The sequence below is a fragment of the Myotis daubentonii genome, chromosome 16 (assembly GCF_963259705.1).
Source record: "Myotis daubentonii chromosome 16, mMyoDau2.1, whole genome shotgun sequence".
Lineage (NCBI taxonomy): Eukaryota > Metazoa > Chordata > Mammalia > Chiroptera > Vespertilionidae > Myotis > Myotis daubentonii.
This window is the reverse complement of record NC_081855.1, coordinates 54,753,753-54,875,648: the sequence shown is the minus strand read 5'-3', so window position 1 is coordinate 54,875,648 and position 121,896 is coordinate 54,753,753. Positions and strand designations below refer to the sequence as shown.

The 121,896-nt window shown below is 58.3% G+C and overlaps 6 protein-coding genes and 1 non-coding gene across 14 annotated transcripts in view; 3 read left to right on the top strand and 4 right to left on the bottom strand.

Moving 5' to 3' along the window:
• Nucleotides 1–1,439: 1,439 nt before the first annotated feature.
• On the bottom strand, nucleotides 1,440–6,033 carry UBALD2 (UBA like domain containing 2). Its single transcript, XM_059671309.1, has 3 exons — nucleotides 5,614–6,033; nucleotides 5,263–5,325; nucleotides 1,440–2,014 (listed from the first exon to the last, which is right to left on the bottom strand). Exons 1-3 carry the CDS (start codon nucleotides 5,731–5,733, stop codon nucleotides 1,697–1,699), a joined length of 501 nt encoding a protein of 166 aa, XP_059527292.1. The 5' UTR covers nucleotides 5,734–6,033; the 3' UTR covers nucleotides 1,440–1,696.
• Nucleotides 6,034–20,775: 14,742 nt separating this feature from the next.
• On the top strand, nucleotides 20,776–83,658 carry RNF157 (ring finger protein 157). Its single transcript, XM_059671329.1, has 19 exons — nucleotides 20,776–21,123; nucleotides 36,807–36,925; nucleotides 58,451–58,539; nucleotides 59,569–59,715; nucleotides 60,589–60,706; nucleotides 61,500–61,566; nucleotides 61,823–61,866; nucleotides 62,233–62,280; nucleotides 64,786–64,857; nucleotides 65,508–65,667; nucleotides 65,771–65,883; nucleotides 68,312–68,550; nucleotides 69,658–69,766; nucleotides 71,849–71,960; nucleotides 72,621–72,820; nucleotides 73,349–73,411; nucleotides 74,565–74,613; nucleotides 76,396–76,506; nucleotides 81,109–83,658. Exons 1-19 carry the CDS (start codon nucleotides 21,036–21,038, stop codon nucleotides 81,228–81,230), a joined length of 2,070 nt encoding a protein of 689 aa, XP_059527312.1. The 5' UTR covers nucleotides 20,776–21,035; the 3' UTR covers nucleotides 81,231–83,658.
• Nucleotides 83,659–84,632: 974 nt separating this feature from the next.
• FOXJ1 (forkhead box J1) lies at nucleotides 84,633–89,555 on the top strand. The gene is made up of 3 exons (XM_059671308.1): nucleotides 84,633–84,951; nucleotides 85,462–86,126; nucleotides 87,809–89,555. The coding sequence occupies exons 2-3, from the start codon at nucleotides 85,629–85,631 to the stop codon at nucleotides 88,574–88,576; spliced, it is 1,266 nt and encodes a 421-aa protein (XP_059527291.1). The 5' UTR covers nucleotides 84,633–84,951; nucleotides 85,462–85,628; the 3' UTR covers nucleotides 88,577–89,555.
• An 11,162-nt stretch (nucleotides 89,556–100,717) lies between these two features.
• EXOC7 (exocyst complex component 7) lies at nucleotides 100,718–116,033 on the top strand. Of its 8 annotated transcripts, XM_059671300.1 has the most exons (21): nucleotides 100,718–100,874; nucleotides 101,056–101,121; nucleotides 102,398–102,582; nucleotides 103,067–103,172; nucleotides 105,315–105,537; nucleotides 106,159–106,326; nucleotides 108,852–108,944; nucleotides 109,800–109,868; nucleotides 110,800–110,945; nucleotides 111,185–111,337; nucleotides 111,485–111,583; nucleotides 111,883–111,945; nucleotides 112,186–112,252; nucleotides 112,974–113,012; nucleotides 113,685–113,750; nucleotides 114,045–114,165; nucleotides 114,373–114,468; nucleotides 115,186–115,249; nucleotides 115,445–115,486; nucleotides 115,600–115,733; nucleotides 115,859–116,033. In XM_059671300.1, the coding sequence occupies exons 1-21, from the start codon at nucleotides 100,815–100,817 to the stop codon at nucleotides 115,959–115,961; spliced, it is 2,163 nt and encodes a 720-aa protein (XP_059527283.1). In that variant the 5' UTR covers nucleotides 100,718–100,814; the 3' UTR covers nucleotides 115,962–116,033. The 8 variants fall into 8 exon arrangements, with proteins under 8 accessions (XP_059527283.1, XP_059527286.1, XP_059527285.1 ...); XM_059671303.1 differs by lacking the exon at nucleotides 108,852–108,944; XM_059671302.1 differs by lacking the exon at nucleotides 109,800–109,868.
• LOC132219422 (U6 spliceosomal RNA) lies at nucleotides 103,578–103,681 on the bottom strand. The gene has a single exon (XR_009449436.1). It is a non-coding gene; the product is annotated as a U6 spliceosomal RNA (small nuclear RNA).
• Nucleotides 116,034–116,929: 896 nt separating the features above from the next.
• Nucleotides 116,930–120,809, bottom strand: ZACN (zinc activated ion channel). The gene is made up of 9 exons (XM_059671696.1): nucleotides 120,713–120,809; nucleotides 119,935–120,036; nucleotides 119,731–119,855; nucleotides 119,547–119,591; nucleotides 119,314–119,420; nucleotides 118,915–119,084; nucleotides 118,118–118,242; nucleotides 117,499–117,994; nucleotides 116,930–117,117 (listed from the first exon to the last, which is right to left on the bottom strand). Exons 1-9 carry the CDS (start codon nucleotides 120,807–120,809, stop codon nucleotides 116,930–116,932), a joined length of 1,455 nt encoding a protein of 484 aa, XP_059527679.1.
• Nucleotides 120,810–121,279: 470 nt separating this feature from the next.
• Nucleotides 121,280–121,896, bottom strand: part of GALR2 (galanin receptor 2) — a 2,611-nt gene continuing 1,994 nt past the window's right edge. The window contains exon 2 of the mRNA XM_059671298.1: nucleotides 121,280–121,896. This exon is cut by the window's right edge and continues 282 nt beyond it. Coding sequence (XP_059527281.1) covers nucleotides 121,383–121,896 — 514 coding nt within the window. The 3' untranslated portion in view covers nucleotides 121,280–121,382.

The window sequence follows — 121,896 nt, the reverse complement described above, 5'->3', positions numbered from 1 at the left end:
TCTTCCCCCCCCCCCCACAGGGGCTCCCCCTCCATCCCCGTCTGCGGGGACGCCATTCATCTCTAAGGAATGAGGGACACTCAGGCTCGATGGCGGGAGGGGCAGTCTGGTGGGCACCCCCACGCCAGCACCCTTGCCCCGTAGGCAGGTGAGCAGGCCAGCCCCCCGCTCCTGCTGGGATCCTGTTTCTCTCGCCCTCGCTAAGAAAGGCAGGTCCCTGGCCTAGAATCCACTCACCAGCCTGGGAGGGAGGGGCAGCCGCAGGGACAGGCCTCCCCCCGCCCCCCACAGGACAAGGGTGACACTCCCCAGGCGGCCAGGCAGGGCCACGTGGGGGCGGAAGTCCCAGCAGGACCACCCCAGGCGCAGGGGCTGTCCCCCCCACCCCCCCTGGAAAGCACAGGTGGGCAGCTGCAGGGGTGCCCGTGGGAGGAGCCTCAGGGGTTTCCAACCAGGAAACAAAACTGAAAGGACAAACCCAGCCTCAAAGGGCAGGATCACATGGGGCGCAGGGGCGGCTGCACCGGCTCCCCTCCCACAGGTGCAGCCCCACAGCGGCCGAGCAGGGTGGCCCACGGTGGGGCCAGGGGCTGAGGAGGGATCCGGCCCCGGGCCAGCCCCGGCTCAGGGAACAGCTCCTCACCCCCCGGCCGCTGCCCTGCTGGTCCTGCCTGGCACGGTCCCTTCTGAGCCCGCCGGGCGCTGGGCTCCCCAGCCGCCCCCCCCCCCCCCAGGAAGGAGGCCCAGGGCAGCGGTGGCCAAGCAGAGGTGGGCCCAGGAGGAAGGGGCTGGGCAGCCACCAGGGGGAGGAGCAGCCCCGCTCTGTAGCGGAGGCCATGCTGCGGGCTGAGCCTGGCCTGTGCTGGGCAACGAAGGAAGGTCAAGGAGCGAGATCGCAGTAACCAAGTCATGACCCGTCCGTCCCCCCAACTGGACCAGCCTGTCCATCAGGCCCTGGTCTGGACCCCCAGCCCCTGCCCCGGGCGCAGCCCCCGCTCCCCCAAGGAGCGCCTTCCCTCCAGGACAGACAAGGCCCCGATCCTGGGAAGTCAGAAAAGCCTTCAAGTTTTACATGTGAACTTCACCTGGTGAAATGGACTTGGGAACTGAACCCAAAGGCAGGTGCTCCTCCCGGCACCCACTTGGCCAGGACAGGGTGCGAGAGACAGGCCCTGCCCCTGATGGCTCTTCAGTGCCAGCCTCCAAGTGGGGGTGGCGATGTCTCCTGATGGCAGGAGGCCCCCACACCTTGGGCTGCCAGGCGCCTCCGGTGGCCCCTTCCGCCCAATTCCAGAAGCATGACCATGACTTTGAGAGCAGGCAGACACCCTGTGCCCGCACATCACACACCTGGCTGTGCAGCACCTGCCCTGGACTGGAGGAGGGGGTGCTGGCCCCTCCCTCTGACCCCAGTACCCCAGACCAGCCAGCACCATTCACATAGTTAGTCATATTTATATATTTATATATTACAGTTATATATTAAAAACAGAAAAAACTTGCCTGAAGAGAAACTCCTGAAGGACCCAAGTGGCTCAGGAAGTTTGCTATTCCCCCCACCCCCCAAAATTCCTTTATAAAATCTTCCAGTGCGATCTTCAGGAAACCCCCGCCCACCCCAGCCCCCGGCCCGGCCCTCCTGTGTCCCCACGACCCAGACTGCCCAGCTCCAGCCCAGCGCGCGGTGTGTCCAGTCTCATCTCTGGCCGTCCACGGCAGCCATGGCTTTCTGCGGGGCGCCCCCCTGCTGGGCTCCGGGGGGCCACGTGGGCTGTGGGTGGTGGAGGTGGTGGAAGCTGTGGGCCGTCGGGGAGGAGGGCGGCATCCAGGCGGCCTGGTGGCTGGGCGGGGACGAGGCCCAGAAGGGGCTGAAGTTTGCAGGGGGCGAGCAGGCCGCGGCCGTCATGGGGCTGTTGTTGCTCTGCAGGCCCTCGGACGTGCGCAGCTTGGAGAACATGGCCAGGGCGTCGGGGAAGTTGGGCGGCGTGGCCGGCGTGTTGCTGGGGGTGCACATCTGCTCAGAGAGACACGGGTGTCGGGAGGGCTGTCCACCGGCCCAAGTCCCAGCCTCACTGCCTGGCCCCAGGCCCTCGGTGGGGCTCACCCAGCGGCCCCTTCACTCCCAGTCGCAGCCCCATGTTGAAGCAGCTTCAACAGCACAAAGCACGCCTCTCGCCCACGCCAACAAGAACAAGAAAATAAGGACACACCGGCCATTTTCACCCAAACCAGGGTGCTTCCTGTGCTGAGGGAGGCCACCCGAGGCCCGTCAGAAGTGAAGGGTTAATTCCCACCGGCAGCCGGGGTCAGGTTACAGCGAGGCAAGGGAGCAGCCAGGACACCACTGTGGCCTCAGCCCGGGTAGAAGCCCATTGGCCCGTCAATAATCCGCCTGATGTTCCGAGGCTGCGGGTCCAGGGAGGGCGGCCAGACCCAGGGTCTGCCTCCCGGGCCAACCTTGGAGCCCGTGTTGGCTTCAGGCCACGGGAACACCAGCCCGAGTGTCTGTTCTCACAGCCTCGTCAGGCTTTCCCGTTACCCTCCCAGACTGCAGATGAGGAAACTGAGGCCCGGACCTTATCACTGGACAGACACCCACTGCAGGGGCCACGCCGGAAGAGGTCCGCAGGCCCAAGCTCTGAGCCTCCTCAGCCCTTCGCCAGTCAGGTGCCACTTTGTGGGTGGGCTCCCCCAGGACAAAAACCGGGGTTTCGGTTTCCTGAGCCCCAGTATCTCCCCCCCAGGCTGCTCTTGGCAGAGGCTGGCAGGGCATCTGACTGTGCAGCCCCTCTCAGCCCTCTTCCTGGGGGTCACCACAAACACCCCATCTGCTGTCTTCTACCCTGGGAGGGGGCTCCCCAAACTCACTATCCCTTGCCACTCCTGATGAGGGAGCCCCAGCCAGGACGGGCAGGAGCTGGGGTGGGGGCTGGAACTGGCACTCTCCTGTGAACCAGGGACAGTATGGGGGGGATGGAGGTGCCATCCACCCTCCCCAGGCGCACCACGCCAGGGGCGCGGGAAGCAGAGAAGGCCCGCACAAAGCGGTCGGCTCTGACCTCGCCAAGCTTCTCCCTTTCCCAGGAAGCCACGGGAGTCTATCTTTGAATTTCTCCTAATTTTAGCAACACTGGCCCCTCCCCCAGGCCCAGGATGGGGAGCAAGATACTAGGTCTCTTCACCTGGCAGGGAGGGAGCTTTCAGGGCTCTGCAGCTAAGCCCCAGCCAGACCCAGACCTGTTCCCGCGGCTGCTAGGGAGCCCTGACCATTGTCTGCCTCAGGGCAGCCACTGGACTCAGTGCGGGCCTGGCCTCACCCAGACCAGCCTGTTTCCCTCCTCCCTTCACTATTCCCCACCCCTCCCCCACCCCCACCCCAGGGCTGACTTCTCTGCAGCAGGAAACAATGAATGGGGGGGGGGGGGGTAGAAGCCAATTGCATCACAGCATTGTGACCAACTTCCCCAGCTCACCAAGCCAGCGAGTAGAGTAGACTGTCTCCTGAAACCGCCACCCTGTGTCTGCCTGCTGTGTGAGCTTGGGCAAGTTCCTTAACCCCTCTGGTCCCGTAAAATCAGGAGCTTGATCCAGATGCGCTAACGGCCCCTCCAGCTCTGTGCTTTTCTGACTAGAGACGTGCTTTCCAGCTCCTAAGCACACCGGCCCAGTGTCCCACCCCTTCCAGTCCATGGGCTTCTCCCCTCCCCACCCCACCCAGGCCCCTTCTCTGAGACACCTCCACCGTGTGACTGTACCGTCCCCGACAGGACAACCACTTCTCAACGGCTCACACCCTGGGTCACTTCTCGTGTTGCTATTGCTTGTATTTAACTTTTCCCTTTGATTGACTGTCCCTGAGAAACGACGCGCTCCTGGCAGGCAGGGTGTGCACTGGGCCGCCAGGGCCCCAGTCCTCGGTGCCCGATGGGCACGCTGATCACAGGTCTGTTACACAACCCGACGCCAGCCTCAGGCGAGGAAGCTCCAAAGGACTGCAGTGCCTTGGGACTGGCAGATCGGGCCCCGGACCTGGAGGGCCCTCCAGCCCCAGTTCTCGCCCGCGGGCCTCCCTGCCCCAGCCCCACACAATGGCTGTTCTGGACGCCGTGGGTCTGGGGGGCAAGCGAAGGCCCCTTTGAGAGGAGATGGGGCAGGGTGCCCCCGGTTAGCGGTGTCAGATGCAGGGGGGGGGTCGGCCTTAGCAGCCACAGCCCCGACCAGCAGTTCTCCCGTCATAGCCAAGGCGTTTGGTTTGTTATTTCTGTACAGCATGAGCCACCCGGGGGAAAGGCTGGTTAAAGGGCCAGGCAGACCCTCTCCACGTGTCCTCACAGGGTGAGGGCGCCACGGACCTGACACAGAGAAACCACTTGCAGATCCTCTGAAAAGGCAGCCATGGGCAAGGACACCAAGAGTCAAAATGCCGAAAATGCACTCCCAGCACCACAACCGATCTCCGGGGAGCGATGTTTTACAGTCCCTGGGGCTGGGGCAGTCCCTCCCCCCTCCCAGCAGGGTAACAGGTAACCAGGGGGGAGCGGGTGGGGGGACAGGCCTTCAAGTCTCTCAGGGAAGGGATGTCCCCTGCTGGAAAGCAGGAGTCCCCACGGCCTGGGGGCCGGAGGGGAAAAGAAAGCAAAGCCAGGCCCGACCACTCCTGTTCCCTGCGCTTCTGTATGTTCACATGCTGAGATGAGAAGCAAATTCCTGGCATTTTCTGGTCAAAGTCTGTCTGTCCTCGGTGCTCAGGGTCTGTCCTTTTTTCCATAAACAGGAAAGAGAGAACGTACCCGCCTGGGTCGAGCCCGGCCAGGGTGGATTTAGCTCCTTCCTGTCCCTGTGGAGCTGGGCTGTTTGGATGGGGGGCTGCCGGGGAACAGACAGCCCAGCCCCCAGCCCCTCCGGGCCCTCCCTGCCCGGGGCCCAGCCGGCAAGTTCTCATCCGAGCCCCCTTCTCCGCTCCCTGCCGCCCTCGCCGCCCTCCGACCCCCTGGCCTCGGGGAGGGCCCCGGGCGCGGGGCTTCAGGCCGAGACGCCGGCGCCCAGGAGGCCGGACCGGGGCTGGGCGAGCCCGGCCGGGCCGCTTTCCTGGAAGACATTTTGGCTCTTTGTTTACATCGCGGCGCGGCGCTCCCGGCAACATGGCTGTCACCGCGGGCGGCTGACAGCGGCCCGGCGGCGCCCTGAGCGCGGGGCCGGGCCCGGGCGACCCCCTGCCGCCCGCCGGCCGGCCGGCCCTCAAGCCGGGGCGGCCGCACTTACCATCTGGTGGTGATGGTGGCTGTTGGGAATGTTGGTTTCTTGGAAAAACGTGCTCAGGGCGGTCTGCGGACAAACAGCGGGGGAGGCGGTTAACCAGGCCGGGGCAGGCAGCCCCCGGACGGACGGCCTCCGCGGGGTCCGCGGCGCCGCGCTCAGGCCGCCGGCCCCGACCCCTCGGCCGGCCCCGGCCCGCGCCCCACCTCGCGGCCGCGGATCGCCTTACGGGCGATATAAATAGCGCTCCCCCCGCCGTGGCGGCGCGCGGCTGGGCGTCCGGGCCCGCGCCCCCCCCCCCCCGCCCGCCCCGGGTCCCGGGTCCGGTCGTGCGCGCCCGCTCCGGCCCGCACGCACCTCGAACTGCCAGTGGGCCGCCTGCAGGAGCTGCTTCGCCTGGTCGGCCGCGCAGCCCGCGGCCAGGACGAACTGGTTGATCATGACCTGGTGCCGCAGCTCATCCATGTTCACCGACATGGCTCCGCCGGCGCGCGGTCGGGCTCGGCGGCCGCGGGAGGCCGGCCGCCCTCGGCTCGCGCTCCCGCCGCCCGCGGCCTCCGGACCCTCGCCGCCCCGCTGCCCGCCGGGCGAGTGTCGTGGTCCGGCTCCCGCGGCCGCCGACACACAAACAACAGCGCGGGGCGGGGCCGGGTCCCAACGTTCGGGGGCCGCGAGCCGCCGCCGCTGATTGGCCCGCGCCGCTCGGCCAGCTCCCGGTTCCGAGCGGACGTTCGGTTCGAATCCTGCGGCCTGCGGACCCCGCACTGTTTCCCTTTTTGCCCGGCCGCGCCCATTGGCGGAGGTCTGCGCCGTGGGGCGCCCGGACATTGGCCGGCCGCTGTGTTTTGGCTCGTCCTGGGTCGTGATTGGCCACGGCCCGGCGTTTGGGGCGGAGCCGCGAGCGCTGATTGGTGCCCCGTGGGCCCGTTTGAACTCAACTTGAAAACCTGGAGTGCCTGCTGATTGGCCCAGGCCCCTCTGTTTGGTGTTGTAGGCTTGGGGGTGGTGCGGCCAAGTTCATTCATTACTTCATTGAAACGGAACATGCTCAGCTGGAAAAGCAAGACAGAGTGGCTTTGACTCATTTCCTCTGAAAGATGTGGTCATCTCGAGAAACAGAACGATCAAAATAGAAAGCAGAGAGAGCCCTCGCAGCTGCTCCAGCCTCAGAGATTGTTTATTTTTTTAAAAATCTTTCAAGCAGCTCTACTTTTTTTTTAGCCTTTTAAAAAAAATATAACGTACTTTTTTTCGTGCCTCCTTCCAGTCACTACCCACCCCAAAGGCCAAGTTGTGTGTGTGTGTGTGTGTGTGTGTGTGTGTGTACCAAAACGTAGCTCTCTGAAAATGTAAACCAATGCTAATGTACACTAAATATAACTGCAAGGGAATAAATAAGACTTTCTCAGTCACTAATATCCTACACTCAGATTTTTGTTGTTGTTGTTGTTGTTGTTGTGAAATTGATTGACCTAACCAGATATTTAATTTCTACCCTCTTTTTCATGGGTGCCATACAGGTTCTGGCTCTCAATCCCAGCCATTTAAAAACAAAGTTTGTTTAGAGTGCTCCACCTCTGGATTAGGATTTGACCTTCAGGGCTGTGTTTGGGAATTGAGGGGGTGGATAAAGAGCTAGGAGTTGCAGCAGACTGCGGAAGGGGCAGAGATGTAGGAAGATAATAGTACTAGAGATTCACTGTTAGAATGTCTGCTTCTTTGAAAACGTATTAAGTTTTGCATCTGAAATACCAATCCGAGAGTATCTTTTGAGGCTAAGAAGAAAGCAAGCCTTTTCTGAGTTTGCCTAAAGTGGGTTTAACGCGCCATCGAAGAAAACAGGACCATATAAACATAGAATATAAAGTGGGAAATAGTGACACCCAATGTTTATTACTGATGAAAAACAGCCTCAGGCACTATAATGAATTTTTCCCAGTTAGTCTTTTGTTTTTGTTTGTGTTGAAGGGACAGGAGTCAGCTTTTTGCCTGCTGAGACCTGTTTCTCTTGCAGTAATTACACTTGGCCTCCCACAGGGTACCTGGGCTGAGACGGGGAGTGCAGCCGGCCCGCCGGAGAGTCAAGTCCAGGGCGCAGCTCTTCCCTCCAGTAATTGCAAGGTGAAAACAAAAGTGGGCAGCCAGCAGCTTCCATCTCCAGGGCGCTTAGGCCACAAGCAGCCCTAGAACAAGGAAGTACTGTCATTGTGGGGCTCGTTTTCACAGGTCCGTACAGATGCCAAACATGCCAGGGCCGTGAGTGGCAGCATGTACCTGGGCAGAGGCATTCAGCCCGCAGGAGCCCTTAGGTCTTAAGTAAGGAGTTCTCAAGGGAGGCCAGGGGCCTGAAAGTGCCCAAACTGCCAAACCTCTTGCCTCCCGGATCTGAGGCCATCTATCCTGAAGGGTTGTTTAATGTTTACCATCTGCAGGGCGTAGCTACAGGCACTTGGGAGAGGCGTGGAAGGCAAGACCCCAAGCCAGAGAGAGACTCGGGTTACCGGGTTACGGTTCTCTCCGGTGGGCCTGAGGTCGCTCTGGGCTGAGTGACTTGCGGCTGCGAGGGGGAAATGCATAATCGATCATTTGGCTTCTGGGAACCTGGTTGGGCTTCATCCTCCGGGGCTGGATAACCTGGGAGCGCCGCCCCGCCCCGGGAGCTGAGCGCAGTGCAGGGAGAATGAATGAGGTCATGTTTGTAGAGGGCTTTGAGCTGTTGGGATGAAAGCGACTCCCAAGTGCAAGGTGTTATTAACTGAAGGTGTTATTATTTTAATCTGAGAGGACAATGTGCGGCAGGTAAAGCAGAGCCATAAAAACATGCCCATTGACAACAAATAAAATACAGCAGTGGCCTTGGAAGGAACAAAATCCTCCTTCCATGCGAGCGAGCCGCTGCGGCAGCTGAGATGAGAAACAGTCTTGGCCAGGTTTTCCTTGGGGTTTGGATAACGAGTATGTTTTATTTTATTTACATACTAGAGGCCCGGTGCACAAATATTTGTGCACTCGGGGGGGAGGGGGGCCCCTCAGCCCAGCCTGTGCCCTCTCGCAGTCTGGGACCCCTCAGGAGATAACGACCTGCTGGCTTAGGCCTGCTCCCAGGTGGCAGAGGGCAGGCCCAATCCCTAGGTGCAGCCCCTGGTCGGGCTCAGAGCAGGGCCGATTGGGGAGTTGGGGCGCCGCCCCCTGTCATACACAAAGCAGGGCAATCGGGAGGTTGTGATTCCACCCTCAGTCACACTCAGGGTAGGGCCAACTGGGGGGTTGGGGCACCATCCCCTGTCACACTCAAGGCAGGGTCGATGGGGAGGTTGTGGCGCCACCCCCTGTCATGCCCAGAGCAGGGCCAATCAGGGGGTTGGGGCATTTCCCCCGTCACTCACAGAGCAGGGCCAATCAGGGGGTTGGGGCGCAGCCCCCTGTCACACACAGAGCAGGGCCCATCAGGGGGTTGGGGTGCCGCCACTCTCACACTCAGGGCAGGGCCGATGGGGAGGTTATGGCTCTACCCCGTCACACACAGAGCAGGGCCCGTGGGCGGGGGGGGGGGGGGGGTTGGGGCGCAGCCCCCTGTCACACACAGAGCAGGGCTGATCAAGGGGTTGGGGCGCCTCACCCTATCACACACAGAGCCACAGGGCGATCAGGGGGTTTGGGCGCTGCCCCCTGTCATGCTGATCCCAGTGCAGGGAGGCCTCGCGGCTCCACTGATCCCGGTAATGGGAGGCATATTACCCTTTTACTATATAGGGTAGAGGCCTGGTGCATGGGTGGGTGCCGGCTGGTTTGCCCTGAAGGGTGTCCTGGATCAGGGTGGGGGTCCCCACTGGGGTGCCTGGCCAGCCTGGGTCAGGGGATGATGGCTGTTTGCAGCTGGTCACACCCCCTTCAGGGTGGGGGTCCCCACTGGGGTGCCTGGCCAGTCTGGGTGAGGAGCTGAGGGCTGTTTTCAGGCTGGGGGTGACTGAAGTACCCAACCGCTCCTTTTTTTCTTTTCTTTTTTTTTATTCTGGGCCAGCTTTAGCTTTGAGGCTTGGCTCCAGGTCTTAGGCCTCCACTGCTGAAAGTAGGTTTCTGGCCTTTGCTTACAATGTTGCGATCCTGCTGGCTGAAGCCTAGCAGGTTTCTGGGGTTTTGTTTAGCTTCTATGTTTGTTACATAGTTGCTTGCAGCTCAGAGGCCTGCAGCGGCAGGCGGGAACGTTGGAGTCCTCCGTCACTGAAGCAAGCAAGCCTCATGTTAGTTTCAAGCTGCCTGGCTGCCAGCCGCCATCTTGGCTGACAGTTAATTTGCATATCGCCCTGATTAGCCAATGGGAAGGGTAGCGGTCGTACGCCAATTACCATGTTTCTCTTTTATTAGATAGGATATATATATTATTGATTTCAGCATGGAAGGGAGAGGGAGAAACATCAATGATGAGAGAGAATCATTGACCGGTTGCCTTCTGCACCTCCCTCCCACCCCCCCAATGAGGACAGAGCCCACAACCCAGGCATTTGCCCTTGACTGGAATTGAACCCGGGACCCTTTGGTCCACAGGCCGACACTCTATCCACTGAGCCAAACCAGCCAGGGCTAATTAATTTTTTCCAGATGATTTCTACTGGGGATGCTTGAAAATGAGTGAGCCTCATGGGGAAGCGGGGCTCCAGCTGTCTTGCGCAATCGTGGGAGGGGTGGAGGATTGGTGATCCCTACCTCCATCTCTGCAGTGCACTGGGTTCCTGTTCCTCCCCTCCGTTCTCTCTTACTCCCCTGACCCAAATGGGTCCCACCAAGCTGAGGGGAACTCGAGAGCTCTCAGGTACCGAAGGCCCTCCTTGTGCAGGTTCCTTGTGACACTGCATAGCGCTGCACAGCATCTCTGACTTGAAAGTCCCAATTGGCCTGAAGCTCAGAGAGGGCAAGGAACCTACTCAGGGCCACACAGCCCCTGCCTGATTTATGCTAGCAACAAGATCAGATGGGTTAGATCAGGTTTGATTGACCCAGGACCTCATCTCCTTTCTCCCCTCCTTCCTTTCCTTTCCTCTCTCCTTCCTTGAATTATTATTATTATCATTTTAGTTTCTCTATTGTTGCATCAAGATGCCAAGACAATGTGGCGATGTGGTTAGGAGAAGCAGAGAGATATTGAGAGAAGAGAGGAAGATGGGAAAGGATGCAAATGCCAAGATAAGAAGACACAACGGCCCTGGCTGGTTTAGCTCAGTGGATAGAGTGCCGGTCTATGGACTGAAGGGTCCCAGGTTCGATTCCAGTCAAGGGCACACATGCCTGGGTTGTGGGCTCAATCCCCAGTAGGGGGTGTGCAGGAGGCAGCCGATCAATGATTCTCTCTCATCATTGATGTTTCTATCTCTCTCTCCCTTCCTCTCTGAAATCAATAAAAGTCTATTAAAGAAGAAGAAGATACAATGAAGAGAAGCAGCCCTCAGGCCCGCGGGGCAGCCCTCCCTGCAGGTCAGCCCGGGGGGCGGCAGCTCGGGTGCTAAGCGGCAGGGCAGCTCCCTGCTCGCGGGGACTCCTAACGCTATTGCTAGCTCTGCCTGTTTAATGCGACCTAAGTCTGTTACGACGTTTCGCTGCGAGTGTGAGCCATGTCTACTCTATGGTGGGTTAGGCAGACCTTGCCACTTGGGAAACATCCGTCTTTTCCTAGACTTTTTCCTTAAAGCAGAGGGGGGCTTAGTGCCGGAGCGGTCCCTCCACTGCCGGCCAATTCCAGTCCTCCCCTGTGATGACTGAGATTTGTGTCGACTGAGAATGTGCCATGAACGCAGCTCTGCTCATTTCTTTTCTTTCTTTCTTTTTTTTCATTACCTTAGTTAATACAACAACCCAGCGATGTTGGGACTGTGTCTATCCTCAATGAACAAATTGAGAGAAATAGGATCAGAGAGGGTAAGTGACTTGCCCAAAGTCACTCAGCGAGCTCAGGCTGGAGCTGAGATCTGAACCCCTGGTGCTCCCAAAGATCCCAGTCTACTTTCTAGCCTGGCCTACCCCCTGCGTCCACCTCGCTCCTCCCTCAGTGACACTGAACAGACAGGAAAGCTTGTCTGTGCTGTTAGAAGCAGCCGGAAGGTCATAGCTGGTTCCCCGGCGGATGAGCTCAAGCCGGTTTACACCAGATTACATTTTCATCGACTGTCACATGTCTCACAAGGGACAAAGGCCAGACCACTCCCAGCAGAGTTAATGGCATTTCCCAAAAACAGCTCTGGCGGCCTGTACTCTCTGTGCTGTACCTGCCAGCCCAGCGATAAGGTGGCCTCACCTCCAGCTGCCCGGTGTGTCGTGCGGCAGGTGTGTCCCTGGCAGTCCTTTCGAAGAGACGCGGAGGGAGGTTGGGGCTTTGCCGAGGGGCAGAGACAGGCAGGGCAGGAGACAGCTTCCAAAGCAGCCAGCCCCCCGAACCCCCCGCCCTGCCCCCCCGCCCCGCCTGGCTGCAGGAGACATTGGTTGTTGGCTGGGGCCCAGGCTCCCAGCCACTTTCTCTCAGTGGCAGGAACGACCAGCCTGGAGCTGGGCCTCCCTGGCCCCACCCTGTCATCCAAAACACAGGAGTCTTGTTGCTGTAGCAGCTGCTAACCTGACTGCCTCACCCCTTTTTAAAAAAATAAATATATCATACGCCTCTCTAGCTGGTTTGGCTCCGTGGATAGAGCATCGGCATGAGGACTGAAGGGTCCCGGGTTCAATTCCAGTCCAGGGCATACCCGTCGGTTGCAGGCTCTGGTCGGGGCGTGTGCAGGAGGCAACCAATTGATGTGTCTCTCTCACACAGATGTTTCTCTCTCCTTCCATTCCACTCTCTCTAAAAAAAAAAAAAAAGGAAAGAAAAGAAATATATAATACACCAAGAGTTTGTGTATAACCTATGCACAGTTTGAAGAAAAGGAAAAATCCCAACATATTAGTAGAATTTAAGAAGTCCTAGACTAGTACCTTTAAAACCCTCACATGACTCTCCTCCAAGACATACTTTCCTCCCCGCAAAACTCATGATCCTTCACTTTGCATTAATCACTTCCTCGGTTTTCTTTGTTATATAATCCATTGTTTGTGGGTATCCCCCAACAATGCATTGTGGGCATATTCGATGGAGTCCATTGAGTAGGTGACTCACCGTTCTGCAGGGCTCAGTCCCTTTCCTCTCCACTCACCCTGCGGGCGAGCTCAGGGGAGCCCTCTTACCAATATGGATCGCTTGAAGCGAGGGCTGGCTCTCTTCCATGACCTCAGAAAACTCTAAGCCAAGCTAGCACTCATAGTCAGGAGCAGGTAGTCCTGGAAGGCTCCCTGGAGGAGGGAGAACTGAAGCTGGGAAGGAGTGGGGTAGATAGAAAAAGGAGAAGGAAGGGAATTTGGGGGGGAGAAAGAACAGTGGAAACCAAAGCACAGCGTTACTCTGAAAGCAAGTTCATAGCCAGGCTCATTCAGGGCATCTGTTGGGAGACAGCGGGGTGAGGGAGCTGCTGAGCTTAGAGGGGCCACGGCTAGTGTCGCCCTGCTCGGGGCGGTGGGGAGGAGGGCGGTTAGCATCGCTCCCTTCAGCCACACGCACAATGGCCAGGCTTTCTCTAGGTTCAGCCACCCCGCAAATGAACCAGGACAGCCCGGCGAGGTTGAGGCAACACGCAATCCCAAAGCCTTGCTTCTCAGCCAGGCAGAGTTCGCTGCAGTCCGGTGGCTCTCCGGAAACACTGGCCCCTGGGCGGTGCCGTAGTGACCCAGACCGGGAGCTCCCCCGGTCTTGCGGCTCTGAGTTGGCAAAATGCAGCCCCGGGGCCGCCTGCCTTGTAAAGGAAGCTCTACCGGGACACAGCTGTGCCCATGTGTTGGCGTGTGTCCGCGGCTGCTGTCATGCTCCAGCCGGGCAAAGCCCTGGCACCCAGGGAACGTGCCCGCAGGCCAGGCTCCAGGCCCGGAGCCATGCACTGCGCTGGCCCGCCGCTCCTCGTCCGGAGGAACCACGTGGGGGCTCCTGACCACCCTCCGCACGCAGGGCCCGGGTCCGAGAACAGCAGCAGCGTCTAACCCTGGGGCGCTCCCTCCCCAGGGCGATGCGTGAGCCTGTTGTCACTCGCTCATCTCTGCCTGGCTTGTCCCTGCATCTCAGCTCCTGGAGGGAATGAACACGGAGAGGCTGCTGCAGGGGGCGGATGTGTCCGAAGTCACCATGGTGGGACCGAGCCGTGGTGCTGGCAGCGCACACGCCCGGGGCAGTGTTCCCCAGAGAGAGGAAGGCAGTAGCCACCGGGAAGGGGAGCGCTGGCCTGTACACAGCGGAGTCGGAAACCACCAGAATGTGCCTCGTCACCAGCAGCGCCCGTGCTCCGGGCCCCAGAGCCCTCAGAGCCCATCGGTGTCTGCCCTTGGGGTGCTCCAGCCCGGAGCTGCCCCGCTGACCCGCTTGTGGACGGAGCCCGGTCATCGGAAGGGACTGCGGGAGGCAGGGTGTCTGCCAGGCCGAAGGGGCACCGGCGCAGGGCCCACCCAAGTGCCGACGGGAAGGCAGCTGTTCATCTGCCCAAAAGGTTGAGGCCCAAAAAATCCAGAGGCAGGAGGTGGAGGGTCAAGGGCTTGTTGAAAATGGTCCTAATTCAGATAAGGAGCCGCTGAAGAGGAAGTGGGTAGGAGAAGGAAGGCAGATTACACTGGGAGAGAGAGGAGATAAGGTGGGGGGAGGGGGGAGCCCCAGGCAGGTCCTTGGTCTCTGGAGCCTCTGTGACTGGCCTGGCGCAGGGGCAGGCTTTCCCGGTGACAGTGACGGCTGGCAGGACAGGCAATCTGGTAGGACAGACCTGGGACTGTGAACTCAGATGAATCTCAGGCAAGTTCCGGCTCCCGGCGCCTCCTTGAGTTTCCCACCTGGGAAATGGGGACAACTATACTACTTCCCTCTTAGGGTTATTTTCAAGATTAAATGAGATGAAGCATTTAAAAGTGCTTGGATGGAGTCATTGCTCAAAAATAATTATTCTTGCCCTAGCTGGTTTGGCTCAGTGGATAGAGCATGGGCCTGTGGACTGAAGGGTCCTGGGATGGATTCCAGTCAGGGCACAGGCCCGGGGTTGCAGTGTGGGGCGTGCAGGAGGCAGCCGTTCAACGATCCTCTCTCATCATTGATGTTTCTCTCTCTCCCTCCCCGAAATAAATAAATAAATAAATAGATAGATAGATAGATAGATAGATAGATAGATAAATAAAAGTGAGCATTTATTGAGCACCTGCTGTGTGCCGGGACTTGTGCTAGGGCTCTGTCTGTGTCTAACTGAGTGTTCAAACACGCCTTGCCGGTCCCAGGTTCACTTATAGGTGAGAGGACTGAGCTTAGAGAGATGAGGTGCTTTCCCCAAGAGGCACAGGCCATAGGAAAGAGCTGGTTTGAACCCTCTTCTCTGTGGCTCCAGAACCTTGTACGCCGTCTGCCTGTGGAGGCTGGGGAGAGCCTGCATGTCAGTATCCACTGAGTCCTGCAGGAAAGGACTCATTCGCTGAGCGCGATGGAGGCCCCCGCTCGCAGAGGTGGCGTCCTGGACCAGGTGGGGTTTCGCTGAGCGGGAGTCACCCGGGCACACAGAAGTGGGAAGGGCACACAGGGAGGGGTTTTCGTGAGCAAACACGTGAGCAGGAAAGGGTGTGGGGATGAAGCGCCTGTTTTGTGTAAGGTAATGGGGAGCCATGGGAGGTGTGTGGGCAAGGGAGGACCGTGCGGACTCTGCATCTTAGGAGTCAGCCCGAGAGTGACGTCTAGAACGAGGAGAGGGGAGAGGGAAGGGGAAAGGAGGCAGGAAACCCAGAGAGGAAGCGAATGGAACTGCCAGACCTCCTTTCCTACGCAGATTTCGTCGCTGGATATGAAAGATAACAGTACACAAGCAAGCAGTATAATGCACACACCTCGGGGCGTGTTAGGAAGATCTAAGGTCCCTCCGTCCACCGTCAGGAGCATCTGTTTATTGCCCTGCGGGCTCCCTGCGCAGCCTTTGAAGTGCCCTAACGAGGAGAGCAGCCACCACTTAACTAGACAAGCAATTAGCTCAGGGATAAATGTCGCGGCAGATAAAACCCCCGGAAGCTGTAGCAGGGCCACCATTAGTGTGTGGGGGACACTTGTACCCACCTGCTGAGGACCTGCTCCAACCCCGGTGGCCGCCGTCCCCCTTTCTCATCGCCCTTTGGATCCTGTGCCGGGAGGAGCTGGTGACTGACTGACCTCAGCTCCAGTGTCAGAGGGAGAGAAAGAGAGAGAGAGAGGAACATCAATGATGAGAGGGAATCATGGATCGGTTGCCCCCTGCACGCCCCCTACTGGGGATGGAGCCCACAACCCGGGCATGCGCCCTGACCGGGAACCGAACCGTGACCTCCTGGTTCATAGGTCAATGCTCAACCACTGAGCCACGCCGGCCGGGCTCTGTGGCTTTCTCCTGCCAGCCGGAGCGATGTTATGATGACTTCCATGCAAGGGCCGAAGGCTGCGTGTCGGGCCTGCGTGTGTGTTAGGGTTCTGAGCTGCGTCCTGGAGCTGGTGTCGCCTCTTCCACTGGCTTTAGAAAACAGCTTACTCTGCAAAGGAAGGAAAGCAAAGCAGCAGAACGGGGTTTCCCAAAGCCAGGCCCAGGGCGAGGAGCCTGGGGTTCCCGGGCTCCGACCCTGGCTGCCACTCCCCCGGCTGGGGCAAGTCCCGTCCCCTCTCCAGCCACAGCTTTCTCCTCCTCCTGGGGAGGGGGCGGGGCTGACCTTCAGGCTTCTTCCGGCCCCGAAGCGCCAGCCAGGACACCGGTAGTGGGTCCCCTGGCAGAGGGAATTCATTCTCCTTTCCGCACTTTGATGGCCTAAGTAACCGCAGCCGAGCATGTGAGAGCCGAGTGAGGGCCGTCACCACGCGGCCTCTCCCGCGTCCTGGCCTCTCTGGGCAGCAGGAGGAAGAGCTGGGCTATTTGCCGGCCGGGTGTTGACCCGAGAAGGGCAGCCAGGCCGCCGATCTGTACCTACTGGGCTGCCATGTTAGCGGTGCACGTTCAGACCAACTTTATCACGCGGAGTGCAGGGCTGAGCTCAAAACCAAGGGCAGGGCAGAGTCAATGAAGGCAGAAGCCACTGTTGGTACAGAGAGGATGGGCAGGGTCTGGTCCTTGCTAGGAACGACCTGGGACTAAACTAAGCAAAAAGAACGGCCTAGCCCGGCCTGTGTGGCTCTGCTGTTGAGCATTGACTCAGGAACCAAGAGGTCTCGGGTTCGATTGCTGCTCAGGGCACACGCCCGGGTCCTGGGCTTGGTCCTCAGCAGGGGGCGTGCAGGAGGCAGCCGATAGATGTTTCTCCCTCATCGATGTTTCTATCTCTCCCTCTCTCTTCCTCTCTTTTTTTTAAAAAAAATATTTTAAAAATGGCCTAATTAGTTTTTAAATATGTTATTATTGATTGGCTGCTTCCTGCACACCCCCTACTGGGGTTGAGCTCACAACCCAGGCATGTGCCCTGACCAGGAATCGAACCTGAGACCTCTTGGTTCCTGGGTCAACGCTCAACCATTGAGCAACACTGGCCGGCCTCTAATTCTTTAAACTGGCCCTTGAGTAGGATTCACCTGAGGCACCTGTCTGACACTGAGATCCGGGAAGGTTACCCGCCAGGCACCTAGCCTCCTTGCCCTGGGCCCCGGCTACATGGGGCAGCTGTAAACACTGTTTTCTTGGGGGTCTTCACCTGAAAAGTAGATGAAGGGGCTACAAACCCAGCTGAAGTCTGTAGCTGTTGGAACAGTTCTCCTTTGTTCGCGGCACACAGCTGAGGAGGATGTGAATGGTGAGAAGCACAAGATGGAAGCCCGCGTGCCGTTTCCTGCAGGACGAGCTCAGTGTCCTCACAGGACCGCAGGCTGCCAGAGGAGCCCTTTGCAGGGTCCCAGGGCGTGCCCGTGTTGGCACGTGGGAGCGGGCTCCTCCGTGGGCGTCAGCCTGGCCCACAGCCCCGAGCACGAGGGGACATCCTCAGCTGGTGGTGGTGGCTTTAACCCCCGGACGCCAGGGGCCTGTGAGAGGGATCAGGGCCCGGGGTTGCTGACAGGGCCCTGTCTTTTGGAGAGACCCTGCGCTTACTCGGAACAGCCAGGGCTGCCATCTTCCTACCCCCTAGCAGGGCCAGAATGGCCAAGCAAACAGCCAAGAAGGGGCCTGGCCCGCTCCCCAGTCCCCAGGCACCCCCCACCCCCACCCGGCTGCCTTGCCAGCCTTTCACCTGCGGGCTCTCCTTCCTCTTACAGGAACCTGCGTGAAACCCTTGAAATGAGCGGCTGTGCCGCAGAGAGGAGCTGAAACTAGGACAGCCCCGCTGAACAGGACTTAGAGCCCAGGGGGACGAGCTGACCTGGAAATGACTCTCCATGCGCCTCCCCCACCTGCTTCTCCTTCCTCCCTGAGGCCCAAGGTGGAGAGGGGCTTATTGCCTCCCTGCCGGTCCACCGATGCTTCCAGAAAACCCCCGAGACCCCGAAACGCTGGCTGCTCTGCTGGGATTCTCCCAAGGGCTGCGTTGACAGCCAGGAGCGCACAGGATGCTGGAGGCTCTTTACACAAAGGCTGCCTGCAATTTGCATGTCATTTCCCTCTGCGCGCTGTGCCACCCTCCCCGGACCTGCATTCAAGTTAAAAGCATTTGTATGGCTCTCTCCACGGAGGTCGCTTCTGTTTTTTCCCCTCTTGCCTGTGCCATCTCCTCCCCCAGGCCTTCTCTCTGGCCCAGATCTCCGGCGAGGGAGCCAAGTGGGGGGGGGGGGGTGCGGGGCCGGAGAGGCATGCGGGACTGGCAGCCAGAGGGCCTGCTCCCGGGGCGTGGCTGCTTGTCTGCTCTTTGCCCTGGACACAAGCTGAGGTCCTCTTCTCACTGTAACACTGCGTGATGACATCGTCGTGGGAAGTGGGGCTCGGACTCAATTAGCTCACAGGAAGCCTCTGTGATCTGGAATTTTCTCTGAGCTTTCCCCAGTGCCTTGTTCTTCTGCCTCATGACCCCAAGGCAGCGGGCTATCGCTGCTTCTTCTTCTTCTCCTTCTCCTTTTAAAAAGTATTTTTATTGATTTCAAAGAGGAAGGAAGAGAAAGAGAGAGATAGAAACATCAATGATGAGAGAGAATCATTGATCAGCTGCCTCCTGCACACCCCACACTCGGGATCCAGCCTGCAACTCAGGCCTGTGCCCCGACTGGGAATCGAACCGTGACCCCCTGGTTCATAGCTTGACGGCCGGGCTATGGCCTCTTTCTCTGCACGAGCCCTGGTTCAGTTATTGCTTGGCTACCCCGCAGGCCGACACTTCATGCTCAGACCTGAGTCTGAAGGTTCACAGGGGTAGGGTGCCGATTTGTCCAACTCAGAACCCAGTGCTTTTCTCCGCCTGCGTTCCTCCCGCCATAAAACAGGGGGTGCTAATAGCACGTGCATCATAGGGCTGCTGGGAGGGATGCTGCAGGGTGAGAGCTTGGAAAAGAGGCCTGGCTCGCAGAGCGTGCGCCGTAAACGCCTCTGTGTTACTGAGCTTGTTTCCTTTACTGCCCCAGGCATTGATTCATGGCGCATTCATGGGAAGAGACACCTAGTTACAGGCTGTTAGCCAAGATGGGGAACGAAGCGGTTTCCCAGGCTCAGTGCAGGCTGAGGTGGGGCCAGAGCAGATCCTTGGGAGCCACAAGAGTGAGCTGCCAGCCCTGGCCGGGTAGCTCAGGTGGTTAGAGCATCATCCCGATACCCCAAGCTTCTGAGTTCAATCCCCAGTCAGGGCCCATACAAGAATCAACTAGTGAATGCGTAAATAAGTGGAACAACAAATCGATGTCTCTCTCTCTCTCTCTCTCTCTCCCTCCCCCCTTCCCTTCCTCTCTCTCTCTCTCTCTCTCTCTAAAAATTAATAAATAAAAAAAGAAAAGGCTGAGGCCTGATTGAGCCACACCCAGGCGTGGCTCTGCCTGGGAACAAGAAACCCTCAGACCCGGGTAACCCCTGCGGGCACAGTGCTCCCTTTACAACGCGCTGGGAGCAGGAAGAACAAAGGGTTCTGAGCAGAGCCCAGTGTTCCAGCAACAGTTTGCCCTGGGATGTGCTGGAGGCCTCATGGGAAGCGGTTCTGGACTCTTCATGACTCGCCGTTCACCTTTACCGGTAATTACAGGTGGGACCTGTGTGCGGTGAGAGGTGTGTCGGGAGGACACCAGTTCCCACCCGAAAGCATGTCTGGAAGCCTTGGTGGTTAGGCCAGGGCTGGAGGGAGGGCTCTGGGCCTGCAGGCGGCTGCCGTCAGCGGGTCCCAGCCAGGGACTTGCCCGCAGCTCGGCCTCCTCAGTGTCAGTCAGTATAAATGACCCCAGATACGTTCCTCCGTCCTGGGACCTTGGACAAGACCAAGGCAAGTGGGCGAGGGTGCCTTTAGCTCCAGGTTTGCTGGCTGCCGCTGAAAAGAAGGTGGTGGGAAGTGCAAGCTGTCCTCAGGAAGAGGCGAGTCTATAAAATGGCATTCCAGACCCAACCAAGGGGGTCTACGCTCGAGCTGGGCGACCCACCTTGTTGAAGAATTGGGAACGCGGGATCTCGCAGCTGGAGTTTTTGCTGATCAGTCCGCCCGCCCTCTCAGGAAAACACACACAAAATACACCAGACCCACAGGTAAAAGAAAAGGTCTGAAACACAGGCGGTGTCTGTAATTAAGCTTTGGGGTGACGTCTTCTGTCTGTCCACGCTCCCCACCGGTGGGGGTGGGGTTTTGGAACCAGGCCTTCCCCAAGTTTCCAAAAGAGACAGCTGCGGCTTGGATGTCTTTATTTTATTTTATTTTTTAATATATTTCTATTGATTGCAGAGTGGAAGGGAGCGGGAGAGAGCCAGGAAATCAGTGATGAGAGAGAATCATTGTTTGGCCGCCTTCTGTAGCCCGACACACGGGATATGCCCTGACCCGGAATCGAACCTTGACCTCTTGGTTCATGGGGGGACGCACAACCACTGAGCCAGGCGGTCCGGGCCTGGCTGTCCACATCGCACCGCGGGCGGACACCCTCCTCAGCTCAGGGCAGCCGCGCTGGCCCGGGACCTGCGGGACCTGTGAACAGCATTGCGGGGTCAGCTGCTGGAGATGGCGACGTGGTCCCCGCGGGTCACCAGCACTGGTCACCCCTGGGTGATGGGGTCGGCGGAGCACTTTGGGGTTGAGGCGCCTACTGGGGGGTGAGACGGTCCCCGATACCCCTCTGCGAGCGCCCCTCTGCGGGGTCCTGACCATCACCGCCGGCTCTGCAGATGCTGCGCTGGGCTGCCTCGCGTTTGGGGGACAATGCGGGGCGAGCTGGGCCGGCCTCGCGCCCCCGGTAACCTGAGCCGGCGAGCAGTCTCCGTCCGACCCCGCGCCCCCCGCCCCGCCCCGCCCCGGCCCGGCGGCCGCTCCGCCGCATCCCGCCGCCCATTGGCTGGCGCCGCGCGGCCGCTCCCGCCCCGCCGCGCCATTGGCCGTGGCCGCCGCGGTCCCGGCGCGGAGCCGCCGCTGACATCACGCGTCCCGAGGCGGCGGCGCCCCCGGCCCCCCGCAGCCCCCCTCGCAGCGGCGCCCGGCGTGCGGGGCGGAGGATGGTGCGCGGCGCGCCCCGGGCTCCCCGCCGCCAGCGCCGCAGCGCCGAGGCCGAGGCCGAGCCGGCCGCCCCGGGCAGGCGACCCCCGCTCCGGGCGCGGGGCGAGCGGCCGCGCTGAGACGCCTCGGGCGGCGCGGGCGCCGCGGCCATGGGCGCCCTGACCAGCCGACAGCACGCGGGCGTGGAGGAGGTGGACATCCCGGCCAACTCCGTGTACCGCTACCCGCCCAAGTCCGGTGAGGGCGGCGGGGCCCCCGGGCTGGGGAGGGGGTCGCGGCGCTGCGGGGCGGGGGCCCTGGGCGCCCTGGGGACCGAGCGGCCCCCGTCGCTGCAGAGCGACCCTGGAGCGGCCGGTCGCTGCGGGCGCGCAGGGGTGTGGAGGGGCTGGGGGGTCGCGGCGGTGGGCGGCCTGCGCTCACGTTGTGCTGTGACAGCGACGCGTGCCCGGGGCCTGCGGCTCCCGAGGGGCGGGGTGCCCAGGGCGCGGGCGGGTTCCCTTCCTTCCCTGCCCGGACCCCCTTTTCCCTGGGGAGCTGCAGGCTGGGGAGGCGCGCCTGGCATGGGAGACAGGCACCTGTGCTGGGTGCTGGCCCTGGCCGAAGCCAGGCCCGAGGGGGACAGGCGCGGGTTTGCGTTGGGTTTCTCATGGCTGCTGGGGCTGCTGAGGCCGACAATGCGCGTGCGGTGCTGCTGCGTTTCCAGAGGCTGGAGGCGGGGGGGGGGGGGGGGGGGGGGCGGAGTGTTCAGCAGGAAGGGTTGGGATGGGAAGGGTCACAGTCACCCCGCTGGACGGCCCCTTTGCCCGAGCCGGCAGGAGCCCGGGTTGGGAGGGGGGCGCCTCTGGGGCGGGCGCAGATGTTGAGGACGGACAGAAGTACCAGCTTGCTGTCAGGAGCCATGGACTCAAACACCAATGTGGCCGAGGCATCCGAGTTGCAGGGGATTTTGACAGCAGAGGAGAGAGACTCGCCAGTAGCCGGAGCGCCCGCCAGTCCTGAGCTGCTGGTGCCCGTCCAACTGCTCCGTTCCTTGCTTCCTCCAGGACTTTAGGGGACCCCTGGCCGCCCCCTTCTCCGTGGCTCAGGCCCTGATGAGGCCGGCGGCGACTTTGGCGAGGTGTCAGGGTTGGGCAGTCGGATAAAGGCTTGCTAATGAGAGGCGCCGGTTCCCGCAGTGCGTCCGCCCTGGTCGTGCCAGGTGAAAGCTGGGACCAGACAGCGAACCTGCGGGGCGCAGAGCGTCTGCCGGAGCCGCGCTCCTCGCTGCCTCTGTGCCAGAGCATGAGCCCTGCGGTCATGCCTGTGCTTGGAGCTGTTCGGGCACCGGCTGGGTTGAAGCTGTGGCTCATTCCAGATTTAATCACGCTCTAGTCAGCGGTTCTCAACCTGTGGGTCGCGACCCCTTTGGGGGGTTGAAGGACCCTTTCACAGGGGTCGCCTAAGACCATCAGAAAACACATATAAAATTACATACTGTTTTTGTGATTCATCACTATGCTTTAATTATGTTCAATTTGTAACAATGAAATTGGGAAGGTTGAGAACCACTGCTTCTAGCTAATCATGACTGTGAAACCAGTGCTAAAGGAAGCACGCGTTTTGCTTGTTAATAGATGAAAATAAGCACAAGTACGTACTTGTGAAATTTTTTTTTCTTCTGAAATCACTTAGCTTTTATCGATCAGGAAATGGAGCGTGCTTTGCTGAGTGCGGAGTTTTCGGTGGTTGGCTGCCGCCTCCTTCACCTATGGGAATTAGGTGGGCAGTTCACTGGAACGCTGCTCCCGGAAGGATACTGATAGAAGTATGGATCTTGGGTGATGGTAATGAAAGGGTAATGGACCAAACTAAAACTTTTCTGCCCAGTCTGCGTTGACCTATGGACCATGAGGTCACGGTTCAGTTCCGGTCAGGGCACATGCCCGGGGTTGCGGGCTCAATCCCCAGTAGGGGGCGTGCAGGAGGCAGCTGATCCATGATTCTCTCTGATCATTGATGTTTCTCTCTCTCTCTCTCTCTCTCTCCCCCCCTTCCTCTCTGAAATGAATAAAAGTATATTTAAAAAGCAGCACCAAAAAGTTTTCTTAGCCAACACACTCAGTATCTGTAGTCTTAAACAATCCTCTCCACGCTACCAATTTTTTAAAGTTTTACCTAATTGTTACTCATTTTTAGTCGGAAATATTGTATGCGAGAAATCTTTGCATCAAGTGGACCAAATTATTTATGTTGAAGGCGAAACACAGAAAACAGGAACCAGAACCTTTGTGTACTTGGAAATCTGAGTGAACTTGCACGTGTGCCCCCATCTAGTGGCATCTCCCACGCTTCATCTGATCTTCACATTGACCTGGCTCTTCCTGGGATTACAGGGTTTAGAGCTGAAAGGGACCTTTGAGAGAAGGTGGCCAAGACCCACTCCTTTCACCAGCAGGAAAACGGAGGCCCAGAGAAATGAATTGGTTTGGCCAGGATGACCCTAGAGGTAGGGCTTTTTTATTTTTTAAATATATTTTTATTGATTTCAGAGAGGAGGGGAGAGAGAGAGAGAGAGAGAGAGAGAAACATCAATGATGAGAGAGAATCATCCATTAGCTGCCTCCTGCACGCCTCCCACTGGGGATCGAACCTGCAACCTGGGCATGTGCCCTGATGGGGAATTGAACCGTGACCTCTGGTTCATAGGTCAATGCTCAACCAATGAGCCATGTCGGACGGGCTAGGGCTCTTTTTAAAAAAAAGGTTTTTTTAATTGATTGATTTGAGAGAGAAACATCGGTTTGTTCCATTTATGCATTCATTGGTTGCTTCTTTTTTTTTTTTTTTTAATGATAATTGTTTTTAATTGCTTGACATTTGTGTTTCTTTGGCCTTGCCATCACAGTACTTGCCCATTTTTTTAAATATATTTTATTGATTCTTTACAGAGAGGAAGGGAGAGGGACAGAGAGTTAGAAACATCGATGAGAGAGAAACATCGATCAGCTGCCTCCTGCACACTCCCCACTGGGTATGTGCCCGCAACCAAGGTACATGCCCCCGACCGGAACCGAACCTGGGACCCTTGAGTTCGCAGGCCGACGCTCTGTCCACTGAGCCAAACGGGTCAGGGCCATTGGTTGCTTCTTGTCTGTGCCCTGCCTGACCGAGGACCAAACCCTCAACCTTGGCGCATGGGGACGCGCTCTAACCAACTGAGCCACCCGGCCAGGGCGGTGCTCTTATAACCCATCAGCCTCTGCCTTTCACAAGGAATTCGATTTTGAACTTGTCCTTGATGACTTGTGGAATGGAGGCTGCTCTGCATCAAAACTGGAACAGAACTCGGAGTCCTGTCCCTGCTGAGGAGCCCGACTGGGTTGGTGTCGAGTCTTATCCTGAGTTCTGGTTCCGACAGAGCAGCACAGAGCTGGCTCCCCCAGGGGCGCAGTGGGAGGCCTGAGACTCCCCTGCCTGTGGAGCAGCTGTCCCAGGACACAGCACCGTCCTCTGTCCCAGGGTAATGGGCTCAGCGCCCAGCGCAAGTTGCTTTTTGGTTTTTGTATTTTTTTAAGGAAACCCGCCCGGCCTCTTTGCTCAGTGGTTAGAGCACCAGCCCTCGGACAGAAGTGTCTCGGGTTCGATTCCAGTCAAGGGCACGTACGTGGGTTGCAGGCTCAATCCCTGGCCCCGGTCGGGGTGTGTACGAGAAGCAACCAGTCAATGTGTCTCTCTCACATCGATGTTTCTCTCTGTCTCTCCCCCTCCCTTCCACTCTCTCTAAAAATCAATGGAAAAATATCTTCTGGTGAGGATTCACAGTATCTATACTAATAAAAGAGAAAAATGGTAATTGGCGTACGACGATACCCTTTTCATTGGCTAATCAGGGCTATATGCAAATTAACTGCCAACTAAGATTGGCAGTTAACTGCCAACTAAGATTGGCAGTTAACTGCCAACAAGATGGCGGTTAATTTGCATATGTAGGCACAATGCAGGGAGGCGAAAAGGAAAGCAGGAAGAAGCCCCCTGCCACTGACAGTGATCGGAAACCCAGGGGGGAGCTAAGAGCTGGGGGGCAGGGCAAAGGCGGCCCTGGGGCCGCCTTTGCCCTGCCCCCCAGCCATGATCGGAGAATCAGGCGCCTTTTCCGCCCTGGCCAGTGATAGCAGGAAGTAGGGGTGGAGCCAGCGATGGGAGCTGGGCACGGTCGAAGCTGGCAGTCCCAGGAGCTAGGGGTCCCTTGCCTGGGCCTAAAGCGAAGCCCACGATCGCGGGGCCGCTGAAGCTGTGGGTCCCCGCTGTCCGGGCCGGACACCTCAGCCAGAGGCATCCTGCAGGGGCAGGGGCGGAGCCCGCGTGATCGCGGCACCCCCTGCTGCCATTGCAGGTCCCCGCTGCCCGGGCCGGATGCCTAGGCCAGAGGCGTCAGGCCTGGGCAAGGGGCCGATCCTGCGATTGGAGGGTGATGGGGGTCAACGCCTGAGGGCTTCCCAGTATGTGAGAGGGGGCAGACTGGGCTGAGGGACACTCCCCCCTGCCCCCCCCCCCAGTGCACGAATTTCGTGCACCGGGCCCCTAGTAAATAAATAAATAAGGAAACCTTTAGCTTTGTATGTGCATGAGCGGGAAACATTGGGACCCTTCAGTCCGCAGGCCGATGCTCTATCCACTGAGCCAAACCCGTTAGGGCTCCTCCCTACCCCCCTCTTTTTTTTTTTACATAATCTCCTATTGATGAATATTTGGGAGATTGTCAGTCTTTTACTATAGCAAACAATGCAGCAATGATTAATATACGCATTGTCCTTAGGTGATGGGTTTGTAAGCTATGAATACTAGTCATTTACGTAACAGAAGGTGTGGTGGGAGTTCGTTCCTCTGTAGCAAGTCTGCATTCGCATAGGAAGCTGTTTAAATAGCACTATTCTGCATCTGGTTAGGTCTTTGTCGTATTTTCTTTTTAATTTTTATTGATTTTAGTGAGAGAGAAACATTGATTTGTTGTTCCGCTTACTTGTGCGTTCGTTGGCTGAGTCTTGTGTGCGCCCTGCCTGAGCAGGGAGGGATTGAACCTATAACCTTGGTGCATCAGGACCCTCACCCACTGAGCTACCTAGTCAGGGCCAGGGCCAGGGCCAGGGCCAGGCCTTTGTCTTTTTGTTTTTAATCCCTACTCTAGGATATGTTTTATTGGAGTGAGAAGGGAGAGGCAGAGAGAAAGAAACATGGATGTGAATCGGTTGCCTCCTCTATACACCCCAGGCAGGGATCGAACCTGCAAGCTGGGCATGTGCCCTGACCGGGAATTGAACCCGTAACCTCTCAGTGTCCAGGATGATGCTCCAACTGAGTCACTCCGGCCAGGGTAGGTCTTTGTCATTTTTTAGTTAGAAGCTCAACATGCGACTGAATCCTTCTCTCAGATCTTTGCTTCTTTAAAAGCCCACAGTCGTTTGTTCAGCAAAGGTGTGACCGAGCTGAGGTGGTGGTTTTTAGCACACGCGTGCCCATCTTTCGAAAGGGACAGTCATATTGATACGAGTCGTTAGGCCTGTTTCCTCTCTCCAGGAAGAAACGGACATGCTATAAAGACCGTCTAATTCACTTCAGCTTAGCACCTGGCGCATCTAGTTCATTTCCTGCTACGTATTTGAGCAAATTGAAAAATAGGAGTAATTCATTTTGCTCAGATGTTAAGACGTAAACACATAAAAATTCCGAATGGCCCGGCTGGCGTGGCTCGGTGGTTGAGCGTCGACCTATGAACAAGGAGGTCACAGTTCGATTCCCAGTCAGGGCACATGCCTGGGTTGTGGGCTCGATCCCCAGTGTGGGGCCGTGCAGGAGGCAGCCAATCAGTGATTCTCTCTCACCATTGATGTTTCCATCTCTCTCTCCCTCTCCCTTCCTTTCTGACATCAATAAAAACATTTTAAAAATAAATAAAAATTCAGAATGGTCATCAGAGTCCTGAGCAGCTAACATCATCTTTCTCCAAATTTTTGTTATATTAAGCGTACATTTGCTCGTCACATGGGTTGGTCTGGTGGCAAGAGCGGTTTTTAAAACACGGGCAATGAGCCCTTGCCTGTCACGTAGTTATAAAAGTTTCCCTTAGCATTTAGGCGCATCAGTTGGGACTTAAGAATATGGAACTTACTGCCTATTAAAGAATTATTTGGCCCGGCCGGTGTGGCTCAGTGGTTGAGCATCGACCCAGGAACCAAGAAGTCCCTGGTTCCATTCCTGGTCGGAGCACCTGCCCAGGTTATGGGCTCGGTCCCCAGGGGGGCGTGCAGGAGGCAGCCGACCAGTGATGTTCCTCTCTCATCGATGCTTATGTCTCTCTATCCCTCTCCCTTCCTCTCTCTATAAAGATCAATAAAAACATATTAAAAAAAAAAAAGAATTTGGTTCTGCCACAGTTTGATCCTTTAGCTAAAAATAAGTAGGTTCCTGAAATTTGTAGTAAATACGTTTAGTACCAAGAAAAAAAGCCCCCCACAAAGTTGCTCTGTTCAATGGTGACGCCATCAGACCGAGAAGCCAAATGCTACCAGTACTTTTCTAAACCCTTAAAGGCGGGAAGCTGTTACTTGGGAAAATTCCAGTGGGTTTTTTTTTTCTTTCTTTTTTTCTACTTCATTGAGAGCAGACGGATTGCTTTCACTTCTTCTTCTTTTTTTTTAAAATATATTTTATTGGTTTTTCACAGAGAGGAAGGGAGAGAGATAGAGAGTCAGAAACATCGATGAGAGAGAAACACCAATCAGCCGCCTCCTGCACATCTCCCAGTGGGGATGTGCCCGCAACCCAGGTACATGCCCTTGACCGGAATCGGACCTTTCAGTCCGCAGGCTGACGCTCCATCCACTGAGCCAAACCGGCTTCGGCTGCTTTCACTTCTTGATTTTGTCTTAAGATGTAGGCCCTCTGATTTCCCTGTGTGAGGGCGGCTGTGTTCTTTGTCCCATAGCATCTCTTTTCTCTCTTACCGTCGTGACATTACCGAGCACCTGCTGTATGCCGTGCAGGGCGCTCTGTGCCAGGGTGTGGATTCCGGCCCTGTGCCCAGGGACTGTGGTGCCTCCGGCAAGCGGCAGGACAGACGCCCTAAAAGCAGCTTGTCACTCACGCTGCGGGGCGCGGCACCGAGGGAGCGTGGACAGCACACGCTTTTTGGTGGCTGTGAGTCAGGGTTCTCCAGAGAAACAGAATATATGTCCTGTAGTGGCTCATGGGGCCGTGTGGGCGGGCAAGTCCACACTCCGTAGGGCAGGCTGGCGGCCGGCGGCATGTCTGGGTTGCAGTCTGAAGCAGAATCCTTCTGCAGGCCGCCTCGGTTGTTGCTCTTAAGGTCTTCAGCTGGTTGGATGAAGCCCCCCACATGATCAAGGGTTTATCTCTTTTTCTTAAAGTTGGTTGATTATAGAGCCCTGGCCAGTGTGACTCAGTTGAGTGTTGTCTCAGGCACCAAAAGGTTGCCAGTTCGATTCCCAGTCAGGGCACATGCCCAGGCTGCAGGTTGGAGTGTGTATGGGAGTCAACCGATCGATGTTGCTCTCCACATCGATGTTTCTCTCTCTCTCCCTCTCCCTCCCTCTCTCTCTCTCAAATCAATAAAAACATATTTAAAGCCCTAACCGGTTTGGTTCAGTGGATAGAGCATCAGCCTGCGGACTGTAGGGTCCCAGGTTTGATTCTGGTCAGGGGCATGTACTTTGGTTTCGGGCACATCCCCAGAGGGGGGTGTGCAGGAGGCAGCTGATCGATGTTTCTCTCTCTCTCTCTCTCTCTTTTTTTTTTTTTAATATATTTTATTGATTTTTTACAGAGAGGAAGGGAGAGAGATAGAGAGTTAGAAACATCGATGAGAGAGAAACATCGATCAGCTGCCTCCTGCACATCTCCTACTGGGGATATGCCCACAACCAAGGTACATGCCCTTGACCGGAATCGAACCTGGGACCTTTAAGTCCGCAGGCCGACGCTCTATCCACTGAGCCAAACCGGTTTCGGCGATGTTTCTCTCTCATAGATGTTTCTGGCTCTTTGTCCCTCTCCCCTCCTCTCTGTAAAAAATCAATAAAATATATATTTTTAAAAAAAGAAAATATTTAAAAAAACATATTTAAAGAAAATAAAACCAGTTGACTCTAGATTCCGGTCACATCTGCAATTACCCTCACAGCAATATCTAGACTAGTGTGTACCCGAGGCTAGCACCATAGCCTAGCCAGGGTGGCTAAAAGGTGGAAATAACCCAAAAGCCCGTCAACTGATGAATGAAACGACTGAGAAATAAAATGTAGTAAACCCACACAATGAGGAGTATTTGGTAATAAAAAGGAATGAGCTGCTGATACTTGCTACAACATGGGTGAACCTTGAAAACACTGATGCTAAGTCAAAGACTCCAGATGCGTATTATTGTGTAATCCCCTTTATATGAAATGTCCAGAAGAGGCAAACCCAGAGAAACAGAAAGTAGATTACTGACTGCCAGTGGCTGGGGGAGGGGGAAATGAGGAGTGACTGCTAATGGGATCTTTTTAGGGTAATGAAAATGTCCCCAAATTAGATAGTGGTGAATGGTTACATAACTCTGTGAACATTCTAAAAAACCACGGGATTGTTCCCTTTAAGTAGCTGCTTGTATAGTATGTGAATTATATCACAATAAAATTTTTTTAAATGGACGATATGCCTAAATACAAGAGCTAAAAACTATAAAACCCTACAAGAAGATATGAGAGAAAATATTTATTATTATTATTATTTTAATCCTCACCCGAGGATATTTTCCGTTGATTTTTTAAAAAATATTTTTTTACTGATTTCAGAGAGGAAGGGAGAGGGAGAAAGCGATGGAGACACCAATGATGAGAGAGAATCATTGATTGGCTGCCTCCTGCACGCCGCCCACTGGGGATCGAGCCCACAGCTCGGGCATATGCCCTGAGTGGGAATCGAACTGTGACCTCCTGGTTCACAGGTCGATGCTCAACTACTGAGCCATGCTGGCTGGGCTCCATTGATTTTTACAGAGAATGGAAGAGAGAGGGAAAGATAGAAATATGGATGTGAGAGATAAAAAGTGTAATCCATAAAAGAAAAAAACTGATAAATTGGATTTCTTCAAAATTGAAAACGTTTCTGCTTTGAGAGATGTTAAGAAGATGAAAAGATAAGCCATCCTCTGAAAGAAAATATTTACAAATCACATAAAGAATTTTGTATCCAGCCAAAGCCGGTTTGGCTCAGTGGATAGAGCGTCGGCCTGCGGACCTGGGGGTCCCAGGTTCGATTCCGGTCAAGGGCATGTACCTGGGTTGTGGGTACATCCCCAGTGGGAGATGTGCAGGAGGCAGCTGATCGATGTTTCTCTCTCATTGATGTTTCTAACTCTCTATCTCTCTCCCTTCCTCTCTGTGAAAAATCAATAAAATATATTTTTTTTAAAAAAAGAATTTTGTATCCAGAATATCAAGAACTTTTGCAACTCAATATTAAGAAGACACCGCAGTTTAAAAATGGACAAATGAGTTGAATAGACCTATCATCAAAGAAGATATAAGAATGGCTAATAAACACCTGGAAAGATGCGCACATCAGTAGTTACTAGAGGGGTACAGTTAAAGCCACAACCACTAAAATAAAAAAGGCAAGATCAAGTGTTGGTGAGAATGCAGAGAAATTGTGACTCTGGCATATTGCCGATGGGAATGTGAAATGGTACAGCCACTTCGGAAAAAGAGTCTGGCAGTTTCTTAAGAAGCTAAACATCAGTGTATCTTATGGTCCAGCAATTCCACTCCTATGAACCCATCAAAAGAAATGCAGACGCACATTCATGCAAAGACACGTGTGCAGATAGATGTTCACAGCAGCATTGCTCCTGCCGGTCAGAAAACTGGAAACCACCAGGTGCGCGCGGGCTGTGAAGGCGTTAACAAAACCAGGTGCGTTTGTACAGCGAATACCAGTGAGCACTTTAGAAGGATGGACCACGCCTGCTGCGCAACATGGAGTCACCTCAAGACCAGCAGCGACGTGACAGAAGCCACGTGCAGGCCTGTGGGCGGTGTGAGGCCATCACAGCGAATGCCTGGCAAAGGCAAGTTTGCAGAGAGAGAGCATCGGCCTGAGGCCGGATGGCAGCGGGAGTTGGCTGCGATGAGGGAACGTCTCGGTAGTGATGCGAAATGTTTGCAACTGGGTCGCGGTGAGAGTGCCCAGTGTCACTGAATTGTACAATAGATCGATTTTGTGCTGTGTGTGTTATTCCTCAGTAAAGCTGATTAAAGACACCGTACAGAGGGCGCTGGCCGGGGTGGCTCTGTTGGTTGGCGTCATCCCATGCACCACAAGGTTGCACTCACCTCGATGTCTCTCTCTCTCCCCCTCTCTCTCCTTCTGTAATAGCTTAATAAGGTAAACTCCAAAAACAGATCCTGCCTTCTAAGAGGAGTTCTGGTGCCTGCTCTTAAGATAAAATGCTCTTTAATTCCATCTCCTTCCGGAAGAAAAGGGTATTCATTGAGTTTCAGGCGAAGACGGGATGGCCAGATGGAAAGGTAGGGCAGGTGGTTAAAGATCCGGCCTGAAACGCTAAAGATGAGAGACAACGGTTTGGGAGTCGCGTGTAAGGAAGGAGAAGGCAACAGGTACGAACGGCCCACAGGCTCTGGCCAGCTGCGTAGGCGTCCGTCCCGACAATAATGCTTTTTTGAAAGAGGTTTATTATCTCTGTTTCCCCAATAAGGACACCGAAGCTCAGCAGTGTTAAATACTTGGTTCTAGGTCACGCAGCCGGAAGACCGAAATACCAGCATCGGACCCGGCCCCGGCCCAAGTCAAGGCCTTTGCTGCGATTCTGTGAGGGAAGGACCGAGAGGGAGAGGGAGGGACAGGAGGAGGGAGAATGGAAGGGTGGAGGGAGGATTGAGCTCTTAGAGCCGTGACCCTGTTTGTGGCCTGGGCAAGAAGTGGAGCCAGGGAGAGGCAGGAAGAGGCAGAACTGAACGGGGTTTCAGAAGCGAGGAACAGGGAGCCTCGGGAACGGAGTGGACGTCTTCCGAGAGCTCCTGAGGTGCGTGAGGTGTGGGGAAAGGCTGTCAGTCCCGGGAACAGTTTCGGTGGAGTAGTGGGGACCATTGTAAAGATTTGAGGAGTTACAGGACGTGGGATGGAAGCAGACAGAGGAGGATGGACGGATGGATGGGCGGACAGACGAACGGATGGATGGATGGGCAAGAGGGTGGACATTAAGGCATGGGAGATGGAGTTTTTATTTTTGAGAATTTTTATGAGTTTATTCAAGCCAAACGAACAAAATATGCCAGGGAGCAGGATCTCAAATGTTCCCTGGAATTTTTTTAAAAATATATTTTTATTGATTTCAGAGAGGAAGGGAGAGAGAGAGAGAGACAGAAACATCCGTGATCGGCTGCCTCCTGAATGCCCCACACTAGGGATCGAGCTCACAACCCGGCATGTGCCTTTGACCAGGAATCAAGCTGTGACCTCCTGGTTCATAGGTCGATGTTCAACCACTGAGCCACGCCAGCTGGGTTGGAATTGTTTTTTGTATTTATTTTTAAGTTGGGGAGAGAGCATCCTATATAATAAAAGCCCAATATGCTAAGTGTCCGGTCGTCAGGTGACATTGGTCGACTGTTCAACCAATCAAGGTGTAATATGCTAATGATATGCTAAGGCCACTCAGCCGCTTGCTATGACGTGCACTGGCCACCAGGGGGCAAACAGTCAACTGGTCGACCAGTCGCTATGATGTGCACTGACCACCAGGGGGCAAATGCTCCAACCAGTAGGTTAGCTTGCTGCTGGGGTCCGGCTGATCGGGGACTGAGCAAGATGGGCCCGACATGCCCTGGAGCCCTCCCGCGGTGCACGGGTGGGGTCCCTCGGCCTGGCCTGCACCCTCTCGCAATCCGGGACCCCTCGGGGGATGTTGGAGAGCCATTTTCAGCCTCATCCTGCAGGCCACTCCCCTTGGGAGGTGCCAGACACAAGGCTCATGGCTGGCAAGCCTGTCCTGATCAGGACCGATTGGATATGAGCCCGTGGTGCAGTGGGGCTGGGATGAGCGGGAGCGGTAGCAGCAGGTAGGAGCTGCAGGTGGTGCAGGACTGCGGGTTTTAGCCCGATCCCTGCAGGCCACCCAGAGGGGCCCCATCCGTGCACAAATTCGTGCACTGGGCCTCTAGTGTTTATATAATGAGGCAAATGAAAAGCCAGTGGAGCGAGAGGAATGGAAACGTGGAGAGAGGATGGTTGTTAAGGTCTCAAGGAGGTCAGGGAGTTAGAATGTTAACCTCGGATGGGGAGGGACACCTTGAGGCCGAGAGGATGGATGGAAACACAGTACTTGTGAGGGGCTGCTGGAGGCGGGTTCCGAGGGAGCGCCACGAGGAGGAAGACGGCAGAGGGACCAGGGTCGGGGGTGGGCCTGTGGGAAGGATTTGGACCCCGGATGTGTGCCTTGCTCTGGAAACTATTAAGGTAGCAGTTGTTAAATTATATTGTACTGGTTCAGAATAGAATAGAGCCTAGATCTAGGTATATATTGCATGGTAAAAAGGGCATTTCAAATAATATTTAATAAATGGTGTTAATAAAGTTTCCTATCTGGAAAAAAAAAGATTAAACCCTTATCCCACAAGGACATATTCCACATATAAAAACAATCAAATAGCCATATATATATATATATGTATATGTATATATACATATATATATATATATTTAATTTTGTCATTCAGAGGAGATACAGTGTGATGGCTCAGAGCACACACAGGCTCTGGAAGAAAACCCGCTGGCTTCGGGGCCTGCCGCTGCCTCTTACCGGCTGTGTGACCCTGGACAAATGGCTTAGACTCTCTGTGCATTTGTTTCCTTTTCTGTAAAATGAAAACATCGGTCACCCCTGCCTTAGAGGGCTGCTGCGAGGCGCAAACGGTGCGGTACTTGCCCGCTCAGTGCCGGCCGGTGCACCCGCAATCCGAGTATCGGCACGTGCTCCGTCAGAACAGCGCGGCCAGGCCGTGAGCGCGCGTGGGAACGGGCCTGGGGACATTAGGCGGAGGAGAGCAGCGGGCAGGCCAGTGTATGCAACACCCCAGCTGGGTTAGAACATAAGCAGAGGCGAGCAGAGAGCTCCGTGCGCAGGGGTTATGAGCCCAGGACAGCGGGCGGCCCAGACCGATTGTGGGCCTTGGAGTTACCTCTCATGGAGCTGAATTATCACCTAAAAGAAATGAATTTATTGGGGTTTCATTGGTTAATAAAATCACATAGGTTTGAGGGGTACAGTTCTGTAACACATCACCTGTATATTGCGTTGTGTGGTCACCACCCCAAGTCAAGTCTCCTTCCATCACCATGTATCCCCCCTTTACCCACTTCTACCTCCCTCCACCCCTTCCCCTCTGGTCATCACCATCCTGTTGTCTGTGTGTATGGATTTTGGCGGGGGAGGGCTTTGCTTAATCCCTTCACCCAGCCCCAAACCCTCCTCCCTCTGACAGCTGTCAGCCTGTGCTCTGTGTCTGTGAGTCTGTTTCCATTTTGTCTGTTAGTATATTTTGTTCATTAGATTCCACCTACAAGTGAGATCATATGATGTTTAACGTTCTCTGGCTGGCTCATTTCACGACAGATTTTGAAGACTCCATACAAAACAATTTTTTAAGAATGTAAATAGCTTCTTAATGATTTTTTATACTGATTGCATGTTCAACAACATTTTGGATATATTAGATATCCAAAATAGTGTGATAAATAAGACATATTAATTTTGCTTGTTTATTTTTACTTTTTTTAAAAATATATTTTATTGATTTTTTACAGAGAGGAAGGGAGGGAGATAGTTAGAAACATCGATGAGAGAGAAACATCGATCAGCTGCCTCCTGCACATCTCCCACTGGGGATGTGCCCGCAACCCAGGTACATGCCCGTGACCGGAATCGAACCTGGGACCTTTCAGTCCGCAGGCCGACGCTCTATCCACTGAGATAAACTGGTTTCTGCTATTTTTACTTTTGAAAATTGTGGCGATTAGATCATTTAAAACCACATGCGTATCTTGCATTTATGTTTTATTGGGTAGCACAGGTCTGAGGAAAAGTACTGGTGTCATTTTCTTCCCTGATAAGGAATTTGACTTTTTACCTGGATGTCTTTTTTGCTTTAATACTTTAAAAAAAACACATTTATTTCCTTTTTATTTTTGTATCGGTTTTTTGAGAGAGAGAGAGAGGGAGAAACTGATCCATTGCCTCCCGCAATGTGCCCGACCAGGGATGGCACCCCTAACCTGAGTATGTGCCCGGACCGGGAATCGAACCTGCCGCCTTTCACCGAATAGGAGGACGCCCAACACCTGAGCACTCCCGCCGGGCACTGGGGCAAGTTTCTAGAGTGGTCCATTCCCAAGAAAGAAGAAAGCCGAATGTTGATGAATTTCTTTTTTCCTTTTGGCTGGTGAGGTATTCTTTGAATACCAGGGGAGATCAGCTTTGTAAAGGGACGCGGTGTGGACTCTTCTACTGAAATGAAAAATTCTCTTTTCATCCGTGAATTATCGACCCTCATTGTGGTCTTTGTCTATTTGGGCTCTTGATTTTAGATGCAAAGCAAAACTACAGTTAGCTCTACGCTATGTTCTTGATCATTTATTTTCTTTTAATATTATCCCCAAAGAGGGGGCATTTCCAGTAGAAGCCTGGCACCTTCTCTAAGCCCTTCCCCCGCACCCAGGCCATTGGTGCTCTTCTCTAGCTAGGAGCCTGTAAGCTGATGATCCGTGCGTGTCACCGTCCCCATCCCTCACCTGACCGCTCCCAGGTGCTGGCGACGCGGCGTGTCCCGCGCTGAACTCGGCCTGCTTCCCACCATTCCTTATTCATGATTTGGGCAAGCCACCCATCATCGTAAAGTCTTCACTTTTCTAAGTTCACCTCATGTATAATAAATGTATAATTTCTCCATAAATACATAATGTATAGAAAATATATTTCACTAAGGGTCAGCTTTAAATGGCTTGATGACTTGAGATGGCTGCTTCTACTCGAGGCACCTCCCCTCTCTATAAATTATGCACTTGGAAAATAGGGCCTGTAAGTGCTGGCCATCAATAATTGATCATCAAGCTTTCCTAAATGATGGCTTGCCCAGTGGCATCCCGGCAGATGGCTGATCTCTGTGGCTTTACGTTTGGATGGGGAACTGTGTAGCGTTTGCTTTGATTCGGGCTGCGATGGCTCTCGAAGAATCTTTCCTTGTTTGTTGTTTAATTAAAGAATCGCCTGGCCTGGCCGGTGTGGCTCAGTGGTTGGGCGTCAGCCTGCGAACCAGGAGGTCACTGCTTGATTCCCGGTCAGGGCACAGGCCAGGGTTGCTGGCTTGATCCCCAGTAGGGGGCGTGCAGGAGGCAGCCGGTGGATGATTCTCTCTCATCATTGATGTTTCTACCTCTCTCTCCCTCTCCCTTCTTCTCTGAAATCAATAAAAACATATTTTTTTAAAAAAGATTCCAAAATGCATGGATGACAGAGAATAACCACCTCGAGTTTAAGGGGGAAAATCAGGAACAAGATGCACATACGTGTTCACTGATGGGTGTCGCGGGGCCTCCTGGTGTTGGGCCGAGCGCAGTGGAGACGGGTCCCGGACCATCCGGTCAGGATGCCGGAAGGAGAGCGGTGATCTGTGCTGTATTTGGCGGCGTGGCTTCTCGCTGCTACGGTGTTGCTTCTCTACTTGGTGCCGTGGCGTCGCGTCGAGAGGAGGACGCTGTCCTGGGCGTGGCAGTGGCTCGGGTGATGGGCGGGGGGCCCACGTCTCCCCGAATCGGCGCCGGCCCTGGCCCGGCCGGCCGGGTGTCATTGGCCCTCGTGTCTCCCTCTCCAGGAAGCTACTTTGCCAGCCACTTCATCATGGGAGGAGAGAAGTTCGACTCAGCCCACCCCGAAGGCTACCTGTTTGGAGAGAACAGCGACCTGAACTTCCTGGGGAACAGGCCCGTGGCGGTACGGCTCACCGTGTGCTGCGCGTGGGGGTGAGGCCGCTCCCCGCGGGGCCGTCCCGTGTCTGTGGCTTGGTCTGAGTTAAGGGGGTCCCGGGAGGCAGATGGGGGTCCCGGGAGGCAGGTGGAGGGTCCCGGGAGGCAGGTGGGGGGTCCTGGGAGGCAGGTGGGGGGTCCTGGGAGGCAGGTGGGGGTGCTGGGAGGCAGGTGGGAGTTCCTGGGAGGCAGGTGAGGGGTCCTGGGAGGCAGGTGGGAGTTCCTGGGAGGCAGGTGAGGGGTCCCGGGAGGCAGGTGGGAGTTCCTGGGAGGCAGGTAAGGGGTCCTGGGAGGCAGGTGGGAGTTCCTGGGAGGCAGGTGAGGGGTCCTGGGAGGCAGGTGGTGTCCTGGGAGGCAGGTGGGGTCCTGGGAGGCAGGTGGGAGTTCCTGGGAGGCAGGTGAGGGGTCCTGGGAGGCAGGTGGTGTCCTGGGAGGCAGGTGGTGCCCTGGGAGGCAGGTGGTGTCCTGGGAGGCAGGTGGTGCCCTGGGAGGCAGGTGGTGTCCTGGGAGGCAGGTGGGGCCCTGGGAGGCAGGCGGGGTGCTGGGAGGCAGGCTGGGCCCTAGGAGGCAGAGGGCGCCTCCACTGGCGGAGCTGGGTCGCTGCCACTAGGAGCTGAGCTGTCCCAAGGCCACAGGCGTCTGGCTGAGGGTGAGGCCGGCTCCCAGAAGCCAGGTCTCCGCGGGGTTCAGACTCGGCCTCAGTGCCGCTCCGCCGACAGCCCTGGCCCAGCGCCAGCTCGCGCTCCTGCCTTTCCTTCCCTCTTCAGCGCGCTTATCCCCATAGAAACGTTTACTGCCCCGTCTCGCCCTGTGTAGCGCCTGCCTTCCCTTACAGCGGTTCTCAACCTTCCTAACGCCGCCACCCTTTAACACAGTTCCTCATGTTGTGGTGACCCCCAATTCCATTGTTACAAATTGAACATCATTAAAGCATAGTGGTTAATCACAAAAACAGTATGTAATTATATATGTGTTTTCCGATGGTCTTAGGCGACCCCTGTGAAAGGGTCGTTTGACCCCCAAAGGGATCGCGACCCACAGGTTGAGAACCGCTGCTTTAGGAGGAGAGTCTGTGGGGCCAGGACTTACCCTCACGGTCGTTTCGCGGCACCAGAACGAAGCCTGCGCGTAGCGATAGCCCCTAACACACGTTTCGTGAGTGAATGACGGAGACGGTGCCCTCGGGGTCCGAGTTGACGTGAGGCTCCGTCTGCCTCAGTCCCTTCGGCTCATCCTCATTGTCTGGAGGGTTCCCTGCCCCCAGCAGGAGGCTTTGGAATAGTGGCTGCCGTGGGTGTGGACGGGCTGCGGAAGGTCCTGGACTCCGGACATTATTTCTACCTTCATAAAGGCCCACCCGTCAGCGGAGCTAGCGTCAGTCCCATTCTGTGAGCGAGCGAACTGAGGTTCCGGGAGGTGAAGGGTAAAAGCGGTTGACGAAGGGCTGTGCTAAGTGTGTCCCATAAAATTCTCCCAGAGTCACATGACCAGGCGCCAGGCCACCGAGGGGCCTTGACCTTAAGTCCGAGGCTTCTTCCCCACGGAGCCCCCGCGTGGGCCTCTCCGCGGTTGTTCTCATGTAGCAGTCGTTACACGTGCCTCACGGTGTGCGGAGCAAGTGTTTTTCTCAAAAGACATCAAAGTTTTATGTGAGGAAAGCAAGTCAGGAACTCGTCGTTGCCAAATAGTCAGCAGGTTGTAAAGTGCAGCTCAGGGAATAGAGTCAATAATGTTACAGTAACCTCCTGGCAGCGGGGCGCAGGGGCTGAGCATCGACCTGTGAGCCAGGAGGTCACGGTTCGATTCCCCGTCAGGGCACAGGCCCGGGTTGCGGGCTCCATCCCCAGTAGGGAGCGTGCAGGAGGCAGCCAATCCGTGATTCGCTCTCGCCATTGATCTTTCTATCTCTTCCTTCCTCTCTGAAATCAGTTTTGAAAAAGGTAATAACTATGCCAGGCGCGGAAATATTGGGGCAGGGGAGGGGGGAGGGGGGAACACTTGTTAAAGCATCCGATTGTCTAGCCCAGCGGCTCTCACCCTTGGCTGCACATGAGAATCACCTGGGGATCTTTTTAAAATCCTGATTTCCGGGCCTCATCCTCCGGAAGTTCTGTTTCTTTGTTGCTAAAGTTGTGGCCCCACCCCATCACAAAGAAACAGAATTTCCGGAGGATGAGGCCCGGAAATCAGAATTTTAAAAAGATCCCCAGGTGATTCTCATGTGCAGCCAAGGTTGAGAGCCGCTGGTCTAGCCACTGTGCCGGACACCTGAAACCGATACAAAATAATATTGAATGTCAACTGTGAGCGAAAAAATTACAAAAAAGAAGGAAAACAAATCTGAGAACTCCGTGTAGGTGGCTAGAAACGGAGTTTAAGAATGAACGCGGCACACCTCCCCTCCCCTGTGCCAGGTAACGCTCGCCAAGCTAACGCTCATGGCACCCTCGCTGTCTGCCAGGCCGGCGTGCTGAGCGCTTCCCACCTGCCCTCCCCACACCCTAGAGAGGAAGGTTCTCACCTGGCCGCTGAGGAGCGCGAGGCACCAGGAATCTAGACCAGCGGTTCTCAACCTGTGGGTCGTGGCCCCTTTGGGGGTCGAACGACCCTTTCACAGGGGTCGCCTAAGACCATCGGAAAACACATATATAATGACACATTGTTTTTGTGATTAATCACTATGCTTTAATTATGTTCAATTTATAGCAATGAAATTGGGGGTCACCACAACATGAGGAACGGTATTAAAGGGTGGCGGCATCAGGAAGGTTGAGAACCGCTGCTCTGGACGAAGGTTCCAAAGCCCGTGAGCGCCTGCCTGGGGCCTGGAACCCGCCGTCCGGCCCCAGAGCCATTTTGCGGTCAGATCGGTGGACCCGGGCCCCGCCCGCATCCTGTGTGGGAGCCGAGCAGGCCATCGAGTGCCCGTGAGCTGTGGCGCGGCGTCTAAAAGTAGACCGCGTGGCAGCATGTTCTCCCGGGGGACTTCTCGAGCGAGTTCTCCGGGTGTGTAATTCCATCCGCCCTGAGCCCCCGGGTCACTGCCCTGCATCTCAGCTGGTTTAGGGGAGGAGGGAGGCCCAGTGATTGAAGGGCGGGCGCTGAGCTCCCAAGGCCTGACTTCCACTCTCTAGTGACATATCTCCGTGTCGGCCGGGGGCATCGGGGGGCGTCCGGGGGCGTGGGGTTGCCGAGGAAGGAGCACAGCCGTTTAAAGCCGCCCGGCAGCTCGAGGCGAGAGCAGCTCCCCTTTCCGGAGGGAATGAAGCCGGGCTGCAATGAATTGTTCGATCCAACGGAAAAGCCGCGGGCTCCCTGGCCTCGGGGACCTGTGGTCTTCCCTGGCCTTTCCGAACGATCGCGCTGTAAGCAGTCTCTTCGCCCTCGCTGGTTTGGCTCAATGGATAGAGTGCCGGCCCCTGCACTAAATGGTCCTGGGTTCGATTCTGGTCAAGGGCCCATGCCTCGGCTGCAGGCTCGATCCTGTGTGGGAGGCAACCGATCGATGTGTCTTTCTCACATGGATGTTTCTCTCTCTGTTTCTTCCACGCTCTTTCTAAAAAAATAAAATTATAATTATTAAAAAGATAAAAGGAGTAGCATTCGGCAGACCATCGCTCCGCCCGTAGTGTGTACTGAGCTGAGCGACCCCTTGGAGCCACCCTGAAGGTCAAATTTACCGTCGACCCCTTAGGACAGTGATGGCGAACCTTCTGAGCTCAGCGTGTCAGCATTTTGAAAAACCCTCACTGAACTCTGGTGCCGTGTCACATATAGAAATTTTTTGATATTTGCAACCATAGTAAAACAAAGATGTATATTTTTGATATTTATTTTATATATTTAAATGCCATTTAACAAAGAAAAATCAACCAAAAAAATGAGTTCGCGTGTCACCTCTGACAGCGTGTCATAGGTTCGCCATCACTGCCTTAGGAGCAACCCTGAAGGTCAAATTTACCATCAGGTCTCCAGGGTCGGGTGTAAGGCACTAGCTCAGCATGGCGGGCGGAGGGAGGCTGGGATCGGAGGGAGGCTGGGATCGGAGGGGGGCTGGGATCCAGATTTCAGGGGGATGGCTGCGTCTCACCACTCGCTCCCCTCTGCAGCCCTGGCACGTCTGTCGCTGGGCTCTCGGGTGACCCAGCTGTGACGCGAGGGCGGTTCTGACCTCGGAGGCCTGTCCTGCTGGAGAAACGCCAGGCGGGAGGGCCCTGGAGCCTGTTGGCTGTGCCTGCCTCCCTCCCGGGTGGGTCCCTTCTGCAGCGACGGCTGGCTCTGGGGGGAGAGACTCCCTGGGCTTGAGCGACTGTGAGCAGGGTCTGCAGGGCTCCGTGCTCCGTGGGGGGCAAAGGTCACTGCTCCTCCATCCCGGTCATTCCAGTTAAATAGGGGCCAGCCCTGCCCTGCCTGGCTGGTGGGAGAGCTGGGCTGGTTTTAGCTTCGTGATAGGGTGGTTGCTCTTGTTCTGTCGGCAGGTTGCTGCTAGAATCCAAGTTGTTCGGAGGCTTGGTGACCGTGGGGTGCTGTGGGGTGTCCACACCTCGGCAGGGATTGTTACCCACGGGAGAGCGTGTCAGTACTGTGAACTGGCAGCAGCCGGAGAGAAGCCAGCTCTGTCTCCTCCGAGAGGCAGATGTGCCCCCACCGCCCTGTTTACCAGGGAAACAAGTTGCCAGACAGAACGTGGGTCCGACTTCACGCCTGATAGAGGCAGCAGCGTGTGACGGCCTGTGTGTGTGTGAGCATTTATGCTTGTGGGTGCAGAACAGCTACAAGACGACAATGCACTTGACCCTGGTACATGGTCACTCTTGGGCGCATCATCACAGTCTCCTAATGTTGTTTGACTTTTCCCCATTGAACGTGTTTTGTTTTCTTTTATTAAATTGAAGCATTTTAAATGTCTTAACACACAGAGAGGGGCTGCCGCTGAGCAGAGGAAGGAAGGAGGTCAGGGGAATAGAAAGAAGCAGGAACACGAAGGAAGTTCATAAAATAGTGGGTGTGGGTTTTCTTAGCTGCAGGAAGGGTGGGGCCTGCTGGGGGGGGGGGTGAATGCGGGGTTGGGGGGAGGCTTGTGGAGAAGGACGAGGCGTCGGAATAAGCCCTAAGGACAGGCAAGGTGGCCCCAGCCTGGCGGACGCTGTGAGAGCTGAACAGGAAAGGAAGTCACACTTTTCAGTGGTTCTCAACCTTCCTGATGCCGCGACCCTTTAATACAGCTCCTCATGTTGTGGTGACCCCCGACCATAAAATTGTTTTCGTTGCTACTTCATCACTGTAATGTTGCTCCTGTTACGAATCATCATGTAAACATCTGATACGTTGTATTTGTTTTCCGATGGTCGTGACCCACAGGTTGAGAACCGCTGTGTGGTGTCAGGCTTTACAGACAGTTCTGCTTCAGCATTTTTAAAAAATATATTTTTAGCCAAACCGGTTTGGCTCAGTGGATGGAGCATCGGCCTGCAGACTGAAGGGTCCCAGGTTTGATTCCGGTCAAGGGCATGTACCTTGGTTGCGGGCACATCCCCAGTGGGGGGTGTGCAGGAGGCAGCTGATCGATGTTTCTCTCTCATCTATGTTTCTAACTCTCTATCCCTCTCCCTTCCTCTCTGTAAAAAATCAATAAAAATATATTTAAAAATATATATATATATATTTTTTTTATTGATTTCAGAGAGGAAGGGAGAGGGAGAGAGAAAAACATCCATGATGAGAGAGAATCATTGATCCGCTGCCTCCTGCACGGCCCCACACGGGGGATCGAGCCCACAACCCGGGCCTGTGCCCCGACCGGGAATCGAACCGCGACCTCCTGGTTCACAGGCCGACGCTCACCCACTGGGCCTCGCCACCCGGGCCGATTACGGATTTTCAAAGTGGCCTTTTTATTATACACGGCTCCCCGCCTCTAGGCGCTCCCAGAGGTGACCCCCTGCGCAGCGCAATAAGGAATCTCCTCAACCTTTGTTTCTACCTTCAGGTTGTTTGGTGTTTTTTTTAATTTATGACAGAATACACGTCACAGGAAGTGTCACATCTTCACCATTTTAAGTGTACGGTTCAGTAGGGTTGAGGACATTCACAGGGTAGTGCAGGCAACTGCTAGAACTCTTCATCTTGTAAAACTGAAGCTCTGCCCCCATCGAAGGCTAATTCCCCGTGAATTCCCCCCCCCCCACCCCCGGCAGCTGCCCTTCTGCTTCCGTCTCTCTGAATGTCAGAGTCCCAGGCCTCTCACGTGAGTGGAATCCTGCCGTCTTTGTCCTTCTGTGTGTGGCTGTTTCACTGAGCAACATGCCATCGAGGCTCATTGATATTGTAGCGTGAGTCAGAATTTCCTTCCTTTTTTCTTTTTTTTTTTAAATTACTTTGTTGATTTTTAGAGAAGGGGAGAGAGAGAGAGAAAGAAACATCGGTTTGTTGCTCCACTTATGTATGCATTCATTGGCTGGTTGCATGTGCCCCGACCAGGGATCACACCCAAAACCTTGGCCTGTCAGGACAACGCTCGAACCCACTGAGCCACCCGGCCAGGGTGAATTTCCTCCCTTTTTAAGGCTGGGTGATCCTCTGTTGTGTGTAGGCAACACATCTCGTTTACCCGTTCGTCCCCCGACGAGCCCTTGGCTGGCGTCCCCCTCTTGGCTGTTGGGACTAACGCTGCTATGAACATGGGTGTTCCGTTCAGTTTTTAAGGCGCACGGGCACACCAGTATTGGGCTAAGGAAGAAGGATTATTCAGTTTTAGGAAATTATATAAATGAAATTATTTTAGTTCTTCAACGTTGAAACTTTCCATTAATAAAGATGAAGAAATCATCTCAGAGGCCTTCTCTAGAGAAAGTTGCTTTGGGCCACTTAGTGAATAAATACTGACTATGTAAACAGACGGCTGTGCAGTTTAGAGATAGCATCAGAGCCACATTTCCAAATCACCAAACTGTAGGTTTTACTCAAGAGTTAGTTTCAGCTGTTTCTTGATTCCTGAGATAACGTGGACAAGCTGGTCATTTGCGTGTGGAGAGTAGGACAGGTTTTTTTGTTCAGTAGCTAAGATCATAAAACGTGAGACCTCACAGTAACTGTAAAGTTAATTACAAGTTATAGCATAAAAAGACAACTTTGAAAAGCTAGTTGGGCCCTGGCCGGGTGGCTCAGTTGGTTAGAGTGTCACTCTGATACGCCAATGTTGTATTGATCCCTGGTCAGGGCACACAGAAGTGTCAACCGACGAATGCATAAATGAGTGGAACAACAAAAATGGATCTCTCCCCCCCCACCTCCCCCTGAGATCAATGAGTAAATATAAAAATGAAGAGAAGGAAAGCCCTGGCTGGTGTGGCTCGCTTGGTTGGAGCGTTCTCCCGTACAACAAAAGGTGTCAGGTTCGATTCCTGGTCGGCACACGTACCCAGGCTGTGGTCCGATTCCTAGTTGAGGCACGTGCAGGAGGCAACCGATCAATGTTTCTCTCTCTTTTTTATATATTGTTACTGATTTCAGAGAGGGAGGGAGAGTTAGAAATATCAATGATGAGGGAATCATTGATTGGTTGCCTCCTGCACTGGGGATCGAGCTTTAAACCAGGGCATGTGCCCTTGACCGGGAATCGAACCGTGACCTCCTGGTTCATAGTTGGATGCTCAACCACTGAGCCACACCAGCCGGGCTCGCTCTCTCTCTCTCTCTCTCTCTCTCTCTCTCTCTCTCTTTTTAATGTAAAAAAGCATCAACCGAGTTTGCTCCTTTCCTTCCGCTGCAGATGCGCGTGGGCTGAGGTCTGCGAGTGGGGGGGGTGTCGGATCCTCCGCTTTGCTCTGAGATGGGAGACAGGGAGCGTGGCTGTATCTGTCTGGCGTGTAGACTTCAGGGTGTAATTTTATGGATGAAAGTGATAGAAAGGGGGTGCAACGTAACCTGAAATGATGAGAAAGGAAGAAGTCTCTGGAGGAAGCCTGGCTGGAGACGAATGAGCAGTTCTCAGCAGCTGCTAACCTAGCGGGGTCCTTCCCTGTATGAGAATTTCCACACCAATTCGGACTGTAAAACTGCCCTGGGAGAGAGGGAAGAGGAGGAGGAGGGGGGGGGGAGGGGGAGGAGGAGGAGGAGGAGGAGGAGGAGGAGGAGATGCCCTAGAAGCCCCCCCACCCCCGCCGAGTCCGCCTCCTTGGGCACCTCTGGGACCAGCTGGGTGAGGTCGGAAGCAAACCTGAGCCGGGTCTTGGTGAAGCTCTTGGTGGAGAGCGCTGTGGGGGGACACGCTGTGCTATATTTCCGCGTGGGGCACATGCCCAGTGAGAATGAGCACATGATTTGGGCACAGTGGCTTCAGCCTGGTCCTCGGGAAGCCTCGGGGAACAACGTGTACCCGAGTCCGGGCGGCCTGCGGTGCGCCCCTCAGTGAGTCACCGGCCGTCGCGGCCTGCCGGTGGAGGAACAGGTGGCTCTGGTTCCTTATTCCCGGGAAGGAGCAGGACGGCTGGGCCGCGTGTGGCCAACCCTGTCTGCGGCCGGGGGACGGGAGCCCGGACCGGGCGGGGAGGGGGTGGGGCGCCCACACATCACCGCACACCCCGTTCGCACTCCTGCCCTCGCTTGTTAACCGAACAGTGTATCGCGGGGATCATTCTAGATCCACTTGCGTAGGGCTGGCTGTCCCTTAAACATGCCGATTGGAGCGGGACACGCACCGAAAGGCCGCCCCTCGTGCCTGCGCAGGTGATGCTGACAGGTGAGCACGCCTCGGGTCCAGCATCCAGGTCCTGGACGCCAGGCGGCCACGAGCCTGGCTTGTCTCCTGGCTTGAACTTGCTGTGAGTGGGACCGTGAGCCTGTGCCCGTCCATCTGGCCCCGCGGCTCCGGGTGTCTGTGAGGCACCTCGTTGCGGCCGCGGCCTGTGTTCATGCCCATGGGGGAGGTGCTCCCCGGAGGAACACACCAGCTCGTCCGCCCGTTGAACACAGCGCCGCCTGTTGGAGCACTTCAGCCGGTGTGAGCCGTGCGCGCGGCCGTGGGAGAGGGCAGGCCAGCGTGGCTCGTGCTCCGCGGGCCTCGGCCAGAGCAGTGGCCCCAGCTCCCAGGAGTGCTCCCCACCCCCCTCGCCCCCGGGGCGGACGCGGTCTCTCAGGCCTACGCGTTTTCTCCGCTGAAGGTCACGTGTGCGTGTTGGACCAGGCGGTCGGGACAGACGGAGGCGGCCTGCTGTGCTCCCACTTCACTCGGCCAGTGTCTTCCCTGAACTGAGACCCTGAAGAGCCTTCCTGTCCCAGTGAGGGCACTTGTGTCTCCGCCGGGCCTGCGGGGCTGCAGAGGGTGCATCCACTAGAGCGCGGGCAGGGCTCGCGGGAAACCGGGCCACAGCAAAGAGGCACGTCCACGGCGTGTCCTGCAAGCGCTCAGGTTCCTGGATGAGACCATCGACCTGCTGGTGTTTCACGGCACATTCTTTCTCCCACGCGTTAGGAGCTGCGTGGTGGGTAGAATTCTTTAAAGAAGATACTATCGTCACGGATGATGATCATATCACAGCCGATAGCCTGTATTTGTATAGCCCTGTGTGATGGTGAAAATACTTTTTATTTGATCTGAATCACGAGATAGACAGGACGGCCAGTTCCATTGCACAGATAAGGAGACTGACGCCCGGGTCTCGTGTCAGCAAGTGTGAGGTCTGAGGTGCGACTCGGTCTCCCCGCGCCTGTGGCCTCGGCTCGTTTTGCCAAGTCACGTCATTTTCATTCTCCCGTCTTGCACACGGTTCTCTGGCAGGACCAGCGGGTCTTAGCTCCTAAACGTCATCAAGATTGCTCCACAAACCCCTTCATTAAACAGCCCACGGCAGCCCGGCTGGTGTGGCTCAGTGGGTGAGCGTCGACCTATGAACCAGGAGGTCACGGTTCGATTCCCGGTCAGGGCACAAGCCCGGGTTGTGGGCTCCATCCGCAGTATGGGACGTGCAGGAGGCAGCCAGTCATCCTTGATGTCTCTCTGTCTTCCTCTCCCTTTTCTCTGAAATCAGTAAAAATATATATTTTTTAAAAAGCTCAGGGCATCCTAGCTGGTCTGGCTCAGTGGATAGAGCGTTGGCCTGCGGACTCAAGGGTCCCAGGTTTGATTCCGGTCAAGGGCACATGCCCAGGTTGTGGGCTCAATCCCCAGTGGGGAGCATGCAGGAGGCAGCCAATCAATGATTCTCTCTCATCATTGATGTTACTATCTCTGTCTCCCTCTTCCTTCCTCCCTGAAATTAATAAAATTATATTTGAAAAAAGAAAAGATTGCTCTATCCTTTAAAAAAAAAAAAAAAAGCTCAGGGCAATCTGTTTTGTTTTTCAGTTATTTTGTGAGCATGGATTGTGGCAGCCGGTCATTTAGCCTGAGGGACAAATGTTCATAATTCGAGGAGTCGCCACAGGCACCTGCTGTCCTCCTCCGAGGGCCGTGCCCGCCCGTTCCGGCCGCACAGGCCCGCTCTGTCCTCTGCGGTGCCCGTCTCATCGCTCTGGGGCATACGAACACGCTCTCGTGTGGATTCGCCCTCAAACTCGGTCTCGAGGGAAGACCAGACCCCCCCACGCAGGGAGGAGAGAGGAGAGGGCCCTCGTGGCCTCAGTGTCGCTGACTCGGAAAAGGCCACTCCACGCGGGACCTTCCGGCGTGTTGGGCGCCCTGTGTCTTCACGCACCGGAGCACAGGCAGCTCTGGCGCTCAGCAGTGAGACTGAAGCACATGTTGCAGGAATTTCCTAGAAATTTCTCTGAAACGCCCTGAGACCCGGGTACACACTCTCACCTCTGTTTCCTGTGGTTCGCCCGGCTTACGGGAAACTGTACTTCCTGGTGCCGCGTTTCAGAGAAAAGCCTGGTTCGCGGGCTGAGCTTTTAAAGAGATAAGGCCGAGCGGCCTCCACGCTGTGAAACCGTCCCGCACACGTCCCTACAAGCAGAGTCCCGGGCCCAGTGGTTGACAGTTGGGCACATGTGAGTGACATCGCAGGCAGCGCACGCTTCGTTCTCTAAAACCGTCCTGCCCGGCCCGTTGACTCAGAGCGTACCCCCCATTATTGCAGAACGTAATCAGACGGAGGCCCCAGCGTCAGAAGGAGCCCTGAGAAGTGCGCTTCGCAGGAAACGCGCTGCAGTTACAGAACAGAACGCGGTCCCCAGCCACGGTTTCCATTTATTACAACTTCAAACGTTCTCGGCCGGCGCGGCTCAGTGGTTGAGCGTCGACCTAGGAACCAGGAGGTCAGGGTTCGATTCCCGGTCAGGGCACAGGCCCGGGTTGCAGGCTCCATCCCCAGTGTGGGGCGTGCAGGAGGCAGCCGATCAGTGATTCTCTCTCATTGATGTTTCCATCTCTCTCTCCCTCTCCCTTCCTCTCTGAAATCAATAAAAATATATATTTAAAAAACAACAGCTTCAAATGCTGTAAGCCCCGGAGGTGAATCTCTTCGACTAATCCACCCTGTGTACCGTGCCTTTTAAAGGAAGGGGTGGGGGAGCGTGCGGTTAGCCTGGGACCTTACTAGATGCCATGATAAAAGCCAGCACCCATGGGTGGCATTTACAGCCTGCAGAGCCCTTCACAGCTGACATTTACGCTGCCTCCCAGCCCCACAAGGCACCCTGGACCCTGGGGCTCCTCAGGCTGCGCCTGCCCAGGCTCTGCCCACAGGGGGCGCGAGAGGGCTGCGGCGGGAGGCGAGTGCCAGCGTCGGGCCTGTAGGATCCGAGAACGAGGGGCCTGGCTGTTTCCCCTGGTCGCTCTGTCAGCTCCGTGCCCCCGTCGCGTGTTTTCGTCCTTCGACGCCTGTTGAACCGGCTCCTTGTATGAAATCCTCTCCCTGAAAACCACTGGTGTGGTTTCCGCGTTCCCGGCCGGACCCCGGTTCGGGCAGCCTTTCCTCTCACAAGCGGTGAGGTCGCTGGTACTTGGCCTGTCGGACGGGTGAGGCATGGAGACTTGCTCATGTGCAGTGATTTAGCCTGAAGGCACCCAGAGCGGAGACCCACACCTCCGCCTCGAGCTCCTCTGCTCCTCTGCATTCCGGTTCATCTCAGCGTGGCTCTTGCCGGACTATTTTTTTTTCCCCAGAGAGGAAGGGAGAGGGAGAGAGAGAGAGAAACATCAATGATGAGAGAGAATCATGGATCAGCTGCCTCCTGCACACCCCACACTGGGGATGGAGCCCACAACCTGGGCCTGGGCCCTGACCCGGAATCGAACCGTGACCTCCTGGTGCATAGGTCGATGCTCAGCCACGGAGCCGGGCAGAACTTATTTTTTCAAACGTCATTGTCTGCTTCCGGAGGCTGCGGAGGTAGAGACTGCCCGTGGACCGCTCGCTCACCCGGGCACCTTGCCTGGCACAGTCCTGGGTCCGCCCTGAATGCTCGCACAGGTGCGCTCCTGCCGTAAGAGCTGCAGCATTCTTAGGGCTGCACCCCTCGAGGTCCAGGCCCCCCCCCCCCAGGACCCCGCAGTGCCTTCGGTTGTCATGGCTCCTCCAGTCTGTGACCGTTTCCCGGTTTTTGTGACTTTTCATGACCTTGACCATCTGGGCTGCGCTTGCCGTGAGCTCGTCTGTGGAACCCACCCTCCGTTGGGGTTTCGGGCGTTCCCTCGTCGTCAGAGCGGGTGATGGATTTGGGGGAAGACACCAGAGGCAAACGACCTCCCTAAGGTACAGCATCGCTCGTGACGTCCTCCTGGGGATGGCGACGGCGACCTTGGGCACGTGGGCGGCGGTGTCGGTCAGGTTTGCCCCTGCAGGCCCCTCCTTTCCCATAATTTATTCGTTAGACTGAGCCAGGCACTGAATCAATCCTCTTGCTGAACTTGGGCCTCGCGCCTGACTTGCGGGGCGGTGCCTTCTCGGCAGATGATTAACTGGGATCTTTGTAGCGTGGCCAGGGGAAGACCGCAGACCCAGGAGCCATGCGGTGCCTCTTGGGGAATCCCTACCCACTGCACCGTCTTTGCTTCGTGCTGTGTTCAGACTTGGCACTTGGCTATTTTGAGTCTCGGAAAGCAGATGGTGAACGCTCAGACACCCTGTTCGTTCTGGATGAGCTGGGGTCACCTCTGACAAGCCCTGGAAGATGGCCTGAGCTTGGCCAGGGTAGCTCAGTGGGTTGAGCATCACCCCATGCACCAAGAGGTCACCGGTGTGATTCCCAGTCAGGGCACATGCCTAGATTGTGGGCCTGATCCCTAGTAAGGGGTGTGTAGGAGGCAGCCGATCGATGTTTCTCTCTCATCAGTGTTTCTCTCCTCTCTTTCTCTTTCCCTTTCCCTTCCTCTCTCTCTCTCTCTCTCAAAAAAAAAAAAAAAATCAATAAAAACAAGATGACCTAAAGCCCAGGCTCTCGGTAGCAGGCAGGCGATCAGTAACGGGAGGAAGAGCCGTTCCGAGGCCGCTGCAGGGAACGGGTGGAGGGGTGGGGAGGGGACTGGAGGAAGCGGCTCAGGGATGGGCCGAGAGGCGGTCGGCGACAGGCGTGGAGGGGGGCGGAGAGCTCAGGTGGGAGGCAGGGAAGGGACAGGGGTGGGACACGGGACGAGAGCACCCCAGTGGCATAACTCAGCCTTGGAGCCGGACGCTGACCATGACAGACTGTGGGTATTTGTGTTCTGTCCCTGGGATTCACCGTCTAGAATACAGTAGCCCTACTATGCTTCTTTGGGGGGAAATGTACGCAGTCTATTTTTAAATGCATAGTTTGACTGATACGGGGCTTGCCTCTCTGGGCATATTTCTTTACACACAGCGTCAGGCGTCTGACAATCTCTTACAAGCGGATTCCTGTGTGGGAGCTGGGTGATGCGTCTCCTGGCCAGACGCAGCCCAGAAGCCGGGCGTCTAGAATGGGGTGCTTGTCTGAAAGGGGTGGCGTCTCTGGCCGTTAGTCATTATTTACCAACGCGCCGGGCGGAAAAGATGACTGGTCTGCCGCGCGGAGAGCGCTCTGTCCCTCTGGGCGCTGCTCGAAGTGAGAGGGTGTTGGGCAACATCCTTTGTATCTGAACACAGCGCTCGGGGGAGGGCCTTTGTTGTACAGGGGGGGAGGGGGGTGTTGTTGTCCCGCTGGGAGGGGTCCCCATCTTGGCGAGGGCTTCCTGTCCGTGAGGAAACCGGAAGTCGCCTACGTTTCATTTGTCATCAAAACAGTACCCAGAGTCTAGTGCAGCGGTTCTCCACCTTCTGGCCCTTTAAATACAGCTCCTCATGTTGTGGCCCAACCATAACATTATTTTCGTGGCTACTTCATCACTGTCATGTTGCTACTGTTATGAATCGTCATGTAAACATCTGATATGCAGGATGGTCTTGGGCGACCCCTGTGAAGGGTCGTTCGACCGCCAAAGGGGTCGCGACCCACAGGTTGAGAACCGCTGGCCTAGTGGGTGCATTTGACGTCAGAGTGGCGCCGAACGGGCTGCCTGCAGGTCACGGCGCCCCAATGGGAGCCAAGACCCGACCCATAAGAACGGGGCGACCGAGGGTCTTCCACGGCCGTTGCCAGGGATCTGGGCGGTTTTATGACGGCGCTTGGCCCTCCGATGGGTGTTCACTCTTCCCTTATCCCTCGTCAAGGTGAACAGAGAGAATCGAGCCATGGGGCCTGCTCGTGCTGGGGTTTTAAGTATTTTGGAGCCCGGCTCGGTGGTTGAGCATCGACTGAGGAACCAGGAGGTCACAGTTCGATTCCCATCAGGGCACATGCCCGGTTGGGGGCTCGATCCCTAGGGTGAGGTGTACAGGAGGCAGCCGATGGATGACTCTCTCGCATCGTTGATGTTTCTCTCTCTCCCTCTCCGTTCTTCTCTGAAATCAATTTTTTTTAAAAAAGAATAAGAAACAGAAAAAAGTCTTTAAATAAATAAATACACAGATAGAGAGATGTTTTGGGAAGGTCAGCCTTCGCTGTGAGGTCACAGCCATGACACCGGCCCTGTGTCCTGCCGGGGCGCCCAGCGGAGGCGTCACGGGCTCCAAAGGGGCCGCCGTCTCAGATCTCTGGTAACCAGACCCGGGCCCAGAGCATCTCCGTGTTGAGGTCACCCTGCGACACCCTCTTGGGGGCCCCCCTCCCGCCTCTGGTTGGGGAGTGGGGTGTCTTGTCAGCTTCGTGATCACCTATGGCGGTGAGCTCCCGGGAGGACTGGGTGGAAACTTAGCGAAAAGGGGGTTTTTCTGCTGTAAATAGAGCCTTTGACGTGCTGGTCCGCCGCGGCAACGCCGCCGCCTCCGGCAGCAGCTGGTTAAACAGGCAAATTTGCATTCATTTTGCGGCATCCAAGCAGAGACGACACTGCTCTCCCCTGGCGCTGATCTAAGAAAACGCTCTCCGGCAGTGCGAGTCTAAAAATACCCACTGCTGAGCCTTGGACACACTGCACTTCTGAGAAGAGAGGAAGTAGAGAAAGCGGAGAAAACAGCCAGGCATCAGATAGAAGGAACTGAAATTTAAATATAAAAGCCCTAGAGCCTGCCGACGAAAGGGTGTATGTAGGGCTGTCAATGAGTTGTTCACATGACCCCAGATGTTGGTCGCCATAGTAACTATCATTTGACTCTTTGCCACAAATAGTACACGCCTGCTAACCTACCAAATGAGCACTTTTCTGCTTTCATTATAAATTGCCTACAATAACTGTTTTTTCTTTGGAATCAGATTTTTGGCATGTGGGGCTTCCTGTTTTCTACGTAAAGACTGTATTTGTGCAGCCCTGGCTGGTGTTGCTCAGTGGTTGGAGCATCGGCCGGCACACCGAAGGGTCTAGGGCAGTGATTCTCAACCTTCCTCATGCCGCGACCCTTTAATACAGTTCCTCATGTTGTGGTGACCCCCAACCATAAAATTATTTTCGTTGCTACTTCATAACTGTCATTTTGCTACTGTTATGAATCATCATGTAAATATCTGATACGCAGGATGTATTTTCATTGTTACAAATTGAACATAATTAAAGCATAGTGATTCATCACAAAAGCAATACGTAATTATATATGGTTTTCCAATGGTTTTAGGCGACCCCTGTGAAAGGGTCGTTCGACCCCCAAAGGGGTTGCGACCCACAGGTTGAGAATCGCTGCTCTAGGGTTTGCTCCCCCGTCAAGGGCAGACACCTGTGTTGCAGGCTCGATCCCTGGCTCCGGCCAGGACACATGCAGGAAGCAGCCAGTACTTGTGTCTCTCTCACATCGAAGTTCCTCTCTCTGTCTCTCCCTCTCCCTCCCTCCCTTCCACCTTCTCTAAAATCAGTGGGAAATATCCTCAATGAGGATTAACAAAAAAAACAAAGAAAACTAAGAAGATGGGGGAGGCCACAGGCTGGGCACCGGCTCGAAGGTGCTCCCGGAGCCACATCGGGCATGCGCTGCACGCGATCGGGCCTGAGACGAAGAGCAGTGCTAGCAAATCATGTACTTTCTAAACGGCTTTTTACCGAAGCTATTTATTTTTATGAATGGGCTCTGTCCTTTTTAGAGGCTCCTGGGAATTGCCCAGTAATTTACCACTGAGACCAGGTACCCTTCCATTTCATATGCATTTTAACCACATTTTCTAGAGCAAAAATGTGAATGCACTTGTAGGGGTAGTTGAAATTAGAACGGCTTAAAAAATATCTGGGAGATATGGTTGATATGCTAGTGTACATACATATTGTATGTGTACACACACACACACACACACACACACACACACACACCGTAGCAGTTCCACATTTGGTCACCAGGGGGCACTTTGCTGACGTGAGGCCAACGTGAGAGAAAGGAAACTGATGAACACCAGGGTTATAGGTCAAAGGGAAGCCGGCTCAGAATTACTGAGTCTTGATTGGCAACCCCCCGGGGGGGAGGGGGCCTTTGAATGCGCTCACCTGGCTGAACCCACGCTGTATATACTCCCATCCTGGGCCTGAGGCCTGTGGGATTCAAATTCCTCTGAGATTTGGGCTCATTTCAGCAGACGCTGCGGGCCCGTCGGGAGGGTGCTGGCCCCCCACGCCGGGCAGCAGGTGTAAGCCTTACAGACGGAACTCAGAGGGCGCCGGGCCCATCCCTGAGCCCCAGGCTCAGTGCACAGGCAGAGGAGAGGGTGGAGTGAATGGGCAGATGTCTTGATCCTTGGAAATTAATTCAGAGGAGCAGCCGCCGCGCCTGTCAGTAACGCCTGTTCAGCCTCCTGGGCGCGAGGTGAGCAGCGCAGAGCTCCCTGCCATCGGCGCCCCCTGCAGGGCCGTGTGTGTCCTCTGCAGGTGCGTGAGCGTCACCGACAAGGACTCTGTCACGCTGTGTGTGCGCCGAGAAAGCTGGGCTCTGAGAAGACCTTAGACCAGCGGCCCCCCCTCTCTTGGCCACGCCCATCCGAGCATCTCTAACATCCTGATGCCCCCCCATAGAATTCTTATTCTTCAAACAGTGACTCCCAGACACGGGGAGGGAGCCCGAAAGGCCATTCACTGGGTCTAAACAAGCTTCCCAACAGCATGGCATCCACGAAAGAGAAAAACAAAAGAACGGAAGGACAGCTGAAGTCCTGAGGAGGAAGTCCCTGAGAAATTGTTAAAAGAATAATAATATGAAATGATAGGAAAAAATAGCAAATAAAGTTTCAAAACATAATAGAGGGTGAGGGGGAAAGATCAACCAAAGGACTTGTATGCATGCATGTAAGCATAAGTGATGGATGTGGACAACGGGGTGAGGGTGAGGGCAGGATTGGGGGGATGAGGGGACATTGGGGGGATAAGGACACATTTGTAATATCTTATTCAATAAAGGGGGGGAAAAAGAAAAAAAAATAAAATCATAAGCCTAAAAAAAACCCCCACACGTAATGGAGACCTGAAATGCATAAATACGTCACAATATGTATTTATATACAGTATATGAGGCCTCTAGAACCATAAGAAATGCAAAAAATTCACTAATAACTCATTCTCAAATTGCCCCCCTTAAACATCAAATTGCCCCCCTGAGGGGTATGTGCCCCACATTGGGAACCACTGCCGTAGACCCTCCTGTTAAAATAGTAGGAGGAGCCCTCGCCGGTGTGGCTCAGTGGATAGGGCATTGGCCTGCGGATGGAAGGGTCCTGGGTTTGATTCCGGTCAAGGGCACAGGCCCGGGTTGCAGGCTCGATCCCCAGTGGGGGGCGTGCAGGAGGCAGCCGATCCATGATTCTCCCTCCTCATTGATGTTTCTATCTCTCCCTCTCCCTTCCTCTCTGAAATCAATAAAAAATATATATATATTTTTAAATGTAGAAGGAGGGTGGCCTTAGGTACCTTTTTTATGCGCTGCTGCTGACGCACAGGGTGACCTCCGGGGGGTTCGGACTCGCTCCCAGCACCTGAGCAGTGACTGTTGAACGGTCAGACTCTCCACACTCTGCTCAGGTCCCTAGAACATCTCGGCATCAGAACCACCTGTCGGCGGCCCCACGGCAACCAAGGCAGCTGCAGTAGAAAGAGTGTGGCTTCTGGGTCTAAATCCTGGTTCTGCTGCTCATTAGCCCTGGGGCCTTCCATAACTGCACCAATCTTTGGAGTCTCACTTCCTTCTTTTTTTAAAACAATTTTTTTATTGATTACAGAGAGAGGAAGGGAGAGGAGGAGAGAAACATCAAAATGGAAGAGAATCATCAATCGACTGCCTCCTGCACGCCCCCTACTGGGGACCGAGAGGAAAACCCGGGCCTGTGCCCTGACGGGGAATCTAACCGTGACCTCCTGGTTCGTAGGTCAGTGCTCAACCCCTGAGCCACGCCAGCCGGGCCGTCTCACTTTTATAAAGAAGGCAGGCTCCAGGGAAAGACTGGCGGACACAGAGTGACATGCATCTGCACCTTGTGACAGAATTAAGGCTCAGGTAACGTTCTAAATGGACGACAAAGATCACGGGGCCTTTGTTGGATTTTCCCGCCTTTTCTATTGTTTTTATTTTTTCGGAGGGTGTGGAGGAGAAAGGGCAAAGAGTGAAGGAAGGACTGGTCTTTTATTTATTTTTTTTAAAGTCGGGAGGAGTTAGGGCTCACTCCCCGTGCCTGTGCAAATGTATATGATTAACGTGCTGCTCCAGAAAACTATTTTAATCCCAAAGTCATTTATTTTGGCTTTACTATAGACTAGCACTTGTGTCGGATTTTGCTGCCCTAATTCCTTTTTGCTTAAGCGTATTTGGAAATTGTTTTAAATTCCTTTGGTGGAGGCGGGGGGCGGTGGAGAGAAATGGGACACCGCCGGGGCTGACGGGGTGTCCAGCTTCCCCGAATAAAAGCCCCTGGAGAGAAAACCAGAGCCCGCTTTCTGGAGAACAGTTTGGCAAACATGTTCTTAAAACTCTTAAAAAACATGCTTGCCCTTTGATCCAGAAATTCCAGGCCTAGGAATTTGTCCTAAGGAAGGAATCAAACGAACACGCAGAAACGCAGGACCCAGGCACTCACCACGTTTATATCAGAAAAATAAAACACAAACACACGCGAGGTGAAACCAGCGGAAACCAGGGGGGAATATGGGGTTGATTCCAGCATATTCGGTGCCTCTATCGCTGCCGTGCGAGGTCACGTCCGATCACGGCTTTGCCAGTGTCCACCACGTTGTTCTACGTGGAAAAGAGGCTATGAAGCCGTGTGTGCAGCTTGAGACAGCGCGGAGATACCAAGGCAGGTAGGCGGGCCGGACGCCTCACGGGGAAGACCCCGCCGTGTTAGCTTCGGTCTAAATCGCTGAGTGGTGAAATGACGGCGGATGTTGTACTTTTTTGTGTGTTTTTCAACTTGTCTACTTAAATACGGGTGACCCCCCCCCCAAAAAATGTAGACACCCTTCTTACTTCTGATAGCTCAATTGATGTTTCTTTTCAGATTTAGCCCATTGGAATGAATAATTATTCAAAGTGCGTATACGTTTGGGGGGGCACCCTACATGTGTTGCTTTGTAAGTAGAAAAACCCACTGTCATGTATTTTTAAAGGATGCGTGTTTAACGTATCAACGAAGAAAGTAAAATGTTGCTACTCGGTTCCCACAGAGGGTAATTGGATACCCATGTGACAGCTCAGATGGAATGTGTTTTCTCAAGGGCCATGGGCACGCATGTGAATTATCAGCAATCAGATCGAATCCGTAAAACTAGGTGCTGTCGGCTGTGTTTTCTGAGTGACAGAACCATCGTCAGCAGAACCCCGTGGAGGTCCCGGCGGAGTGGACGGAGCGAGGCTGTCTCAGGAGCGCCACGCTGGGGCAGGGCTACACCGTCTAAGACAGTGGTTCTCCACCTTCTGGCCCTTTAAACACAGTTCCTCATGGTGTGACCCAACCATAACATTATTGTCGTTGCTGCTTCATAACTGTCATGTTGCTACTGTTATGAATCGTCATGTAAATATCTGATGTGCAGGATGGTCTTAGACGACCCCTATGAAAGGGTCATTCGACCGCCATAGGGGCCGCGACCCACAGGTTGAGAACCGCTGGCCTAGTAGGTTTTCTGTGAATCAGATGCAAAAATCGTTCATTGTCCACAAAGCATCGGCACAGTACGGGGCGCATCGGAGGATCCATCTTCTGAAGGCAGTTCCCCAGTTCAGTGTGTTACTGTGTCTCCCCTCATCTGCTCCTGGAGGGAGCGTGTAAGGTAAACGCCGGGCAGCCAGGGGCCGTGATGGCCCCGGGAGAGCCCCTGGCGCTCGTTCCAGAGGCCGGTGCTGCCTCTGATGGGCCGGGAACGGGGACCGAGCCCCGAGCAGGCCGGCTTCTCCCCTGCTCCCAGTTCCCTCGGTCCCGAGGCGCCGCGTGGCCTCTCTGAGCGGAGCACCTGCGGGCCTGGCGCCCTGTCGTCCAAGCTCAGAGGGAAAAGCCTTTGGGATGAATGTAGCCACTGAGTGTGTGTGCGTGTGTGTGTGTGTGTGCGCGCGTGTGTGCGTGTGTGTCCTTTGGTGGTTGCAATTGCATTTGGTACTTGTAGGCGTTCTTGTTAGCGATCCACGTTGTGAACGCTGACTCAGATGAGCTTCATGGAATGGGAAAAGCAGCTAAATCTCTCTTTTTTAAAAAAATATATTGTTTTATTATTGATTTCAGAGAGGAAGGGAGAGGGGGAGAGACAATCATCAATGATGAGAATCATGGATCGGCTGCCTCCTGCACGCCCCCTACTGGGGACTGAGCCCGCAATCTGGGCCTGTGCCCTGACCGGGAATCGAACCTCAACCTCCTGGTTCATAGGTCGATACTCAACCACTGAGCCACCCCAGCTGGGCGAATCTCACTCTTTTGACGCCAAATCGAATCCCGGTTCTACCGGCTGTGACCGGGAGCAAGTCCACGCGCTGTGGCGGCTCTCCGTGTCCTCCCGGAGTTTGGGCCCGGGCCTGCCCCCTCACCTGGCCAGGCGGGGAGGCCCGTGCCAGGGAGGGGCGGCCACGGGTCTTCACTCACCGCTGTCTTCTCCCGCTGTGCCCGGCAGTTCCCTTACGCCGCCCCGCCTCCCCAGGAGCCAGTGAAGACGCTGAGAAGCCTGGTCAACATCCGCAAGGACACACTGCGGCTGGTCAAGTAAGTCCGCAGGTGCCAGCGCTCCATGGGGCCGGGGCCGGGCCCCCGCGGGCAGCCCGCCCCCCAGAGCCTGACCCGCGCCCGCTGAGGTCGGGCCCTGCCTGGAGACTGTTGGGCTTCACCTCGTCGTCCGTCCAGGAGGGCGAGCACTGCCCCCTCCCTGGCAGCGGCCATGGGGCTGAATTTCTTTTAAAAGGAGAATTACTGGGAGAGAAAGTGAATCTCGCAGAGGCCTCCACAAGCCTGTGGAAAGAGGAGCTATCTGGACTTGGAATAGGAAGTCCTTATTCGTGGATTATATTTACTTCTAAATTTATCCTTAGCCGCATACGCCCAGACACTCAGAGTGCCCGGGCTCGGCTGCTTCCGGCCCATCGTTATCAGTTGTCCCTGAAATGCCTTCTCTGTGCTGTCCCTGAGACAGTGTCAGTCATTTTGTGGTGTTTTTTTAAATATATTTTTATTGATTTCAGAGCGGAAGGGAGAGGGAGAGGGAGAGAGAGATAGAAACATCAGTGATGAGAGAGAACCATGGATCGGCTGCCTCCTGCACGTCCCCCACTGGGGATCCAGCCCACAACCTGGGCCTGTGCCCTTGACCGGAATCCGACCCTCAGTCCACAGGCCGACGCTCTATTCACGGAGCCACACCGGCGAGGGCTTCAGGGTCGGTTTTAAGCAGGTGCTGCCTCGGCTAAGGCTCGGGCTCCCTGGGGGAAAGAGAGGTTTGAAGAGGCAGAAGCGGGAGTGGAAACTGTGTCAACTATGGGACTAGAACCTTCGATTCCGATGAAAAGTAAACGTAAATGAAGTCGGGCAAAGGCGCAAGGACGCTGGCTGTCGCGCCGTGAAGTACCAGCCATACCGCCCGCCCGGGCGGCAGTGATGTCCTCCGCCGTCATCCCCCAGGAGGGCGGGGGCGGGGCTGAGGACCGGAGAGCAGCCCACCGTATGTTAAGGTTTTGAAAAAGGGATGCGGTTTAAATGCTGGTTTGCTGCCCGCCAAACGCCGAGGCCTGGTGCTTGTAGGTGCGCCGAGGAGGTGAAGACCCCTGGGGCGGAGGCCGGCAGAGCCAAAGTCCACTACAACGTGGAGTTCACCTTCGACACCGACGCCCGCGTGGCCATCACCATCTACTACCAGGCCACCGAGGAGTTCCAGAACGGCATCGCCAGGTACGGACGGGACCGGGGAGCCGCCTCCTCCCCGGCCAGCTCGGGGCCCTTGCCTCATGCGCTCACCAGGCGAGATCTGGCTCTTGAACGTGGACTTTCTTCTGCAGACCCTACTTCTTCTTTTTAAAAAAAAAAAATATTTTTTAATTGATTTTTAGAGAGGAAGGGAGAGGGATAGAGAGATAGAAACTTCAATGATGAGAGAGAATCATTGATCAGCTGCCTCCTGCACACCCCCTACTGGGGATCGAACCCACAACCTAGGCATGTGTCGTTGGTCGGAATCAAACCTGGGACCCTTCAGTCTGTAGGCCGACGCTCTATCCACCGAGCCAAACCGGCTGGGCTCTACTTAAAAAAAAAAAAAAAAAAAATTTTTTGGAGAGGAAGGAAAGGGAGAGAGAGTTAGAACCATCACTGATGAGAGAGAACCATTGGTCGGCTGCCTCCTGCTTGCCCGCTATTGGGGATCGAGGTGCAACCCGGACGTGTGCCCTGCCTGACTGGGAATCGGACCGTGACCTCCTGGTCCATAGACTGATGCTCACCCACTGGGCCACGCTGGCCGGGCACAGAGACCCCACTTCTGCCCGTTTCCCTTTAAGTTGTGCCATGTGGCTGCCGTGGCAGGTGGCAGCGGGGCCTCCAGGTCGTTAAGATGCTGTTGGCACCCTGTGAAGCGACCCTGGTGGCCGGGGGCTGGAGTTTAATTGCATTCCCCAGCCGAGCCGAGGACGTAGGTGACAGGAGGCCTGGTCCGTCAGTGTCATTCCCGGTGCCTCTGGGTGGCTGAGCGCAGGCGTGAGGGGGGAAATGGCAGGGCCACCTGGGCCACACACTGACTCTTGCTTTGCTCCCGACTTGCATCGATAGCTACATCCCCAAAGACAACAGCCTGCAGTCGGAGACGGTGCACTACAAGCGCGGGGTGTGCCAGCAGTTCTGCCTGCCCTCCCACACCGTGGACCCCTCCGAGTGGGCCGAAGAGGAGGTGAGCCGCCCTGGGGGGAGAGGACGCGGGGCAGGTTCCCCACGGGGCCTGGGTGGGCCCGGGAGCTCGTTAGGACCACGGCCAGCAGCAAAGGGACTGCCTGCCAGGCGCTCAGAGGTCATGCTCACCTCCGCCTTGTAACGCCTTCACACCCGAAAGGATGCGCCCAACCTCGAAACTTTCCTCTTCCAAACGAGCCCGCTAGCCCGGGGCATTTCAGGAAATCCGTGCTCAGAGAAAAGAACCGGGAGGCTACAAGCAGGTGCCTCCGGGAGATTTTAAAGAGAAACTGGTGGCCGTCCCCCAACGGGACATGGGTAGTGACGAGGCTGTGGAGGAGCAGAGATGAGGTTCGTTTAAAATGTGTGTGTGTGTGTATTCATATAGAATCTATATTTAGATTCATATAGAATCTAAAAAGGCCCTACCCACCCTGGGAGCCTATATGATAGATAGATAGATAGATAGATAGATAGATAGATAGATAGATAGATAGATAGATAGATTGACTGATTTCAGAGAGGGAGAGAGAGATAGAAACATCAATGATGAGAGAGAATCATTGATCAGCTGCCTCCTGTATGCCCCCCACTGGGGATCCAGCCCACAACCTGGGCGTGTGCCCCGACCTGGAATCGAGCCGTGACCTGCTGGTTCCTAGGTCGGTGCTCACCCCGAGCCCCGCTGCCCGCTGGCAGAGATGCGGTCCTTGGCCACGCCCGCCTTTCCCACGGGCCCTGCGCCATGGCAACATGAGCTCCCTTTGCTCTTCCTCCCTCTGCTTTCCCGCCAGCTCGGCTTTGATCTGGACCGAGAGGTCTACCCGCTGGTGGTCCACGCGGTGGTGGATGAAGGAGACGGTACGGACGCCCTGTGTCTTCCTTTGCCGACACGCTGCCCGTGGGGGGCCCAAGGCCTCCGTGGGTGTCGGGCAGTGTCTGCACCCCCTCGCCCACTCCTGTTGCCAAGGCCGGAGGCTGACAGGAGCACCGGGTTCCGTAACGCGCCCGTCGTGACGGCGCGAGCCGCGGGGAGTCGGGGAGGGCCGACCGGCGGCGGCGGCGGCGGGTGCGTCGCTTGGTTTGCTTCTCCATCCTGTGCCTTGGTTTCTTCCAGAGTATTTCGGCCACTGCCACGTGCTGCTGGGCACTTTCGAGAAGGTGAGTGAGTGGCTTTCCAGGGCCTCACCTCACAGGTTCAGCTCTCCCGGGAGGACGGGCAGCCTGGTGCCGGCTGCCTGAGCTCAGCGGGTGGCGCTGGGGAGGGGGGGAGATCACCACACTGGGGGCTGCACAGGGCCGAGCTCCAGCTCTGCCACCAACTGGTGCCTGACCTTCCACCCCGAGGCCTCCTTTCCTCTCCTCCAAAGGGAAGGGTCAGACCAGACCTGGAAAGGCCCTGCCCGCCCTGGGAGCCTGCAGTCCCCACGGCGGGGCCCCCAGGCCACGTGCAGCGGAGAGAAGTCGCAGTGAACACGGGGCTGCCTGGCCTGCGCCCTGGTCGTCACTGCCCTGTTCTCCTTGCAGCACACGGACGGGACCTTCTGTGTCAAGCCCCTGAAGCAGAAGCAAGTGGTGAGTCCTGAGGGCGGGCTGCTGGCGTCCCCTCTCCTCTCTTCTCTCTCTCTCTTTCTCTCTCTTTTTTAAATATAATTTTATTGATTTCAGAGGGGAAGGGAGAGGGGGAGAGAGATAGAAACATCAGTGATGAGAGGGAATCATTGACTGGCTGCCCCCTGCAGCCCCCCCCACTGGGGATGGAGCCCACAGCCCGAGCAGGTGCCCTAACGAGGAATTGAGCTATGACCTCCTGGTTCATAGGTCGACGCTCAGCCGCCGAGTCACGCCAGCTCTTCCCCCTCCCCTCTTTTTTGCTCTTTTGCTAAGCACTCCTCTTTCCTCCCCCCACCCCTTTTTAAATCAAAGGGGCAAAGGAGGGTGTGCTCCTGTGCGTTGGAAGCTACGTGGGTGGCCTGAAAGGACCTGGGCTCCGCTGTCGTTACTGCCCCGGAATTGTTGGCGCTGCGCAGCCGGGATCTGAGCGAAGGGCGTGAGCAGTGAAAGGACGAGATTTGTCTCCCGACATTAGGTTCAGGGAGGAGTCCTTTCATCCGAAATGCCAGGCCTGACGCGCGTCGGCTGAAGGATTGAGTGCTGTGGTCCCGTCCAGGGCCAGTCAGAGCGCTCGGCTCCACGGATCCCACCAGCGCTTTGCTTTTTTAAATATATTGTTATTGGTTTCAGAGAGGAAGGGAGAGGGAGAGAGAAACATCCATGATGAGAGAGAATCATTGACCCGGTGTCTCCTGACCCCCAAGGGGGATCGAGCCCACAACCCGGGCATGTGCCCTTGACCGGAATCGAACCTGGGACCCTTCCGTCCGCAGGCCGACGCTCTGTCCACTGAGCCACACCGGCTGGGGCCCCACCAGTGCTTTTCTAAAACCCCAAGCTCGCTAGCCAGCTGCCCCCTTCCAGAATGACCGGCCGTTACCCACGTGTCCGCTAGACGTCCTGGCCCCGGCTGAGTGCCACCCGGTCCCTCTTGCAGAAGTAGGAGGAGAGCCATGGAGGGTGAGGAGCGGGGAGTGGTGCCCGGGACACCGGCAGCCCCGCCCACGGGGGATGGTATCTGATATTCCGCATTATTCATTTTGGGGGGTTACGTGCTCTCCCCTCTGAGTGAGGTCACTAATCATAATACCATAGTATACAGTAGTTCATAGTGTCCTTTCTAACATAATCACTGAGTTGGAACAGGTTTTTAATATTTTTTTATCGATTTCAGAGAGGAAGGGAGAGGGAGAGAGAGAAAGGTCAGTGATGAGAGAGAATCATTGGTCAATCCGGGAATCGATCAATGCCCTGACCGGGAATCGAACCGTGACCTCCTGGTTCACAGGTCAATGCTCAACCACTGAGCCACACCGGCGTTTAAGAGAGGCTGTAGGAGAGGTGGAGGAGGTACTGCCTGGATTGGCTGGCTGGCTGGGGAAGCTCAAGGAAAACGGCTTTTCTGTAGCTACAGTCGCATTAGTGACAGACTTTGTCAGACTGGCGGGTGGGATCTGACATCGGTGACAGGCCAGGTCTCAGGGGATGAATTCAGAGGCCAGGCCGACGGGCGGGGCCTGGATTAGGGAAGCCAGGGACGGGCCAGCCTCAGCACTGATGGGGCCCAGACTCGTGGGAGTGAGCCTGGGTGTTGAAGTTGGAGTTTTAAGAAACGGGGGCTGCTCTGGCCGGTTTGGCTCAGTGGATAGAGCGTCGGCCTGCGGAATGAAGGGTTCCGGGTTCGATTCCGGTCAAGGGCATGTACCTTGGTTGTGGGCACATCCCCAGTAGGGAGTGTGCAGGAGGCAGCTGGTCGATGTCTCTCTCTCATCGATGTTGCTAACTCTCTATCCCTCTCCCTTCCTCTCTGTAAAGAATCAATAAAATATATATTTTTTAAAAATACAAATCTTTGTTTTACTATGGTAGCAAATATCAAAAAATGTCTATATGTGACACGGCACCAGAGTTAAGTTAGGGATTTTCAAAATGCTGACACGCCGAGCTCAAAAGGTTCGCCATCGCTGGGCTAGAGGGTGATTTTGCTGCATGTTGGAGACGGCAGCTCCGTGGCGAGGGAGGGGCTCAGTCGGCCTCCCCTCGGACGCCTCCCTTCTGCGTCTTCCCCTCCCCCTTTCCCTTACCCACTTCTCTGTCTTTCTCTCCCACTCCTGTCTCCCTGCGATGTGTGGACCTCACGTTTATTTCGTAGCTGAGGTCACTTGTGCTGCATCTTCTCCCGCCCCATTCTTGTCTCCCCTTTCTTCGCCGCGGGCGATGGTGCGGGGAGGGCAGGAGCATGCCAGTCTGAGCGTGCGTGTCCCTGTTGGTGGGAAATCAAACAGCTGGTTTTGCTTCTCAACAAGAGAGCCGCCGTGGAGAAAAGCATCCTCTGCTTGTCCCGGCCTTCGGTCGTCCCCGCCGTGAACCCGCAGCCCTCAGCCTGTCGCCAAGGCGGGGGCGTGTGTGGCCGCGCCTCTCTGTGCGAGGGTCAGCCTGCCCTGGAACTCTCTGTTTGCTGTGCAGGTGGACGGGGTCAGCTACCTGCTCCAGGAGATCTACGGGATCGAGAACAAGTACAACACGCAGGATGCCAAGGCGAGTGCCGCCCGGCGCACTGCCTGTCCTCCCGAGGGGCAGCGAGGAGCCCCGGGCAAGCCGGGACCGGGAGGCCAGGCGCCGCGCTCGCAGCCAGTTCGGGCCCAGAGCGTGTTTCCCGCCCCTCATTTCAGATGCCTGTCCTTAAATCGCTCTGGGTTAGTCTCTGAGACCCCCACCCCCACCCCCCTTAGCCGGCTGGGCTTTCCGGACGCTGATCATTAAACCCATCTTATCCCCGTGGGGTCTGCTCGGCCCCACAGCCCAGCCGGTCAGAGGCAGGTCAGCCTCACAGTGTGAGCTGGAGAGAAGCTCCCGGAGTCAGTGACACCGAGTGTGTGGACGCACTGGGTAAACTGGGAAGTGCGGTGTAAGTGTAAGCTGTTCCTATTCCTTTTTTAAAATGTATATATTTTTATTGATTTCAGAGAGGAAGGGAGAGGGAGGGAGATAGAAACATCAATGATGAGAGAGAATCATGGACCGGCTGCCTCCTGCACGCCCCCACGCTGGGGATCGAGCCCTCAACTCGGGCCTGTGCCCTGAGCTCCTGGTTCACGGGTCGATGCTCAGCCCCTGAGCTGCGCCGGCCGGACTGTTCCCATCCCTTGTGCGTCTCTGTCCTTGGCTCAGTGTCCGCTCCCCGGCAGGTGGCTGAGGATGAGGTGAGTGACAACAGCGCCGAGTGCGTGGTGTGCCTCTCAGACGTGCGGGACACCCTGATCCTGCCCTGCCGCCACCTCTGCCTGTGCAACACCTGCGCCGACACCCTGCGCTACCAGGCCAGCAACTGCCCCATCTGCCGCCTGCGTAAGCCCCGTGGGTCCGGGCCGTGCGACCACGGGGCAGGGGTGGCGGTGTCTGTCCCACCCCCGCACCCACGAGGCCTGACGGCCCCTCTCCTCCTCCGCAGCCTTCCGGGCGCTGCTGCAGATCCGAGCCATGAGGAAGAAGCTGGGCCCCTTGTCCCCGACCAGCTTCAACCCCATCATCTCCTCCCAGACCTCCGACTCGGAGGAGCCCTCGGTGAGTTGGGCTCAGAACCGCGCCGGTGAAGCCAACAGTGAGGTCTCCTCCCTGCCTCCTCTCGCCCTGGGCCCCTCATTTCCGTGCCTTTGCGGGGGCGGGGGCAGTAAGCCGGGTGAGCCCCTGTTGCTTGAGACCAGCCTGTAGTATAAGGTGGGGATTTGGGGTCCTGACAGTGGCCATGCCTAGAGCCTCCCCCATTCCCCCCTGTGGGCCCCACTTTCTCCAGGACTCTCCCAAGCAGAAGCAAGGGGGTGGTCATCTTAGGTTGGGATACAGCTTACTGTCATTATCTGAGACCTTGCAGGAGGTAACTGGTTTTTTATTTTTCTGGTTTTTTTTAAATATATTTTTTTATTGCCCTGACCGGTTTGGCTCAGTGGATAGAGCGTCAGCCTTCGGACTGAAGGGTCCCGGGTTCGATTCCGGTCAAGGGCATGTACCTTGGTTGCGGGCACATCCCCAGTGGGGGTGTGCAGGAGGCAGCTGATCGATGTTTCTCTCTCATTGATGTTTCTAACTCTCTATCCCTCTCCCTTCCTCTCTATAAAAAAAATCAATAAAATATATTTAAATAAAAAAATAAAATAAAATATATTTTTATTGATTTCAGAGAGGAAGGGAGAGGGAGAGAGATAGAAACATCAATGATGAGAGAAACTCATTGATTGGTTGCCTCCTGCACACCTCACACTGGGGATCGAGTTCCCTGACCGGGAATCAAACCGTAACCTCCTGATTCATAAGTCAGTGCTCAACCACTGAGCCACACTGGCCGGGCGGTCACTGGTTTTCTTTATCCCTTTTGGTGGGGTCCGGGGCTGGGAGCCGAGCGTATGAAGGTAACCCCCTCGGTTTCGGGGTGCGAGGCACGGTGTCGGGGTGAAGCCTCGCAGCAGGTACTGACTTCCTTTAGATTCCCACGCTAGCCGCCCCATCCAGTGAGCGGCACGGCGATAACTGCTTCGCTGTCGGGGAGGAAAACCAGTGTAGCTTCACTCCTTACAGAGCACAGACTGCACCTGGCGTCATGGTGAGCTGTGCTCCAAACGCAGCAACCCAAGCAGCACGTTAAAGGGCTGGAATGCGTTACCGGCGACCCTCCGGTGGCCTTTGGACGGAGGGGCCTGGCTCAGCTTAAAGGGGAACAGGACAGACAAAGACGGTGCACGTCTTACCACGTAACAAATTTAAACTTCAGCCCGGCTGATGCGGCTCAGTGGTTGCGCGTCGACCCAGACACCGAAAGGTCACCGATTCAATTCCCGGTCGGGGCTCGTGCCCAGGTTGCGGGCTCAGTCCCCAATGAGGGGCGTGCAGGAGGCAGCCCATCAGTGTTTCTCTCTCCTTCTCCCTGCCTCTTCCTCTAAAAACAAAAACAATAAAAACAGAACATAGGAGCTTTAAAAAAAATTTTTTGAATTTCAGATGATTAACACATGACCAAAATTGAAAGGCAGACAAACCACCCATTTAAAGAAAAAAATGTCTTCACGACATTTACACCGGAGGAAAGCCCGTGTCTCAGCGGTAGCTCCTGTGAATAAAACAGATAAAAATGTTCAAAGGGTTTCAAAACACAGTTCTCAGAAGAGGAAGCACAGCAGGTTAGCAGTCATTGCTTTCGGCGTCGGCCACATTAAAAACCAGCAATACGCAAATTAATGGGAGACACCGTTTTCACCTTTCAAATAAAAAAACCTCTTTAAAGACACTCCAGGCTGGCAGAACTAAGTAGGTTTTCTGTTCTGCTTTGAGGAGTGAAACTAGAAAAATCGTTGAAAAAAAATTTGTTTAAAAGGCTGTGTATGTCACGAGCCTTACACACAATCATACAAGGTGATCTAGGGCCTAAGCATTTAATACCAAGAAAATCACCTGAAAAAAGATTCACGCACTAGGACGTTCCTCAGACTGTTCACAGTCGGAAATGTCGACACGGCTGAGCAGCCAGCCCCGGCGGGACCAGAGCTGGCGGTGTCGGTGAGAAGGGGACGCGTGTGACGGAAAACGTGTGTGTCAGGTGGCGTGCACGGGATATAAAGTTGTTATTCACAGATAGGTTGTAGCTGTGCAAACAGGACAGAGGGGAACATGGGAGGAAAATACACAGAATGCTAATAAAATTATTACTTTGGGTGACTTGATGATTGATGGTTTGCCCCCCTCCTTTCTACTTTTTTTTTTTTAATCCTGACCTGAGGATATGTTTATTGATTTTAGAGAGAGAGAGAGACAGGCAGACAGACATCGATGTGAGAGAGAACATCGATTGGTCGCCTCCCGCAGCACATCCCAACCAACACACCCCAACCGGGGCTTGAGCCTGCAGCCCGGGTGTGTGCCCTGGCCGGGAGTCGGACCGGGACCCCTGGCCTGAGCCACGCGGTCTGGCTAATGAGCTCTCCCACCCGTCTGATCCCCCTAGTCCTCCGAGAACATCCCGCCGGGCTATGAAGTGGTGTCCCTTCTGGAAGCCCTCAACGGGCCCCTCACCCCGTCCCCCGCGGTCCCTCCACTCCACGTGCTGGGCGACGGCCGCCTCTCAGGAATGCTGCCCGCCTACGGCAGCGACGGCCACCTGCCCCCCGTCAGGACGCTCTCCCCGCTCGACCGCCTGCCCGACGGCAGCAGCCAAGGACTCAAGCTCAAAAGGAGTCTCTCCAAGTGAGTCGCCGGCACACGCCCGCCCGTGTGGGCCCGGGGTCCTTGGTGGGGTGCTCCCAGCCATCCCCCACCTCCTCAGCGCCGCTCCCCACCTGGGTGCCCGGGCAGGGGGGGCCCGCTGGGCCGTTCCCAGAGCATCTCGTCTCCCGGAAGACCTGGGCTGATCCCTGGGGGAGCTTACCCCGGCCCTTAGGAGAGGAAGGTAAGATGGCAGGCGCGGACGTAGGTGGACCAGATAGACAAATCTACTCGGCCTTCTGTTGGGGGTGGGGGGGATGGGGTCTAAGGCATCATTTAGCCCAGTGATGGCGAACCTTTTGAGCTCTGCGTGTCAGCATTTTGAAAAACCCTAACTTAACTCTGGTGCCGTGTCACATAGAGAAATTTTTTGATATTTGCAACCATAGTAAAACAAAGACTTATATTTTTGATATTTATTTTATATATTTACATGCCATTGAACAAAGAAAAATCAACCAAAAAAATGAGTTCGCGTGTCACCTCTGACACGCGTGTCATAGGTTCGCCACCACTGAGTTAGTCTGAAGACTAAAGCAGCCTTGGGATTTGTATCTTTTAGGCATTTAAACCCAACGAGGCCCAGACTGATAAGCTTTCTGCCGTAGCATCAAGGAAGGCGGCTTATACACCAGGGGTGGGGAACCTTTTCCTGCCAGGGGCCGTTGGATGTTTACAGCATCATTCTCGGGGCCATGCAAAATTAAGAATCCGCTGCTGTATCTGGTCCAACATTTAATTAACTCACTCCTACTGCCTTGGCGGGGCCAGGCCAAATGACTCCGCAGGTCTTGGAGGGCACGGCCCGCAGGCTGGACATTCCCCACCCCTGTTACAGATGAAAATATTCAGACAGCAGGAATGGCAGTGGTTTTCCCCAAGTTTACACACAAGTTATGGAAGAAGCTGAAGAGAAAACTCGGGTGTTCTGGTGCCCACGAGCGGGCTCCGTCCCTCCCGGTGCTCTGCCCACCTCCCCGCGCCTTAGGGCTTGGGGTGCTCCGCGCGGTCCGCCCCGTCCTGCGGGGTCTGGTGGGAACCTGCGGTTCTTCATGCGACCAGCGGCCCAGCTGCCGTTCCCTCCGACAGGCCCATCTCCCAGAATTCCTCCGTGCTGCACGAGGAGGAGGACGAGCGGTCCTGCAGCGACTCGGAGACCCGCCTCTCTCCGCAGCCGGCCGCCCAGCAGCCCGGAGAGGTAGCCTGCACCGCCCTCCCCTTCGTGGGGGTCGGACTCCAGTGCGTGTCGGATTCCCGGTCAGGTCCACCTGCTGTCATTCATTCGTCAACACCTTTTTTAAATTTTTATAAATATGTTTTTATTGATGTCAGAGAGGAAAGGAGGAGAGGAGAGGAGATGGAAACATCAGTGATGAGAGAGAATCATTGATATCGGCTGCCTCCTGCACGCTCCACACTGGGGATCGAGCCCGCAATCCAGGCACGTGCCTTGACCGGGAATCGAACCGTGACCTCCTGGTTCATAGGTCGACCCTCAACCACTGAACCACACTGGCCAGGCTGCCAAACACCTTTTGAACCCTCTCTGAGACAGCGGCAGAGGTTTCGTTCAATTCATTTATTCATGAGCTTGTTACTTACCTGTCGCTGTTCCGTCTGCCGAGGGCAGCAGCAGGGAGGAGACCGCCAAACCCTGCCTGGTGGCGCTTATGTTCTTGATTGGGGGGGGGGGGGGGCAAAAGGCAGTAAGTGAAAAACGTGTGTCAGAGGGCGCTGTGTTCGCTGCGGCAGAGGAGGCCAGAGGTGGGGTTGCTGTCTTTATGGAGTGGCCCGTGAACACAGACCGAGGGAGGCGTGAGAGCCAGCGATGCAGGCATCCGGGGAAAGGGTGTGGGCACAGGACACGCTGGGAGGACGTGTGGTGGAGGGAAGGAGGTGGGGTTTCCTGCCTGTGCCCCCCTCACAGGCTCTAGGTAACACAGGCGCATTGCACCCCCTCTCGGCAAGGCAGTGAGCCGGGCCCGAGAGCAGGCGGAGATGACAGCGGGGCCCACCCTCAGGAGCTTGAGGACTAGTGGGGACAGGACATGTGCAGTGTCTGGCACAGAGTCGTTGCTCAGTTAAGTGTTGTTGGAATGAATGCATGAATCAATTAATTTAACGATAGGAGACAAGTGTGCCCAAGGCAGGGACCGTCAGCGCTGGGCCAGAGGTGGGAGAGATGGCACGTGAAGAAAACCATGAGTGTGAGAGAGGACGGGCGTGGAGCTGGACGTGGGGATTCTTAGAAATGGAGAGAAAAGGGAGAGAGACGCTGGGGATGGGGGGAGACGTCCAGGCTCTGAGCAGGTCAGTGGTTCCGTGAGAGCTTGTGTCCTGAAGGCCCCCCTGCTGGGGCAGAGTCGATGGATTAGGGGGAGACAGACTGAGCCTGGGTGGGAGGGGGCCCAGAGCTGGGATCACAAAAGCACGCTGGGCCCGGCTTTCGGGGCTCAGTGGTTGAGCATCGACCTATGAACCAGGAGGTCACAGTTCGATTCCTGGTCAGGACACGTGCCTGGGTTGTGGGCTCGATCCCCAATAGGGGGCGTGCAGGAGGCAGCCGATCAATGATCCTCATCATTGATGTTTCTATCTCTCTCTCCCTTCCTCCCTGAAATCAATAAAAATATATTTTTTAAAAAAAGAAAAAGCACGCCGGCCTGGAGAAAAGAGAATGGGCTGTGGAGCTAGAGCCCCTAGGACTTCGCACCTGCGGGGGGCGCTGGGGGCGCTGGCCCAGCTGGCGGACGGTGGGGTGTCAGGGCAGGGCGGGCCGGGGAAGGGGCTGCTGTGTGAGACGACTGAGCTGGAACTAACCCGACATCCGAGCGGGAGGCCCGGGGGTGGGCGGGCAGGCGGGCAGGCGGGCGGGCGGGCGGGCGGCCTCTGCTGCTCTGCGTCCCTTCCCTTCGGAAGGAACGCTGCTTCTCATCCCGGGAACCTGGGCGTCCCCGTGTCACAGCTGCCGGCGGCCTGTCACCTGAGCCCCGTCTCTGCGGGCCCGGCAGATGCTGTGCTGCGGGAGGATGAGCTGACTGAGGTCTGCACCTCCCCTGGGAGCAGCATCCGGGCCAGGGCTGGAGACGGTGGTGACGAGAGAGAGAGAGAGAGAGAGAGAGAGAGAGAGAGAGAGAGAGAGAGAGAGAGAGAGAGAGACGGCCCTGCATGTTCCTGATGTCCTGGCCGTGGCGTGGGGACCTCGGCCCCTCCCCGTGTCCCCTCGCCCTTCCTCCTGCCCTCGCCGTGTTTGACCTGCGCTCCCTCCGTTGTTGCACAGGAATGTGGCGTCACTCCAGACAGCGAGAATCTCACCCTGTCGTCATCAGGGGCCATTGACCAGTCGTCTTGCACGGGGACGCCTCTCTCTTCCACGATTTCCTCCCCAGAAGGTACGCGAGGGAGCGGGGAGGGCGAGGGAGCGGGGAGGGCGGCACGTCCCCCCAGCCCAGTCCTCAGCCCTGTGTTTCCTCCGGAGCAGACAGACCCTGGGCAGCGAGTTAACACCTAAGCTGGTGACCAGCAGGCCCCACTGGGGGGGGGAAGGGACTGGCTGTCCCCGGGGCGAGCTGGGGGACAAGCACTGTCTTACCCCCAGTCCTGCAAGTCCCTGGTCCCAGAGTGAGTTCTGAGCTCTGAATGCGAAGGAGCAGAGCCCTGGAAAACCTTCAGTCCACCCGGCCGCGTGGCTCAGTGGTGAGCGTGGGCCTATGAACCAGGAGGTCACGGCTCCATTCCCCGTCAGGGCGCAGGCCCGGGTTGTGGGCTCAAGCACAGTGGGGGGTTGCAGGAGGCAGCTGGTCAGTGATTCTCTCTCATCATTGATGCTTCTCGCTCTCTCTCTCTCTCCCTCCCTCCCTTCCTCCCTGAAACCAATAAAAACATATTTCTAAAAAAGGATAAAAAAGAAAACCTTCCATCTAAAACCCCTTCGGTGACGGGGAGGCCAGGCCACTGTGGCCTCGCTGAGCGGGGCAGGGGCAGAGCTCGGCTCCTTCTCAGCCCCAGAGCCCATGCTGACCCGTCTCCTCCTCCACCTCCCGTCTCCACAGACCCTGCCAGCAGCAGCCTGGCCCAATCGGTCATGTCCATGGTGTCCTCCCAGAGCCAGCACTCCCAGCTCAGCACCGACACGGTCTCCTCCATGTCCGGCTCCTACATCGCCCCCGGCACGGGCACGGGCACGGAGGACGAGGGAGAGGCGCTCCCCTCCCCGCTGGCCGCCAGCAGGGCTGCTTCCGAGGAAGGAGAGGTAAGGGCAGGGCACGGGGCCTCTCCGTGTGACATATCCGAGCAGCTCCCGCGGTGCGCCCGGGGCATCTGGGAGCCCCATCCGTGCTGGGAAGGGGAGCCATGGAAATTGGGGACTAGAACCCAGGGCTCCCCGCTCAGGCCTGACTCTGCGCGGCACCACTTTTTTGTTGTTGTTAATCTTCACCCAAAGATATTTTTCCATTGATTTTTAGAGAGTGGGAGAGAGAGGGAAAGACAGAGAGAAACATCGATGCGAGAGAAACACATCGATTGGTTGCCTCCTGCACACGCCCTGACCAGGGCCCGGGCTGGGGAGGAGCCTGCAACCGAAGTACGTGCCCTTGACCGGAATCGAACCCGGGACCCTTTGGTCCACAGGCCGACGCTCTATCCACTGAGCCAAACCAGCCAGGGCTGCTTGGCACCACTTCTGTCGCGAGGACGTGGTTGGGTTTGCTGCGAGGCGGGTGAGCTGGGTGCCCCCAGAGCCGGCGTGTCCACACCTCCATTCCTGTTACTCTTGCAGGCGATGCCGGCGGCGTCTCCAGACAGCAACTTCGTGGGCCTCGCTGACGAGCAGGACGCAGAGGTAACCCCCACAGGGGTCGTGGTGCCCCTCCCAGCCAGAGGTCAGAGGGTCCTGGTGCTGGCTGGGGACGCAGACGGGAGGGGCGCTGTTCCGGAACAATCCTCCCAGGTGGCGTTCGGGTCAGGCGTGCTGGGGAGGGACAGCAGCTGCACTAGGGGCGGGGGGTGTCCAGTTAGCAGAGGGCACTGGTCTCGGGTTACAGGCACGGAGTGGGCTTTGAGCACCTGTTTGTCCCTCATTCACTTAGTGACTATTACACAGGTGACTGGGTCGCGGGTGCTGGCCGGCCCGGGGGCCATGAAGGCCTGAGTGGCCTGGCTTCTGCCTGCCCCCCACCTTCTGTACCCCCAGGCGGGGAGACGGGCGACAATTCAGTGTGAGAAGTGCCTTGACCAAGGTGTCACAGGGCGGGCTCTAGAACTTCCCTTTTTGCCTCTAGAGCAGCAGTTCTCAACCTGTGGGTCGCGACCCCTTTGGCGGTCGAATGACCCTTTCACAGGGGTCGCCTAAGACCATCCTGCATATCAGATATTTACATGTTACAGTAGCAACATTACAGTTATGAAGAAGCAACGAAAATAATTTTATGGTTGGGTCACAACATGAGGAATTGTATTTAAAGGGCCAGAAGGTTGAGAACCACTGCTCTAGAACTCCTTCTTGAGCCATATATTCTCAGAGGAGAGTCTGGATAGGGTTTGCGATCGGAAGGGGTTTCTGTGAGGTTGGGGTCTCAGCGCTGTTTCCTCAGACATCTCTTTCCACCTTAGAAAGCAGATGAGCTAACCCAGCACCAAGGCTATTGCCGGCGTGTCCAGCTGCATCCGAACACGCCCCAGACCAGTCTCTCCCCAAGCCAGCCGGCCCCTGCCCGGCCTCCCGGGCACCTCCGACTCCTACGCTGCCGCCGCTGGCCCTGGAGTTAAACCCGTGAGGGTCACTAGTTCGGGCTCCAGCCCGTGAGTGTGCAGTTGGCCCTTACACGGCACAGTTCGGGCCCATTGTCCTGGAATCGGCTGTCTTTCGGGTCTGCATTGGGGAGCCCTGTGGGCAGAGGCCGGCGGAGACGTGGACGGCACCCCGACCCGCGCTGTTCCCGGCCCACTGCGCTCCCGCTATGCTCCGAAGCCTCAAGCGCCTTTCTCTGTTGTAGGGCAATGACGTCATGGAGGAAGACGATGGGTCCCCCACACAGGAAGACGGTAATCGACCTGCTCTTGGCTCCCTCTCAGCTGTCCTTCCCCGGGTGTTCTTTCACGGGCGCAGAGGGGGCCCTGGCGTGAGCGGGTGGCACTCCTCCGCGTGTGCCCCGGGGACGGTCACCTTCCTGATGGGATGGGCTGTCCAAGGACCGCAGTGCCCGCCCGGCTCGCTCGGGAGGGGGTGCAGCAGAGGACGGCTCCCCCTTTACGTGGAACACATTCCGAAGCTTCTCGGGCAGCTCCCACCGCCTGCCTTCCCGCTCCGGCCCCCAGCCGGGTCCCCCAGAGCTCTCAGCGCCCTGAGGGCAGCAGCGGCGATGCTGTCTCCTCCGCGTGGGAGAAAGGACTCAGGCTGCGGGCTCGGTTTTGCTGTAGCGAAGGAGGCGGCTGACGTTGCCGGACAGGGATCCCAGGAGCCAGCAGCACAGGGCGGGCGGGTCCGTAGCTGCCGGAATGGTTTTCTCAGGCCTCCAGGACGCCCTCCGGTGGAGCGTGGAGCGCTGTGGTGTCTAGTGCAGATAAGAGGAGGGGTGGCCTGCAGAGAAGGGGGTGAGGAGAGGGCGTGGGGCTGGGCCTGGCCCCCCAGGGGATGGAACCCAGCTCTCCCCTCTGCTCTGAGGCGCCTCCGCAGAAGGACACCTCCAAAGCAGACCCGACCCGCGGGGTGCAGACGCCACCCTCATCGCTTCTGCTTCAGCGCTGGCCGTTGCTTGGGGAGTTCAGGGTGCGCATGCGGACTTGGCCACTCTGCCTGGCCAAGTCGCCCTGAAGGAGGGGATGGCCGCCAGGCGGGGCCTCCGCCGCCCTCTGCACAACGAGGCCCATGACCTCAGCGCTCACGGCTCCCTTTGGGACTGTCCCCAACCCCCCGAATATCTGCTTCCGACAAGCTCAGGCCGCAGGTGCTTCTCCCCTGACGTTGTATAGCCCCCATGATGGGTCTATGTGTCTTCCTTTCCCTTTCAGCAGGAAATAAAATAAAATAGAAAGAAGGAGCTAGCCCTGACCGGTGTGGGTCAGTGGATAGAGCATTGGCCTGCGGACTCAAGAGTCCCAGGTTTGATTCCCGTCAAGGGCATGTACCTTGGTTGCGGGCACATCCCCAGTAGGGGGCATGCAGGAGGCAGCTGATTGATGTTTCTCTCTCATCGATGTTTCTCTCTATCCCTCTCCCCTCCTCTCTGTAAAAAATCAATAAAATATAAAAAAGAAAGAGGGAACTTGAAAAAAATAACAAACCCTACCCTCCCCCTCTCACATGTCCGTAGGTTTCTGGCCAGTCCCCTTCAAACGTCCTCAAGATAACAAATTTCATAAAGTCCCATAAGAAGATGGATCCTAACTCGGTGCATGTGGCGGTTCTGACTTGACATGCAAACTTAGGGAACCTGCGAGACCTGCGATTGTTCTGGTAGCCCTGTGGTCACAAGCACACCCGACAGCACCCACAGGCACAGGCAGGAGTAGGGCAGCTCCTCCGCCAGGTCCCCAGCTCCTCCCGCCCCTGGCAGAGCTCCCCTCCCCCAGGCTCCGGCTCCTGCGGAACAATGGCTGGAAAGGGGCCAGTGAGGGAAAGGGCAGGCTAGGTTGAGAAGCGAACGTGCCCACACAGTTACATTCCTTATTGTCCACTCTTTACCCACTTAATTACTGTCTTTTTTTTTTTTTTAAACACACGATTCGGTTTGTTTGTCTCCATCCTTAAGATGTTTACGTTCAGGACAGCAGAGCAGAGACGCATCCAGCGCGCCCGTCTAACTGCGTGAACTAACTCCCTTACAGGCCAGAGGACGTGCGCGTTTCTAGGCATGGAGTGTGACAATAACAATGACTTTGACATCGCCAGCGTGAAAGCACTGGACAATAAGCTGTGCTCTGAGGTCTGCTTACCCGGTGAGTGGCAGTCTGCTGAACGTGAACTTGGTGGGAGTCGCTCCCCTGCTCACACCCCTGCTCTGCCCCCCGGGGCGCCCACCTCCTGCCCTGCGGCTCCTGCAGAAGCTGCTGCTGAAAGGAAGTGTGTGCCCCGAGGGCGAAGGTCAGGCCGGGAGGAGGGAGCAGCTCTCCCTCTCCTTCCCATCGTCCCCGTCTTCCTGACGGGCCCCTCCATCTCGATCTCACAGATCCCCTGGCGGGCCGCCTGGCCTGTGTCCCCCACAGGCGGTATGGAAGGGCACCGTGGCTCCTCGGCAGGAAGGTGAAGCCAGCGTGTTCTCCGTGAGCGAGGGGCTCCGTGACCGTGAACTTTGGGGGACCAGGTGCCTTGTACTTGTCAGCTCTGGATCCCAGAGGAGAGGTCAGGGCTGGAGGGTGACCGTGCCCCCTGAAGCCCTAACCTTCCATTTCATCAGGGCTGTCAGGGCCCCTTCCTCCTCCTCACGACGCTACCGGGAACCCAGGCCGACTTCCTGCAGAGGAGCCGCGGTACCAACCAACCGGCGCGCGCTGCCCTCTTCCACCCGCTGTGCCCACGTGGGGGCTCCCCGAGCCGCTTCTCCAAAGCCCGGGCCTGCCCACGCGGACTCGGTCAGACTTGCCCTCCGGGTTTTACAGCAGACACTGTCCCTCACACGTGTGCTCCGTCATCGCTCCGCCGGCCCCTGAAATGGAGACATTTCAGCCTCAGAGCAGCCCCCTGGCATCGTGGTCCAGTGCTTTACGCGTTCCGCCAAGTGGCCACGGCTTTGGGGCCACACGGCCGCCTGTGGTTGCCACGCTCCATCGGCCTGGGAAGGACACGGTCCGCACGCTCGGGCCGCAGGCAGCGGGGCCTCGGAGGCGCGCCCTCTGGCCTTTCCCGGGCTCCTGGGTCGAGGGCTGACCCAGGCCGGGCTGGACGTCACTTCCTGCCTCCCATCCCCACCTCGCTTCTGTCTGTCCATTGTTTTCCGCGTCTTTTTCGGTTCTCTGGTGTCCTGTAGGCTGTGTGTGGAGGCTCACGTCCGCTCTGTGCCAACATTGTCCTCCCGGCTACGCCGCCCGCCCCCCCTGCTTGCTGGGCCTGCGCGCATCCCAGCGCCTCCCGCTTCGGTTCCATCCCTAACCGGCAAGGGCCCGTGTTCCATAGACTAGGATTTTTCCAAGAAAAAAAAAACTATTTGGGAGGATATATCCATTCCTGTTCCAGAAAAAGGGGGTGCTTCTGTGCAAGGGTCCTGGGGCAGTTGGTCCGGCCGCAGATGGCATCTCTGGCCTCGCTCCGCTGTGTGTCGCTCACTGGGCGTGCGTGCGTGTGTGGGAGAGAGCCTAGGTTCCTGCTCCCCTTTAGGGCCCCCACCCCCCTCACTTGTTGGCAGAGGGAGCTGCTGGGAGTTGTTGGAGCCAACCAAGCTGCTGGAAATGCGAGCGTATTCCCTCTGCTTCCTCCTCTTCCTCACCCTGCGGCCAGCCTGCTGGTTGACATTCAGTCCGCTCTCGGGGTCGGGGAGGGAAGTGAGACATGGAAGGAAGGGAGGAAGGACCCCTGGGGTTCCTTATGGGGACCTGAGATTAAAGTGGGGTCACAGCTGAGACCAGACACACGAACCGAATCGAGCGCTGTGATGTCTGTTGGGAGAGGGACTCGGTGTAAGCGCTTGAGGTGCCTGTCCGTTGTCCCCTCGCCAGAGGTCCGGGGCTCTCAGGAGCCTGGTTCGGCCCGGGAGCACCATACGGGGAGCAGAGTGCTGGGGAACCCTCCGGAAGCGTCCGCGGGGTTCGTGGCAGGCGTACCCGCTTTGGTAGGTCCCCTGGGATGGAGGGGCCTCGGCCTTAAGGTCAAACTTCATCCCACGATGGAGATCCCCAGGTCCCTCCCCGCCGGCCGGCCGGGCTCCTCGGGCCTGTGGGCTCCAGGCGGCTTCCCTTGGTCTCTGTTTCCCTCTCCAAGCAGAGGGTGCTCCCCTCGAGGAGGGCCCATGAGAAGCAGAGCCGGGGGCACCCCACTCTCCCTGTCCCCATCACCCTCCATGCTCATGGTGCTCGGCCAGGAGGCGCAGCCAGCTGGTGGCAAGGCCCACACAGGTCCCCATCCTCACCACGCGTCAGAGTGACGCCGACAGGGCACCTGTGCCTCTGAGCCTCTCGTCCCCTAAGCAGCCTCCGGGGTTCTCGGGCCGGACGCCCAGGGGCGGAGGGGTGCCCCCAGGTTGTTGGAGAGGCTCTGCTCTCCAAGGGCGGGCAGCGAAGCGGGCGGGGCAGGGTGAGCAGTTGGGAATTCTGAGACCAGCGAAGGAGTGGCGGGTCCAGGGGATCGGACGGGCTGTCACACGGGTGGCGGAGGTCGGGGGGCCAGCGGTCGTTCAGCGAAAGCCTCTGGGAGGTTGATGATGGGAAGGAGCGAAGATGACGGGTTCAGTCCTGGAAACACTGCAGTTTTGAACGGCCGCATCGGGCAGCGTGGGCGTAGCTAACGAAACTGAAAATGCCTGTGGAGGCGAGTGGGTGACCCAGACCAGGAGGCTCCTGGGGAAGGCGGCACTCGGTAGAGACTGAGGAAACAGCCAGTTCACACACACACACCCCAGATGCCTCAGGAAAGGGGTGCCCTGAACATGCTCCCCAAATCCGCCTCTAGAGGTCTCTTCACTCACCCATTTCTGGGTCCCCCAAACGGGAATTGAAGGGAAGCGCCTTTACCTTTCTCCCCCTGAGAGTTTAAACCTCTGAACCCCGTTTTCTGGCCGAAGTCTCCCCAGCATCCGGGTTCCTTTCTGTGGCCGGGCTTGCCCCCTGGACCGGGTGAGCGGAGGCAGCGTCCCCTGTAGGGAAAGGGCAGCCCAGGCGCATGGGTAGCCCCAGGAGAGTGACGCCGGCCGGAGAGTCTGGAGGCCGCCCCGAAGGCAGCGGTGTCGGTGGGGGAGGGTTCTGGAATGGCCGTGTCTGCAGCGAGGGCTCGTGTGAGCTCAGCAGGAGCGGGGCCCGCGGTCTCGGGCGCCGTTTTGTTCTGTGCATGCGTGTGTGTCTTCGCTCCTGTTCACCATCTGCTTCTGGTCTTTCCCACCGCACAGCGCAGCTCCGGAGTCCTGCCCCCTAGACCCTGAGGACTAGGTATGCGACCCACCCCACTGTGTACAAGACACAGCTCGTGCCGCCTCGGGGCTCCACGTCACGGGCGGCCTCGCCTTCCCTTCTTGGCCCTGCGCACGCAGAGTGCCGCCCTCGCAGGGAAGGAGCTGCTGACCCCCATCCCCGACGCCGGTACCCCAGGGACCAGCGGCCCCCCAATTCCGGCTGGGTGTGAGACACCTGAGGGTTTCCCTTCTGCTCACCCCTCTTCCCCGGGGCCCACCTCCCCGACTATCAGAGCCCTGAAAGCATTATCGCCCAGCACGTTTCTTGGAAATAAGCAGTTGATGCCGCTTAACCCCAGAGCCTCTGCCGCCAGAGGGTGTGGTTGGCTGGCCTAGCCTGCGGCCGGCCCCCCACATTTGTGAGTGTCCCCCCTCAAACATGAGCACAGCCAACCTCGGCCCTGCCCTGCAGAGTTGGTCGGCCCAGCTCAGAAGGTGGTCCAGGCACAGCGTGAGAAGTGGGGCGTCCATGCGGGCTGCAGGGGAGCCCTCCGACCCCCTGGGCCTCGTCTGGCAGGGCCTGTGGAGCGGGTGGGGGCTCCGCTGCTCGGAGTCCCGAGTTAGGTCTTCCTCCTGCGCTGTGGGCAGCCTGGCCCTGCCTGTCCACGAGCGTCTCCCTGCGCGGATGGAGCCGGGCCGTGGGCAGGGCGGGCGGGCAGGGGGAGATGCGGGGAGGTGAGCATGCGGGGACAGAGCCTGGGGCACTGGCCATTGTGCACCTTCTGCTAGTGGGCGCCCCGCTCGGCGCTCTCCCCGTGACCTCACCCAGTCCGCAAGCTCATGCAGGCGGGACGGCAGCCTGGGGAGTGACCGGAGGGGCATTGGTGGGTGGGATGCAGAGTGCGAAGGAGAGAGAAGAGCCGCAGGGGCCTGAGGGGAGGGTGAGGAGTTTAGGGGTGACACCTATGGGACCCCCAGTTTCTCGGCTAGTGCCTCCTGAGGTGGATGGCACCGGCGGATAGCAAGCCTCGGCGGCTGCTCAGATCAAAAAGATGAAGAGCGGCAGGTGTGGGGACGGGGTGCTGAAGCCATGGCACTGCGCCCCCCCATGCCTCTAGCACCCTGCTGGGCAGCCAGTCACTTCCTGCCCCGCCCTGCCCCCCCCCCCAGCAGATGCTCGGGGTGCAAACACTTCTTCCCATCGGAGGAAAGCTCAGCTGGGCCCAGTTTCTTTCTCGTCCAGCATAGCACGTGGGCTGACTTCAAAACAAGGCACTAAAGTGGGTCCCAGGGCAAGTCCACAAGCATGAAACAGCCTGCGTGTTCCTCTGTCATGGGGCTCAGAGGCCCCGTGGGGCAGGGGCGCCCACTCCCCGTTCCCTCTCCCGCGCTGTGGCCGCACACGCAGAGTTTCAGGTGACACGCATCCTGCCAGCCTCCGTGCCGAGCTCCCGGCTGCCCTGCTGGAGACCCAGGGACCTGTGACCTCCCTCTCTCCCCTCAGGCACCTGGCAGGCCGATGACAACGCGCTCAGTCGTCGGCACCCTCGGCGTCGGCGCCGGTCGTCCAGCAGCCTGGAGGATGCCGAGAGCGGGCGCTGCGTGTGGGGGCCTCTGGCCGTCTGAGAGCCCGCCCCAGGCCAGAGCCTCCTCCGGTCCCCGCATCCCATCCTGGACTCACTGGACCATGGCCTCCTGGGCATCCTCAGCGGGACACGTGGAGACTTTTACACCCACGTGGGAGCTGGGCGTGGAGGCCAGCCTGCTCCTCCCGGCCCCCAGCCTTCCATCACCAGGACCCCGGCCCTCTCCGAAGGGGCTGGAGGCCTCCTTCCTCCTCAGAGACCCTCTGGAACGTTCCCACTGTATCTTGATCTTCAGGGGAGCCACGGCCCACAGGCTGGCGTCTCGAGCATCTCTCTTCTCCGTGGCGGGTAGACCAGAAGGCTCGGAGTCTTAGCGGCTGCATTGCAGGCGTTTTTGTGTGTCAGGGACGGCAACTCCAATTTGAAACCTCCAGTTCGGGGTGGATTTGAGGGAGACACGTGAGAAGGCAAAGCCATGTTGCACTGTATGTGGAGTTTCCTTCAAGGACAAGAGAAATGGTACCAGCCCACCAGGCGGTTGGTTGAAAAGACAGTTCTTGCTTCCAGCAGGCGAGCTGGTCTAAGCCTCATGTGAGTGTCTTGCTTAGAGAGGAGGCCTTGGGCCTGAGACACGCGCCCCCTCCCCTCCCAGTTACATGACCGCCCTCGGGAGGGTCTTAGATCAGGTGCATCCGGGAAGGCCTGGGACACCACCCTAAGGTGACATTTCAAAACACATTTGTGACCACCTCTGTCCTGTGCGTGGAGCTGTCATCACTCGGGCCCTGTCCAGTGGTATTCTTACCCGTTTCCCCGTCTCCACCCCTGTTTGTTCATAGTTGAAGAGACAGGCTGAGAGGGGGGTGGACCAGGGACCCTCCAGCTGGTACCCAGGACTCCCCAAGGAAGCGTTGCGGAGCGCTGAGCTGGGGGCCGGCAGTGGGGAGGGACTGCCTTCCACAGGCTCATTAGAGACTTAGAGAGAGTGTTCCAGTCACGTGCCCACCCCCACTCAGCCCAAAAGCTGGCGAGAGCAAGGCTGCCCGGGACCGTGAGTGCTGGGTCCCCCCTCTCGGCGCTGGCTCTGCTGAGTCCTCGGCTCTTGGACAGACGCTTTGTCTGTTGGCCTTTGGAAAAGGTGGCCCAGCGCGGGCTTGGGAGGCAGAGCTGTAAACAGCAACGTGTGAGGCTGAGGCGTGGCGCCCAGGCTATGCCCGTCCGATGGCTTGTCTTAGGATTTGGAGCTGTCACCCGGAAGAGCTTCTCGGGGCCCTTGCCAAGCCTCCCAGGGAGCCCCGAGCCCTCGCTCGGCACCCTTCCGGCGGCCTTTTGCACGGCCGGGTGAGCAGCCCCCCCCACCCCCACCCCACCCCCCCCACCGCCCAGTGACTGTGGCTCACGCTCTGCCTGGTCGGGGAGCCTGCTGTTCTGACAGGTGCCACGTGAGCCAAGCCGGAATGGAAGCTTCTGGATGGAGTTCCCACGTCCGCCCTCTCTGGAATCCTGCCGTGGACTCCACTGGCTCAGGCCCCACTCCGTGTCCTCCCCCGCCCTCCCCCCGGCATTCTTCCAGCCCCAGCCCCTTTCCTATTGAGATCTGAGCAATAACCCCACTCCCTGAGTTCCTCCAAGTTTGAGCCCCAGAAACGCCAGGGAAGGGGGCTTCCCTCAGCCTCGGGTAGAGGTGCACAGACCCACCTGCCCTCCCGGCACTGCCTTCACGGTGTGGTGTTACCTGAGATGAAGGAGCCGCAGGTCAACAGCAGCCACAGGGGCCAGGAACGCTAAGAGGAAGCCATCACCGTCACCCTTTCTGGGGGGTCTGTGTCCTCTCCCAGGGGGAGAGAGGCTCAGAAAGGTTCTTCTAAGCCCTGGTTCCCTACCCAAGACCTCTGGGCTACAGGATGGCCCCTCAGTCCTTGTTTTTCCGTCACTTCCTGTCCTCTGCCTCCCCCCCCCCCCCCCCCCGCTTGTTCTCATTCAGATGTTGGCAAGCAGAGATATCCCCACAGAGGCTAGTCCTCAGCCTGAGAGGGGACAAGGCCGCTGCCCCCGAGAGAATGGACGGGCATAGGCTAACTGGAGGCCGGTCGCTCCTTCCTACCACGGGTCTGAGCTCCCCACGGCCTCCAGGTGGTGTGATCCAGGCCTCCTGGCAGAGCCTTTTTCCATCCCACCGGAGTTCACACCCACGCCGGGCACCTCTTGGGCACAGACCCACACACTTGAAGCCATCTCACCCGGAGAGAGCTAGGGTCCTGTCCGCCTGACCCTGGCCCCCTCGCTGCTCACCTTGCTTTAGGGTCTGCACCCCGGCTGTGTGCAGGGGTGTCTGTACGGTTGTGCCATCCGTGTACCCCTCATCCCTGGAGTTACGCTCATGGGTACGCGACAGTGGGGACGTCGGGATGCGGTGTTCATGGGCTGCTGCATGATTCTTAAAACGGAATAAAACTGTTTACAAGGAAGGAGAGCGCTGCTGCCGCTGGTTATTGGTGAGAGTTCCTGTCTGACTCTCCCGCCCCCTTTACCCCTAACACGGGAGAGTGTGGAGGGGAGGCGAGGGCAAGGGGCAGGGGAGGCCATGCCCCTGGGGGGGAGTGGATGTGCCATCCCCTGGGCACTGGCTTCCCTCCCCAGCCCTCCAGCGCCTGGGCAGAGGCCTGAGCCAGGAGCCCTCAGCCCCACCCTTGCCCTTAAACCCGAGAACTCCCAACACTGCAGCTCCTCCATAATTGAAGAGCAGGGAGGCTGGTGACAGGAGGGAGGCGGAGGGAGGCGGGGCGGGGAGGGAGGGCCACAGTCCCTGTCACTTAAAGGGGGTGGAATTGTTGGGTTAAATGGCCCGGCTGGGAGAACTTGGGAAGTCCGTGGCTTCTCTGAGTTGTACCCGCTGGGTCTGCTTCCTCAGGTATCTGGGAAGGAGGGAGGACTTCCGCAGAAGCCTCTGGAATGTCAGGGGTGGGGAGGCAGCCGCTTACCGGGAACGGGAGGGATGACCCTACCCGCCTTGGTGCGTCTGCGATCCGGGCGGGCCATGGCTGCGGACCTGGGCGGCAGGTGGCATCGGAGAGTCACACCTGCCCGCGGGCACCAGAGCCGACACGGGATCGGCAGAGAGGGACAGGCCGCGGAACGCGAGGAAGTGCCACTCGCAGCCCGGAGGAGAGGCCCTGGGACCCCAGCCCACGGTTCCCGAGTCGGAGCCCGCTCTGGGCATTGCCCCGCGCCCCGGGCTGCGTCCCCGGGGCCGTAGACGCCTCGGTGCGGCCGGGACAGGAGGGGGCAGGGCGGGAGTGCGGGTCCTGGGGGGAACGGCTCCCCTGGGTGCCCGAGTCGGCAGGAGCGCCGAGCCGCGCGCTTCTCCGAAACTTGCGCGCGCCCCTCGGGCGGGAATGCGAGGCGCGGGCCGCGGGCGGGTAGGGGGCTGGGTGGCGCGGGAGAGGGAGGCAAAAGGAGGGAGTTCCAAGAGTTACCGCCGGATAGAGTGGCAAGAGCCCGCGGTCACCTTGGAGACGTGCTGACCAATGGCAGCAGCGAAAGCTGTTTATGGGGGCGGGGCGTCGCCATGGCAGCAGGAGAAGCCTTTGGAGCGGCTACTTAATGCGGGTCCCGGGCCGCGGGCGTTCAGAGAGGCGCCTTCAGGCTGGGGGGACGACGAGGGGTGCTGGCGGGGCCCTCAAGCTGAGGGCAGAGAGCCGCGGGGGTGGTGGTAACTTCTTCCAGAACCTTCCTTTAGCCCGGGCTGCGCTCTGAGCCAGGTAAGGGACTGAGAGGTCTGCGGGCCGCGGAAGGTGGGCGGCAGCGCGCTCTCCCGTGCGTCCCCGCAGCAAGTGGTGGGCCTGGAAACTGACCTCTGCGGCGTTGGGGTACCTGACTTTCCGCCCCGATGCCTTCCTTCCCCTGATCTCCCATCCGAATATCCCTTTTCAAAGATCAGACGACTTTCCCGGGCCTCCGCCCTGTCGTCCTGCCCTCGCGGGCTCCCTCGCCCCTTCCCCTGTGTTGGGGTGGGGGTGTCTGACTTCGCGCTCTCGGGGAGAACGGGACCGACTGGAATGCTCCTACCCTCTCCCTTCACTTGGCTAATAACCTCTTCCACCTCGAAGAGGAAATGAAGCGAGGCGGCCCCTGCGGGGGTCGGTCCTGTTTCCCAGACCTCAGCCCTAACACACCCTCGCAGCTGCGGGACGACTTTAGAGGAATCCCCCCCCCCACGCCCCCGCCCCCGGGGGTGGGAAAAGGCTCAGCTCCCACCGCGGTCCCCGCAGGCCCCACGTTCGCATTCGGAGGAGGCGACCCCCAGGTCGCGGGATGGAAGCGCGCGTCCGGGAGGCGGTGTAACTGGAGCCGCGGGAGTCAGCGGGCCGGAGAGCGCGGCGGGCCACCGGGGCTCAGCCGTGGGTGCTGACCGCCCCTTCGGAGCGTCCCCGCAGACATGGCGGAGAGCTGGCTGCGCCTCTCGGGCGCAGGGGCGGCGGAGGAGGCGGGGCCGGAGGGCGGCCTGGAGGAGCCGGACGCCCTGGATGACAGCCTGACCAGCCTGCAGTGGCTGCAGGAGTTCTCCATTCTCAACGCCAAGGCGCCCACCCTGCCCCCGGGGGGCACCGACCCCCACGGCTACCATCAGGTGCCGGGCTCGGCGGCGCCGGGGTCCCCCCTGGCGGCGGACCCCGCCTGCCTGGGGCAGCCGCACACGCCGGGCAAGCCCACATCCTCGTGCACGTCCGGGAGCTCGCCCTCGGGGCTACAGGCTCCGCCCCCCGACGACGTGGACTACACCACCAACCCGAGCGTGAAGCCGCCCTACTCGTACGCCACGCTCATCTGCATGGCCATGCAGGCCAGCAAGGCCACCAAGATCACCCTGTCCGCCATCTACAAGTGGATCACAGACAACTTCTGCTACTTCCGGCACGCTGATCCCACCTGGCAGGTAGGGGAGGTGTGGGTTGCGCGGCTCCTTCCCAGCCTCCTCCCGTGCCCCCTCCTCCTCCATTCTTGCAGGGACTCACTCTCTTCACTCAGATCCGGGTCAAGTAGCCAGGGCCCCACGGGAGGAAAGCCCTGGAGGGAGGCCCTGGGGGAGCCCAGTGCTTGGAAATGCCTCTCATTTGACTTAAGAGAGGGAGGCTGTTCAGAGGGCTTTAGGGGTGAGGATGCTGAGTTCAAAGGGCAAACACTTGTCACCCATCCAAGAGGCTCAGCCCAAAGACCAGGGCCAGACTTTGCCATGGACACAGCCCCCTGGGGGAAGGTGGTGATGGACGAGGGACACATTTTTGTCCCAAGTCCTAGAATTCCTAGACACTGCCCCGCCCAGGGACAGTTTTCAGGACCTGGCTCAGAAGTGGAAGCTGGAGCATCGGCCCACGCTCTGCCTCCTGCCTGGCTGCAGTTGGCTTGGGGGGCAGGGGGTCGAGTGCTGTGGGGTGTGAAGGCAGCTGTGTCTGAGAGCGGGTATGGGGCCTTCCTACAGCGGCTGCCCCAGCCCCCACTCCAGCCGCTCCCCAGTTTCCTGTCTCCACTCCTCCCCCTCCTCTCAGTCAGGCTCCCTGGGGAGACAATTACCTGAGCCAGGTGCTTCCCACAGGGGCTCTGCCTCCAGCTCGGGCTTCAGGCTCCAAGTCTCCGGAACCTGGCGCAGAGCAGCCCAGGGCCAGGCCGCCACGTAAACACCCAGCCTTGCCAAGGGGCACTACCCACCCGTCCGCCCTGCTGTCCAGGCCCCCGACCCCTGTCCCCATCCCGGTTTGGATAAGACGACGCAACTAGGAACGAATGTGGCAGGATGGTGATCTGAGGCGGGGCAGGCATTGCCCTGAGAGTGAGGGATCAGGGCCTGGTTGGGGACAGAGGCCCCGAGGACACCCAGACTCTCCCCTGGGGCACCCCCAGCAGCAGGCCGCACATCACAGTCCCCGCGACTCTTCACTTGCTTGGGCCCTGGCTGGGGCGAGGCCCTCGGCAGCCGTGGTGAGAAGGCAGAGACCCCCGCTCCACCCCCCCCCCCAAGGCTGCGAAGCCCCGACCGCAGGAAGTGGGCCAGGAATTAGTGCTATGCTCTTTGCTGGGTAATAATCAACTGAGGCCAAACAGCCTGGTGGGAGGAGGGGCGTGGGGGGCAAGGCCCTGGCCAGCGGCTGGCTCAACAAAGGAACGCCATCGGCTCCTACCACACCTCATCCCGACACACACTCCTGTGCACGCAGGCGTGTGGACACACACCCCCTCCCTCACACCTCAGGTCACCCCGTGCCGCCCACCCCAACCCTCTCACTCCACAAACAGAGAGGGCCGGCCAGGCCCTGGGGGAGCTCAGGCGTTTGGCCAGAGGCTGCAAGTGGTGGGGTGAGGGGGGGCGGGCAGGACAGGGTGGCACTGAAACCACCCTGTGGCTCGGGCTCGGATGACTGAGCCGGCAGATATCCCGGCAACAGGGAATAAAAGCCCCCGATGGCACTCCTGGCTCCGGGGGCCCTGTGGCTGGTGTCCCAGAGCCGCCTCCCCCTCCCCCTCCGAGGGAAGAGGGCAGGAGAAAGGCGGGAGGGAGCACAGGCAGCCACGGACCCGTCCTCCCCGCTCAGCGTCCTCCTCCCTCCTCTGTCCTGTGCCCAGAATTCCATCCGCCACAACCTGTCCCTGAACAAGTGCTTCATCAAAGTGCCGCGCGAGAAGGACGAGCCGGGCAAGGGCGGCTTCTGGCGCATCGACCCCCAGTACGCCGAGCGCCTGCTGAGCGGGGCCTTCAAGAAGCGGCGGCTGACCCCCGTCCACATCCACCCGGCCTTCGCCCGCCAGGCCGAGCAGAAGCCCAGCGCCGCGCCCTGGGCCGGGCCCCTGGCCGTGAACACCGAGGCCCAGCAGCTGCTGCGGGAGTTCGAGGAGGCCACCGGGGAGGTGGGCTGGGGTGCGGGCGAGGGCAGGCTCGGGCACAAGCGCAAACAGCCGCTGCCCAAGCGGGTGGCCAAGGCGCCCCGGCCCCCCAGCGCCCTGCTGCTGACCCCGGAGGAGCAGGGCGAGCTGGAGCCCCTCAAAGGCAACTTTGACTGGGAGGCGGTCTTCCACTCCGGCGCCCTGGGGGGGGAGCTGGGCGCGCTGGAGGCCCTGGAGCTGAGCCCCCCGCTGAGCCCCGCCTCGCACGGGGACGTGGACCTCACTGTCCACGGCCACCACATCGACTGCCCGGCGACGTGGGGGCCCTCGGTGGAGCAGGCTGCCGACAGCCTGGACTTCGACGAGACCTTCCTGGCCACGTCCTTCCTGCAGCACCCGTGGGACGAGAGTGGCAGCGGCTGCCTGCCCCCCGAGCCCCTCTTCGAGGCCGGGGACGCCACCCTCGCTGCCGACCTGCAAGACTGGGCCAGTGTGGGCGCCTTCTTGTAAGAGGCCGGGCCCCGCCCCCACCTGCGGACAGCACCCAAGTCAGGGCCCAGACTGCCCCCCAACACAGGCCCATGGAACCCCACTGCCCAGACAGGGGCTGGGCCACGCCTCCCGAGCTGGCACCACGGGGCCACACATCCCCCAGCCTGGGCTGCCCTCGGATTCCAGCCCCGGAGGCTGAGAACTGGGGCTCAGGACCAGTGACTCGCTGCCTCCCCTCCCGGCCCCATACACACAGTGTTTCATTGACCCTCAGCTGCCCTGCCCCAGGGACCAGCTAATAGCCCTGCGCCGTGAGCGCTGCGGCCTGAGGGGCCCTGGCGGGCTGGGCCGGGGAGCCAGAGGACAGGGCCCACCTGGGCACTTTGGCTTCAAAAGGTTCTCCTTCCTCCATCCTCCCCCTCTCCCCCGCCAGGTCTCTATCCAGAGAAGATTCCCAGGTACAGCAAATGCTAATTAGGTGGCTGCAAATTAACCCCCCGAGGCCTCTCTGGGCAAAGCCTCCCAGGACCAGCGGGCAGTAGGCAGCGGAGCTGGGAGGGCGGAGAGGAGAGAGGTGAGGTCCGGGCGCCCAAGGGGCAGGCAGTCTTCTCCTGGCCCATCTCCACAGGGGGCAGGGGCGAGGTGGGAAACCCCTAATTTTTGAGCCCGACTGGAGGCTGACAGTAGTGAGGAGTTGGGGTTCTGGGGAGTTGGGGGCAGGGGTAGCCAAGCTGCAGGGGGGAGGGGAAGACAGACTAACGTAGTGAGTGTCACTATAGCTGAGGTTTAACCGGGAGGGATGCCCAGCTTGCTAGAACCACTGGGGCCAGGAAGGGGTGGGGGTCGCCCGTGCCCCCCCTGCACTTGTGGGAGGGAGTGTCTCACCCCCCCCCCCGCCAGCGCCCCAGGCTGCATCCCAAATCCAGCCTCCTGCCCCACGGGGCAATTTAACCTTTTTCATGGAAAGTTATTTACAATAAATTTTTTTTTTGAAAATAAAAATTTTTTAAATCTGCAAATGGACCTTTATGCAGCTTTCTTTGGGAAAAGTCAAGGGCACCGTGTGGAGGGGGGTTTCCCGTCAGTGCTGCAGGGGAAGGGCTGGGAGGGAGTTTGGGGGTCACTGAAACATGCCCCCTGATGACTGTCCCAGGGAGAAAGGGGAGAGGCAGCCCGAGGGCTCCCCTGCAGCCCGGGCCTCAGTGCCCCCATCTGCACAATGGGGATAAGCACACCCACAGCCCCCAGGAGTGCGTGAAAAGGAGGCACCGCCCCCTCCCGCCCTGGGGACTCACAAAGGCCGCGCCTGCCCAGGGCTCGCTGAGCGTCCCGCCGTGAGGGCCTGCCTGGGCTTGCCGGCCTGAATGTACCCCCCCTGGCCTGGGCCAGTCTCCAGCACCTCCCTCCCTCGGTCCCCTCCAGGGTGTGAGGTCAGAGGGCCCCGTCCCAGGGCCCCACTCCCACCCAGCCCGTGCCTTCCCTCCCAGGCCCAGTGCAGGCTGGAGCAGGAGGCGGCCACGGGGAAGCTTGTATGCCCAGACCCTCCCCCCACTCTCACACTGGCCGGTCTGCTCTGTGAGGAACCCAGCCTACCAGGGTTCTGATGGGGAAACTGAGGCGCAGAACGTGTGTTTGAGTGACACAGTGTGGCATCTCTCAGTCCCCGCCCCCCAGCTTTGTCTGGAACCCACCTCTCCACTCAGCCCCACAAGAACACCCTGGGGGTGCACAGCTCCTCCCCCAGCGTGCGGGCACACGCACACACACACACACGCGCGCACACGCACACACACACCCTGGCACAAATGGGCATCTCCCGCACAGTCCTGCCCAGCCTCCAGGACCCCTCTCTCCCTTTCTCACCCAAGCCCTTTCTTTCCCTTCACTGGGGCTTGGCTCTAGGCCAGCCTGCATTCCCCTTGCTAACTTGCTGCTTTCACTTGCTAATGATTCCAAATATTTCAGAAGGACGCACACTGCCAGTGGGGTTGGGGCCTTGCTGAGCCCAGAAGCCAGCCCAGCCCCTTCCCACAGCAGACTGAGGCCGCCTCACTCCACGACTCCTTTCAACCCCCCACCACCCACCAGCCCAACTCTCTACTGGCCCCCAGCAGTGGGAAAGTAGTGGGGGGGGCGGCTCTGGCCTTCTCCACTGGCCCCCAAGATCAGCCTCCAGCCCTGGCCAAAGGGGTTACATCTCTGATTGACGGGTGGGCGTGCCGCCCTCTCCCCCACCTCACCCTCTGCCTCCGCTGTGCGGGGGGGGGGGGGGGGGGGGGGGCAAGGTCGGGCAGGCAGAGCTGCCCAAGGCGGTGAGGAAAGGCCGAGGGGTGCGCAGAGGTGGGGCTCAGCCCTGGCTGTAGGGGGATGACCAGGCGCCCCTGAAAATCCCTGTGCTGGGGCCCAGGCACCAACACTGATTCAGGGTCCCCAGACGCTACCGAAGCCGAGGGGGCTGGCGCACTGGGCTTCCCACTCGCTGAGCAGGCAGCGTCTGCAGAGGGAAAGTGTGAGTTTCAGAGCCCGTCCCTCCTGCCTGTCCCGCCCCATGGCTTTTAGTTTTATTTTTCACTTGTTTATACACTGAGTGGTCAGATTATTATGACCACCTGACATTTGTAGCAAATTAGCTATAATTCCTCGCTGAAGTTGCTAGAGGGCCAGACCATTATACATAAGGAAGCAGGCTGTTTACCAAGACAGCAGAAGTGATTTTTTCCCCGGAAGATATGGGTAAACAACGCGATTTAACAGCCTTTGAACGTAGAAAGTATATATATATATATATATATGTGTGTGTGTGTGTGTGTGTGTGTGTGTGTGTGTATATATGTGTGTGTGTGTGTGTATATATATGTGTGTGTGTGTGTGTGTGTGTGTATATGTGTGTGTGTGTGTATATATATATATATGTACACATATATATATGGTATTGATTTCAGAGAGGAAGGCAGAGAGAGAGGGAGAGAGAGAGAGAAACATCAATAATGAGAGAGAATCATTGATCAGCTGCCTCCTGCACGCCCCGCGCTGGGAATTGAGCCGGCAACCCAGGCATGTGCCCTGACCGGGAATCAAACTGACCTCCTGGTTCATAGGTCGATGCTCAACCGCCGAGCCACGCCGGCCGGGCATGCCCTGGTGGCTTTTTAAGAAGCTGTTCATTTACCTCATAGTTACTGATGGATTCGACGTGACCCCAGTCAGAATAACTGCAGCATGTGGCAGTGAGCTGCAGACACGCCCATTAGCACAAACTACTGGCGTGTGTATGTCCTTAGAGCAGGACAGTCCTGCAAACGCTCCTGCCACCGTCACCATCGGGACATGGACATTGACCTGGTAACCCCATCTCACCACCGACCCATTCAAAGTTTGCAGACGGCCCCACTGGTGCCCCTCTCCGGCCCAGCACCCCAATCCAGGGTCATGAGTTGCACTGGGGGGGTTCTCTCTCTCTCTTTCTCTCTCTCTTTCTTCTTCTTCTTCTCTCTCTTTAATATATATATGTTTTATTGATTTTAGAGAGAGTGGAAGGGATAAGGGTAGAGAGACAGAAACATCCATGAGAGAGAAACATCAATCGGCTCCTGCACGTTCCCTACTGGGGATCGAGCCGCAACCCTGGCATCTGCTCTGACCGGGAATCCAACCGGTGACCTCTTGGTTCATGGGTTGATGCTCAAAATCACTGAGCCACACCGGCCGGGCAGTCCTGTCTCCTTTAAGCTGTGTGGCTTTGAGCAGGATCCTCATCTCCTTTAATCCCCACCTCTGAGGTGAGAAGCCCCTAAACTTCTTCACTCTTAGGTGTTGGGGCAGCCCTTCCCAAAGAAGCCGCTTTTCTGCCTCCTAAGTGGTCCCCTTTGCCCCAGCTCCCGTGTGATGCGGGGAGAGGGCAGGAGCTTGGAGCTGAGGCCCTTCCCCTCCCTGCCCGGAGCACATCCTGCTCCCCTGGCCAGGTCCCCACAGGCTCCAGCCGCCTGGGATCCCCTCAGCCTCGGGCTCCGGGCTGTCCCGCAGCAGAAGTCCAGGCGCCTGCAGAGCTGAGCTGAGGATGGGACCGCTCTCCACCCCCCACCCACAGGCACAGACTTTCAGAAGGAAGAGAAGGAGCTGGGGGCGGGAAGAGGGGGTGTGAGGGCAGGTGGGGAGGAGGTGGGCAGGAGCCAGGCGCACTTCCATCCTGGGCCAGGCCCAAAGGTAAACAGGTGTATTTGGCCTCGCAGCAGGGGGCAGCGGGCAGGCCTGAGCCTGTCCGGGGTGGAGTTGAGGGGGGGGGGCTGCATTAACAATGGGGTGGAGAGTGGCCCAGGTCCTGCTGACACATTCTTGTGTAATGATGAGGAGAAAACGCAGGTGACAAGGGAGGGGAGGCACCCTGGGGGGCTCTGTGAGGCCACCCATGCTAGGGCTGCGCTGACTGTGTGAGCCAGGAGGCACATGGGGGCCCTGGGGGTCACCACCCTCCTAGGGCACATGTGTCTGTCCCACTCAGGGGCTCCAGGTGGGACAGGGTCAGGTCAGAGTCACCCAGCGGGCATGCTGGGGCCTGAACTTTCCTGTGTGGTCAGCAGCGGGCAGGGATCAGCTGGAGGGCACTGTCCCCCAGGAGCCAACCAGCCTGGGGGTGCGGTGCAGGGAGAGGCTGGTGCACACTCACCGGGGGTGACAGGACCAAGGTCTCCATGCCCTGCTCCCAGCTCTGCACAGCCCCTCGCCCTGCCCCACGCTGGCTCGCTCGGAGGGCACGAGGGGCTCAGACACTCTTTCCCCTGGAAGGAAGCAGCTCCCTGAGCTCCCGGGACAGCAAGACTCCAGCAACTGGGGAGAGCAGGCCGCCTGCACACAGCACCCCCGCCCATGGCCCCCAGGCCCCCAGGGCCCTTTGAAGCCACAGCGACTGCCCACAGCCCTCCAGGCTGTTTGCCCAGGGAGCGAAGCTGAGCAGAGGCTGCTGTGTGTACACAGAGCCACCCACGGGCTCTGTCAGGGGCCCTGCCCCGCCCCAGACCACCCTGCCCTCTTCCTGCCTTATCTGGGCACCAAGCCCGGTCCCTATCCCCACAAGATATTCCCGTTTCGCCAACTTGCTTAAAGTTGCTGTGCTGGGCCAGGGTGGGTGGGTGGTCCCAGCGGCGGGAGGAGTGGCATACAGACCCTGCCTCAGAGTTGCCCATCTCAGAAGCTCTGAGGTCTGCAGACTCCCGCGGGCACAGGACCTGCCTGTCTTGCTGCTTTCTACATTTGCAGCATCAAGCACACAGCCGGATTTCCTAAGGAATGAATGAATGAATGAATGTGCTGGCTGGGCAGATGGATAAAAGGTAGAGAAACAGACAAGGAGCCTTGGCAAGTTTCGACTGCAGACAGGAAACACGAAGGGGTTCCCAGCCAGTGGGGCTGGGGCTGGGGCTGGGGGTTTCTGGGGGCCCCGGGCTGCAGAGGTTGGGGAGAGAGCCATCAAGTGAGCAGGGTCTGGGCAGAAAGCCCCACACTACCCTGCTCTGGACAAGTCAGCAGCCCTTTTGCTGACCCTGTGGGTGTGGGTGGGGCAATAAAAGGGACAGCGGGGTCCTTGAGTGGGCCTGTGGCTGGTGGGAGCCAGGTGGGGAGGAAGGGAGAAGGGACATGGGGCAAGGAGGAAGGGGTGGAGGGAGGTGGAAGAGGCCTGCCTCATTCTCATCTGCTCCTCTGGCCTCCCATTGCCCTGGGGCCTCTGTCCTGGGAGTGAGAATCATGGGGAGCCAAGAGGCAGGGCTGGTGTGGAGAAACCAGCATTCAAGGACCCCTCCCCCCAAAAAACCACAGGGTCAGCAAGCGGGCCTTTCACCTATTTGCACCCCAGCTACAAGGTCACCAAGACAGAGCTGTGTCCAGCTCAGCTGCCCCTCCCTGGTCCCACCCCACTGTGCACCAGGACGGGCCCTGGTGGACCTGCTGCCCAGCCTCTAGCTGAGGCCAGGACGTCTGTGAGGCCTGAGAGCAGAGCCTCCAGTGTCTGGGATTGGCTGAAGATTAACCTTGGCCTGGTGGGGTGGTCTGGGGGTGGTGGCCTAGGGGGTGGCCTAGGGGGTGGCCTGGGTGGGTGGCCTGGGGGGGGGGGGCGTCTGCGAGGCTGGGCCCGGAGCTGGCACTGTCTCACCAGGAAGGCGGGGTGGAGGCCACCCGTTCAACGCCAGTCCTGGAGAGAGGGGGTGGCGTGCAGGCAGTGTCCTGGGCCAACTCACTGAGGGCCAGGGCTCATGCCCCATCCATGTTCCCCGGGTCTCTCTGGCCTCCCTATTACACGTGTGGGTTTCATTGTCCTGAGTGGGACACTGGGGGTCTCCCAGCCCCGGACGGAATCCAAGGAGGGAGAAGAGAATCACCAACTAGGCCCAGCACCCCGCGAGCAGAGGCGGGTCATGAAGAGCAGCAGCCCCCGACCTGGCCCCCACCCAGGGCTCAGCTCCAAGGCTCTGCCACCCTCCCGCCCAGGGAGCTCCTGTCTGAGGCAGTCTGGGGAGGGGCCCAGGGCACTTGTGGCTGGTTCCATGGGGCCTGGACCAGGGAGCAGGCCAAGCCCTCAGCTTGCAGAGGAGGAAACTCCTCTGGTCTCACCTCTAACGCTAGAGCTGTGTCCCCATGACCTGGGGTCAGAGCCCAGCTGAGAGCAGTCCCTACACTGGGCTTGAACTTTGACCTCCACCAAACTCCCAGTCCAGCTCCCAGGCCCCTCCACATAGATGACCTCCACCGGGGGAAGGGGAGTTCCAGCCTAGGAGGCGAGCCAGGCATGAGTGACCCCCAAAGATGCGGCCACACACGGGAAATCAGTCCAGCCTGAAGGAGCAGGCCCGGGACAGACACTGCCGCGCCCCAGGTGACGGAATGGCCATATGAGTTAGTGAGTGAGTGGAGCCCACTTGGGGAGGACACTGCGGAAGGTCAGCCCAGGTTGTGCGTGGAGACCCACCGACCGGAAGGACAGGGGCCGGGCCCAGATGCAGTCCCGGGCCTCCGGTGAAGGTCAGGTTAAAGCCCAGAGGTGCAGGGACGCTCCAGGACTGAGCCGGAGAGGAGCGGGGAGAGCGGGGACCAAGCCCTGGAAAGGGCGGTGGTCAGGGCTTCTTGTCCCCGCTCCGGACACACACCTGCTCCAGGCAGGCCCGCCCCAGGCGCCCGCGGGGGGAGTCCACGGGCCGAGGGGCTCCGGGAGGAAGCCAGCGTGCGGCCAGGAGGGCCCGGGCCTCCCGTGGGGGTAGAACCCACAGGGCGGGAGGGTGAGGGGGACGGGTGGGGACGCGAGGGGGGGCGCTGAGCCTGGCACTGAGAAAGCGCTGAGTCACGTTCAAGGCGAACGGCCCCGGGGGAGCCAGACCTTCCCCGCTGGGGCTGCGGGCTGTGAGAATGCGCCCCAGGGTGGGGGGCGCGGGGTGGTGGGAGTCCGCCCGGGGGGCCCACGGGGCGCGAGGGCACGGGCGGCGGGGGCGCGCAGAGTGCGGAGTGCGCGGGACAGGCGGCGGCGGGGGCGCGCGGGGCGGCGGGGGCGCGCGGGGCGGCGGGGGCGCGCGGGGCGGCGGGGGCGCGCGGGGCGGCGGGGGCGCGCGGGGCGGCGGGGGCGCGCGGGGCGGCGGGGGCGGATGGCCCCGCACCTCCGCGGAGGCTGTCGGGCGCCGGCGTCCTCCGTTGCCTGGAGCCGCGGGGCCGAAATGCCGCGGGTGGCACCGGCTGACACCGCCTCGGCCGCTGGCTCGGACCCCGCTCCCGGCCGGTGGGGCCGTGGGGCAGCGGAAAGAGAGGCCGGGGCGCTGGCCAGCCACATGCCTCCTCGCGCCCCGAGTTTTCTCGCTTATCGGCTTCCCCCCGCCTCCACGTCCCTCTCCGCTCCAGGCCCGCTGGCCCCTTATCCACCTGCCCTCCGTCCGCTCCTCTTCTCTGCACCCCTCCCCGGACAGCCAGCTCGCGGGGCGCGGCGGACGCGCACAGGCGGTGTCGGGCGCCCCCTCGTGGCCGCCTCAGGCCCTCCCCGCCCGGACTGGGGTTCAGCTCCTGGGTTAGCGGGGGAGCGCGCCCCCCTGCGGCACAGCCGCGTCCTCAAAACCCTCCCAGAGGCTTCTGGAAAGCAGCAGGGGCGCCCTGGAGCCTGAAGATGCCCCAGGGAGAGCAGGGGGGAGGGCAGGAGTCAGCCGCCACGTGGGACCTACTCCCACCCGCTCTCGGGGCCTGCCCTGCCCACGGTGACAGGTGGGGGGGACTGGGGTGCACAGAGGGAACAGCGACTCTCCCCCCAGCTCTGCGAGGTGTGCCTGCTCCCTGCGAGCATGTTGCGGTGATGCTCAGGCCCCGGAAGCTCACAGCTGCCTCCAAAGGCGCATGAACCTCCTTCCTCTCGACTCCCCACTCTGGGAACACCCCCTCCCGCCTCCCCCCCAGGTTGTCTCATCCCTGTGGTCCTCCCTCCTTGCCCCTGCTCCTCCCTTGGCCTCCTGGGTTTAGCCATCACTTAGTTGTTTGTTTACTTGCTCATCACAGATGTGTGGCTCACCCTCCCCAGGTGCTGGGCAGCCCAGGCCTTCCTGTCGCCCTCCTGACACCGCCTGCCCCCGCAGCCTAGCTTTCCTCTCACTGTTGTCACTCGGCCTTTGCATCTCGCCTGCCTTTGATCTGCCCTCAGCGGGGTCCAGCCCCGGCCTGTGCGCCCTTCCTCTGGGCTGTGGGCCACTTCACAAGCTCCGCCAGGAGGCCCTGGTCCAGCCTGCCAGCCCTCCCTTTCCCCGGTCACACTTGGCCTCCATTCCTCAAGGGGGCATGTCCCCTGGGGACACCCCCAGCCTCTTTGAGGACCTGAGTTCAAGCCAGTTTACTCAGGGGGATTCAATTTGCAGTTGGGAAAATGCTTTTAAAGCTCACCTGGAGGGAGAAAAAAAAAGGTGTACTATGAAGTGAACATGCAGGCTTCAGGAAAGGATGTTTTGTTGTTGTTAATCCTCACCCTAGGAGATTTTTCCATTGCTGTTTTTAGAGAGAGTGGAAGGGAGAGAAGGAAGGAGGGAAGGGAAGAGAGAGAGAGAGAGAGGAAGAGAGAGAGAGAGAGAGAGAGAGAGAGAGAGAGAGAGAGAGAGAGAGAGAGAAGGTTATTCTGTGTATAATATGCCTGGGTTTGTATAACTCCATCCAGAAAGTTATAACTGTGGTTCCTTCTGAGACAGAGTAACCGCCTGGGGGTCAAGGCAGAGGAGGGCATATGTACCTTCTTTGCAGTTTGGATAGAATTACATTGAATTTTAAAACATAGTTTTAAAGCCAAATGGTAGCTTTGGCCGGTGTGGCTCGGTTGATTGGAGCATGGTCCCGTACACTATAAAGGTGGCGGGTTCGATTTCTGGTCAAGACACATGCCGAAGTTACACGTGTGGGAGGCAGCCGATCAATGTTTCTCTCTCATAATGTCTCTCTCTCTCTCTCTCTCCCTTGCTCTGAAATCAATATGTAGCCTGGCCAGTGCGGCTCAGTGGTTGAGCATTGACCTCTGAACCAGGAGGTCACGGTTCAGTTCTAGGTCAGGGCACATGCCTGGGTTGTGTGCTGGATCCCCAGTAGGGGGCGTGCAGGAGGCAGCCGCTCAATGATTCTCATCGATGTTTTGTGTGTTTTTTTCATCTTCGATGTGTCTCCCTCTCCCTCTCCCTTTCTCTCTGAAAATTGAGAAAATTTTCAAAAATTGCGGGTTTGACCCCACACGCGGCTGGAAGCACACTAGAAGCTTCCTTCGCTCTCTCTTCCGTAAGAAAGCGCGCAACAGCTGTCTGCTCCTAGGCCTCCTTTCATTTTATATATAAAAGGGTTTCAAGAAGAAAAAAACACTCCTCTGACCACTGTCAGATGGCATTGTTGATGGTTGGTGGTTTCTAAATGAAACAAAAAAGAATCTATTTTTTTTTATCATTACCAAAAAAGGGAAAATTTGTTTTCTTAGAGGTGTTAGCAATAGAGAGGGGACTTAAGCTCACAGTCTAGAAACTAGAGAAACTTAAGCATCCCTTGTACTCTGAAAATGTTTTCCTTTTTTGCAATGCATCTCTCATCTTTATTTTTTAAAAATATATTTTATTGACTTTTTACAGAGAGGGAGGGCGAGGGATAGAGAGTTAGAAACATAGATGAGAGAAACATTGATCAGCTGCCTCCTGCACACCCCCTACTGGGGATGTGCTGGCAACCAAGGTACATGCCCTTGACCAGAATCGAACCTGGGACCCTTCAGTCCATAGGCTGACACTCTATCCACTGAGCCAAACCGGTTAGGGCCATCTCTCATCTTTAAATGTGTAATCCCAGGGAGCAGACCCTGCTGTGGTTGTTGAGTCGTAGCATGCACATTTCCAGTATGGCCGGGGCCGCCAGGAAACATGAATCTGGAGGGATGTTACCCTTGGTACACGGGGAAAAGCACAAAGCCTGGAATTAGGAAGTTACCAAAGAAGGAGCACTGTTCCTCCCCGCTCCCTCCTTCCCTCTGGAAAGGGAGCCTCAGCCGCAGAGGGGAGCTCGGCTATGGTGGGCACCCTGGTGCCCTGCACAAGGTGACGAAGGAAAACCAAGGCTCCGCACCTGCAGTTGAACCACCGCTTGCTCCTTTGCGGAAGCAGCTTGTGCCGAGTCTCGCGGGGAATTACTGCATCAGTGTCTCCCCTACACGCCTCACACTGGGCTGAGCATGAAGTTAAATTCATCTTTTCATTCTGTCCACTTTTTTTTTTTTTTTTTTAGCTATGGTGGTCATAAAAATAACCTGCTTTCCACAGTGGCTTTTCTTTTTTAAAAATATATTTTATTGATTTTTTACAGAGAGGAAGGGAGAGGGATAGAGAGCTAGAAACATTGATCAGCTGCCTCCTGCACACTCCCGACCTGGGATGTGCCCGCAACCCAGGTACACGCCCCTGACCAGAATGGGACCTGGGACCCTTCAGTCTGCAGGCCGACGTTCCATCCACTGAGCCGAACCGGTTAGGGCCACAGTGGCTTTTCCTGACCATCAGATTGGCAGCTTTGCAGAGCAACAAACCCACGTCCTGAGCCTGGGAGGAGGGCGGGAGCAGACGTCCCCGCAGCTGCGTTGACTGAGGCAGCGACCCGCTGAGTCCGCTTCCTCCGCTGCTGCCGGGACACAGCGCCGTGCCCCACCCGGAAGCTTGCCGCGAGGATTAGCCAAGATGGGGAGGGGAACGGGTGACAGCGATGGCAAACAGGGCTCTGACTACATCGCAGCTGGCTCCCAAATTACACTTGGTGCGGGAAATTTGAGAAAATGCAGAAAAGCACACACAGCCCTGACCCGTTTGGCTCAGTGGCTAGAGCGCCGGCCTGCGACTGAAGGGTCCCAGGTTCGATTCCGGCCAAGGGCATGTACTTGGTTGCGGGCACATCCCCAGTGGAGGGTGTGCAGGAGGCACTAATCGATGTCTCTCTCATGGATGTTTCTAACTCTCTATCCCTTTCCCTTCCTCTCTGTAAAAAAATCAATAAAATATATATTTTTTTAAAATGCAATGAGATTGTATAAAGTTGAAAGTATCTGTTCATTGTATGCATGTGTGCATAACCCATAGACACAGACCATAGGGGCGGGGGCGGGCTAAAAGGGGTCAATTGAGGGAAAAGGGGGACATAAGTTATACTTTCTTTTTTTTATTATTATTATTGCTTAAAGTATTACAAAGGGTATTACATATGTGTCCATTTTATCCCCCCGCCCTAGACAGTCCCCTAGCCTCCCCTATCCCCCAGTGTCTTATGTCCATTGGTTATGCTTATATGCATGCATACAAGTCCTTTAGTTGATCTCTTACCCCCCTACCTCCTGCCCCCCCATAAGTTATACTTTCAACAATAAAGATTTGGGGCAAAAAAAGACAGTATTTGTTTACAACCATAAAGGGGTGCCTTCCCTATACATACAAAGCAGGATGCTAGCGATATACTTTTCTGAGCGTCCACTGTGGGCGGGGTGTGGTTCAGGGAAGGGAAGTGCTGAGCGCGGCTCTCCCCGCCTGTCCGCGGGGCCGCCCTTGGCCACACCCAAGATGGCTGCGTCCCCAGCCCGTTTCCGGGCCCCGCGGAGCACTTCCGCCTGCCACTCCCAACATGGCCCCACCAGCGCGCTCGGGGCGGGACTAGGGGCGGAAGTGGGTGTAACGGGGACGGCGGCCGGGGAGGGACGCACGCAGACACAAAACACTGGAGAGGGAAGCGGCGCCGGGCCGCAAGGATGATTCCCCCGCAGGAGGCGTCCGCCCGGCGGCGGGAAATCGAGGACAAGCTGAAGCAGGTGAGACCCGGGCGGGGGCGGCGGGGAGGGAAGGCGCCGAGGCCCGGGCATCCCCTCTGGAAGGAGGCGGGGGGCAGAGGGGCACTCGCTGCCAGGAGCTGGGCTCGGGGCGAGGCCGCGGGCCGGGCCGCGGTGATCGGCAGCCGCGGCTTCTGGTGATGCCTTCCCTCCGCGCCCCCAGGAGGAGGAGACGCTGTCCTTCATCCGAGACAGCCTGGAGAAGAGCGACCAGCTCACCAGGAACATGGTGAGTAACCCTCAGCTGGGAGGGGCTGCAGGCCTCAGACCCCGCAGGAGAGCTCGGCGGCCTGGCGGGTCCGGTCCGGTCCGGTCCGGTCCGGAAGGCCTGGGGTTCTGGCCTGGGTAGGAATGGTATTGGGTGGGTTCTCCGGCAGCAATGTGGCGGGCGTGTCCCTTACCTCGTCGCCTTCCCCTGGTCCGCCTGCTGCCCCGCTGGCCTGGGCTTGGTCTCTCCACGCCCCCCCTTCGTCTCCTGCAAACGCAGTGAGGCTGACTTGGGTGGACCGGGGTCGGGCGGAGGGCAGGGGTGGCACTTCTGAGGCTGCTGAGGGCAGACAAGACTCAGCCATCTCCCTCCCCCAGGGGTCTGGGGTAGGATGAACTCTGAAATCGGACAGATCCGGGATCTAGTCCTCACCCTCCACTTGTTTGTGTGTGGCTCCTGGCAGGTAACTCTGAGCCTCAGTTAACTCATATGATAAGACAGGGACAATGCCACCCTCCCCCTGTGGCTGTGAAGGTCATAGGAGCCAATCCATGGGGACCCATCTTGCACAGCACCTGGTATACAGTAGGCGCTCCACAAATATGAGGTTTATTTCTAGAGGGGACTGTAAAGCACAGGTTGAGGAGGTACAAGCTTGGTGTATGCATGGAGTAACACAGTCATGGAGTCCTAGTACCGTGGTCGGCAAACTGCGGCTCGAGAGCCACATGCGGCTCTTTGGCCCCTTGAGTGTGGCTCTTCCTAAGCCTTAGGAATACCCTCATTAAGTTAATAACAATGTACCTACCTATATAGTTTAAGTTTAAAAAATTTGGCTCTCAAAAGAAATTTCAATCGTTGTCCTGTTGCTGTTTGGCTCTGTTGACTAATGAGTTGGCTGACCGCTGTCCTAGTCCTTATGTGGTGCGATTCGCCCTTAGCGAGAGAGGCTTTTGCAAGTGCCAACGATGCATTTGAGGCGACTCCATATGCAGCTACGCCCTGTTCGGTCTAGGAAAGCCTCAGAAAGACCAGACATTGAGATCTGGCTTCAAAGGGTGGAAGGGAAACCACCCGGGGTGCTTATCTTGGGGGAAGGTCCTTTGTTGCTTGCCTTGCCTTCGAATAAAATTTCATCCAGTGTGTTTGGAGCACCTCCTATGTGCTGAGGACACGGTGCACAGCTGCACCCCCGGCCCTTCCCTCGTGGAGCTCATTGTCTAGAAAACCAGAGAAAAGGCAGCGAAGGCCAGAGACCTGGGGGTGCCTGGGAGCCTGAGAGCACGTGTCCCCCCAGGTGTCCATCCTGTCGTCCTTTGAGAGCCGCCTGATGAAGCTGGAGAACTCCATCATCCCCGTGCACAAGCAGACGGAGAACCTGCAGCGGCTGCAGGAGAACGTGGAGAAGACTCTGTCCTGCCTCGACCACGTCATCAGCTACTACCATGTGGCCAGCGACACCGAGAAGGCCATCCGGGAGGGGTGAGCTGGGCCAGGGGTCACACTCCTTTCATTGTGTTTTGTTTTTAATTGACTTTTTCTTTTATTTTTTGTTAATTTATTGTTGACATTCTTGATGCCTCCTGGACCAGCGGCGTAGAAGGGGAAGGGGGTAGAATATATTTGAGCCTGGAGTCCCCGGTATTAATTCTCTTCTTCCCCCTTCCACATGGGTCCTGCTCTTCCTCTTCCATCCAGCCAGGCTGACACAGCTTTTTTTTTTTTTTTTTAATATATTTTACTGATTTTTTACAGAGAGGAAGGGAGAGAGATAGAGAGCTAGAAACATCCATGAGAGAGAAACATCGATCAGCTGCCTCCTGCACATCCCCCACTGGGGATGTGCCCACAACCCAGGCACATGCCCTTGACCGGAATCGAACCTGGGACCTTTTAGTCCGCAGGCTGACGCTCTATCCACTGAGCCAAACCGGTTTCGGCCTGACACAGCTCTGTTCCTTCCCAGCCCCACAGGGAGGCTGGACGAGTACCTGGGAAGCATGGCCAAGATTCAGAAGGCTGTGGAGTATTTCCAGGACAACAGCCCAGACAGCCCAGAGCTCAACAAAGTGGTAAGGGGCCAGCAGGGTAAGGGGGGAGGTGTGGGGCCGTCAGTCCCTGCCCTGGTCTCCTGAGAGACTGAACCAGCTTAAAGGAGAATGTAGTGGAATAAACGTAGTACTAATATAGTACACATACTGTGGTCCTGAAGTACTCTACCTCAGGAATCACAGATATACATTTAAAAAAAAATGTTTTTATTGATTTCAGAGAGGAAGGGAGAGGAAGAGGGAGATAGAAACATCAATGATGAGACTCATTGATCAGTTGCCTCCTGCATGCCCCACACTGGGGATCCAGCCTGCAACCTGGGCATGTGCCCTTGACCGGAATCGAACCCGGGACCTTTCAGTCTGCAGGTCGATGCTCTGTCCACTGAGCCAACCGTCTAGGGCTACAGACACTTTTTTTTTTTTTTTAATATGGAAAGCTTCATGAATTTGTGTGTCATCCTTGTGAGGGGGGCATGCTAATCTTCTCTGTAAGCTGCCAAAGCGAACACCAGACATACATTTTTATTGCATTTGCATAACTTAACAAGTTTATAAATTACTTATACAATATAAAAATTTTTTAAATATATTTTATTGATTTTTTACAGAGAGGAAGGGAGAGGGATAGAGAGCTAGAAACATCTATGAGAGAGAAACATCCATCAGCTGCCCCCTGCACGCCCCCTACTGGGGATGTGCCCGCAACCAAGGTGCATGCCCTTGACTGGAATCGAACCTGGGACCCTTGAGTCCGCAGGCCAATGCTCTATCCACTGAGCCAAACCAGTCAGGGCAATAATATAAATTTAACATTTGATTTTTACAAATGCATTTGGGGTTTTCTTATTGTGGTAAAAAGTACATAATATAAAACTTATCAATCTTACTATTTTTATTTGGCTCAGTGGATAGAGCATCGTCCTCGAACTCAAGGGTCCCAGGTTCGATTCCGGTCAAGGGCATGTACCTTGGTTGCGGGCACATCTCCACTAGGGGGCGTGCAAGATTCAGCTGGTCGATGTTTCTCTCTCATCGATGTTTCTGACTCTATCTCTCTCCCTTCTTCTCTGTAGAAAATCAATAAAAAAATATTAAAAAAAAATTATTTTTATATTACAGTTGACATGCAATCTTATTAGTTTTAAGTGTAATGAGTAGACACATATGTTCCTTATGAAGTGATCACCCTTATAAGTCTAGTACCTACTTGACACCATACACAGTTATTACAATGTTATTAATTGTATTCTCGATGCTGTATTTTACATCCCTGGGACTGTTTGAATAAACACCAATTTGTACTGGGTAATCCCTAACCTTTTCCATCTATCCCTCCAACTCCCCTCCCATCTGGCGACCACCAATTTGTTCCCTGCACCTGAGCGTCTATTTCTGTTTCGTTTGTTTATTTTGTTTTTTAGATCTCACATACAAGTGAAACCATACGGTATTTGTCTTTCTCTGTCTGATGTATTTCATGATTTTGTATGAACATGTTTCCAATTCTCTTATGTGTTCTGGATACCTGTCCTTTATCAGATATATGATTTGCAAATAATTTCATTCTGTGGGGTTTTTTTTTACTTTTTTTGATGGTATCATTTACAGCACAAAAGCTTTTAATGTGACAGTTCAGTTGATCTAGTTCAGTGATGGCGAACCTTTTGAGCTCGGCGTGTCAGCATTTTGAAAAACCCTAACTTAACTCTGGTGCCACGTCACATATAGAAATTTTTTGATATTTGCAATCATAGTAAAACAAAGACTTATATTTTTGATATTTATTTTATATATTTAAATGCCATTTAACAAAGAAAAATCATCCAAAAAAATGAGTTCGCGTGTCACCTCTGACAGCGTGTCATAGGTTCGCCATCACTGCTCTAGTTCTTTCCTTGCAAACCCTTTTCTAACAAGAAGACAGACTGGTCGTGCAGTGAGAAGGTGATCAGCCAGTGTTCATGCAGCATCTGCTTATACCGCCCTGGGTTTCACCTGTGAGCATCCAGTTAGCGAGAACCTGAGCGAAGGAAGGACCAAGGAAGGCCTCCTGCCTTTCTTCTCTGGGTTCAAGGAAGTGCAGGCAGAGGCGGGGAGGGGCGGGCCAGCCGAATGCTGCCACCGCAGTGGGCCCTCCTCCCTCTCCCCTCGCCCCTGCAGAAGCTGCTGTTCGAGCGGGGGAAGGAGTCCCTGGAGTCGGAGTTCCGCAGCCTGATGACTCGGCACAGTAAGGTGGTCTCCCCGGTGCTCATCCTGGATCTGATCAGTGGGGAGGAGGAGCTGGAGATCCAGGAGGAGGTGCCGCTGGAGCACCTGCCGGAGGGCGTGCTCCTGGACGTGATCCGCATCTCCCGCTGGCTGGTGGAATTCGGCCACAACCAAGGTGAGGGGCCGGCCGGAGGGCCAACAGCAGGGCAGGCCCAGGGGGAGGGGCAATTTTTTTTTTAAATAAAAAGTTTAGCCATGGCCGGGTGGCTCAGTGGGTTGGAGTGTCGTCTCGTACACCAAAAGGTTGTGGGGTCGATTCCCAGTCAGAGCACATACCTAGGTAGTGGGTTCAATCCCCAGTCAGGGTGCGTACAGGAGGCAACTAATCGATGTTTCTGTCTCACATCTATGCTTCTCTCTCTCAAATCAATAAAATTTAATAAAATCATTTTGTAATGGCTAAAGATAAGTGTTTTTTTCATTCACTGACATTTGTTGTCTCTGTGCCTCCTATAAATTACTCACATCCTTTGACTCCTTACCTAATCTTTATGTTTTTTATCTGAGAATACTTAGCTTCAGAACTTAAAAAAAATCGTCAGTTCTGTTGGGGGATACTTTCCCTTTAAAGACTTTGCCTGATTCGGGGCAAGGCCCCATGGGTGGCTGCGAGCCCGAGGAGGTGCTAGAAGGGGTTAGCAAGTAGAAATAGTGGGCGCACTGCCGCCCCGCGGAGCTGGTCTAGGGGAAAGGCCGGGGCCGGCTGCCACAGGCCCATCGCCTCGTCTCTCCTCAGATTTCATGAACGTCTACTACCAGATCCGCTCCAGCCAGCTGGACCGCTCCATCAAGGGCCTGAAGGAGCATTTCCGGAAGAACAGCTCTGCCTCTGGGGTTCCCTACTCCCCCGCCATCCCCAACAAGAGGAAAGATACGCCCACCAAGAAGCCCATCAAGCGGCCAGGTGAGTCCCCGCCCCGGCCCTTTAAGCACCAGCCAGAGGCGGTGGGACCTGCATTGCTTTTGGCCACCCTGGGGTTAGCAGCGTCGGCCCCTCCAGCTGCAGGCAGACAGGACAGAAAGCCAGTGTCTGCCCCCCAGCAAGGCCCCACCCAGGGTCTCTTCCTGCTGCTCAGCAGGGTCTGGGGGCTGCATCCATGTCTTTGGAGGAGGGAGGGGCGTCAGGGATGTGGAGAGGCAGGGGAATGGGGTGCAGCCAGGGCAGAACCCCTTGCTGGGCCCCTGCTCCTCCCCTGTTGTCCCGCCAGGAGGCCAGGCTGCGACAGCCAAGCTCGGGGGATGGGACAGGGCAGCCTTCACCTCCCAGCGAGCCAGGGCGGCTGGAAGTGGCACATGGCTGAGAAGTGGGTGGGAGACTTTATACTTTCACAGTCAGCCCTCGCGGAGGAAGCGCGCCCGGCTTTCAGGCCGCACTGCGAGTTCCTGCCTTGTGGCGGGCCGTAGCGGGAGGGTGCTGAGGGCGAGAGGCCTGGGCCGTGGGTTGTGGTGTTCTGGGTGAACAGCTCACATCCTTGTCCCTGCATCATGTCCCCACAGTCTGTGCAAGTAAACAGTGTCCCGTGTGCACCCACAGCTTGGCAGGCCTGGGTTCAAGCTGCAGGCACTGCCCCAGGGGTGGCCTGAGGGACCCAGGGGTGGCCTGAGGGACCCAGGGGTGGCCTGCGGGACCCGCCCCGGGGAGAGGCTGGGTGTAGAGCTCCCCCTCCTCTGTCCGGCCCTGCCTGCCCTGCCCCTCTGAGGGTGTCTGTTCGCACTCCTTAGGGTTTGGAAACGTGGCAGAGCAGACGCTGCCCTGGGGGCACAGCCAGGAGAGCGTTAGGGAAGGTGGGGGGCCTGGAAGGAAGGCACTGCCTTCTCCCCTCCAGAGTGGGTGCCCCGGCCGCCCCCCAGAAAATCCGTGACTCCACTGGGCCGGCGGGCTTGGCTGAGGCTGCGGCTGCTGCAGGCGGGCCGCCTGTCCGCTCTGGGCCTGTGCTGAGCAGGGCTGTGTCTGGGAGGCCGCCTGGGCCAGCGGTCTGTGCTCAGTTCCCGTCCTCTCTTCTCTGACGGCCCCGGGAGGCCCTGGGATCCGATGTGCTCCGTCCTGGGGTGCTGGCCGGCCATGCAGGGACAGGGCAGCTGGACAGGGCCTTCCGGGAGGAGGGCTCACCGTGGACTGAATTCCTCCTTGGCTTGTCGACCCAAGAGGGAAACTCGCTGGGAGGCCCCATGCTCCTGTGGGGGTTCGAGGGTTGTCCGGAGCTGGTGGGCTCAGGACTGGTGTCGGGACGAGGGAACCGGGCCTGGTTCATCAGTTCTGGCGGGGGGAGAGGAGCAGGGAGAAGGTAGGTGGCCATGAAGTGCCAGCCTCAGCGCTGTCCATGGCAGTTGGGTGCCTGATGGTCTTGGCAGCTGCCAACAAGCAGCCCCGCTTCACACCCATGCCCTGTGCGGGCTGGGCTCCCGCTCGGCTGCGGGACAGAACCTGAGGTGCTCCTTAGCGCCGCTCACTGCACAGGGAGACAGATGCGGAGCCGGGGCCGCGTGTTTTTGCGGCTAATGGTGGCGTGGTGCGAACAGGACGAAATGAGCCCCGGGCCCTGCCTTTTTTCACCTGCACTCCTCGGGCACGAGGCAGGGGATGGGCTGCGGCTCAGGGCGGAGGCCCGTGCAGGCGGCGGCGCTCGCTGTGTGAGGTGCTGGTTTATTTCCCACGCTCCGCCCTGCGGTGTCTAGTCCGAGTGGCTGACCCACGGCTGCGGATGCTGCAGTTTGTTTTTGTTGTTTTGACTGTGACACTAACTGTTGTTCCCCCCGTGCCAAGAGCATGCGCCCTTTCCTACTGGCCTCCCGGCTCTCTGTGAGGCTCTGTTGGCCCCTCTCGCCCTTGAGCTTTTGCAGTCGCTTTGTGGTTTGGGTAACCTCGGTGTGTGGGCCAGGCTGCCCCCAGGCCTCCAGCCTTCGTCCTGGCACTGCCCTCCCGGGGGCTCCTTCCCGTCTCGCCAGCTCCCATGCTGCTTTCTGACTGCTGTTTGACTACTTGCCAACACTGAGCATGCCCAGAGAGCTGTGCCTGGCACTCCGCGGGGCGCAGGCCTCCCAGCCTCCAGGTGCCCGCGCTCTGTCCTGGGTCGTAACTCCGGGTGTGAGAGCCCAAGCCTGTTTGGGTTTCGGGGGTCCTTTTTCCTGGGGCTCCTCTTGGTGGACCTTCGCCCGCCACTTCTCCTTCACCCTCCACGCACCCCTCCAATGAGCTCAGGCCAGACAGAGGGTCAGCAGCAGGACGGGAGGCCCCGGGGAATGTGTCCACCCCTTCGTCTCCATCTGCTGGGTCCCCGGCGGCCTGGGGAAGGTCTGCTGGGGGAGGCGGGACTGGGCGTGCTCACTGTCGGGGGGCTGGGCGTGGGCTGGGCGTGGAGGGCCGCTGCTGTTTTCTCTCACTCGTTTCCCAGGTCTTCTTATCTCCTCTCTGTGTGGCTCTGGTGACAGGGACGATCCGTAAGGCTCAGAACCTTCTGAAACAGTATTCCCAGCATGGTCTAGATGGGAAAAAGGGGGGCTCTAACCTCATTCCTCTGGAAGGTAATCACCCCGTGTTCCTCTCCCGTTCCCTCCTCCTCCGTCGTGTGTTCACTCCCACGGCAGGGCAGAGCCTCCAGCCCCAGGAGGGCCTCGGGGGGAACCCTGAGAGGGGACGGGTGGGGCTGCCCGTCCCTGTGCCACTCGCTCCAGCTGGCGCAGGGACAGGTTTCGTGGCCTTGGCCTGGTCCTGTCTGGCTGATGGCAGCTCTGCCCTCCCTGGGGCTCCCCTCCCCCTCCCCTCCCTGTCTCTGTCCTTGTCTCCTGTTTGAACTCAGAGAGAGTTCTTGGCCGTGGGCAGCCCTTTCATGCTGAGATCAGCGTGGCAGGACCAAGCTGGCCTAGGCCTCCTGGTCACCCCAACTTTATAAGGGGGGAGGGGGTGCAGCAAGGGGACAGGCAGCAGGTCGGCACATCCCTTTCTCATGTCAGGAGAATAGCCCCCCCGCCCCTGGAGGACCTGGCCCTCCTCCCTAAGAATGAGCTGGGGACGAGAAGGAGGCTGTCCCCAGTGCCTCGCAGTGACAGTTCTCTAACTGGGTCTCCCCATGTCCGGCAAGATCACCCCCTGGGGCCAGGCACCAGCCGCTCCACGGCTGCCAGAAGCCCCTCAACTCTCCTTGGCCTCGCGGCTTTCTCTTGGACTCCGGGCTTGGTCCGGGCGCTGCAAGTCAGGCTTGAAACGGCTGTTCCCAGGGTGGCCCGCGGCAGAGGAGGGGCTCAGAGCCCCTCCAATGCCCCTCCCCGACACCCCCTCACACCCTCCGGAGATCGAGGGCTTCTTCCCGGTCCCCGAGGCCAGCCCGCCCGGCCCCTGGATAAACGCTGCTTGTGTTTGTGCGGCTGACGTCTCGCTAGGTCACCAGCATGATTCCCGAGTTAAGCACCTGTCCGAGGCCCTGAACGACAAGCACGGGCCGCTGGCCGGTGAGTACGCAGCCCAGCCCAGCCCAGCCCAGCCCAGCCGCGGGCAGCCGCCGCTGCCTTCCCAGCAGCCACCAGAGGGCCCAGAGGATGGGCCAGACCTGTCGCTCTCTCCTTCCATCTCGCTATCCTTCGGGCACGAGGTCTCCTTGCCGCCCTCCAGCTGGGAGTGTGCACCCGGCTCTCAGGGCCGGGCCAAGGGGAGAAGTGGCTGCTCCTTGGATGGCGGGCAGAGACGGGAGGTGGCTCCCTGGAGGGCAGGGAGCCCGACACCGGCTTCACCAACAGCTCTGACTCCCAGGAGCCCGTCCCTGGGCGCATAGCACTAGGTCCCCTGCCCCAGCCTCCAGCCGTGGGATCCAGTCTCCTCCTGGGGCAGCTGATAGCCAAGGAGCCCTCCCTCTCTGGGGCTCACGCTACCTCTTAAACTTTAACCCTGGGCCAGCTGGCCTCATAGGCCGGCGCCCACGGCCTTCCTACAGGTTCCGGAAGCCTGGCTGGGCTGGCCACCGCCCTCGTAGGCCCAGCGTTTTCTGAGATGGCTGTCTCCTTGGTGGACACTGCCACCTGTCCCCCAGCTGCCCTCTTTCCGTACAATCCGGACTCCTCAATCCTAAGGCCATCCCCTCTCCAGGGAGTCCATTTAGGGATCCTCCTCTTCCCCTTTATCTGTCGCCCACACCTGCACCTGGCACTCGGCCATAAATCCCGCCCGTGGCAGAGCTCAGAGTGAAGCCAGGACAAAGGCTGGACCCAGCCATTTCCCCTTCAGCCCGTGGGGCCTGCTGGCGTCCTCAGCTCTCTGCCCGCACAGTCTCCCTCCTCCCCGTCTGCGGCCAGTCTGGACCCCGGCCGGGAGCTGGGGAGACCCTCACCCCGCAGCAGGGAGAGGGCTGTCCCCAGCCCAGCAGCTCAGCGCACCGCTGTCCCGCAGGGAGAGACGACATGCTGGATGTGGAGACCGACGCCTACATTCACTGCGTCAGCGCCTTCGTCAAGCTGGCGCAGAGCGAGTACCAGCTGCTGGTGGAGGTCATCCCTGAGCACCATCAGAAGAAGACCTTCGACTCCCTGATCCAGGTGCTGCCCCGCCCGGGCCGGGGCCTTACAGAGCTGTCACCGCAGCCGGGCCGGGCCTGTGTCTGTAGCCTCCACTACAGCCACCTCCTCCCCCGCGTCCTGGGCCTCTGTCCTGGCGGTGTGTCTGGTCGGCACCTCCCATCAGAAGCGCGCTGCCTCCCCTCACCCCTCCGGGCACCCTCACCGTCCCCGGGAGCCAGCTCTCGCCTCTGGCCCCTCAGCCGAGTCCTCACCCGCAGGATGCCCTGGAGGGGCTGATGCTCGAGGGGGAGAACATCGTGTCCGCCGCCCGGAAGGCCATCGTCAGACACGACTTCTCGGCAGTGCTCGCCGTCTTCCCCATCCTGCGGCACCTCAAGCAGACCAAGCCCGAGTTCGACCAGGTGCTCCAGGTACGCGGTCGGCGAGGCGCTTGCGGCGTGGGGAGGAGGGTGACAGAGGCATCCCCTGGGGGAGGGCAGGGGAGCAGCTGGAAGGAAGGGGCTGCACGCCCACTGGCGGCGGGGACAGTGGCAGCTGTGCCGCTCTGTGCCGCTCAGGGGACAGCCGCCAGCACCAAGAACAAGCTGCCCGGCCTCATCACCTCCATGGAGACCGTTGGTGCCAAAGCGCTGGAGGACTTCGCCGACAACATCAAGGTGATCACCCTTCAACCACTGCAGGGCCGCCTGGCTGTGGGCAGGGGGCAGGCTCCGAGCGGGTCGGGTCTGCCGGAGGGATGACTCCTGTCAGCACCCATCGCCTCCCTCTCTGGGGGCTCCAGGCCTGAGGCACCTGCCCCCGCCCTTGTTTTCTGGCCTGTGCATCTTGCTCCCCTTTGTGCCTTAAGGGTGTCCTGACACCTGTCTGCCAAGAGGTGGCGCCAGGAGCAGGCTGAGGGGCTTGGGTGAGGTGGGGCCTCCTTGGGAGCTCTTCCAGGGAGTGGCTGTTTCCACAGAATGACCCGGACAAGGAGTACAACATGCCCAAGGACGGCACCGTGCACGAGCTCACCAGCAACGTACGTGCTGCCCGGGACCCGGGGGGTGAGGGGGGGCCTCACCAGAACCTCGAAGTGCTGAGCACCCTCAGCAGGCCCGGCCTGCCCTCGAAGCCCAAACCCAAAGTGGGATCAGAGTTTGCAGCCACCGTTTTCACTCGGCAGCCCCGGGCCCTGGACGTGCCCTGTCACACAGGGTGTGCGGTGGGAGGGACCTGGCCTCTGGTCCTGCCTTGACCTCCTGGCCCCTTCCCCACACAGGCCATCCTTTTCCTGCAGCAGCTGCTGGACTTCCAGGAGACGGCAGGTGCCATGCTGGCCTCCCAAGGTACTTGGCCCCTCCCAGCGGGGCCCCCAGCCCCGTGCCCCCCTTCTCCCTCTTGCCTGGAGATGTGGGGTTAGGCCCCCAGCGGCACTGCCGCCTCTGGTGGAGATTGCCTGCAGCCTGTGCAGTGGGGTGGCGACGTGGCCTGTGGCCTGTGCCCTGTGGCCTGTGGCAGGACCCTGAGCCGGGCCCTCGGGGCTGAGCGCCAGGAGAGCGGGTTTGACTGCCCTTCCCGCCCGACCTCTGCCCCTAGGCTCCCTCTGGAGGGCACTCTTCTGCCCCGCCCTCCGTCCAGATTCCTCCCCCTTCTCTGTGCTCGCCTGTCCCCCCAATGAGTCTCACTCAGTGGACACTGGGAGGCTGGCATCTCAGGGGCAGCCCGGTATCTTCCTGAGGTTGGCACAGGAGGGTACACGCATTTCCAGCCGTTGCAAGCACTGAGACCCAGCCCGGCATGTCTGGGCCCCGGGCCCCCTTGCTCCTCCATCTGAGGGCACAGAGCCAGGGGCAGCCTCGGCCTGTGGCTCTCAGGCCTCCACTTTCCTGTGTGCTCCCTGGTCCCCGCGGGTCTGGCTTGGGTGTGTCCCGCTGGCTGTCCTGGCTGTCATGGGGAGCGGTCTGCTTGATGGGAGGACACAGCTGTTTCTAACCTGACTTTGCACTTTGCATCTTTCTCCCGTCTTTGTCTCCTCCTTCCCCTGTCGCACTGCTTTTCACTCCGTAGTTCTTGGGGATACATACAATATTCCTTTAGACCCCCGAGGTAAGCGGCGGGGCTCTGCAGCCCCATCCTCCCTCTGGAAGCCCCGGGAGTGAGGTTCCCTGGGGACAGAGGCCCCTGGCAGACTCAGCACCTGTTGGGGAGTGGGGGTCAGAGGGCACATGGTCCCTTCAGGGTGCTTCCCGCTCTCCCAGCTCCCTCACGGCCACTTTCTGTCTCTGAGGTTACTGGGACACCCTCCAGCCCAGCCCAGCTCCTGCCTGCCCACCCGCGCCCCACCTTGGCCCTCGCTCTGTGTAGGCAGGTCCCCTCTGTACAGCAGGGCACCGTAGAGGAGGTGGGATGTAGGGAAGGGGGAAGCCATGGAGCCTATTCTGACTCCCATCCTGACAGATGGGGTAGGTGGGCCTGGATGCCACCAGCAGGGGGCGGGCGTTGGAGGTCCTGCCGGCCTTCCTGCTGACCCTGGGCCACCCTGGAGCACAGAGGGGCTGGCCCTGGGCTCCAGAAAGAGTCCGAGGCAGCGCTCCATGCAGCGGGCGGGAGCTGAGCCCGCGGACACCAGCTCTGCGCCAGCTCCCTCTGTCCCAGCAGCCAGAGGAAGGAGGCGCAGAGCCCCCCCCCCCACCTGCCCTCCGCTGCCCCTGGGGCTGAGGGGAGGCCAGAGAGGGTCCAGGCTGCCGCCGCGGCCATAGCAGGACTTCTCTCTCTCAGAGACCAGCTCCTCAGCCACCAGCTACAGCTCCGAGTTCAGCAGGCGCCTCCTGAGCACCTACATCTGTGAGTCTGCAGCCGGCAGCAGCACCGCCCCATCCCTGCTTAGCTCCGCCTCCATCTTGTGCTCTCCTGCTATTCCCATCCCCCCGCCCCCCCCTCGCTCCTGAGCCCCAACCCTTGGAATAACCTAACCTCTGGTTCAGGGGCGGAGGGGGCTGGGCAAAGGGCTCCTGAGGCTTGTGGCGCCTGGAGTCGGGGAGGGACAGGAGTGACAGGTAGGACTTGGTTTGTGGGGCCTGGGATGGGGTCGTTTGGTCACACTGCCATGTGGGCGTGGCCACATCGGTCCCTGTGCAGGTAAAGTCCTGGGGAACCTGCAGCTGAACTTGCTGAGCAAGTCCAAGGTGTATGAGGACCCAGCTCTGAGCGCCATCTTCCTGCACAACAACTACAACTACATCCTCAAGGCCCTGGAGAAGTAGGTGCTCGGGGCTGGCGTGCCCTCCGTGTGCCCAGTGGGAAAGCAGGGCTTTACTCCTCGCGGCCCCAGGACCAGGGGCGTGTGTGCTGCCTTCTTAGAGCTCGTGAAGGTGGGGTGGGAAGGGCAGGCCCCCTGGTGCTGCTGCCCAGGCCCACAACCAATCCTGTCCCCTCTACTCTGCCCCCCCCCCCCCCCCCCCCCCAGATCGGAGCTGATCCAGCTGGTGGCTGTGACCCAGAAGACTGCCGAGCGCTCCTACCGGGAGCACATCGAGCAGCAGATCCAGACCTACCAGCGCAGGTGCGAGGCTGCCCTCCGCTCACCCCACCCCTGTCTGTACCCACCACTCGCGCTCCCTTCTCAGTCTCAGGACACTGGGCCCAGTCGGAGTGGGGTCAGTAACGGGGAACTGTTGCCCTGTGGACCCCAATCCTCTCTTGTGTTATAGTCAAATTCAGGGGGTGGCGATGGGAGCCCCCCCCCTGCTGGCTCCCTAGGGGGCCTCAGAGGGCAGAGAACAGTCTGCTTGCGAGGGTGAAGCTAAGCGTAGTTGAGGGGCTGACATCAAAGTGGGCGATGTTTGGCCCAAGCGAAGAGCAGGCTGCACGAGCCCTTGGCCTTGGCTGCGCTCGCTCTGCAGAGCTCCCTCCTCTGCTGCGGGTGTGTCTCCCTCTGTCCTTCCCCGGGAGGCGTCTTCCTCTCCTTTCCCAGTGTCTGCTCTGCCTCCTTCCCTCCTCCCCTGCTTCTCCGTCTTCACTTGCGTGCAGCGGAGGTGGTAGTACTAGTATTCGCTCAGTGTATTGACTGCTGTTTCCTGTAAGTTTTAAAAGCGAGCATCTCGAACACTTTATTCCCGAGGAGAAACCTCAGTTGTGTTTTGCTTAGTTGTGACCCAGATGGAGTCCTGCCCTCCCCATACGGCCCAGTAGATGAAGAGATAAAAATAAAACACAAAGCAAACCAGCCCCAGGAAGCAGCAGCTGCCTGAGCCGCCCCTCTGCTTTCTCTCCCTGGCAGCTGGTTAAAGGTGACCGACTACATCACTGAGAAGAATCTACCTGTGTTCCAGCCGGGAGTCAAGGTGGGCTGAGGGCCTGGGCTGGGAAGGGTGTCTGACAGGTGTCACCCTGTTTGTCATGTCGCTGGGAGAGGAGTCCCTGTGGGGTGAGAGCAGGGGGTGCCTGTGGCCCTCGGAGCAGCAAGCGGGCTGGGGGAGGGCGCTGGGGGAGGGGCGGGGCAGGCGCCTCTCTCTGAGGAGAGCTGTCTCGGCCCCCAGCTCCGGGACAAGGAGCGGCAGGTGATCAAGGAGCGGTTTAAGGTGAGTCCTGAGTCGGGATCCCGTCCCCTCCACTGCTGCTGCTGCTGCTGCTGGAGCGACACCCCCAAACATTTGTCTCCGGGTCCCTTCTCTCCCCATCTCGCTGGCGGCAGGGCTTCAATGACGGCCTGGAAGAATTGTGCAAGATCCAGAAGGCCTGGGCAATCCCCGACACGGAGCAGCGCGACAAGATCCGCCAAGCTCAGAAGCACATCGTCAAGGAGACCTACGGGGCCTTTCTGCACAGGTGAGCCCCCCCCCCCCCCCCCCCCGGCTCAGTGCTCTGCCTCAGGGACACCCCACGGGAAGGCCTTAGACTGCGGCGGAGCGGGGGAGGAGGGAGGCCGCCCTGCTGACCTCAGTGCCTGGCAGGTACGGCAGCGTGCCCTTCACCAAGAACCCTGAGAAGTACATCAAGTACCACGTGGAGCAGGTGGGCGACATGATCGACCGCCTCTTTGACACCTCGGCCTGAGCTGCGCGCTCCCCGCCCGGCGGCACCAGGCAGCGCGGTGTGGACACATAAACCGTGTTAACCTGCCTCTGGGCCAGGGGAGTGTGGTGTCCTTTGGGACAGGGACGTTTCTTCACTGCCTGGGCCGGAGCCTGGCCCTGGGCCCTTGAGTCCTGGTTTGTGCCTCTCCCCGCGCCCTCTCCCTCCCACCCCCATTCCCCACCAAACCAGCACGGCCCTGCACCGGGCTTCCTGCGCACCTGGGGTTTGTGTCCCGACCACAGACCACAGCCTGCAGGGGCCACGTGAGGGCTTCAGGACGGGAAGGGACAGAGGGGAAGACAAAGGCCTCGCCCAAGCTGCCTGTGAGCACGAGCAGGAGGCAGAACCACCCCCGCCAGCCCAGTTCACAGCTGGGGGGAACGCGCCCCCTTCAGCTCAGGCATGTGGGTGGAGAGGCACAGGCCACATGGCCACAGAGGGCAAAACCCAGCAAGATTCACCTGCTCAGGGTCCGTGCCGACAACACATGCCCCATTGCCCACATCCCGAGGGCTGGGTGTTCTGCCCCCAGGAGGCGCTCTCCCCAGTCCTGGGGTCCAGCACACCTCAGCACCTCAGGAGTCCTGACCACCCCAGGCGGCCTGACCCTCGGGGCCCTGAATCCTGGCCCAGGCCAAGCAGCTGGAGTCACAGAAGGTGCAGGTGTGGGGGCGGGGCTGGGTGACTGGTGGCCACTGGTGAGAAGTTCAGGCGTGGAGTGGGGGCCCCACCTACACAGGACAAGAGCGAACAGCTGAGCTCAATGAAAGCAGACCCTTGGGGGGCACTGTTGCACTTGGGTGATGGGTTTATTTCACACTCGTTGCTTGTGTGCTAACAGAAGGGAGAGCCTGGGGCCTCCAGGCTTAGGGAAGAGTTGGCCTCCCTCCCTGTCTCCAGAGACCCTGCAGGGCCCACCCCAGGCCGGCAGCGCCGGCCCTGCCCTGTTATGGCCTCGGCTGCCCCCCGTGGGGAACGGCCTCGCCAGGGGCTGGGTCAGATTTGCACGTCGCCCACATCCAGAGTCCGATGAAGATGAGCTGGCTGCACACCACCCCTGCCACGTAGAGCAGGAAGAAGGTGTGGTCGGCAGCCTCGGCCCAGCTCCTCCATGACCCCGCGCCTCCGGGGGCCTCTGTGGGGAGAGGCAGGGGCAGGAGCTGCACTCCAGGGCTCCCCCTCTCCCGGAGCAGGAGCCCAGGCACTGGCAGCGGGTTTCTCCCTCCCATGGGTTCCCAGCTAGTGGCCGGGGGCTGGCCCCCTGCAGGCCGCCTTGAGGTGAAAGCCTTGTGCAGAGGCTCCCAAGGCACAGGGTCACCTCGTGGAGCGGTCACCAGGCCTCGGGGAGGCTCACCTCGCTCCCTGCTCAGACCTGCTGCTCCCAGGGCCGTGGTAAAGCTCAGGGACAGGCCAGCAGAGTGAGGGCCAGGGCCCTCCAGCCCAGCGACCCCTCGCCCCACCCCCAGGGGTGCAGCTTGCCAACTCTGCCAGCGAACCAGCTTCCTTCCTCACCCACCTTCAGGATTCGGCCCTGCCTCCTCGTGAGCTTGCTGCTCCCCTCTCGGGGCTGGGCCAGGGCTGCGCTTGGCCCTGAGGCGGTCCCGGGCCAGGAGCCCCGCCAACAGCACTGTCTCCACGGTGCTGACGAAGAGCAGCAGCAGCTGGATGGTGAAGTAGTGAACTGGGGAGGGGCGGGGCCAAGTCAGGGGCCAGGCCTGTGCCTCCAGGGCTCGGAGCTGAGCAGAGGGAAAGGCTGGGCAGTGTGGCCCTGCCCGGGGCCAGGGGAGGGCACAGGGCTTACTGAGCAGTGGGTTGCAGGAGGAGGAGCTGGGCAGGACCTGCACCAGGGAGGAGTGGAAGACGAGGTAGCCCAGCAGCAGGGTCACCTTGTAGGCCATGCGCTCCGGGGCCCGCAGGGGCAGCAGCCCCCCACACATGTCAGCCAACAGCAGCGCCTCCCCGGGGACCAACAGGGCCAGGATGGCCTTCAGTGCTGTGTTCTGTAGGTGCAGCTGGAAGGGAAAGGTTGGGGCTTCCTCGGGGGGTGTGCAGGGGTGGGCAACAGAAGGCTGTCATGCCTCTGGCTCCGCATCCTTCATGCCCTTGCTGCCCTCGTCGGCCACCTGCCGACTCACCTTCACCTGGAAGCAGGGCACCAGCTGCCTGGGCGGGACCTGGGTTTTCAAATCCCGAAGTACATACTCCCTCTTGACACTCACGATCTCGTTCACCACGTGGGCCTGGAACTCCAACTCCATCACTGGGGGAGGGTGGGAGAGAGCAGTGAGCTGAGAAATACCACTGCCCCCCCCCATCTCCTGGGGGCAGGGGCAGGGGCAAGCTGGTGCCCAGCGGTGATGGAGACTTCTGATGGCCGCTGGGCAGACTTGGCTGTGACAGTGGCCCATGCAAGGGCTTTCCCAGCCTTATCTCCCCCCCCCCCACCCCCAGTCTTCTCCAGCTAGAGGAAGGGCTTTTTCAGACTCAGACTCATTTCCATTGTAAAAATAAATGCACTTTGCACCACTGCATGGAGGGGGCGCCATTGTGGACTCATCGACCAGTGTCTCATCTCACATCTGAAATACTAGGGTGTAAGGGAAGGGTGGGCCTTCTGCCAAGCTAGACACCACCCGGTGGGTGTGTGGGGTATTGCCTGGGTGGCTACACCTTCAGGATGTCTCCAGGGGTGAGGCCGCAGCAACCTGAGCGGGCACCAGCGGCCTGGCCGCTGCATTTGGCCCGGCTGTTGAGGGCAATTGCTTTGCTGGCTGAGGTGGAGGGAGGAGACTGCAGTGGGGCCGGGCTGCTGTCTGGGTGGGAGGTGCAGGGTGAGGAGCACGCTCTGCTCCTGGGTGGGTCCGGCTCCCTGAGCCCCGGGCAGATGGGTGTGCACACAGCCCGCTCTCCATCCCGCCCAGCTGGTCAGCACCCGTGTTGCTGAGGGCGTAGAAGCTGAGGGTGCAGTTGCTCTGGTCTCTGGGGAAGTGGAGGAGCTCGAAGTCACAGTTGGTCTCCGTGGTGAGGGCCAGATAGAGCTCGACGTGGCCATCTTGGTCCACTTGGGCCTGTGGGGTCTGGTCCTGCCAGTCCACCCAGAGCCTGCGGGGAAAGACCACAGCCAGAGACCCACCCCCTCTGCAGGGGGAGACGGGCATATGCCCAGCTGCCATGCCCTGCCCTCAGGGTCCCCAGAGGGAGGGGGAACACGGGGCAGTGGAGGCGAGGCGTGCCAGTGCTCTGCCAGGACCACCGGGAGAGGCCATTCACTGAAGGCCTGGGGGGGGGGGGGAGACAGGGACATGCAGTGGCTCCTGGGACGAGAACTCACGCCTCCTGGATAGTGAGTTCCGGTGTCCACAGTGAGTCCCAGGGCAGTGTAAGCGCGTGCCGTGGGTGCACACTCGCGTTCCAGGCCAGGCGCGTGTCCAGCCAGGACTGGGGACACAAGGACCCCACTAAGGCTCCGGGTGTACGTGCCTCTCGGCTTGGCAGGTTGATGGAGACGGTACTTCTGAGCTGGACTCAGAGCGGGCTCTGCCCCACCCCCCAGGGGGCTCTCACCAGCCGGAGCAGCAGCACGGAGGACACCGTGTACCGAAGGATGTCCTGGGGAGAGCAGCACGTCACCTGAGGGTGGGCTGCTACATGACACAACCGGGCAGGAGGGCACAGCACTCCAGGGACGGGGTCCCTCCCTTCCCGCTCAGCATGGGGTCCCGCCCCTCCTGGGCCGGGGGACACTCACCACGTTGAACACGTTTGTCACGAACACCTGCACATCCACGCGCAGGGGCGCGCTCCCGTTGCTGGGAATCTGGATGGTTTCATGAACTTCCAGGGGTGAGTTGAGGTTGAAGAAAGATGGCCAGGCTGAGGGATGGAGGTCGAGGTCACCTGGGTGCGTTGGGGCCCAAATTCCAAAGCTCACGACCTTACAGCTTTCACCTACCAACCGCTGGTGCGTGGAAGCTGCGGCCCCGGACCAAGGGCCTGGTGGTGCCAAGTCCGAGCAGGGCGAGCTGGAGCAGGAGCCGCAGAGCCATCAGTGGGGCTGCAGGGGGAGGTGGGGCAGCAGCGGCCACGCCAACCTCTGCTTCAGGCACTTCTCTGGGGGACGGCGCAGTCGGTCAAAGCAGCTGCTCTGTGCAATGACCCTGGAGCCTTGAGCTCGGCACCCCCACCCCACCCTGGGTTCTGCAAACACCCCGAGACAAAGCCCAGGACCAAGCCCTGCCCACCCTGCACCTGCCTGGGCTTCGCTGTCTGTCCCGCCCCACCTCCACCACCTGGAACCGGTTGCCAGTTCACGGCCAGCACAGAGCCGCCCCCAGCCCCACCCGGCCTCGGTCCTTCCAGCCTAGGCAGGTGCCTTTCCGCAGTGGGGGCCCGCCTGGCTAAAAACACGCCCTTGTCCAAGTGCCCTGCACTCAACGCTGTGAGATGGGCACACCTTGGAGAGGGACCGACTTCATGTGAAAAGCCTTGGCTCAAGGACTCGGGGGAGAGGGGGGGACCCAGGGTCAGGTGGGGGCTAGTTCAAGAGCAAAGTTCGCACCAGATTCTCAGCCTGCGCCAGGCAGCAGTGCCTCAGGGCCGCCGGTGTGGCCCAGGAACAGGACCCGCGGGGTGGGGCGCGGCTTTTCTTTCCCAAAGGAGAACCTGAGCTGTTGGAGACCTGGTCCCAGAGAGCTGCACTCGGGGAGGGGGGCGGACACCCCAAGGCTTACAGTCTGTAGGCACCGATAGGGCTTCTGAAAGGGCCCCAGGGAGCTGGGAGCAGCCGAGGCCCCGCCACACGCGGCGCACGAACGCTACTAGGAACATAGTGTCTGCGTCCGTCACCGACCCACTGTATCGAGTGCTTAGTACCAGGGGTGGGCAAACTTTTTGACTGGAGGGCCACAATGGGTTCTTAAACTGGACTGGAGGGCCGGAACAAAAGCATGGATGGAGTGTTTGTGTGAACTAATATAAATTCAAAGTAAACATCATTACATAAAAGGGTACGGTCTTTTTTTTTTTTCAGTTTTATTCATTTCAAACGGGCCCACGGCTGGAACCTGCCTGTCGGTGCCACACGCATCGGGGGCGGCGGCGGGTTTGCAGATCTGTTGGCACCCGGCATTTCCAGGTGGCCGCGTGCAAAGAGCCTTCGCCTGGCCCGGGCTCCCCAGCCTCGCGCATTCCTACGCCGAGTTTCAGCTCCGCTGTCCTGAGCGCGCGCACTCGCACCCCATCAGCCCAAGTTCCCCTGTGAAGTCCCAGAGATCTCACCGCAGACCCTCACGACACAGCGCGGCAGGCACGTGAAACGGTTTGCGCATTTTATTAACAGACGAAACCATCCACCATCCCCCCGACCTCCGACTCCAGTCCTTTCACACACGAGCGTCCCCGCTAAGTCTCATTAACTGTCAGGCTGCCGTGGGGGACCTTTTGGTCCCGCCAGGACGGACCCGGGACCTGGCACGAGGCCGGGGCCCCGGGAGGCGCCGGCGCAGGGGCGGACGGCCCGGCCGCCTCGCTTACGTGCGTCAGGTCCGTGGACTCGCGCTCCAGCACGCTGCCCCCGCGGGGGCCCGGCGCCGCCACGCACCGGCGGCCCGAGGTCCGGCGCGGGGCGCGGCGCAGCAGCCCGGCGCAGATCTGGCGGAATCCCTTGCGGAAGTGCTTGGAGACCAGCGCATAGACGATGGGGTTGACGCAGGAGTTGGCGTAGGAGACCAGGTGCGAGAGGATGCGCAGCGCGTAGGTGGCGCGCGTGAGGGGAAAGCGGCCGAACCACACGCAGAGGAGGAGCGCGTGGTGGGGCAGCCAGCAGAGGCCGAAGAGCGCGGCCACCACGACGATCATGCGCGTCACCTTGCGCTTGGCGCGCCGGGCGCCCGAGCCCGCAGCCCCGGGGTCGACC

Bases quoted from the DNA above. Each gene is read 5' to 3' on its own strand.
- UBALD2 (XM_059671309.1), bottom strand. From the start codon at position 5,733: ATGTCGGTGAACATGGATGAGCTGCGGCACCAGGTCATGATCAACCAG. The intron at 5,326-5,613 runs GTGCGTGCGGGC...GTTTGTCCGCAG, and splicing joins CGGCCCACTGGCAGTTCGAG to ACCGCCCTGAGCACGTTTTT. The intron at 2,015-5,262 runs GTAAGTGCGGCC...CTCTCTGAGCAG, and splicing joins GCCACCATCACCACCAGATG to ATGTGCACCCCCAGCAACAC.
- EXOC7 (XM_059671300.1), top strand. From the start codon at position 100,815: ATGATTCCCCCGCAGGAGGCGTCCGCCCGGCGGCGGGAAATCGAGGAC. The intron at 109,869-110,799 runs GTGAGTACGCAG...GCTGTCCCGCAG, and splicing joins CAAGCACGGGCCGCTGGCCG to GGAGAGACGACATGCTGGAT. The intron at 113,013-113,684 runs GTAAGCGGCGGG...TCTCTCTCTCAG, and splicing joins TATTCCTTTAGACCCCCGAG to AGACCAGCTCCTCAGCCACC.
- ZACN (XM_059671696.1), bottom strand. From the start codon at position 120,809: ATGTTCCTAGTAGCGTTCGTGCGCCGCGTGTGGCGGGGCCTCGGCTGC. The intron at 120,037-120,712 runs GTAAGCCTTGGG...CTCCCCCTGCAG, and splicing joins CCTATCGGTGCCTACAGACT to CCCCACTGATGGCTCTGCGG. The intron at 119,421-119,546 runs GTGAGAGCCCCC...TTGTGTCCCCAG, and splicing joins CCGTGCTGCTGCTCCGGCTG to TCCTGGCTGGACACGCGCCT.
- FOXJ1 (XM_059671308.1), top strand. From the start codon at position 85,629: ATGGCGGAGAGCTGGCTGCGCCTCTCGGGCGCAGGGGCGGCGGAGGAG. The intron at 86,127-87,808 runs GTAGGGGAGGTG...TCCTGTGCCCAG, and splicing joins ACGCTGATCCCACCTGGCAG to AATTCCATCCGCCACAACCT.
- RNF157 (XM_059671329.1), top strand. From the start codon at position 21,036: ATGGGCGCCCTGACCAGCCGACAGCACGCGGGCGTGGAGGAGGTGGAC. The intron at 58,540-59,568 runs GTAAGTCCGCAG...TGGTGCTTGTAG, and splicing joins GACACACTGCGGCTGGTCAA to GTGCGCCGAGGAGGTGAAGA. The intron at 64,858-65,507 runs GCGAGTGCCGCC...GCTCCCCGGCAG, and splicing joins ACAACACGCAGGATGCCAAG to GTGGCTGAGGATGAGGTGAG.